The following is a 144,179-nucleotide window of genomic DNA, read 5'->3' on the forward strand; positions in this document are numbered from 1 at the left end:
GTTTACCAGTTTGCTTGGTTTTTGACAGCCGTGTACTTAACTTGTCTGTGTCCTCCTTTCTCCAGAGAGTCTGAAGGAAAGGTCAGCCTCATTCTTACCTTCTTTTTCTCCACTCTGTCACATCCTTTTAGACTCCGATTGAAACCTCTATTCCACAGGTGTCAAACTCCAGGCCTCAAGGGCCCCTGTCCTGCAGGTTTTATATGTGTCCTTGATCCAACGCAGGGGATTTAAATGGCTAAATTACCTCCCCAACATGTCTTGAAGTTCTCCAGAAACCTGGTAATGAACTAATCATTTGATTCAGGTGTGTTCACCCAGGGTGTTATCTAAAACCTGCAGGACACCGCCCTCGAGGCCTGGAGTTCGACACCCCTGCTCTATTCTGTCAAAAGAGAGGGGAGCTGTTGATTCCTGTTTAACACTTAACTGAAGCATATATATCTGATATTCTAGCCCCCATAAACTCTTTACAGACACTTAGCAGAGAATTCACCTTTTTACCATTGAAGACATACCTGTTGACAGACCAGGGTTTTTTAAAGCCTGTGGGCAACACTCAGCCTCTTAACCCTTCCACTCTGGTCCGCGTGCAGTCACTTGTAAACAATAAAAGATAACTGAAAACTATTTCATGCTATGCAGGGTGTGATGCTTTTATTTTGAAGTTTTGACTTTTATTTATGTATGGATGCATGCAAGTGAATCCTTCAAAGTTATGTCGTGTTTGTCACTGAAGAAACAACAGTAGCTTTGAGCTCACATCAGTTTCCTGTTACAATCACTTCATGACATAATGCATGCAGGATTTGTGACCGAGCACAACTTTATAACAAGCATTACTCATTCGCAGATGCAAACAGTGAGAGGTTTCATAAACATTCAAGCACACAGAATGAAACTGCTAACATGACATGATGACAAGACAAGACTGGCAAAAACACTGTAAGACGATTCATGTGAAAATGCCTTACTGCTGATTTCCACCAGCTTGACATTTACTGACATTTGTGACCCTTTGGAAAAAATTATAGCCAACCCCTGTTCTAAATGATGCAGGCTACTGTATATTTTACATGACACAAAAACAAGACTGGCAAAAACACTGTTTGTAAGATAATTCATGTGAAAATGCCTAACTGCTGATTTCCACTAGCTCAACATTTATTTAAAAAACACAGATGTGTCTTTATATGAAACCTGCATATATAATACAAAAATGTTACAGCACCCTTTAAAAATCTGGGAACAATTTAAAATAAAGTTAATATTTAAAAACTTAATCATGTACTTTAGAAATCAGAATATAAGACTGACTTTTTTGGCTTCATCACACAACCACATAATACATAACATGAAAGCGATATGCTTATCCTTTCTTTTCGATTATTCTTGTCACATTGGAAGGTATGCAAGTGAACAGTATTTGAAAGTGATGTCTTTAAGAAACAGGGAAAAAATACAGCAAAGTGCTGACAGTGGACTACAGAGATGGATCTGGGCCTCCAGTTGATCATATACTGTACACCAAAGCCCCATCAGAAACGATATCAGTGGAAGGGTGTCGATTTATGTTTGCACTATGTTAAACAGACCGTTGCATCTATTTCCCATTTTGCTGGCAAAATATGAAGAAGCGTGGGAGGCTTGTGACCTTTGCTGAGAATGATGTATGGAGTCATTTTTGAAACAATAAACAACCTCTCCCTATCTTCTGATCTTGTGTGTTTTTTCTAACAATGACTATGTGGAAGGGAATTTAAAATGCTCAAAGTCGAGGAAACACGTTGCAGCTGGCACTCAATCAGCCTTTACATGTGATTCTTTCCCGTTAAGCCCACAATTCCCACTGGAATATGGTGCAAATAAAAATGTACTGTGCACAACAGGGAAAACACCACTAACAGCATACTGGCAGCTTTAAGGGACACACCAAAAATACCTGACATGCCACTGAAGTGAGAGAATACTTTTTTTAGTATTTGGAGGTGGCCTCATGTTCACATTTACAAAACACAGAAGCGGTTTCTTTTACAGAAAGAAAAGGGGAAAAATATTAAAGTGGAAGCACAGAGAGTTTAGAGAAAAGCAAAAACTAGTAGAACACATATTGTCCAGTTTATAAGTGTGTTTATGACAACTGGAAGACAGCAGGTTCATTCGGTATTTTTGTGGCTCACAACGGGGAGTGAAGGTGGATCACTGAGATGCACAGATGTAAGATACAGTTAAAGCCACTTATAGACTCAGAAGCAAGTGTTACCAACATATTATCAACTGGAGAAACTGTTCTCTAAGTAGTGAGGATGTGGACTGATAAAATAATGTACAAATATTACTTGTTTTATTGCTGTTGCTTATTACCTCAAATTCCTGTAAAGCATTCATGGAAGGAAATCAGTCTCCACCCTTTACACATGACAATGAAGAAAGGTATGCCGCCTGGAACCTTTAAGATGGCACTCAGGAACACCACTGGGGGAAAACAAGGGCGAGACAAACTTGTCTCGGTGTGATGAAACCCTGTGAATGTGTCGAATCTTTCCAGTGAATTGCTTCGCCAAGTCTGCTGGTATTGCTCATGTACAGCAGCCCTCCTGTGTGTGGGCTACATACTAGAGATGGCACGATACCACTTTTTTATGTCCGATACCGATATCATAAATTTGGATATCTGCCGATACCGATATGAATCCGATATAGTGTTTTTTAATCGACAAAACTGTTTTTTTAAATATCTTGCTGCATTTTGTATAAGTTCATACTCAAGTTTAAAACAACAACTACACTAAAGCTATTCTGTTATACCTGTATGCAAAAAAAAAATTTCATAGTTCAGCAATACTGATCAATCTAATAAACTCAAACCTACACCATCCTCCCTATTCTGGTATTTTAAAGAGTACTTAGCGTAAATATTAAGCAACCTAACTAATAGGGTTCCAACTCCCAGCAACAACAAAAATAAATAAATAAAAAATAGGGAACCACCCCTCACGCGCCACCTCATGATGCTTAATCGACGTAATCAACCTTAATTTGATGCAGTGTGAAAAAAAATGCACAGAAATCAATTATTTTTCAAGAAATATTAAATAGATTCAACATCTTTCTTCAACAAAATTGCAGACTGCACAGATGGTACCTTCCCAAAGGAAAAAGTACTATAGCTTACTAGGGTATATATATTAGACTTAATAGTCACTATATACAGTAATTGACTTCTATTCATTTTACATCAAATTAAAACTTTGGGTGTCAGATAATTATTTATTAAAAGCTCGACATTTTAAATGAGAATAAGAAAGAAAAGTATGTCTTTGTGCCCCCTTTTCCCTGTTCATGCCCTATCGGCCCCCCTGGCTAAACTTTGCTAGATCCGCCCCTGCACAGTTACCAGCCGTCAGCTACGTAGAAAAAGATCCTCGAGTAGAAAGTAATAATAAATAAATTCTAACAACAGCTTATCAAGCTTAAACGTGCTGCTGTTGTTCAGCCGCTGGTTTCCTCTTTCTGGTGCAAAGTGGGCCAAAAACAAACAAGAGAGACTGACTCGCGACAGAAAAGCCGATCAGCTGATCATTAAGCAGTTTCATGATTGAAATAGCAGCAAGAAGAGGCAGTCGCTTGTTAAGCTTAAGGCAGGAATGCTTTACAAACATTCAGAGATGGACTTACACACTTGCTTTACTTCTCTCGGGAATAACTTTGTCGGAGATGAAATGTTGCTAGCGAAGCTCCAAATGCTATCCAGACCACAGGTCCCTCATGCCACAGCCGCTCTATCACGTGATGCATACTGCTCCGACGTGCTAACGTTCTAAGGTGAGTTACAGCGTGTTGCAAGTTTTGTGAGGTGCTTTCGTGATAATTAATAGATCGGATTACATTTTTTATTTTTCTCCGATATCCGATCCAGTAATTTAGGTCAGTATCGGACCGATACCGATACGTAATATCGGATCGGTCCATCTCTACTACATACCAGTGAAAATGTAAACATAATGGTCCTAAATTGATAGCACCCACAAAGTTATACTAATGTGGTAAACTTTAGAGAGGGGGTCAGGAAATGAACCTATCCGGTTGTTCAGTCTGATGTCACTAGCCGTGTCTGGACCTAAACTCCACTGCAGGTCCATATATCAAACGATCACTATGGCATTACTAAGAGTTGAAAAACTGTCTAAAGTCTTTCATCTTTAATAAAATGATCAGCGTTCTGCTCTACCAGGTGTAACAATTGAGTTTAACATCCAGGCATCCATGAAAACGGAATTTATGACATTTTACGGAGTTAGAAGTTAGCAGGGAGTTAGCTCGCTAGCTTCTATCTAAATACAATATAGCATGTCCTGACTGCGGAGTTTTGGAAACAAATTAAAACGTACAGCTCTGTTATCACTTCCAACATAAATGAAGACAGAAAACTAAACAGCAGTGACGTTTGTAGGGTTACTGAAGTTGGGCTAGCTGGTATATAATGATGTGCTACGTGACCGCTAGCGACACAGCTATGTTAGCATAATATAAACAAGCTAACTTTTTTTCCACTCGATAAAAGTTAACGTGAGTGTTCTCGGTGGTCAGGAACAAATGTAATCGCATGGCAGGATGCTGTAAAAGGACCAAACTTCAGCCAGGAGAACAACTGAGATAATCCATCCATAATACGAGGTTAGTCATTCATATACTGCTGCATGGGCTGGGCTGTAGTTACATCCTAAGGTTTTAAAAACTGAGCTTAAATAAATGATTAGCGGTAATAAAAGCCGAGGGAGGTCAACAGTGATCACTGACTGTTTTAGGAGCTTTTTGAGATCAAATAGAAGAAAATGCATAACATTAAACATGTTAACAACACAAAAGCCATATTAAACGCAGACTACTTTAGGCCCGGAAGTAGGATTCGTCGTGTCATCACTGAACAACCGGATTGACAAACATTTCCGTAAGATATGTTTTTCCATTCCATTTATAGACTTCCTATAAATGGAATGGCAGTGGTATCTCCCAGTGTGTACAAAATCTTAATGCCACTGGGGAAGTTCAGAGATGTGCAACTCCCACAGCAATTTTTCTTTTATAACAACTTCCCTTTTTACTGAATGCAATGACTTCATGGTGTAATACAACTGGGATTTTGGGGGGCGAAGGACAAATTTTATACAGGACACAACTGTTTTTATAAGCCTTAACCAGGAGTATTAAATATGACTCATTTTGGCTCCCGCATCAATGATCCGTTGCCACTCCTTCCTTCCTTCCTTCCTCCTGTCCGTTGCATTGTGCCAGTTTTTTTTTCTTGATTAACTCGGAGATGGAGATGTGGGTGGAATTTATGGCCTTTGTTTGGTGGTGTTTGCTGTCCTAAAGAAAAATGTATTTTATGGAGTAATTAAATATTGCTATCATAAAAAGACATGAATATAAGTGATAGAGGTGTTTAGGGAGGCTCTGCATGTTCGATTTGGCAGATGTTTCCTGCCAGTAAAAAGGTTCTCTGTTCAAACCTTGTAATTGGACGATGCTTTTAGGTTCTTGTGCAAGATCCTTTCAACTACTCAGGTTTTCTCCCACACAGTATTAGCACAAGACTATGTGAACTGGACAGGCAACTAACTCTGATAGGGGGGATTTGGCTCAAGTTACTTTGCTATTCCATAAAAAATAAAAAACATAATTAAACAGTGAGTGCATTCATACTGTCACTTATGTGAAACTATTCTTGCACTCACACACACTACAGCTACAAAACAAGTTATAAACAAAAATGTGCAGCAAAACTCATTAAAGTTACATTTTAAAGCGCACTGGAAGAGTCAGTCCTGTGATTAAAAACCCCATACACCGGACAACAAATTTAAAGGTAGATATCAGTAGAGTTCAGTAAATGTAGTTCAGTTTTCTTACCTATCTGCTTGAGGTGAAAATGAGGGAGGATGGAGAGCGCTGGAGGAGGATGAGAAAGATATAAGGGAAAACATACATGCACAAATGTTATATACTTTTGAAAGAGATAGTTGTGATTTTTAAATGGACACTAACTTATAACGCATGCTATGTATGTGGCCAGCCTTTAGCCACACAAATATAAAATGTTATTAGGCAGAACACTGATGTCCATCTTAGCCACTGTATTCAAGATTGCAAGACAACAAGGCGGCTTTCACAAACGTTGTCAGCTCCTATGTCTTTTTAATATATTCATTCTAAGTTTATGGGAACACATCAAGTTGTTGGAAATGTAATTGCACACTAATTAAGGTATATTTATGAGTACAGCATTCTTTTTATTTCTATTAAATGACTTCAGGTACTTACTTTACCTTTAACTCCTTTCTGATATTTATTGTGAATTTGTTATTATATGGCATATATTCTATATAAGATAAACAAGACCAATGTATTTACTGCTCCAGTATTTACTATGACATCAACATCATAGAATGGTTGACCCATTCAGAAATACATCACTTCTGTTTTTCCCAGAATTTATAATGGTAAATGGCCTGTATTTATATAGTGCTTTACTAGTCCCTAAGGACCCCAAAGCGCTTTACATATCCAGTCATCCACCCATTCACACACACTGGTGATGGCAAGCTACATTGTAGCCACAGCCACCCTGGGGCGCACTGACAGAGGCGAGGCTGCCGGACACTAGCGCCCTCACGGGCCCTCTGACCACCACCAGTAGGCAACAGGTGAAGTGTCTTGCCCAAGGACACAACGACCGAGACTGTCCAAGCCGGGGCTCGAACCGGCAACCTTCCGATTACAAGGCGAACTCCCAACTCTTGAGCCACGATCGCCAAGTCTGCTGGTATTGCTCAGCTAATGAGTTCATTGCTTGGGTAAGACCATGGGGAAATTACACAGGATGGGTGTTGCATGAGCAGGTAGCAAGTACTATTTTTAAGCTTTCAAAGTTTATTTTCTAACTTCTTTTTTTCTTTCTTTTTCTTTATTATAATTTATATTATTATATTATTTGCCTATTCATCTCTTTCTCACAAATATTTTTTGTATTTAGGGTTTTTCCATCTAAAATATTTGTGTTTAATATTAATGTATTTATTTTTTTAAACTTTCATGAAGAAAAAGAAAGGATGACCAGTACTTTGGTCAACACAAAAACTGGAATGGGTCAAACTGACCCTTAACACAATTAGAAGGTGTATTATGTGTAGTGTATTATGACAGAGGTTTAAATGTCACTGAGGCAAAAGGATATGAAGTCACAGACAAAGGTTAAAAGCTTCCTTCTTCGGTCAGAGTAAAATCCAGCCATAAATTAGTCAAAAATAAACAAAAGGAAGGACAAGGAAGGCAACTTCCTCTGGTACTGAGCAGAGCAATCTTGTCATAGTTCAAGGAAACACTTGGGAGCTTGGGAGCATTTCTTTTGTGTGTGTGTGTGTGTGTGTGTGTGTGTGTGTGTGTGTGTGAGTAGAGTCTGGCTAGTACACTGTCAAATCTTATTACATTATTATACAATATTACAGACCAGAAATACATACAGACAAAGTCATAAGCACGCTAAATCATTTCACAGTGGTTGCAACATAGTCTTCTCTGAGAGAGAGCACTCAGTACAGTGGGCTTAGAAATAGCACCATGGGGGTGCCACTTTTTCAGGGTGCTGAACTCTAGCCAGCGAACACTGAAGTGGATGTGTGATAATATGCTAAACTACATGCTAATAAAACTGTCTTTCTGACTCTAAATCACTGGTAATTAGGGCTGGGCGATATGACCCAAAATTCATATCTCGATATTTTTTAGCTGGATGGCGATATAAGATATATATCTCGATATATTTTTTTAAAGTCATAAAGTAAGAACAAAAAGAGAGTTCTTAGTCAAAGCTGTGTCCCAGATGTCACACAGGCACTTTTATTAACATAGAGCAGATGTACATAAAATTTACTCAAAAATAAATTATGAGCATTTATTAAATAATAATGCTCCATAAATAAAAGAAAACAATGTTGTTTTTGTGCATAACAAAAAGCTCACAATTGTGCAGTCAAAATGTAAACTAAAAGACGCTGAGCACAATAACAAAGACAGATTTCACAGCTGCTCTGTTCCCAACTTGTACTGCGTGACTGACAGCCTGGAGTTTGAAATCCGCTTCGCAACCACGTCTCTTAACAGGTGCCATTTATGGTCCTTATACACAGTAGGGTAATATTACGTTGAAGCACAGTACGTATCACTCCGCGAGGCTCAGCCGTAATCCTCCGACAATCCATCAAGCGGTGCAGCTCCGTAGCTTATCAAAGTCGTACTAAAGCATTTTTTGACAGATTGCTGAGCGCCGTGTTTCACATAAAATCGGTTCGCGGCCATCAAGCACAACCAGAATTCATACATAAGGCGCGCTGTCAACTTTTGAGAAAATGAAAGGATTTTAGTCCGTGCAGCCCCTCTGGGCTGCATGGCGTTAGCGTCGTTAGCTCGTTAGCGTGGTTAGCTAGCTAACACGTTGACGTCGTCCAGCCCCACACACGGGGCGATGCGCAGTAACTCGTTAACGGAGATTTGCCGTGTCCATCTTGTCGCTTCCTGCAGGTGAAGCGATGGGGGAGGAGGGGGAGTTGTGTTCAGTGAAGGAGAGGCGAGGCCGAGTAACGTTGCGTAAAGACGAAAGTGGACGAAAGAGAGGCAAACTTGTGGCTCCACAAGTATAATTATAACGTAACATAGACTATATCGATATAAAGGATATTGTCACATCTTATATCTCGTATAAAAATATATCGATATTTTTTAAAAACTCGATATATCGCCCAGCTCTACTGGTAATGGTTTTTATTGGAGGTGAAACTCATTGGATTTACAAACAGTTTCCATTTCAGGCCACAGCATGTGCTCCTGGTGTTTTTGGCAAATGCCTTTGTGATGAAGCTAAAGTCAAAACTATATGCTATAGAATCAGAGACATATGCCAACCAGGGAATAGAGAACTGCTCGTGACTGTTTAGCATTGCTCCTTCACAGCATGAAAGTTCTGGATTTCTACCTAGGTTCTACCTAAGGTTGCATGGTTTTCCTTGCATTGTCTCGCTCAGTCCAAAGATATGTATGTTAGATTAAATTCTGATTCCAAATTGCCCATAGGTGTATGTGAAAGGTAAATAGAGAGTGAAAGTATATGGAATAACTCAGTTGGTGAATAATCTGTGAAATGTTTATTGCTTTGAGTTTTCAGTTAGTCCATATACAATGCAGTCCATATACCTTTAAAGCAGGTGTCAAACATAAGGCCTGGGGTCCAGAGTCAGCACAGCAAAGACTCCAATCCATCTTTGGAAAATATGAATGACGGCATAAATTTAGACTTTTTAACTGTTTTTTCCTTCAGATTTACAGCCTGTCCTACTGATAAAGAACTCCCCACAAGAATTCATGCTACAAAAACATAACTAGTAATAGATAAACGTTTAAATAATGCTTATCCTGTTATTTTTCACCAGTTGCCTTAGAGTTTAACTTGCTTCCGATTTTTATCCTCTCATATCTATTTCCTTATGTATGTATGACTAATGACGCTATGCTTACAATTATGGGTAAAAAGCTGCTTTCATCCGGTCGTTAAGTGATGACGTGACGAATCCTACTTGCGGGCCTAAAGTAGTCTGCGTTTAGTCAAGTCAAGGCTGACCAAAGTGCTGTACAATAAAATACAAATATAAAATACAATAAAACACAAGTACATAAAACACCTCACTGATAGTTAAACCTTGCTAAAAGCCAATGAGAAGAGGTGAGTTTTAAGAGCAGTTTTAAAAGTTACTAGGCTTGTGGAGAATCTGATGTGAGGAGGTAAACTGTTCCACAGTCTGGGTGCAGCCACAGCAAAAGCCCTCTCTCCCCTAGTCTTTAATCTGTACCTGGGAACATCTAAAAGCATCAGGTCTGCTGACCTCAAAGATCTCCTGGGGCAGTAAATGCTAAGAAGCTCTGCCAGGTAAGGAGGTGCAGTACCGTTAAGAACCTTAAAAACCAGCAGTAAAATTTTAAAATCAATCCTAAAAGCAACTGGGAGCCAGTGGAGAGAGCAGAGGACCGGAGTGATGTGGTCTCTCTTTTTGGAGTTTAATATGGCTTTTGTGTTGTTAACATGTTTAATGTTATGTATTTTCTTCTATTTAATCTCAAAAAGCTCCTAAAACAGTCAGTGATCACTGTTGACCTCCCTCGGCTTTTATTACCGCTAATCATTTATTTAAGCTCAGTTTTTAAAACCTTAGGATGTAACTACAGCCCAGCCCATGAAGCAGTATATGAATGACTAACCTCGTATTGTGGATGGATTATCTCAGTTGTTCTCCTGGCTGAAGTTTGGTCCTTTTACAGCATCCTGCCATGTGATTACATTTGTTCCTGACCACCGAGAACACTCACGTTAACTTTTATCGAGTGGAAAAAAAGTTAGCTTGTTTATATTATGCTAACATAGCTGTGTCGCTAGCGGTCACGTAGCACATCATTATATACCAGCTAGCCCAACTTCAGTAACCCTACAAACGTCACTGCTGTTTAGTTTTCTGTCTTCATTTATGCTGGAAGTGATAACAGAGCTGTACGTTTTAATTTGTTTCCAAAATCAAAACCAGGACATGCTATATTGTATTTAGATAGAAGCTAGCGAGCTAACTTCCTGCTAACTTCTAACTCCATTAAATGTCATAAATTCCGTTTTCATGGATGCCTGGATGTTAAACTCAATTGTTACACCCGGTAGAGCAGAACGCTGATCATTTTATTAAAGATGAAAGACTTTAGACAGTTTTTCAACTCTCAGTAATGCCATAGTGATCGTTTGATATATGGACCTGCAGCGGAGTTTAGGCCCAGACACGGCTAGTGACGTCAGACTTAACGACCGGATTGAGGGAGGCTCTGCATGTTTGATTTGGCAGATGTTAATACCAAGCCACCCTTCCTAACACAAAACCAAAGGAACTCTCAGGGATTGTATGTGTGCCTGGAAAATGACCCCAATGCTGTTCCAGTAAACGAATAATTATATGACGGTAAAGCAGAATGAGTCAAAGCACACCTGCCACAACTTGAATCCCAATTTCATCCCTGGGCTTCTTCTAAGATTAACAATCAATCACTGAAGTATATGCTACCCAAGGTTAGCCATGTCACAGTTCAGTGACCAAAAAGTAAGTTTCCCCTAACCACGGAAATCCACATTTCTGCTGCTGTTTATAGATCTTCTCACTAGTTCCTGGCTTATAGAAATTTAAAATGTCTTCTGACTTCCAGGAAGTTGATTCTGTTTATCTGGACAAATTATTATCAGTGGGAGAAACATTTAGTCACTCATCTTCACTCAGCTGACTTCCTCAATCTCACCTCAGCCTTATAACCATTATAAAATGACCAAAATTAGCACCACTGAGCATGAGAACCATTAGGAGATTTTCAGAAACCACAAGCCGCAGGCATATAAAGGTAGGCCTTTATACCCAGAGAAGAATCAAGCAGGCTTTTGTAGTGTTCAAATTTTTCAGAAGGGAGTACAGGAAAAAGTATCTATCATTTAAAAATATTTAATTTTCTTCAGCAGTTGAAATTACTAGTTACAGTGCTGGACCTTTCTGTGAGTTCAGGCCATACAGTTTTTATACTGCGAGAATACCAAATGATGTCTGTCTTCTTCCAGAACTTATCCTGATGTCTCCATTCGACCTCCTCTTCGCCCACATCCGCTCCTCGTCGACCTCCTATCTGCACCTGCATCACAAAGACACACACGAAAACACTTCAAACTTCTGCAGCCAATGCTTAAGCGCAGTAATATCTGACTCTCCAGACTTGATTTTAGCTCCATTGTAACTGAAATTTTATAGCGGGCATCCATCAGAACACATATCGCATTCCAATTCAGTTTTCTTTATTTCATTAAAACTTTAAATAATGAAGCCCTTCTGTAAAAGTGAATTTATTCTAACAGTAGCCCACTGTTGGAAAGAAAGCACATTTGGCTTCTTTCATGCTCCATTTAGTTGCACATCAGTGGACAGGGTCTTTGAGAGAAAGAGTTTCTGCTAAAGCTGCTGTGACAAGCTACACCTCACAAATTCATTTGGAATTAACTTATCCAAGTAGTTTTATTGCCTAAAAAGGGAGCAAAAGTAAAATTCTCCTAAATTACTCATGCTAACATTCCACAAAATAAATAACACTTCAATGTACAGCATAATCTCTCAACAGCCAGTACAGACTCTCATGCTAATAGTTGAAGAGAGTTTAAGTTGTATGAGTGTGTTTTTAAACAGCATTCTATCTATTCCAGACATACTCACAGTCTGCCAGATGACTAGATAATAAACTATTGCATTTCAGCTATACCAGGGGACAAACCAGACACAGTTATAATGGATGAAGGCTTATTCTAAATTATGTAAATGATAAAATGATTCTGAAAGTGGTCCAGTGTTAAAAAAAAAAAAACCTCTCTATGAATGCGCACACACCATAGGGTCAACAGCAGTCATCTCTACACAACTCTCCTCAGAGTTCCAGTTTACTGGTATTGAGACCTAATAAACAGTCTAAATACTTTGGTAGGAATTTAAATGGGCAGCCTAAACCACATGCAACTAAATGAAAACAGTTCTGAACTAGCGGATCAAAATTCCTCAGTGGTTCAAAGTTCAAACAGTACTTTGCAGATACTGAGTGTTTGTTTGACCCCAAATCATATTGCTAGCCATAAAGAATTCACTGATGATAGAGATTTTATCTTTTTTCAACAGATTAAATTAAACCTCGTGCACTTAATGTAAAATGCAAAATCTATAACTGTTCTGTAACAGTGACTAGTACTTACAATACTCATGGTCCTGAGTTTTCGACTCAATGTGTAGTTCTTTTTTAATTTTGTTATCTTCGAATGATTTGTAAGGGCTCTTTATGGCTTTGTGTGCTCAGATCTTAGCTTCAGTTCCGGATGACTTGAAGTTTATTTAATTAAATTCCTTTTGTGGTCCCATTCTTCTTAGTTTAATTAGTCAAGTTAAAAAATATTTTCCTGTTCTGGTCAGTTGTGGTTGAGCCAAGCGTCTAGTCTGCATCTTAGTCTATTTCCTGTTTTATTTTGACAGCTTGTGTCCTGTGTTCAGTTTTGCTTCTTCCTGTGTCATTATGTCTTTTCATCCCAGCTATGTTACCCGTGTGTTTCCACTTCCCTCGTCATACCGTTTCCCTTTCGTCATTGGTGGGTACGTTCCATGATCCACCTTTCCTTTGTTAAAGTGTTTAGTGTTTTGTCATGGTCCCTGTGTATCTCAGGCCGGCCCCACGAGGCTACATTTATTTATTGTAATACTGCTCTCTCTCATGCCTGGGCAGATCTCACTGCGGGCCTCCACCTTTGGCCCACGCACCAAAGGTGCGTCTCGCTTTCGTTCACTTCCATCTCAGCTGTGTTGTCTGCATTTGGGTCCTCACAGCGGTCCCCAACCCCCAGGCCATGGACCAGTACTGGAAGGGATAACAGGACTAATTACTGCCGTCAGCTGATCCCATGTGTAAATAATGCAGCTTTCCATTTGTCCAAAAAAAAAAACAAAAAAAAACAAGCAAAACAAAAAGGGTTACTTTCTTTTGTTTGACATATTCTCATGATGAAAAATAACTGTAGTAACTGTAAGAAAATAACTGTTTCCTAACAGTCATGTTTATGTGCGATAAACACCCACTCAGTAGACATAATTCAGCTCCACACTCATTAGTTGTGATTTCCTGCCTGAGGAAACCATTGCTGAGACAGCACACATTTCCTGAAGTTGTGATCAAGAACCGCTAAGAGGTCTCCAGAAACCACAGACCATTGGATGTAGGCCATCGACTTTGCTCAAAGCCTGCTGGCAGAACTGATCTGCAAAGTCTGCCAGCAGAGTCATTTAGGGCCAAATGACAATTAAATTCTCTAAATTCTCTATTCTCTCTCATTACAATTTTAATGAATAAAGTCGTACTGTAAAAGGGATTTTGTTCTAAAATTACCTCACTGTTGAATAAATACATCATTTTTGCCATTATTCACTATCATGCAGACCAATGGAAAAGGTCTTTGAGAGACACAAAGGTGAGGTGGTAAAGTTGTTGTCTGGTGACAAGCTACTCCTCAGCTACACGCCAGGATACATCCCAAATAGACCTATCCAAGTAGTTTTAGTGACTAAATGATGTAGAACAATGTAAAAACAAAAAACAACAAAAAAAAACGTAGACTAACAGAACGGCACACAAAAAACAATACAGCAAGAGTAAAATTCTCATAAAAACCCACATTATCAACAGCATTACTAATTCTGCCATATGCAACTAATTCATCGACAGACAGGCCAGACTCTGTCATGCTGATATATGGGGCCAGCTTAATGCAATACAAAATGTCCTCATCAGATACCTCGCATCTCATGACACGCCACAGTTCATTATTACTGTGTAAGGCACTGGGCCTGCTGGTATCTCACAGTTTACTACACAGCAGCCATCACTACAATTTCCTTCACAGAGTAGCTCTGGGGAAAATGTCAATCAAATTAGGAGGTATCCACAAGCAAGGAAATTCCATAATTCCAGTTGTTGTTGTTTTGAATTACGTCTGTTCTCTATTATTATTTTAACATTTAAAAAAAACCCATACTGTCTGTTTGTTAGCCACTAGTCATCCACTTCAAGACTGGGTATACATGTTTAACTTCTCATTATCACCAAAACAGAAATAACTAATCAGGCCATCACAGCAACTCAGCCCATGTACACAGCAAAATCTCCAGTGTTAAATTAACACTGGAGAGTGTCTATATGGGTCCACACCTCTGAGTGTTAAATACAACACTGAGTGTTAAATTAACACTTTTGACAGTGTTATATGTTTAAAAGTAACCTAGTCAGTTTTGAAGATTAACAAATACTAACACTGAGCAGTGCTGATTTTCTAACACTGGAATATTTCTAACATTTTGAGTTATTTTCCAGTGTTAGAAAATCAGCACTGCTCAGTGTTAGTCTTTGTTAATCTTCAAAACTGACTAGGTTACTTTTAAACATATAACACTGTCAAAAGTGTTAATTTAACACTCAACAGTGTTGTATTTAACACTCAAAGGTGTGGACCCATATAGACACTCTCCAGTGTTAATTTAACACTGGAGATTTTGCTGTGTAGGCATGCACAAGTGGTCAAGACCCATAGTATACCACTCCTCTCAGGTAAGAAAAGGAATCTGAGCCTATAATTCACTTACCTAAATTGGACAGTAAAAGATTACAGAAACATTGCCTGGGCTTGTTTTTTCCCCCCACAGATGTGTGGGTGTTTTTTCTCTCTGTTTTCTAAATGCTTATAACTGTCAATCACCCATTAACACCCAGATGGAGGCATGGGAAACAATACCGGGTTTAGTTTCTTTCCCAAATACTAAACTGGTGAACAACCCACTCTACCTTCCGAGTTAGAGCCAGGGGATGTGCAGTGGATGTGCCCCACACCTTATAGGTGCCGGACACCCAGAGAAGAGGAGATATGAAAAGGATTTGTTTTGAATACAAATAAATATTTAAAGTTCTAAATGCTATCTTTATTTACCACAACCCCCAATCACCAGACATCAAGACCTATATCTGTTTTATGATCAAAGTAAAAAGAAACTCAAGGCTCATAATTTGTTTTGATTTCTCATTTCCCAAAAGAAATGAGATGACAAACATTGCTTAGATAGCAGGCATATTCACAAAATTGCGAGTGAGAACTACCAAGAAATCTCCAGACACTATAAGCCGTGGGAGGTAGGCCATGAATGGTCAGAGATGCTTATGATGAAGTCCTACTGTATAAAGCGAATTTACTCTAACAGTATCCCACTGTTGGAAAGAAAACACATTTCTGCCTTCTTCCATGCTCCACTTCCTTACACATCAGTGGACAGGGTTTTCACCAGATCCTCCCAAATTCATTTGAATTAACCTATCCAAGTAGTTTTGTCTAAAAAATGAGGCATGAGTAAAATTCTCCTCAATTACTCATGCCAACATTTTTTGACAAATACCCAGACCAGACTCTCACGGTAATAGCTGGAGACACTTTAGGTCGTGTGGGTGTGTTTTTAAACAGGATTCTATCCATTCCAGACATATTGAACTATGCCGTTTCAACTGTACCAGGAGACAGACCAGACAGTTTACTAAACACATTCACTAAAAATCTAACTTGAAAAGATTTACTGAGCCATTAAGACACCGACACAGCTAAAACATGAACATAACCATGCTGCAAGGATGCTGATTGGTCTGAACCAAAAGCACACAGCTGGACCCCTGAAAAAATGGATCACCCTCTGATTACAGCCTCACAAATCTCACAAGAATGTTTCTGTCTGCCATAGTAAGGGCTTCAGCACCCAACAATCTGATTTTTGTACAGCTACTTTTCATTTCATTTTAGTCACAGGCCACAACTAACAACTAATGGTTGATGGATGCATTGCTGTGACATATTTTTCTATTGGTGTGAAACTACTGTTGTGTTGGAATCTATCATATATGTGGGATGCTTATAATTAGATTTTTATGGTTGTTGTTTTTTCCAGGGAGCTTTGTTGTTAACTGAGCTGTCAGTTCAAGATCATCCTCACTGAAGATCTCCTAGTTAATTTACCTCCATTATGTCAAACACCTAAATATTTATAGATGAGGGAGTGGTGCTATTCTCCTTTGATGAGTCAGTGTAGTTAAGAAAAGGGTAAATAACCAAATCCCTGCTACTCTAATAACAAGAAGACCAGTGGTTGTATTTTGATGTGATATTGTTAGGGTAACACAGGGTGTCACACAATCTGGCATCTATAACTGGGTATAAAATACAAAAAAAAAAAAGGCTGAGTGTTAGGATTGGTAGTGTTGGTTGCAGATGATTGCTTTCTTTTATCCATTAGTTCTTGGAACTTAATCTTTCATGTCTAAAACTTCACGAAGAGATGAATACTGAGTCACTCTCAGTGTTGTGACAGGCCAGCTTTAGCTGGTGGGTAGGCAATCCTAGAGCAATGTTTCCCTCTGCTGGAGTATTTGTAAATCACATTAAAATGTTCCTCACTGATGTTCACATAGAAATTACACTATATCCTTCTGAGAAGCGAGGAAAAAATAATCTTCCCATTAAACCTTTTTTGGAATTTCCTTCCCCTTTGGAGTTAAAAGAGGCCACCCAAACACCTGAGATATCAATGGAAAGTCGAGGATTTCCTCTATGTCATACATCAGGACCTAAGAGGGTAGCTCAAATAAGTCAAAAGATACAGACCAAAAACAAATGTCCATTACAGAGGACATAAAAAAATAAGCTGTTTCTCAGGAGGATATACTCTGTATCAGAATGCTGAAACTACAGTTTTACTGGACTGCTTATGCCTCACCAAAAACAGCTATTATTGCTAAACCTTTTTCCTGTGGTTTAGTTGGAAAACACCGTGAAAACTGTAAGCCAAACTGCGTGAAAAACCAAATTGACACTTGAAATTGCTCCATCCACTTACTAGAAAGAAAGTGCTGTACGCTGGACCAGTGGATGTTTCAAGCAAAACTATATGAGCATGGTGACAAATGAATTTCAAAGAGATGTATTCAAAATAGCACACTGCTTCACACTTTTGAAAGAAGTGCTGCCTTCATAGGACTAATCAGAAGCAGGAAACGACAGAGAATGTACAGGATCAAGGTCACATCATGTTCTCATCACTCACCATAAACAAGCTGCTGGGGAGTTTATGAGGAATCAAAGTGAGACAAAACACCTCCTCTAAAGGATCCTGGTGCAGTTGTGTGGCTTGCACTCAAGTCTGATTACTGTGTTCACAAACAAACTACACTGAAGTGGAAAATTAAACCAGAGCTCAATTTAAACAGACTAAACAGCCCAGCTATGAAAACGCGCTGCTCCTATTCTAGGAGGAGATGGTGGAGGAAGAAGTCCAAGGAGACAATTAGTGTCAGAAGAAATTCACTCCACTCTTATTGGCCATCTTCACAAACTTCAGAGAGTACTTCTTCTGAGAGACAACCACATGGTGGAGACAAAGGTTGTTAATAGAGCCTCATTAGAGGGAGTTTGTGAATATGGTCATCACCAACAAGATGAGAGATTCAAAGGAGAACACTTGAAACCCAGCACATATTTAAGTGGATAAATACTGTCAGATGTTCTAGGAATTGAGGAATTGGGAGCATGAAATAGTTTAAAATGTCTTGGTATGCTGATGCATTAAGAGTTCCTTTCACTGGAACTAAGGGTCCAAGCCCAGCAGCATTCAGCCCCACACCATATTCACACCGTATCAAACTCTACACTTGGCACATTAAATGTCATGGTTCGGCCGTGTGGCAGGCAGAACTGGACCAAAACGCAGGACTCGGAGACAAGGGTGAACTAAAAGAGGCAGCCGTATTGCGTTGTAGCTGAAAACTCCATTAAATAAACTTGCAAAAATAAAACCTAAACTAGAACCTGGAAACGAATAACTGAACACTGAGAAGCTAGAAACTAGGCTCACCGCCACAGGGCGCACTGAAGAAAAAACCACACAGCATTATGAGGGCACAACACTGACAGAAAGAAACACGGGGCTTAAATACACTGAAGGATAACGAGGGGATGAGACACAGCAGGAGAGCACAGCAGAGAGTAAGCAAACATAATAAGACAAGCAAAATTAGATACACTGCACACAGGAGAGTGACTATCAAAATAAAGCAGGAAACATGGCACAATTCACAAAGACACTGAGACATGAAACATGACAGACCTGGACACAGAGGAAACATGAAACACAGAGACAAAAAGGTAACCAAACATGGAACACTGGGAAGGTACAGAAGCAAGAAGCTAGAAGTATAAAACATAACATCAAGAGAACTAAAGCCAGGAATAGCAAATAAGAAATACAAATTAAACAGATACAAAACACTGGGTTAGCGACCAAGGACTGTGACAATACAGTCATGTATCACTCAGCCATGGAAACATATTCCATGAAGCTTTCTGCGCACTGTTCTTGAGCTAATCTGAAGGCCACATGAAGTTTGGAGGTCTAATGATTGACTCTGCAGAAAGTTGGTGACCTTTGTCATTATGTACCTCAAAATCTGCTGATCCCTATGGGCTCAAAATGTGGTCATAAATATTTTGTACTTGTAAAAAAGATTTGTATGTGTAAAAAAGATTTGTGTGTGCGTAAAAAAGATTTGTATGTGTAAAAAGAATTTGCGTGTGCGTAAAAAAGATTTGTATGTGTAAAAAAGATTTGTGTGTGCGTAAAAAAGATTTGTATGTGTAAAAAAGATTTGTATGTGTAAAAAAGATTTGTGTGTGTAAAAAGAATTTGCGTGTGCGTAAAAAAGATTTGTATGTGTAAAAAAGATTTGTGTGTGCGTAAAAAAGATTTGTATGTGTAAAAAAGATTTGTGTGTGCGTAAAAAAGATTTGTGTGTGGACTTAGAAAAAAAACCCTGCAAGTTACAAGTATGGATTTTTGACCCTATTTTTCTTCCCTTCATCTGATTGGTCAATGTCATGTCAATCACAAATGTAACAATCCAATCAGAGAACAGATGGGTTTGGCTGTCGAGGGGCGCTTTTTTTGAACTGCAGGTCTTTGAAGGGAATAAATGCCCTTTTACATGCCAACCCAGCGTTTTCCTGCGGACCGCGGGGTGGGGGCGGGCAGTGTTTTGAAAATGACAGTCTTCATTACAAAGCTTTCTTCGTTATGAATTAGCATACATGTTTTTATTGAACATTTGAAGAACTAGCAAAAAAAACAAACTCTTGTAGAGGACATAAAGTCAGAGATAGAAAAGACAAGGAGCAGGTGCATCTAGTACAGGTAGAGCAGCTGCAAAAACCCACAGAGCCCAGCAGCCAGCGTAACAAATTCTGGATCCTTTGCTTTTAGTTAGCAGTTAGCATTAGCAGCGTATCCTGCATCCGATGTGAAAGGACTTTTATGCTGCGCCCTGTGACTCACAGTAATGGTCCTGGGTCAGCCCTGACTTTGTGTTAAACTAATCCTAAAGTAATAATGTTATTTCTAACCACTGATATACCACAACTTTTTCCTTTCAACAGCTACTGAAAGTTAGGGGACCTAGCTGCTATCGGATATTTATATAGCGATCCTCCAGCTTCAAACGGTATCACCCTTCAAGGACCTGCAGTTCAAAAAAGCGCCCCTCTGACAGCCTAACCCATCTGTTCTCTGATTGGATTGTTACATGTGTGATTGACATGACATTGACCAATCAGATGAAGGGTAGAAAAATAGGGTCAAAAATCCATACTTGTAACTTGCAGGGGTTTTTTTTCTAAGTCCACACACAAATCTTTTTTACACATACAAATCTTTTTTACGCACACACAAATCTTTTTTACGCACACACAAATCTTTTTTACACATACAAATCTTTTTTACGCACACACAAATCTTTTTTACACATACAAATCTTTTTTACAAGTACAAAATATTTATGACCACATTTTGAGCCCATAGGATCCCACTCTGTGTTATGGCATTTGTGGCTTACTTGCTGTCATTCCCAATTGCTTCCACTTTGTTCTAATACCACTAACAGTTGACTGTAGAATATTTAATAGCATGGAATTTCATGACTAGATTTGTTGTACAGGTGGCATCCTATCACCCTAAGCACCCGTTCTTTCACAAATATTTGTAAATACCGTCTGCTTAGGTGCTTGACTTTATACACCTGTGTCCATAGAAGTGATTTGAACACCTGAACTCAATGATTTGGATGGGTGAGTGATAAAGTCATATAACAAATGTCTGTATAAACAGGCAGAGCCTCACTAAATACAGGATCTAATCAGCAGGCCTGTTAACACCCATGCATAATTAAGTTGTTTTTTTCCCCTCTGCCCAATCATTCTATACATTGTGATCAGCCTGCTCTCTCACTCTTCACAGTACTTACCGAAGTGAAACTATAAGGAAATGGCACTAAGTCTAATATATGCTAGTCATATGCATTCAAAAATCTTAAACACACAGAAACACCGTCTCACCTTAAAGTGGGCAATCTCAGTGCACAACCATAAATTGTAAACATTAGCTGGGAGTAAGGGCGCCCTCCGTTTGCAAGGTGCGCCTGCTGCTTGCGACACAGGGAGGAGAGGGCGGGGCGGCGGCGGATTCTCTGGCTGGCTGGAGCAGCATCTGACAACCAACTCGCAAAATTAAATTAAATTAAAACAAACCAACAAACATGAAAACACCAGACATTATAATACAGACTTATAATTTGCACCGATGTTTTTTCGAAATTCTATACACGAAAAGTGAGCGCGAGAGCCCTCGGTGCGCCTGCTCGCTGATGAAGTCAAAGTAAACTTTATTGTCATCTCCGCTACATACAGTCCAATATACAGAGAGACGAGACGACGTGGCTCCAGTTACAGCAGTGCAAGTAAACAAACAATGAATATAAGAAGAGTAAGAAAATAAATATACACTTTAAGACACGTGGTAAAGGGATCAATAACAATTTAAAATTTATAATTTGCAGTTTGATGATTTAAAGTCTCACACACAACCCGTCGAAAGGGGAGGGGGGGGCTGCTTCTTCCAAATAGAGCACATTTCATTCATAATGTTGTAAATCCAAGCCCATTATGTATTATTATGTGTTCATGATTTGGACCCTGGGTTGTGCAAAATCCCAGAAATAAACCCTAGACAAATCGAATCTGTGAACTAAGGTGTAAGTCTATTAGGTTATGTTGTGGTATCCTCGGGTTGGGGGATGGGTGTTCATACTGGAGTGCAAAATTAAAACCAATGGAAGATGGACAAGAAAAGTTCAAAGCCATCAGGTGCTCAGTTTAGAAAAAAGAGAAAAGAAGAGGAGGAGAAACGAGCAAAAGATACAGGTAAGCAGATGTGTCATTGGATAATGGCAGGTCATCCTGAAACAATCAAAATCAGAATCAAAATACTTTATTAATCCCTAAGGAAATAATGTCGGGGGGGTGCCAGAGGGAGTGTTCGCCCAGGGCGCCAAACAGGCTAGGACCGCCACTGAGTCCATCCTTAGTCCATCCGAATCTCTGAAGCTCCCGCAGATTTAATAACCTTCTGGCATGAGTTTACCACACAGATTTTCAATAGGATTCAAGTGAGGTCTTTGCGCAGGTCACTCCATAACGTTCACTTTGATCTCCAGGAGGTAGTTCTCCACCAGAAACAACATATTTTTGGATCATTGGCAGACAGACTGGAAGGCAAAGTGACAACCAAACAGTTTACTGCAGATTCTTTAAGGTTGTCTTTCAAAATCTTCACATATCCTTCTTTCTTCATGATTCCAAGTTCTACACGCACTGAAGCATCCCCACATCATAATACTCCCACCACCAGGTTTCACTGTAGCAATGGTGTTCTTTGGGTTGAATGCATCTTCATCTTTCTTCAAAGATAAGCAACACCTTTATGGCCATAGAGTTCTAGTTTCGTCTCATCTGATCAAAAGATGTATTTCTAGCATGCGTAATCTTTCTCCAGGTTATCCTTAACATACTTCAGTCTAGCTTGAAGATGTCTCTTCTGCAGAAGTGGAATTTTTCTTGGTCTGCAACCTCAGATTCCATTTCTGTGCAACACATATTTAGATGGATACATATTGTCAGAGGCATGAGAAAAACTGTAATTGGTAATTGGGGAAAAAAAACAGGTTTTAAAATGGGAACATCACTGTCTTTGTCTTTGTTATTGTCGTCGGCAGATAGTCTGAATTATGGAACATTTGTTACTGAATCACTGTCAGTACATTTATAGAAAGATATTCATAATCTTTAAATTGTGCATTGTGGTTTAAGCGATTGATTTCTTTTAGACTGTTCTCGATGTTTGTTTTGAAGGAAGGAAGGTTCAGGGCTGAAGCAATCAGCATCATGGGCTCATCCGGTTAGAATAAGAAAAAGCAGCCATCTAATTCAGAATTATTCTCAGTGTTCTCCTTTTATTCTCAAATAAATAAGGCAAAGAAGGAAGGAAACAAAGACACACATGGACTGCCACAGCTCAGCTGCCGCCCCGTGTGGAAGTGAAGAAAGAGTGAGCCAAAAGTGAATGCAGTCCTTATATAATGTGTGACATATAATGTGTGACAGGTGAGTGCAATCGAGGACAAGCACCACACCCAATCAAAGGTGAGAGAACTAAACAAGGTGCATCTGGTGCAGGCCTACTTGTTGTTCCTAGAGTATTTAAAAGTAGAATGGGAGGGAGAGCCTTCAGTTTTCAGGCCCCTCTTCTGTGGAACCAGCTTCCAGTTTGGATTCGGGAGACAGACACTATCTCTACTTTTAAGATTAGGCTTAAAACTTTCCTTTTTTCTAAAGCATATAGTTAGGGCTGGACCAGGTGACCCTGAATCCTCCCTTTGTTATGCTGCAATAGATGTAGGCTGCCGGGGGATTCCCATGATGCATTGAGTTTTTCCTTTCCAGTCACCTTTCTCACTCACTATGTATTAATAGACCTCTCTGCATTGAATCATATCTGTTATTAACCTCTGTCTCTCTTCCACAGCATGTCTTTATCCTGTCTTCCTTCTCTCACCCCAACCGGTCGCAGCAGATGGCCGCCCCTCCCTGAGCCTGGTTCTGCCGGAGGTTTCTTCCTGTTAAAAGGGAGTTTTTCCTTCCCACTGTCGCCAAAGTGCTTGCTCATAGGGGGTCATATGATTGTTGGGTTTTTCTCTGTATCTATGAAGCGCCTTGAGGCGACTTTTGTTGTGATTTGGCGCTATATAAATAAATTGAATTGAAGTGAGTGGGTGTGCTGGGATGTGCTAAAAGGTGGGTCTCTACAACAATGTTACTAAGTCATTCATTTGTGTGTTGGAAGTTTTTCTGGGGTCTTCAGACACACTAATACTTTTGTCCAATTTGTATATGCGATTTGATTTGATCAAGAATCTTGGACAAGAGAAAAAGACATTTTGGAAGGTGTTCTGAAGACCTATTTTGGATTTGAGATCATGTTTTGGAGTATTTTGTCCCAGGACAAGTCTAATTTCAACCACAAATGTCTATTTTAGTATTTTTTTTGCACGAATGGTTTTTAAATTAATGAGCGGTACAGAAATTGCCCTGTAATTTTAAAATGGCCCATTAGTATTGTGTTCAGTATGATCACTGGAACACTCTTTTCTCCCATAGACTGTTTATGAGACGTGGTAATGGGGCTAGTATCTTTGCGCGGTTTGATTTTGTAAAGCAGCAAAAATTGTGGTTTGCTCTTTGTTAAGTGTCAAATAATTATTAGGCGATAAACAGTGAATGATTACCGCAACAGAACGAGCTTTTTAATGCTCGTGTATTTCCATTTTGACAGTGGATTCAGTGGGACTAAAACGTACAAGACAGCGGCGGAGGGATACACGGCTGTCAAACTGTGGTACAGCACGTCGCTGGTTTAGGTTTCCGGGCAACTCTGCTGCAACAGAAGGATACTGTCTACACAGATTTCCCGAAGCATTTCTTATACTTAAAGTCCTGTTTTATTTTATTGTTCTATTTGAGTAAGTGATCCCTAAGTAAATAAAATACAAGTCATTTAACTGAGCTTTTTTTCATCTTCACGGAGCTTGAAAAGTCAACGGGACGATGGTAAGTGTAAGCTAGCTAACGTAAGCTAGCTAGCCTTAGCTATGAATCGTTTAAATCGTAATGTCCTCATGCGACACTTTAATGCGTAATATAATCGTAAATGCATACGGTCTGAAGCAATAAAGCATATTCCGGCTTCCCTTCACAATGGCATTTATAATATTGGCAAACTGCAGAAAAAATCCCACACCTGACGTGCATACAACGCTCTTTTTTTCATTTTATCGTCTATATATCGCAATTTTCGATCGGTGGTTTTATGTGTGCTTAACAGCTGACGAGATAGAAGAGAAGAGAAGAGAAACGTTTTATTTATTAGTGTCTGCCAAATGCGCAGCACACACGCTGTATTGCGAGAGGACACAAACGGCCTGTTTAATGCTCAAATGTATCACCATTCATTCGGTTGATTAGCAGAGTTGTTGATGATGTGGTTGCAGTCCCCGAGCTTGGACAGATATTTGTGGCATTTGGTTTTTGGGTTGTTGTTGGGGGTTTTTGTTTTGTTTTTTTGCTCACTTATTTATTTATTGGTTCGCTTGGACTCGAGAGTGGGCGTGGTGCCGGTGAAGGTGCTGTGTAAAAATAGACCGTCCAGTGTGAATGTGATCTTTACCCATCTCGTTAATCTTGCGAGAAAGACATTGGGACTCTGAGTAACTGTCATTTTCGACATGCCACATAAGGTGCTGCAGCACGGACAGTATCTGTGTTAGCCACATCAGCAGGGTGTTTTGAACGGACTCGGACATGCGCAACAAGCGAGAAAAGGGGTCGTATTCAACCACCGATTGGGGTTACATAAGAATACGGCTCACAGGTAGCAACACTTGTTTGTCATATTGCAAAGCTTTCAGCAAGGCGCTGCAACAATTTGGGAATAGATTCAATACCACCATGACACCATGTCCTGCGTTACGTATTGCGCCATAACGTTGAACCGCATTCTGCTTCTGCTGAATGATCCTCTTTTCCACCCCTCCTTTCTCGCCTCCCTTCCCCCCGCATTGAACCAAGCATCCCTGGTGCAGTCGGCTGTCAGGACCCGCAGTGTACCCTCCAAGATGGGATCTAACTATTTTAAATACTTCTAATATATACTTGCATGTGAATATCTGTATCATATCTTATCATGTGTCGTCTGTTGTTCATCTGCATTCTGTAAGAGAGCAGGCGAATGGAGTCCCTTGCGGTCTTTGCCAAGTAAGGAAACTTGGACAGCTACAAAATCCAATTTATTCACATGCTGCTCAAACACCATTTGCAAATATGATTAACTGGCTGCACTTCAGAAAAATATTGTCAACATAAGAATATATGACATGCTCTTTGGGGTACTGATGAGTTGAAAGCAAGCAGTACTTTTTACAGCAGCTGTATAAATCCTCCAGCTGTGCTCTGATCCAGACACTGCTTGCTTCAGCAACACTGAATTGGTTGGCAGTGAGCAGACTGGATACTCTGCAGTCTGCCATGCTCCCTTCTGCCTACCCCCCTTCCCCTTAAATGGGTGACTCATTGAAATTGACTTGAATGCATGGCATTACCACCACCACCGCAGAAATTTTGCTACAGAAATGTTGGCTTTAATCTGTTTGGTTTTGAAAAAGCAAGTTCATTTGTCCATTATCTGTGGTGCAAGAGCATGTGGATACAGTGAAAACATGTTTATTCGAGGCATTAGCTCAACAGCAAATGCACAGTGAGTCCTTAGGCAGTATTACATATAGCATTATCAGCTTATCCCCATCAACGAATTAGTGTCAGTGCTAAATTGTTGCAGACTCTAATGGTCTGTTTTATGCAGCAGGTATTTCAGTTTTCTAACAAACATCCTGAAGGAATATGCAAAGCAGAAGGCACATTCAAAGGGTTTAATCTGTTTTTTGTTTTGTTAACATAATGTATTTTTTTATTTTATTTTATTTTTTTAATTAAAAATTTTTTTTTAAAGAGTCGAGGAGGTGGTTAGTTGCGGTGATATTCAGTGTGCTACATTGGCGACCCTGTTCGTGTCTCACTAATTATAGCAGGCGTGTGTATTTCGGGCTGTGGAGTATTTATACCAGTCCCTCATCGCACTTTCTCAGCCTGAAGTGAGCATGTTGACTGACTTGGACAGGCCTGATAAGGCTTCACATGGAGCGCACAATTATGTCTCCGATGAACTTGAAGAATGAATTTGTGTTACATGAGTTTAAATTCCTTGTTTGATTAATGAATTTATTTTGTGTGTGTGTGTGTGTGTGTGTGTGTGTGTGTGGTAAAAAAATATTGAACACTGTATGAATCAGCAGACACCCCACAATAAGAAATCACAATAATTCGGTCATGATACAATATTATTGTGATTTTTAACCATTTGCAACTTTGCATTAACACATACTGCCATTTTTCTTCTTTTTTCAAATGAGTATTTTTTTCCCTCAAAGTTAATTTGTTTGTATTTTTTATTTTATTTTTTTATCCAATAAAAAAGTTATCTCACTTCAGTTTTCTATTGGTGGGGGTGGGGGGTCAGGCATACAAGCACTGTTATAGTTAGACATTCCTATTTAACTATTAAATGTACTCTCAGTAACCTTCTTGTTCTGTTGTAATCTAACTAGAATACAGCCGGTAGGCAGCCAGTCGAGTCCCCTCGAGTTGTGCTCGTTGACAAAGGCTCATTCAGACTGATAGCAATTTTTTGGCAATCTGTCTTCATTTACAAATTAAATAAGTCATTTACAAACCTTAAGTAATTTTTCTGAGAGTGATTGAATACTGGCCAAGTCAGACTGAGACTGCAGAAACTCCAGTGTTGGATTTTAGGTTGAGCCGATTTAATGCAAGTTTGCTCGGCTAACAATATCTCAAGATGGTGGAGCTCTCTTGTTTCTAGTATTCCCAGAATATTTTCATTTAGTTATTAACAATTATTATTACATGAGTTCAAACAATATTTCTTTAATTTACATACATTTGTATGTGAAAATGTGAACACATCTACAGTTTAAGTTTATTGTAAAGCTTTTTATGCTGTATTAACATAGTTTTATCTAGGTCATAGGTAATGGCCGGGTCCAGCTGCCAGAAAATACTGCAGTCTGTTTTGAATTAGTTTGTCTAAATTGCATTTGGATTGGCAGAGCCTGTGTACACAGTGGAGCCTGATGCACGTGTTCTCCATTTTGCCTGCTGGAAATTCTTTGTTTTTCTTTGAAAAATGATTGTTTTCAGGGTTTTTATATCAATCCAGAAGTGATTTAATTTGTTACTGCTTAGTCATTTCTTTTCCAAAAATATGAGAAACGGCTGTTTCATTTGTCTTTCTTTTCGTTTCTTGTTTATGAAATTTCATCATTTTCCCCATCAAGTTTAAGACCAGTTGAAAAATGGCAAAAAAATCATATTTTGCATGGTTGGATCTTAACAAGGTTCCAAGTAGAGTTTCAGTGTGCAACAAGAAGAAATAGGAGTGAGACAAAAAAATTTTTGAGCATGCAATTTATTGAAAACCACGCTTAAACTGAAACAGGCTGTTTTACAGCTCATCAAAAGTTTAGCCTTAAAAAGGCCAAATCTGTGCAAAAATGTGGATTCATTGTCATTTTCTGTCAGGTAGAAAATGTCACACCACCCTTCCAAAAGAACCGGAAACTACCCCAAAACAGAAATCGAAGTTCCAGACATGAACTCGGTAATGAGTAGGTCCACCATTATTGTTGGTCTCTTCAAAAATTCTTTGTGGCATGCTTAATGCAAGCGTTTCCATGAGTTGAGTGGGAACATTTCTTCAAGTGGTGAAGACAGCCTTATGACGGGCATCTACTGTCTGGAACTGTTGTCCATTTTTGTACATTTCCTTTACCATCCATCCCCAAAGGTTCTCAATTGAATTTAGATCCGGGGAACACGCAGGAGGGTCCAACAGAGTGATGTTATTGTCCTGGAAGAAGTCCCTTGTCCTGCAGGCATTGTGTGCTATAGCGTTGTCCTGTTGAAAAACCCAGTCGTTACCACACAGATGAGGGCCCTCAGTCATGAGGGAAGCTCTCTGTAACATCTGTACATAGGCGGCAGCCATTTGATGCCCCTGCACCTCCTGTGCTCTAGGGCTGTGCGATAGGACCAAAATCTCATATCCCGATATAAAACTTCTATCGTGCGATAACAATATAAATCACAAAAAATGTAATATTTCCTGTAAATTCTGTGAATCTCGGGTAGGTGAAGTGTTTCCAGCTGGGCGTCTTGTACCTGGAGTCGAGTGTTTTAACCGATGCATGAAACTACACATTTTTAGGCATAGGTTGTAACTGCCGCCGTTTTCTTTGTATTTATTACACACCGTGCTGCGGGGAAAGCCTGTTCTAACGTTTGAGTCTAAGGTTTATTTTTTTAGCACCTGACGACTCTTTTTTTGCTTCTCATCCGTCAATACTCTGCATACTTTTTCACGTGATTCCGTTTATTTTGAAAATTCTCAACAGGATCTTGAGCTTTCTTGTGAAAGGTTTATGTGGAAAATAAACAAGCGGACATGCGATGGTTTTACCTGGTCGTTGTTGCTAACGACAACCCATAAAAACAGGTGCTTGTCTGTTTGTAGTGTGGTTATATTAAATATAAGAGAAAGAGAGAACTTTAAGAAATTAATATAGCCACTACAGTGACCATCAAAACGATGAAAAAAATATTGCCGTTAACAGTTTATTTTGCGACACCACGAAACAAACGATAGCGTAAAATGAAACGATAGATGTTTTTATATCGTCATCCGATATATATCGTTATATCGAACAGCCCTAATGTGCTCCATATTTCCACTGAAGGAAAAAGCACCCCAGACCATTATGGCGCCGCCCTCCACTGTGGCGTGTAGAAAACATCTCAGGTGGATCTGCTTGTCATGCCAGTAATGTTGGAAATCATCAGGACCTTCAAGGTTAACTTTTTTCTCATCAGAGAATAAAACTTTCTTCCACCTTCAATGTCCCATGTTTGGTGCTTTCTTGCAAAGTCCAAACGGTCAGTTTTGTGGCATTCAAGGAGTAGGGATGGGTATTGTTTAGGTTTTATCCGATACCAATACCAAACCGGTACTTTTGAAACGGTGTCGGTGCTCGAACCGGTGCTTAAAGAATCAAGAACACAGACTTTGTCCAAAAACCTCTCATGTTTAGCTGTTTTTTGTAAAAAGATAACATTGTTAGCCTTTTCTGCAGCTATAGGGCATATATGGTATCACTCTTGGCTGGAAGCAGTGCTTAAACAATGGAAAAAAACACCAACTTTGTCCAAAAACCTCTCATGTTTAGCTGTTTCCCACTTTTTCTTTGGTCATTTTAGCCTTTTTGGCCAGGGTGAAGGGAGTATCTGCCATCAAACAAGAAGACAGCCGCATGTAACTACGACGGTGTTTGCTAGTTCACCTTACATGCATTAATTTGATAACGTGGTTAGCCTACTCAACGTAAATTACACACAAACAACATTAAGCTACTCGCCCAGAGAGGAACGGCTGCTGCTGCCATCATCATCTGTCATCATTTCTGCTACACGGCAGGGCTAGGAGCCAGGACTCTCCTCTTCGGGTTCAAGTTGCTGACTCCGGGTCGATAACAGGCACCACACCCGCAGTAGATGTGCTCGGTGTGAGGTCTCGCAGCAAGCTATCAAATAGGGTGCATTTCTCGGCTTTTAAAAAAACGCTATGCGCCACCATGTGTTTCATCAGATTTGAGGAGTTACCTCCTTTGCACAGTATTACAGTATCAGCATAATAGCACTTGTTGCAGGCTGCTGAGTTTGCATCTTTTGCTGTGAAGTACAGCCAGACTTTTGACCGTTTCGCCTTGGGCATTTTTAATCTGTAGCCATAATGGCACCGGATATCGGTACCCATCTCTATCAAGGAGATGAGGCCTTTGAAGACGTTTTTTGTGTTTGTGGCCCTTCAGTCTCAGATGCTGTCTGATAGTTATGGGGCTGCAGTCAGCACCAGCATTGGCCTTAATTTGGGTCAAGGATCGTCCAGTGTCTTGACAGACAGCCAGTTGGATCCTCCGGCTCAGTGCTGGTGAAATTCTTTTGGGTCCTTTCACTTGACTTTTTTGTTCCATAACCATCAGGATCATTTAAGAAATTCCAAATGACTGTCTTACTGCGTCCCAGCTCAGCAGCAATGACGTGGTGCGAGAGACGCTGTTCATGCAGTTCAACAACCTGACCAGGGGTCCGTTCTTCGTACCTCACTTACTACATCCAAGATCAAATGACACATCCAAGATCAAATCATCGCGCTAACTTTGAGCTCGCTATCCCGGTTCTCCAAACACACCTGTTGTTGACGATTAGTATAGCTGGATGAAGTAATGTGAGATCACTGGGTGGCTTAACAGGGGCTACGCATCGATAGTAGAAACATTGATCGGCAACCCTTTGATTGGTTGGCGAAAATGTCAAAGGAGCGCGCTCGGTATTTTTCGGCAGCAGAGCAAGAACTCTTGATTGAGGGATTTCAGGAGTTTCAGAGTTTAATTAAAACGCAAGGGAACGCTGCAAAAGCAAGGAGAGAGGGCTGGCAGAAAGTTGCTGACAAATTAAACTAGTAAGTAATTTAATAATAATAATAATAATAATAATAATAATAATAATAATAATAATAATCGATTGGATTTATGTAGCGCTTTTCAAGGCACCCAAAGCGCTTTACAATGCCACTATTCAGTCACTCTCACATTCACACACTGGTGGAGGCAGCTACGGTTGTAGCCACAGCTGCCCTGGGGCAGACTGACAGAAGCCAGGCTGCCATATCGCGCCATCGGCCCCTCTGGCCAACACCAGTAGGCGGTAGGGTAAATTTATTATATTATATTACATTATATCCTCTTTCACATTAGAGCCACAACAGGACCCACTAGAACATGGGAACAAGTAAAAGTGAAATATAAGAATATTCTACAGAATGGTAATATTTATCACTTATATTGCTTTTAGTCTCTTGAAAAGAGACCCTGAAATAATCAGTTTGTTTGTTTATAACAGCAACCAAGAAAAGGGCAGAGCAAAAAAAGACAGGTGGTGGTCCTGCACCTCCTCGTCAACAAGTTGGTTAAGTAAATAATACCCTCACGGGAAAATGAGCACACTGTCGCGCTGAGCTAAAGGATCCTGTCTATCCCGCAATATACGCGGAATTCTGAAAACTCTCCTTATCAATCTTGCACCTTCCGCAATGGGTGGCTCGCGTATACGGACAGGACATGGCTGCGACCGACTTCCCAAATCCACCTTCGCTTTTATAGCCGTGGTCTCTCATCTTGATTACACGAAGTAATTTACTATTACTACTCTAAAATATGAATTACATCTGAAATAATCAAATACATGAAATAGAATGATTAATAGTACATTTCCCTTTTTTTAGGAAATGACCTAAAAAAAACCCAAAGAAAGAAACAACAAAGGCAACATTTTACAACTTCAACCTAAAGCGCTCTATCTATGCAAGATAGCATGGGTGCTCTGTAGGAGTAAAGTCAGTTTCAGTCCACTTCTGTATCTGTATGGAATCAATAAAAGAATCAAATACTGCATTATCTTTAGTTACATTGATAATATTTATTTATGGTAAAACAGTGGTAAAATATCGCTGTTGCTTTCGTATAAATGAAGCGGACATACCTGAGTGGCCGGGATCTAATCTTGTTTACATAAAGTAAGCCTGCTCCCGAGCAGGTTTACGCTTACGGATCTGTTGCTATGACAGCAAGTCCCGGATGAGCTTCGGGGAACCGAACGATCCAAGATCACGCGAAATCGTCAACAATCAAATCCAGCTAACTTACTTAGCGAGGTACGAAGAACGGACCCCAGGGTTCAGAAAGGGAATGTTTATTTGCATTGCCATCAGAACGTCATGACAGTGTGACATTTTCTGTCTGACAGAAAATGACAATGAATCCACATGTTGAAGCTCTACTTGGAACCTTGTTAAGATGCCAAATATGATTTTTAATTTGTTTTTATTATTATTATTATTATTATTATTATTATTATTATTATTATTATTTGCCATTTTTCAAGTGGTCTTAAACTTTTGACCAGGACTGTATATGTACATATATTTATGTCTAAAGTATATTTCCTCTACCTTGTATAATGTATATTTTCTTCAGTTGTTTGCATAGTATTGTTGTTCTTAGGCATGATGCAGCTGTGTCTATATAACTGCCCTCTCTACTGTGCTGTTGTAACAGTGTGAATTTCCTGTCTCTGGGATTTAAATGCTGTCTTATCTTATTTGCCTAGTCCTGATATAAGTTGAACTTGCCATTAAAAACTGTATTTCTTGAATACAATGCACGATTTAATAATTGTAAATGGTGGCAGGGTTGAAAAAGAGGTTATTTCCATGCTGAAGCATCAGTGTTTTATCAGTGTCTTTTTCCCTTTTCAACAGGCTGATCAGCTGACTGAGGAGCAGATTGCTGGTGAGTGCATACCTTAACCAAGCCTTTTTGACTTGTTTTAGGTTTAGCAACACCTAATTTCTCCAACAAACCTTAGAAACTAGGCTCTCAGAGATTATACAAGATGTGCAGGTCTATGGGATTGTATGCTAATTATGGTCCCATACTATTAACTAGATAATTGCATTCAATTTGTTTTCCCTAGGTATAAAATCAGACCCTGGGTAATGAGAAGCAGCAGGGTTTTGAGTCAGGTGTCCTAGAAATGCTTGCATGTCTACATTAAAGCTGCAGTGCTTTGTATTCAGCCTGTGCTCTTCTTATCAGGGGTTGTCTGTTCAGTGTCCCAGTTGTTGCAAATGCACTGACTATTGTGTATAGTCAGTGAATGTTCATTGGATTCAGTCTTCATTACAACTCACAGTTCTCTTTCTGCAAATGTACAGAGTTCAAGGAGGCATTCTCACTGTTTGATAAGGATGGCGATGGTACAATTACTACCAAAGAGCTCGGGACTGTCATGCGCTCTTTGGGACAGAATCCTACAGAGGCTGAGCTGCAGGACATGATCAATGAAGTAGATGCTGATGGTGAGATCAAACTAACATGCACAAGAGCTTGAAGTTGCATTACTTTTGAGAAAGCTCTTCATGAAGAGAATTCTTTTGTCATTCAAGAATTTAGTGACTGGCATAAATGCAGATCCTGATATCTGAGATGGCATAACTTGTTTCTGTTCTCTCTGTATAGATGTGTGTAGATTGAATCTAGTCTTTGTTGTTTTTGTTGCCTTGTCTGTTGTGATTAATAAAAATGATGTGCATTTCCTTTTATACTTTGAACTACCTTGCATTGTCATAAGCTAATTTTCCTGATCTGATTTTGAGTTTTTCTGGTAAATTACACGGTGATAACACTTTTTTTCTGGTTTGTTATTTGTTTTTGTTTTATTTATTTATTTTATTAAGGTAATGGTACAATTGACTTTCCTGAGTTTCTGACAATGATGGCCAGGAAGATGAAAGATACAGACAGTGAGGAGGAGATCAGAGAAGCCTTCAGAGTCTTTGACAAGGTAAAGTAGGAGTAAAGTGGAAATATTTAATTAGACTATTCAGCAAAAGGAGAGCCTCTGTATTTGTTAGAAATGACTTTGATCCATGATGATGGCTAGACAAAAGAGTGAAAAATGTCTGCATAAGCGATATTCTGGAGCGTTTCTGTCTTTCTGCTAGCCGGACTATTATATTAAGCGTCACAAACACACAAATATTGAACATTTAGCTCAATAGACTTCCTAAATCAGGATCTCGACATCACAGGTGAAGGGAATAGCCTTGTCTCTGGCGCTATGGTATCTGTAGACACACACCTGCCTGTAAACATAGAAGACACCAAGCTAACTTTCTGCTTTTGTTTTGCCACCTGTAGGATGGTAACGGGTACATCAGTGCAGCAGAGCTTCGGCACGTCATGACCAACCTGGGTGAGAAGCTCACTGATGAGGAGGTGGACGAGATGATACGCGAGGCCGACATTGATGGAGATGGTCAGGTCAACTACGAGGGTGAGATTTTAATTATTAACCACCATACTTTTTGTGAGTCTGCAAATGTGAAAATCTACAAGTTTGTGTGTATGCACTTATTTTTTTTCCATCTGGTAACGGTGCTGTTACAGTTAGTTATTTGTTCATTATTTAACGTAACTTTAAATGTTGCTTTCTGTTCTTTTGTTTTCCACAGAGTTTGTCCAGATGATGACAGCCAAGTGAAGAGAAATTTGAAATTTCTTTTAACGTTGCTTATCCTCTAAGATCACTGTCAAATATGTCAAATATACCAAAAAAAAGAACAATTCTCAAATGATAAATTTACCCTCCCCTCCAGAAAAAAAATCATTTATCTAAACCGTTTGCAAATTGTGCTTTAGTGCATCCAGCTACTTCTAAGGTATCTGTTTCATCACCACCAGAACAGAATAATCCCTAGAGAAGTTAATGGACCAAGCTTTAAGAGGGCCAAAGCCCCTGGTACTTCAGACCAAGATTCTGCTGAGTCACCCTGCTCCTGATTAATTTAGAGGAAAGCGCAACATCGTAAAAGGCAGAGGGATAGGAACCTATGCCACGGTTCATGTAGAGAAGTTGGCTTTTCAATTCTTACCTGATAGTCTTGAACAAAGAAAATCGACTCTCTTGCACCAGTGGTGACTCTCCAAATACTGAATTGAGTACTCTTCTTGCATGCACCCTTTCTGTGACTGTCTCTCGTGACAACAAGGAAGCTCTGATCTTGTCAGAGGTAGTGTTCAGGTTGTGTACACACTGGAGGTATATACATAAATATATAGCTATATATCTGTAAAAAATTTGTGTCACTATTGATTATTGCAAGAGCAAATAGTTGCAATGTAGGGTGTTTATTGGTGCTCTGCTGGAGATGAGCATTCTTATAACCTTGAAGAGTTCGAACGAAAACGAGGGACTGAAAATTGCTGGATGGTTTTTCTTTTTTTCTTTGTTTGTTTTCCTCAGTTGGATGTTATTTTGTATTGTTTTGAGTCGTGGGTTTTACGTTGCACTGATTGAAGACGGGAGTGTGTTGAATTGCTTCAGGATGATTATTGGGAAAACACACTTGAGGACTGCAGTTGATACATTTGTTCTGCAAACAGATATCCTGATGATGCAATATTGATGTAACGCTTTATAAATGTGTTCTCAAATATTAATGTATTGCTGACGAACTTTGGTCACAAATTATATCTATATAAGTGTATCGTTAAATTTGCAATGCCTATTGTTGTAGTAAATGATCTGTGACATGTTTTCTCTTCGGTTTTGAAATGTGCCATAATACTCTTAAAAACAAAAAAAAACAAAAAAAAAACCTTCAACCTTCTTGCAAGACCTGTAGTTCTTTAGAATAGAAAAACTCTACTTAATATAATAATATAAAAATACATGCAGTTCATCATATTTGCACTTTGGTATAAACCATGTGGTTGTTTAAAAAAATGGAGGACAAAAAAAGTTTTGTTTTAAAAGAAGAAAAAGAAACCAAATGTCACTGTTGCTGCTGCTATAACAACATGTTTCACTCATTGTCCTTGTTGTTGTCTGATCTTCAATTTATAGTCCGGTGATTCAACCTCCAGTCGGCTTGCTGTTTTACTAAACCGAATACATTCAGTGTATACTGACACATACTGCTTGTGGTGGGGGGGTGATGTGTTTCATTGAGGCTTTCATATGGGGAATGAAATGGGTTTGTAGCAACGACTTCAGCTTTAGATGTGCAGTTGGTTTCAGTGTTAGGTTTTTGAACAGTTGGCTAAATTTAAGCTGGGGAATCTTGTGATTTCCTCAATGTGTGAAACTTAATATACTGCTCTGTTTGAGGCGTACTAATTGGTTACATTTGAGTCAGATGTTTGGAAGTAAATGGTTATTGGACTGTTAATTTCTGAAGGTGTGTCCAGTATGGAAAGATGTGATATATTTTCCATAAATCAATAAATTGACTGAGCTTTACTTCACCTGCATTTCCTTGACATGTTTATTCTAAAATTAGTCATTAATGAAACAGACATCCTTTTGTTTCTTCTTTTTTGTAACTGTTCACAAATTCCCATAATGTTGCAATACACTCCCCCGTCCAGTGCTTCTGTGTTAGAAAGGAGACTCTTCCAGATAGCCTCAGACTGGGTCAGGGCAGGTCAGCCTAGGTCTTCACTCTAGAAACTATCCTGGGCAGAGGCTATATTTGGCAGCTCATGAGATTGCTGCAGGAGCCTGTGCTAATCCAGGTCAGCAAGGGTCACGACCCCTCACACAGTCTAAATGCAAAAAGCCTTTCTTGTTGAGAGGCAAGATCAAGAGCCAATAGAACAGCGTTTTATCTGGGCCAGGTGAATGTGATTGGATGTGTGTCCACATGCTAATCGTGTAAGTGTAAGTAGATAATATAAATGAATTAGGAAACAGGAGCACACTCAGCAGTACAATAAGAACCGTAGCACTACAGACAGGCAGGTGTGGTAATCCCTCTGCGGTTGTATAACAGGCTGGAAAGGCTTGCTGGTTTACACTGAGAATCAACAATGCACTGCCTCTTCTGCAGTGAGGGTTGTAGACATTCATTATAAATAATTGAATTACAAGTTTTACTTTTGATCTGCTGTATCAAGTGGAGAAAAGAAAGAGAGGCAATCACTTACAGATTACAACTGTACCAGCAAAACAGATTACAAAATCTGATAAATATCAAAGACACAGTACACTGAAAAACAGCAGCGCCCCCAGCACACACCAGCCATTTAATGTGCTGCTCAAATCACAATGCCTCAATGAATACGATCCAATAATCAAATAACACAAGGCTATATATATGTGTGTGTGTGTGTGTGTGTGTGTGTGTATGTATATATGTATGTATATATATACATACATACACTAAATGTTTCACTACATTTCCAATGCAGTAATTTTCACTGACATTAAATGTTTATAACGTAATTCTACAGTTTGTATGGAAACTTGAGTAAATTTTCTGAAGCACAGTAACTGAATCCTTGGTAATTAGGCTATAGCAAAGGGGTTTTGGACTTGTTTAGCCATCAGTAGTGGAATATTTAGTCTGGGTCCTCTATATCTGAGATGTCCGATTCTGAGTCAATGCTTCCGAGTTCCTAGCTGGCCTCATAGCAGCCATGTTACTTAAGATATTAAAAAAAACCCATCAGAAAGTACAATGTTTGAAATGCACAGAAAACTGTAAACAGGGCTGCACATACAGTGGGGCAAAAAAGTATTTAGTCAGCCACCGATTGTGCAAGTTCCCCCACCTAAAATGATGACAGAGGTCAGTAATTTGCACCAGAGGTACACTTCAACTGTGAGAGACAGAATGTGAAAAAAAAATCCATGAATCCACATGGTAGGATTTGTAAAGAATTTATTCGTAAATCAGGGTGGAAAATAAGTATTTGGTCAATAACAAAAATATAACTCAATACTTTGTAACATAACCTTTGTTGGCAATAACAGAGGTCAAACGTTTACTATAGGTCTTTACCAGGTTTGCACACACAGTAGCTGGTATCTTGGCCCATTCCTCCATGCAGATCTTCTCGAGAGCAGTGATGTTTTGGGGCTGTCGCCGAGCAACACGGACTTTCAACTCCCGCCACAGATTTTCTATGGGGTTGAGGTCTGGAGACTGGCTAGGCCACTCCTTTCAAATGCTTCTTACGGAGCCACTCCTTTGTTGCCCGGGCGGTGTGTTTTGGATCATTGTCATGTTGGAAGACCCAGCCTCGTTTCATCTTCAAAGTTCTCACTGATGGAAGGAGGTTTTGGCTCAAAATCTCACGATACATGGCCCCATTCATTCTGTCCTTAACACGGATCAGTCGTCCTGTCCCCTTGGCAGAAAAACAGCCCCATAGCATGATGTTTCCACCCCCATGCTTCACAGTAGGTATGGTGTTCTTGGGATGCAACTCAGTATTCTTCTTCCTCCAAACACGACGAGTTGAGTTTATACCAAAAAGTTCTACTTTGGTTTCATCTGACCACATGACATTCTCCCAGTCCTCTGCTGTATCATCCATGTGCTCTCTGGCAAACTTCAGACGGGCCTGGACATGCACTGGCTTCAGCAGCGGAACACGTCTGGCACTGCGGGATTTGATTCCCTGCCGTTGTAGTGTGTTACTGATGGTGACCTTTGTTACTTTGGTCCCAGCTCTCTGCAGGTCATTCACCAGGTCCCCCCGTGTGGTTCTGGGATCTTTGCTCACCGTTCTCATGATCACTTTGACCCCACGGGATGAGATCTTGCGTGGAGCCCCAGATCGAGGGAGATTATCAGTGGTCTTGTATGTCTTCCATTTTCTGGTGATTGCTCCCACAGTTGATTTTTTCACACCAAGCTGCTTGCCTATTGTAGATTCACTCTTCCCAGTCTGGTGCAGGTCTACAATACTTTTCCTGGTGTCCTTCGAAAGCTCTTTGGTCTTGGCCATGGCGGAGTTTGGAGTCTGACTGTTTGAGGCTGTGGACAGGTGTCTTTTATACAGATGATGAGTTCAAGCAGGTGCCATTCATACAGGTAACGAGTGGGGGACAGAAAAGCTTCTTACAGAAGACGTTACAGGTCTGTGAGAGCCAGAGATTTTCCTTGTTTGAGGTGACCAAATACTTATTTTCCACCCTAATTTACGAATAAATTCTTTACAAATCCTACAATGTGAATTCATGGATTTTTTTTTCACATTCTGTCTCTCACAGTTGAAGTGTACCTCTGGTGCAAATTACTGACCTCTGTCATCATTTTAAGTGGGGGAACTTGCACAATCGGTGGCTGACTAAATACTTTTTTGCCCCACTGTAAATGGTCTGCAGGTGCGCATTCGCTGTCATCTAAGGGTTAAATTCATTCTATTACATTCTAATCACGTTTTTTAAGTAAGGCGGTGCTCAAAAATGCACAATACTTTCTACTAAAGAGAAACTAAAGTAGAAGTTGTATTAAAAAAAATTGAAGCGCTCAAGTACGCCCATCAAATTTGCACTTAATTAAAAGTACACTTCATCACTGCTAGACAAAAACTTCTGGATTTCCCTGTCATTCTATACCTAATACCTTTGACATATTACATTGTAGGTAAAGAATATTTCCGTCGAGCACACACACTGCAAATAATCAAACACTGTCACCAGAATAAAACAACATGAAACATTTTACACGTCCACACGGTGGCAGTGTTTCATCACGTTCCAACTGGACTCAAGATGCGCTGCGCAAGACAGGAAGGAGATGAGACAGCCTAACTGGAAACAGATGAATGAAATCATTTTTTGAGAAATCGTGTTTTCTGTTGAAGAACATTAAAGGGTAGCATATTCTTAGTCACAGAAATCTTTAGTTGGAGGGTGAAATGGTCTGTTTGTGCACATGAAGAAACATGCGCGTGTGTTGTATGTGTGAATTGTAGGTGCATGGGTTTGCTTGGGTGCACCACACCCACTACCCATGCTTGTGTACGCTGTAACCTAACCACCCCTTTGCTTTAGAAACATATTATATTTCTTTCCACTATCATTGTGTCTGAGGGAGGTGGGGTAGTGGGCATTATATAAATTTCACGGTGTAAAGCAGACGCCTAAATAATGTATCTATTTTAGGGTTGTGTTTGGACAGTTGTTCTAACTTATTTAATTTTTTTCACACAACACCTCCCTTTCCAAGACCTCCCAAGAATCCCCTTCTTTCTCCTCATATCTACTGTTTTGACATAATTCAACACTGTGCAAAGCCTGGCACACTATCTCGCTTTGCATGAAGCGGAACACATTTAGTTTCTCCTGCACGTTGTATATATTCTTCACTTTTGTATCTTAATGTTATCCACCAACTATCAGTGCTTTGGCTTAAAATATAAAGTGTCTCAAAATAGAAGAAAGAAGTGAAAATATCTAGCTGTTGCATAATCCTCTTGCTGAGACAATATACACCTGACTAGCCAACAGTTCCCAAGTTGTGAAAAGGTGACCTGGAGGCTATCTACCACACAGTAGCAGAATTTGAGATGCAAGTTGGGACAGATTGGATTAGAAGTTCTGAGGCACCGCCAAAGCTCATTGAGAACAACAGGGCTCAGGTCCCGTGGGACCAACCAACATCGTGGTGACTGACAAGGACCAGAAGACCACAATCCCAACAGACAACAACATCAGGAAGAAGGTCCACGAGAATTATCAGAGGGTGAAAGAACAACTAGAACCGGAAAAAAAAGTCCAAAGTGGTCCAAGTATTAATTGGAACCCTAAAACTTAAAGAGTGGCTCCAGCAAATTCCAGGCACAACATCAGAGCTCTCTGTCCAGAAGAGTGCAAGATTAGGAACAGCTGAGATACTGCAGAGAACTCTCAAACTCCCAGGCCAGCATGATTTATTATAAAAACTAAACAATCTTGGACCTTCTGCTCAAAGTTCCAATGCATGTTGTGTTTGTCCCCTAAAACTTCTGAATGTTTATTTTGAAATAGGCTGTCAAAATAATAGTTAGCTTTGTCTTAACCTTTAATAAAGACTTTGCATACATTTCAGATTATGATACTGTTAAGCTAAAGAGAATAAACAAGAAATGAAAACTTCTCACGGTTAAAGTACTAGATATGGAAAGTAAAGTTTCAGTATCCCTTTCCCATCTTCAAAAGAAGGGCTATGTGACATTTCACTTCAGGTTGAGTGCTTTCTCTTGCTTTGTGGTTCCTGGAGCGGTTTCCATCTAAGGCTGCTAAAGACTTCAGCCAAATAGCCTAGATTTTTCTAAGTATGATCTCTGGTATTTAATTTCCTTCTTTCTCCGAACTTACAACCACAATGGTCTCACTATGCTTAAAAAAAGAAACCATAACATCATTTTTAATGCAAGTCCTGTAAGTCTCCACACTCAGGATGCAAAACCTGACACTATAAAGTCTTTCAGGCTGGATCTACTTGTTTTGCAAAGCATAGAATAAAAAGAGTTTTGTGGAGTCTCTGCCCAAAGGAAATCATTTATCCATACACGTGGAATTAGTTGTGGTGGAGAAGAAAAATCTTCAAACTCTGTGTTATTTGAAAAGCTTTTAATTTGATGGACAGAAAGTAAAGCCAAGTCCTGCAAATAGATAAGACAAAGCAGTAGGGACCTCTTGAAAAAATAAAAAACAACCAATAAACAGCTGCCATCAGCAGTGAAGACGTCTTCATATACTATTGTGATTTGAATTGCATTAACCAAAGTAAGCCAGTGCAGGCCTGTCTTATTATTTTTGAATTGTAGCTGCATGTCTATCGTCAGGGAAGCCCTTTCCGTTTCTGTGTACACAACTGCTAACAATATAATTCTGGATGTAGCTAAATGGCAGGAAAATGTTGTTGACTGTGATTTTCTTAAAATAGTTCAATAAAAAGTGATTGAATTTAAAAATGGAAAGAATACGAAAAAGAAAGTTCTAAGTTTTTACTTCTTGTTTCCTCTTTTGCATTTGTGGCCAGATGTTTTCATACATTCGTCACTGGCATGAATGTCACATTAATTTTGGGCTGAACCATTCGTTTTCCAGGTTGGAATGACTTTACAGCATACGTATTTAATGATGTATTTTTTAAAAACAAAGAATTGGGTGCACAAGTTGGATTTCCTCTAAACCACACAGAGTCAACAGTATACATAACCCCCCTAATATTTAGTTTACCTTGACCAGATGCCGAAAACAAGCTTCAGACATAATTCTAGCTTTTCTCTCTCATCTTGGCAGTATTAGTAGCGTTCATATAAGTTGGCTGTTGGAATTCACAATTGATGGTTCACTAAAAGCAGTTTTGCTGAGGACTAAAGATGAATGATGTGCTCAAACAGAGTGGTCAGTTTATAGAACAGAAATATGCAATACATCTTTGTGTAAAGTAAGTGAGGATGAAAAATACAAATGTTAACAGAATTGGCATGAATTGTGAGCTCAAATTCTTTCAAAGTATTTTGGGATTTTGCACATGGGTTTGTATCTGTATTAGATCAGCAGCATCTTCTCCACAATCTTGAGCCTACATCTTTACGGTCTGCGTCAGCATCTGGCTCATAATTAGAGTGTGTTTTGCGTCACCGGTCTTTCGAATGTAAAAACACAAATGAAGGGTGAATTTGAAAGGAGAAAGAAACAAAGCCCACCGTGACATGGGAAGGTGAAAATACGTGGTGGCTTATTTAATAATTTAGTGATTATTATTTCCATGACTTCAGTACCTGAATCACTCAGTTAAAATAAAACAAGAACCAGCAGGAAGGAAGTGCCGTACAAATATGGAAAATCTGTGTAGGCACAGAAATCTTTTCTTTTTTTCCCCATCTATTGCATTTTTTTAAAATCTACTCTTACTTGGCCCTTTGAAACATGTCAACAGACACAAGTGCGCAGCATTCATCCATATGCTAAATATGACCTTTTTCATAATCTAATTCAGCTTTGGGAGCTTTTCCAAGATCTCTTGAGATCTGATTTGACCTCCACTTTAAACTCAGATCTTTTACCGCTAACATCTGCTTCCAATTAGGAAGACAAAGAAAGATGAAAACAACCAAGTTCAAACACCTTTGAACTTCACATGTTTCGTAATTCTGGTGAAGACAAAGTAATGTCATTATTCAGCCACTCTGTAGGGAAACATGAGGTTTGTTTTTTTCACGCTCTCTTCCTGAAAATGAATTTTCACATCAGTAAATTCCTTTGTCCTAAATCTGAAATGGCATTTTCTGAGCAGAAAACAAAGCACAAGCTGATGTGAGATGCGTCATATGTTTTACAGGAAAACTGCTTTGACATTCAACTGAAAGTAAAAAGATGCTCATCAGGTAAGAAGATTTATATTCATGTCCACTCACTGCCTCTACTGTACTTAAAAACAGCTGGCTCATAGGCTATTATTCTCTTTAGAAAAGAAAAGGAAAAATACTGTTCAAGCAACATTTAGCTAGACTTTGTTTTCATAGCAGCCTTTTTTTTTTTAACAATTCACAGACCAATGTAAGCAATATATTTTGATACTTCACTTAATGGCACACCATTTCTAAATAGGAGTGTTTCTTGTATTTTTAAACTTGCCAAGCAGCCAAGTCAAGAAAAATGCAATCGTGGGGTTCGCACATCTGTTTCATAGTCCATCTTTTTTTACTTCCATTTTTAATTTGGACTATGCGCACAGTCAGGGACCATTCCAGGTCCCTATAACCTCTAACAGCATAAAAACAGCAGAAAGATGCAGAAGTGGAGGTACTAGTTCCATCTACCTGTGTCAGGACACCTATTAGTCAATGCAACATCTCTAGCTCCAGCAGCCAGGTGGATAAATTATATAAAATGTTAGCCCTCCTCACTCTTGCTATGAGGGGTTAAGCTAACCATAGATTCAAAACAATTTGGGGCATTTTAACGTAAAACTCTGTGGAATTACTCCGTTTTTGGCGCTAACCTCAAGCAGCCAGATTGGCTTAATTTATCAGTTTCCAGAGTTTTGTGAGTGTTCACTTGCAAAGACTTACATAGCACTCGTCTTTCTTCGGGTCCACCACTTGCTGGTGATGCACCAATACTTGCGTCAGATGACAGTCAAAGGTTAGTTGGAAAAGCAAGTAGAAACAGGATTTGCTTTTCTTCTTGGAAAATTCGAGCCATTCACTCATCAGTGGCAACGCAGCACAATTTTTTAGGGGTTACATTTAAAAACACTGCTGTGTCACCGTAATGGATGGAGTCTGCTCAGTGCACTACATATGGCTTATTTAACTAGTCAAAAATACACAACAGTAGTTGTTATAGTTCTACTAATATTTACATGCACTGCCAGAACCTTAGACTGTTAAGTCAAGGTTAGTGGGGCCGCTTCGACTTTCCAAGTTGCAAATCCGACTTGAGGGCATGTTCCAGTTGAAAATTACCACTGGGAATTCAAAAATTCTGGATTGCAAATTCAAATCAAACAGACTCCGAGGTCTTGGTGGTTTGATCCCAAGGTCTCCTGTCAATCAGTGTTAATAATCTGTTTGTCCATCCAGCTGTCCATAATTCTTCCTGTCATTACACATCTAATCATTTCATCCAGCTGTTCTCCCACTCATAATCATTATCAGCCTTCTAGTATCCATTCTGTCTACCAGTTATCTATCCATTCACCCACTCACTCATTTATTATCCAAAATATCATTCCCTACTCTACTTATCTATTCATCTACCAATCACCCACCTACAGTCCTCTCACTAATCTGTCCATCATACAGCATTCTTCATTTTTCCAGTATTTTGCCATCCATTATTTCTTATTTTGAGTACATATTTCATCTGAACTGTAGTTGCCAGATCCATCTAGTCATTAATTAAGATCATACAAGCAAACACCTACAGCTTTGATTGTAAACCAAAGCTTTGCTAAAGCTATTATAAACTGCTTATGTATCTAAATAAGCAGTTGTTTAAATTTACCAAGTGTTATGATCTTGGCGCCTCAGTTGCTATGTTCACAAACTCATCTGATGGTTTGAGGAATGTTTGCAAGTATGTCTGCATTTGTTTTTAGCTTCTTTGTGTGTTGTTTATTTAAAGTTGCTAGCCTGGTTTGCTTTATGGGCAAAGCAACTGTAAACAACTCAAGTGCTATCCAGATCTCAAGTTGGTAGTTAACAGTAAACTTTGTGAGGGAGGGAGGGAGGGAGGGAGGGAGTGCTTGAATGCTGGAGAGATGAAGTGAAACTGAGAAGGCTGAAACTGCATGTCTGTATTAGCTGTGTAACTCTGCAAAACTCAACAAAGTATACCACAAGGAGAAATCTGATCTGCATTACTCTATCCATAATTGAAGCTTGGCACTTTGCTGTTATGAATATGACTGGTCAGCTACAGAAACAGCAACAGGAAGCAAGCGTGAATAGGATTACTCTGAGAGGAAAGTGAGCAGTGAAATGTAATTACTATGTTGCAATTTGTATTCATGGCTATTGTTTGTGATGACTCTATTGTTAGTATCCTTTGTAGGTGTCACTGAAACAAACCATTAAGGACTAAAGTAATAGCACATGAGGGATGAGGGTTTTTATGTTTTTCAGCAAACATCTCATCCCAGCTATTTTCCTTTGATTTGCTGATGAAAACAGTGTGGCAAAATGAAATAACAGCGTCTAGTGTTAAATGTATTGCTCTCCGATCATTTCTCCTCAGTGGAATCCAAGCGCAGCCTGCACATACATCAGTCAAGAGAATGGCCAGTTAAGGAAGATATAATGATAACCTATGACTGTGTAAACCCTTTTATATGTTTTTGTGTGTATAGGCGTCATGTAAGAAACAATACATGTAGTAATACGTGGCCAACATGACATGGACAAATCAAAGTGAAGCACTGTTTCCAGAGCAAACACACTTGAAGGATTAACCTCTGTATTTACCCCCCGCCCTCTCCTAATCAGTATTTTACAGACTGTACAAATAAAACAGAAACTACAGCTTTCACAAATTAAGCATGAACCAGTGTGGAAGGGCTGAGGCTGCACCCATCACAAAATGCTCAGCCAGTGTGCACTGGCTCTCTCTCTGCATCACTGGACTTGTGCTAAAGGCTGCATGAAATGTAAGCAAGCAGAGATTGAGGCTATTCAAAGCACCTTCATAAAAATGAATGTCAGACTCTGCCAAACCAAATACTTACACAAAAGACTGATTAAACATTTTGTTCTTAGCTCACATCAAGACGAAGTCTGTGTGTCAATCTAAGTGTGTGTGTGTGTGTGTGTGTGTGTGTGTGTGTGTGTGTGTGTGTGTGTGTGTGTGTGTGTGTGTGTGTGTGGGAGCGTGGTCCACAAATACATATGCTGTCAGTATCTTGTTCCTATTTCTTATATATAGACCAACCACAGTTAAGTTTACTTTAGCTCACTGCAGCCTAGACTCCAGGTATTATTTAAATGGTTCACAATGGATAAGTTAAGTTGTACCCCCATCTTTATTAGTGATTTATGATATATCAATCACTAAATATTTCGGTGCAAATGCACACTATCTTGAAATCTACACCATCTTAGAACGGGAAGGGTTAATAGTCACTAGAAAGCACCGAAATTCTATTGGATTTAAATACGGTTTTGCATCGGCTCTAAAGTGTCCTGTTGCTCAAGATGTCATCTGAGTCACAAGTGCAGTGGGAGGGACTATAGCCTAGACTGCATCGATCCGAAACCGGTTAGGAGGCACAACGACAACAGAGAGATAAAGTTTGAAGGAGAAGCGCCGCGCCAGCAGTCCTCCTCTCCGTCCGTGGATTCATTCTGTTTTTCCGACACTTCCAGCAGCGGTACATTTAAACCCAGCACACCAGAGCAGACTCGTGCTACCTTTAATGATTTACCGAAAGGGGAAGAAATAACTTTCAAGTACTTTTTATGTGTTGGGGGCTTTCTGTCAGATCCAGTAAAAGGTGAGTCAGTATTTCTTAGTAAAATTTGATATATTTTAAGCGTTTCAATGTGATGACGTAAGAAGAATCAGAAAAGTGTGGCTGTTTTGTATTTTGTGAAAACGTGGTTAGGGTTTCCCATAGATTATAGCTTTATGTTTATGAGAACTAAAGATATGTATTCGTTGTTTTCTTTGTTTGTTTTTGGTCCACAGAAAGATTTGAAAACTGTCTACAAGAAACAACCAGAGGAGGCTTCTGATATTTTGATTCAAAACAGGATTATGAGTCTCACCACACGTCTCCTCTGTCTTACGTCTTGCCAAATGTTGCTGTCAAGAGGACAAGATTTTCTATTGATGTCTGGGAATTCCTTATTAATTCCACACTGAGGGGGTTATTATTTTCTTCTCAACAAGATGAACAATAGCATTGTTTCAAATGAACCATGTAACCATACCTGCATTGTGGGCCGTGATGGCAAACCGGCCACAAGTATCATCATGTTTCTGCTTGGTGTTGTCGGAAACCTCCTGGCTCTGTTTATCCTGGGAGTGCATCAGAAGGAGCATCGCTCCAGGTCCTCTGTGTTCTGCATCTTGGTAACCGGCCTGGCTCTCACAGATCTTCTGGGCACCTCCCTTCTAAGCCCACCTGTATTCATCTGTTATGCCCGTAATATGTCCCTTACAGACCTGGGCGGTAAAGGACTGTGTAACCTCTTCGGCTTTGCCATGAGTTTCTTCGGCCTTGCACCCACGCTCATCCTGTGCGCCATGGCTGTGGAACGCTGCCTGGCCATCAGCCACCCTTACTTCTACTCTGTACACATCCGCCGCAACTTTGCTAAATTTACCCTTCTCTTTATCTACCTATTTTCTGTGGCCTTCTGCCTACTGCCGTTCGTTAGTTATGGTAAATTCAGGCAGTACTGCCCTGGGACATGGTGCTTCATTGACATGGATGCGACTGAGGATGAACAGGCCAACTTGGTTTTGGCTTTCTCTCTGTCCTACTCCTCCCTCACGGCACTGCTGATCTTTGCAGTGTTCGTGTGCAACGGTTCCGTGATTATCACCCTTTGCAAGATGCACAAGAGCCATAAACTGCGCCGTGGCTCGGTCGGGTCAACGGGCAGAAAGAGGAGGCTGAGCCTGGCCTGGTTTGGCCAGGGAGAAGAGGAGATGGATCACCTGGTGCTGCTGGCGCTCATCACTGTCATCTTTGTGGTCTGCTCACTGCCTCTCACTGTGAGTCTATATTTGACCTTCCCTCTGTGCAAGCTACTGATATTATGTTGTTTTTCCTTTTAGTTTTACTACACAGTCACATTTGAAGGAGAGGTGACACACTGATTGCTTTTATGCAGTTTGCTGAAACATGACCACAGCTCCCCAGTGAAATGAAAAGAGGTTACAGCAGTTTACAGACAAAAAGGGGAAAGTTAAAGAAGGTTTAGTTATTGTTATCATCATTACTGGCCTGTAGTGGATGTTTTTGTGCACAATCTGCAGCGATGATAGATAAGTCTGATGTAATCTGTAAATAAGATGGATGGAGCCACCTGACTTCATGCATTGGTGAGTGCTTTTTAAGGCTCAATTTTAGCGTTGTGGTCTTTGCTTTGTTCCTTTTTTGGTGCAGGAAGTGAAAACATTCAGCCAAGAGGGTGAAGTGTGTCAGGCTGCAAAAATGCTTATGTCTGCAAAAGTCCAGGCATTCTGCATTGTAGTCTGAGGTTGGACTCACTTTTTGATCCTCAAGTGCCAATTTAAGGAACTGGAGATTTTGGCACCTCAGTGTTGGTAGGTGGTAGGTGCTCAGTAGGTGCTGTTTGGTGGCAGGCAAAGTTTACAGGAGTAAGGTCATTTTAGCCTCAGGGTTTCCTAACTTTGTGTGCATCTAATAAAGTGAATTCCTTTCCCCCCTTCTGTAATTATTATGGACATAGCAAGCTTTTGGTGGCATGGCGACGGTTGATGTTTTTGTAAGTTGTGGTATGTGTTTGTCTGCCCTGTTGAAGTCTCCTTAACGGTTGTGCTTTGCTAATGAAAGGTGTGTCCCTAATGGCAGCCTTTGCCACACAAAGCACACTGTCGCTGCTTGTGTGTTTGTGTTATGCATTTTTCTTCACAGCTCGGTATCTGCCTCTGTTTAAGAGGAGTGTGCCTACAACCTGACAACCCTGGCAGACTGGTCCGGCCCTGCCTTTCACAGAGGATGTGTGAATCGTGTTATAAAGGCATTCATGTGCTGTCATATGTATATTAGCCTTTTTTAAATTCTTAAACAGACGGTTTCATGATAAATTAGTTTACAGGAAGCTGAAAATGCATTTTGTCACGCTTGTGCTATTCACCGTCTACTCACCATCTGCTTCGTGGTGGTTTGTGGTAACATTTGCCCTAAAGCTTTGACTAACCTAGGGTCCATGTGATTGTACTTGCCCTGAGTTATGGTTAAGAGTGACAGGGATGACGATACATACTCGTTCACACTCTGAGTAAGATTCCAGGAAACTCCAACTTCACCGCTTGCAAGCACACGGTCCTCCTTTTAAGAAGTCATGCAGACAGTTTGTGTTTCAGTTTCAAAGTTAAAAATAGAAAATTGTTTTACTTTTGAGCTTTCCTATGTATTTCTGTAATTGAGCTTTGTTTTCGAAAAAGTCAAATTTAGCCTAACGTTAAGTTTTGCTATCAACGTGCTTAAATTATGAGCTTGATATCCGTTGTGTATATGATGAAAGACAATGTTGCAGCAGCGTCTCAGCAGACGTGTGTGCATGTATGGTTGTTCACATTGTGGTTTTGATTGTCGTGTCAGAGCTTCCAGACAGATGTAGGCTCATGATTAATAATGGTCGGTTTGCCTGAGGCACAGCAGATGTGGGCAGAGAAGTCTGAATCTGTTCATTGCAATGAAAACAATGTAGAGTTCAAGTGTAATTTTTATTCTCAATTTCTCTGCTTCACTTAAGAGGTATACGGTCTTCATTTGGTCATTAATTCTTGCACTTCTACAACAACAATGTGCAAAAAGAAAAAAGAAGAAATAAAAACATTGAGCATGTGTTTCCGGTTAGTGTTTGTTGTCTCAGATCACTTTTGAGGAACTGAATATACTTTAAAGAATTAGGTTTTCTTCTGTGGCTCTGCACTCCACTTGGGTTGATGTAGGTGAGATGAAAAGCAGGCACTGGAAAATGAACACTTACATTTTTAAATTTAAGTTTGGCAGGGAATATCAATATTTATCGTATCACGACACATTCATTATTTTCAATGGTCTTTGGCTCACAGGTATAAATAATGTGTGTGGACTTTGTATTTACAGATCACATTTCACAATCTTGCATCCGCTGAATGGCTTTTGGACACTAATAAATGAAGCGGTGTTTTCTCTGCATTTTTCTGAGGTCTGGTTCTGAGTACGGCAAGATTAACTATTAGTGTTGCAGACAGAGAGGTGGTAAAACACGATCTATGAGACAAAGAAGGAAAGGCAATGTATGTCTAGTTTACTGTTGCCTGGCTCGCATAAGCATTATTTAGCAAGTTTGTCAAACTATGACCCTGATCTTAATGTTATCTATTACCTCCCACTCACACTTTTAATACCGTGCAATTGATGCAGACAGCTGGAAACTATTAGGTTCAGTTATCCAATTAGAGCTAATCTCAGGCAGACACTGACACATTGTTACAGATTTATTGTCAAATTTATTGCCAGTATGCTCTCTGTTGGTTGTAAAATGTTTAAAAATACAGCTATGAAAAACAAAAATCATCTCCTGCTGCTGGAAAGGTTTTAAAGCATTCTCTCAGGATTATGCAAGTTGATACTGCTGAATTAACAGTAAAATGACTGTTGCATACTGCCATTGAAGTTTATAAGCATTAATTGACAGCTCAATAAGAATCATGTGAGTATTTAACCTATTGTAATCTCTATTTTAAAAGCTGTTTCCTCCAGTCTACAAATCGATGCCCTTCATAGTGTCACTATGGGAACTCCTGAAGCGACCCATCTGGTCAATACCTGGCTCAATAAAGTTGTTTTCGCTAGAAATTTTCCCAATTATCCCATTTGTGAATAATGAAAAACAAATGGCAGGCTTTTGGTTTTTCCTGTTTTTTAGGGGTTTTTTTAAGTGAGCAACTGTATCAGCAGCAGCATGGGCTCGATTTAATCACTAATGTTTTAACTTATTCATAAAAGGTTTCCATTAGGGCAGATGCCATATGCCCATCTCAATCATCAGATCTGTATTGATTCCTGTGTGTGTGGTTAGGGAGTGCAAAAAAAATCCATGATAAATTCCAGCTAGCCGCTTTTGAAAATATTATTTGTATCTAAAAAAAATAAATAACAGCTCGAATGAGGTCATACTAATTCTTCAGTCATTGATCTTCTGAGTAGTTTTACCCACCATACGGCCGTCTAAGTAAGGTGGAAGGCTAGAGGCTGGGAAGTTGGAAATTGAATGACAGTATGTCACCCTGTGAATGTTGTTTCCTTCTTTTCAGTTATTTAAATAATAAAGTTATTTGTTTTAATCGTTTTCAAACCATCAGCGTTCTGATATATGACGTAGGGATCCAAAATAATTTGCTAGTCTAAAAGAAGGAAAAGCATCAGAAAACATTTACAATGAGCACACTTTCAATGGACAAAGTTAACCATTGTCCAATGAGCTCCATGAAATATGAGTCAAGTTTCTTGATAACCAAACATGTTTTAAATGTAGCTGAAATGTGCGTCGTGTATCAGATTAGCACACACAATGATTAAATTACAGTGTTTGGCGAGCTTTAACAGTGCTAGCAGCAAGAACCTCGGTTTCTGCTAGCATCATTATGCGGTTACACATTGCTTTGGCTGCGTGGTTAGATTCCAGTTTATTCTGACAAAGCCGACGTATAAGCTGCTCATTTTTTAATATCTGAGTACTGCAAAACAGCGCTGCTATCGTTTGTTTACTTTCCCCCGTGCTTGTGTACATCTTCCATTCACAGAGAATAATACTTTTACCCAAATATTATCTCTAGTACGGACCATCAAGACAAGCAACGTTTAAACATCTAGTCGACTAGTCGCCCACAGCCGCAGTATAAAGTTTGGCATCTCCTTTGCACATTTGTCAAATGTAGACCAAAGATTAAACACTGCTTAGTGGCAGTAGCAGTGAAATAGCAAATAAAAATAAAATTTCCATTTTTATTTTGTTTAAAAAATGAACCTTTTTCTTTTTGATTCTTCTCACAGTAGATACGTCATGTTACCGTTGATTTAAGCGCCTCAATTACTTTAATGTTAAGTCTTTGGACTTCATATAACTCCTGTTGAACCCTGTCTCTCTTTCACTCTGCTGGGGCTAGTGATATACAAATCTGACAGGAGCACAGTTTGTTCTGTGATTTGAAAAAAAGAAAAATGGAAATATCAACTTGCTTCCAATAGCTGTGAGCTAACTGGGCAAGAGGGCTGATTGCTGGGAAGATGATGAACAGCAGGCAGCTTTAACACATTTACAGGGCATCATTCCTCCAAGAATCATCACAGCGCTTCATAAATCTGGATTGTTTGACAGGCCTGGACAAGAGAAATCACACAGAGTGAAGTTTTCAAAATGCTATGTGGAACAGTATGCAGCACACAGTTCTTCTGTTAAAAGACACAAAAATTTCATTGGTAAACTATTTGTCAGGTCATAGATTTAAGAAAGATTGAGGTATTAGTTAACAAAATGTTATGAAGACAAATTTCACAGGATATTCTGCTTTTAGTTCAAGAACATTTAGATGCATGTTCGTTGTTCCCCTGCAGGACTTAAACAAGCGTACAACTAAATATTATAACAATAGTTTCCAAACCGCCTGGAGTTCTTACATGTATTAACATGCCCAGTCATAGCCAAAGCCTGAATGCCATTGAAAATATGCAGAATAACAGGCTTTTGGTGTTTTTTTCAGGGCCACTCCTATTTGCATCCAACTGGATCCAGATTGAGAAAATTAGTGTGGATGAAGAGGGGAATTTCCCAAATCCAGACAGATCCAGAAGATTGAAGTTAAAATGCCTTCCAGAGGTTGTCTAAAATTAAACCAAAAGTTGGGAATCTCAGTTGAATTCTTTAATTCTACTAAACTACCAACTTGAGCGACTAGCTGGAGAAAGAACAAGAGCTAAGCATCCAGAAAGATCTCACACAAACACCAGGTGAACATGCAAACCCCACATAGAAAAAATAGATGGCAGACTTGAACTCAGGTCGTTCTTGCTGTGAGGCAACCGGGCTAACCACTGTGCCACCTCTATAAGCAATGCACTTGTGTTTTCTTGTTAAAACCTCCTGCACGACCCTTCTCGCTCCCCATCTTCTCTATGGGAAAACTGTTTCCACACCACGTAGGAGCGAGGACAGGAGGAAGCATAAACTAGAATGGAAAGCACTCTGTGTGACATTAGCATAGGATACCATTACCTTTGCATGTGTTTAGGTTGTTGTTAGAAGCACAGTCCACGCAGCGTGGGCGTCGTACTTACATGTGTAAAAGTACTTATGCTATGACAGAGTTGAAAATAAGAACCTTTTTTGTTTCTGTGGTATTTTAACCCTGTTGTGAGGTTTAGTGTTGTCTCTAAAAGGAAAGATGATGCTTTGCAATCAGCAGCTGACTTTGTGAAAAGAACAAAGAGGATTCCTTTCCTTTGTGCCTATAAGCAGATACACACATGCAAGCATCTATACAGTGTTGGGGAGTTTCCTTGAGAGATTATTAGTTGTCTTGTTGAAACTATATTGAGTCAAGTAATTGTAATTGCTTCATCAGAGTAAAATGTGTAATTAATTACTTTGGATTGCTTTTGTAAAAGTGGGCACTGGGGCATCTTCTTTTTGCTGCTGGTAAACACGCTCTATGTTGTACACTTAAGGCTTTTTCTGATTACAGAATGGAAACATTGTTAAAGTTTAACCACCCACAAGAAAAAAAGGGCACCAATAAAATAAAATAAAAACTTAAAAATTAAGCACATATTGCCTGATCAATCAAGTAATTCGTTCACAAAAAATATGTAAAACAATTTAATCAATGTTTGTTTCTATTTCTACACAAACAGTTTTATTTTTAACATACATAACATACTCAAAAGTAACTCAATAAAAACAATAATTGCTATAAAATAAGCATTTATTTTGTGCACATTACAAATGCGCATGCATGTGCACGCATTTATTTGTATTTCAGTAGTCAGATGGCTGCAGGCTTGTTGATCTTGCTTTTCTTTGTACTACCTGTAGTTTTATCCTGTTTGCCTTACCTTTGAACTCATTCTGAAATCGGACAACATATGATGCCAACGAATCTCCTGAAGAAACCTTTTGATGTGCCAGTTAAGTGTGGGAGCTGGAGAACATGGCTTTGGGCTCCAGTACAATAGGAGGTGAGCAGCTGTGGAAGAGGTCTTTAATGGCTGAGGAATAGAATGAATGGAAGAGGCTAAAGACAGATGTGGAGCAGATGGGGGCAGCTGCAGCAGTCATCATCTGTTCATGTGTTTTTGGTTCCCCGAATGAAAAATTGTTTGTGACTGATGATGATTATGTGCTTAACTGAACCTTGTACTGTACTCTGCATGCTTGATTGAGCTCGAAATGCTTTGGCACTGTTAATGAATACCTTTAGTAGATACTTTTTTAACAGTCTTTTTTGTGACTTTCAACTCTGAGAATGTGAGCCATAACTATAGCTGCTTATTTGCACATCCAACAAGTGTGAAGCAGCCTAAGCACTTATTTAATGTTGTGTTTCTGAATGCGTCCCTCAGTTGTATCCCCGTGACCAACTCCTGAAGTAAAAATAAATCTGTTCCTTTAGCTGCTATATGTTCTGTTTACCATCTAGTTTCTGACATTTTTGGTCTGCTGTTTGGTGCAGGCTAGGTGACTCTCAGAGGATCTTCTTTTGTGCTGAAAACAGCTGTCTTGAGTCTGGCTGATAATTCACTGTGGATTTGTGGCTATGAGAGACTCTTCTATACAAGTCATTTTTTGTCTCAAATCTAAACGTCAAAACAGTGATTGTTGCGCTTTTGCGCGTCATTTATTTCCTGTATATGGCACTTTTTTTTCTCTGTCCTTTGAATGATCTCTCTACTTCCAGCCAGATTGTCTACCACACATTTCTCTGCAGTTACATATTGAATACTTCAGTGGTAAAACTGGAAGGACAAGACATTATGAAATGTAACAGTTTCACACTACCGCTGCACTCTGGCTAATGCTTGAGGTTACAGGCCCCTTAATTCTGCAGAATTTTTTTAAAGATAATTGATGGTAATACAGCTGGAGTCTATCCCACCTACCACAGGGCGAGAAGTGGGAGTACACCCTGGACAGGTCAGTCTAACCAAGGCCAATACAGAGAGGCAGGCAACCAGTTGCACTCACAGCTGGATTACCCAGCAAGAATTATTTGCTATTATTTATGGTAGATACAGTAAAATGTCTTGTAGAGGAACCAGTGATCCACTGTATGATTCTATATGTGTTTAGGCTGTTAGTATTGCATATACATTTGTTGATAAATTTTCTTCCTACTGATCTTACTGTGCATGGTCACTAAACCTATGTGGCTGAGGCCTTGACAATTAAAGCAAAAGATCAGCAACTCTAGGAAGGATTCAGTTCTTTTTCACTTGCCAATCCCTATCGGGAACATAGGCATTTGGTCCAAACAGATGCAAGGTGTCATGCTTTGGTGTGCCTGTGTGCATACAAGAGAAAGTACCAGCACCCCTTTTTTCAGTTAGCCATTTGCTGCATATACATTCACTTTGAGAGCTCTTGGTAGTTGGGTAGCTTTTTTTTTTTTTTGCCACGTGTGTGCACAGTTATTTGCCTTTCTGTCAACAGTGTCATTGTTCACACGCTGTTGTGTGAAATGTGCTCCACACCCAAGTTTAGAGTTTCTCAACCTTAGGGCTTGTGTAGTCGCTTCAGATTGTGAGGAAAGTCACAAGACGAGGAAAAAGTTTATATAGAACAAATGATATAAAATGATATGTTGGTACAGTAATCACATTTCCCCCAGGCATACATTGTGTAATTAAAAATGTATTTTTGATTTGAAAAACAGAGGTGTGACTTTTTCATAATGGCTCCACAGTGTAGTGGTTTACACGTTCACCTAACAAGCAAAAACCCCTGGTTTTATATGCAGGTGGAGACACAAATCTCCGCCCTGGCATCCAGAGTTAATTCAAATCCATTTTCATATCCACTTATCAAAACACAACCACTTATCTGTGTTTTACAATTGATAATTAGCTTAAGTAAACACAGCTAAGTCTAGTCTCCTTATGTTAGCAGCTCCAGAGAACAATAGGATTCTTGTTTTATACTCCGCCTTGTTTGCAGCATTAGGAGATAAGCGACCTGGCACAATGGCACAGCAGTGAAATACAACACCCTCATATCAAACAGACGATAACAATGGCAGAATAGGCAGAGCATCTGTTGATGTGCTGAAGGACACTTGAAAAGGGAAGCAGTTGACACTCGAGTTCAATAATGTGGTGAAACCCTTGCTGCAGTTAAAAACCATTATCATAGCAAGGCTGGTTTTTAGCGTGGCCAACTAAATGACTGCTTCGGGTGATCCCTGAGTTGGCCACGCTGCCTGCTGGAGGGGCCCCAAAAGAGGAAGGAAGAAAAAAACTTTGTGAACTGTAAAAACTGTTAACAGTTCGGTCAACAGTCTACAACTGACTGACTCTCACATAACCTGCTTTTAATTTAATCGTCCAGCTGAGTAAGAATCATGTATGACTAACCAGGTTACTGATATTTCTTGTAAAGACCTTTCTCATCTCAGTAAATCCTATTAATGTGTGTATTTTATGTGCTCAGGTGTGCCCTCAGCTTGGGTCATGAGGAAGTCTTTTGAAGTCTTTTAAAGAGAAAAGAAAATCTCCATGAGAAAGCAAAATAATTTTGCTAGTGTCACAGTGAAAAATGTAATACAAATTTCTTGTTCTAACTATTCAACACGGAGACAGGATACGTCAGCATCTGTACTTTCCACACATCTCATAAAGTTATAGAATTACAATGAAGTCATTGATCTAGGATATCAATAAATTAAAAAAATGTTTGTGGGTGGAACTGATGGATGAGGGGTGGGGGGGACACATCAATGAATCCTCTTTATGATTCTTTCCAAAATGCATTTCAGCTGTGCGTGGATTAACTTCTGCCTTCAAACACATCTAAGACAGAGTATGTAGACAACAGGGACTAAACAAACGAAACAACATAATTGCAACCAGACAGTAGTGACGAGTTGGTGGTTTGAAATTTTGGGGGTCACTGCACCCTGGCTAATGTTTACTTCTGCAGCGAACTTGAGAATATGATGGGAAGTTTCCTCTGCTCTCATCTTCTCCCAGAGAGTCCTGCAAAATCCTAAAAATACATCATGTCGGCAAATAGCCAGTCCACATAGGGTGTATTTGTATAGTTTTAGATGTGTGACCCTCACTGATGGAAATGAGACTTAACTTCCTAAGTAGAGGAACTGTTTTTTTTTAAATTACAGACAAGTTGCTGTTGATAAAAATTGTGCACAAGTGACATGGCGAGGTACTTTTTTAATTGTGTTTTTTTTTTCTGTAACACTCAAACTGAAATGAATGCATGTAGTTTAAAAAGCTGTGATATAAAATATCTAACTTTCTTCTTCCTGTCATGTTTCTTCTACACAGAACAGAACTAGAAACCGAAACAGAATCATTCAAAACTTTTATTCAACAGCTATTAAGCGATAGTTAATGAATAACATGTGTGTGTGTGTGTGTGTGTGTGTGTGTGTGTGTGTGTGTGTGTGTGTGTGTGTGTGTGCGAGCGCGAGCCTGTTATCTGGGAATAAAGACTGAAAACATAAGGAATCAACTAGCTGGCTTCACTTCTCACTCTTTGTGTACATTATGTCTCATTTGGTTAATCTGTCTCGCAGTTGTGTAACAGTTAGCTTTGCGTTAGAGTCTGTTCTGTGTGCTTCGATAGTGCCGTAATCCAGACTTCAATCCTTGTTATTATCTTCTGTTTGAGAGGTTTCCTTTGATGCTGCTATGCTGCTGATCCCCAGCTGACACACACCCAGCACACAGCCTGGCACGTAGATTCTTGGTCCCAGCAGCTCAGTGGGAAAAACTAAGAGATGGACAATGACAAGGAATCATGCTGAATCACAGCTGTTCTGATCAGGATGCCAGTTATAAATTTAATCAAAGATCCAAATAAACATTCAAACACAGCACTTAGCAATAGTCACTTACAGACTTCATAAAGGAAGTGCTTTGTGGTTATTTGGAGCTCACATTAGCAGGATAAATGAATTATGCAAACCGCTTTGATAACCTTTAAAACTGCACCATACAGGGGGTGAAAACCACATAGCGATGCAGGTGTAACTCTCTTGGCTGTGTTTAACCAGAATAGTGTTGCAATATTGTTGCTAATATGCTGCGCTTTTATTTTAATGAGGTTTATAATGCAGTGTTTTTACTATAATAATGAAGCTAATCCCAAAAATATAACAACTAAAGACGGTGAGGGATTTATTTGGCTTTGGTTTGCTGTTAGAACCAGTTTGGAAAAGCCCAAAATAAAGGCCTGCTGTGCGTGTTAAGACCTGGAATTCTTCTTTGTATGTCACGCGCTCCTCGTTGTGGACAGCATCCATTCATTTAGTAGTGCTAAAAAATATCCAAAATATAGGGCGAGAAAGTAGGTCTACGATTTACAGAATTATAATATGGTAGCTCAAAAGACAGGCTTAATGTAAGTAATGTATTCTTTCGTTTATGGTTGCGTCTTCAGAACGTTGAAAGTTTTTGGAAACAAACTAATTTAAATGTAAAAAATGCATATTTTACTTTCACTCTCCTGTCACTGTTGTGCAATAAAGGTGATGAGCTGGATCAAAATGAGCTCAGTTAAAAAAGGTCGACTTTACCTTGTGCGAAAGTGATAAAAACACACAGTCGCTTCCAGTGATGTTCGTCTAATAAATATAGTCAACACAAAAGCAACAGTTGTCAGCTGAACAGACTTTATTGGCATTGCAGTAAAGTGAGGAAATCACCTGTCACCTGCTGTGGGTGGAAACAGTGTGCTAATCATAACCTCCTGTTTTTATTTTACTGCTGTATAGATTCATAACTATATGAAAGTTAGTTTGGGATGACAAGCAATAAAATAATTCTGTTTTTTGAAAGGTCGTCTGAATCGTGGCTTTATCAGCTACAAAGTGCTTAAAACATAGAGCGCTCACCGGCTACCTCCACCCCAGCTGGTTGTGTCACCCTTTGACTACGTGACCATGTCACATATCATCACATCACCAGAGTTAATATAATGCCATAACAGGGATGGAAGATCAATAAATCAAACAAAAAAATAGGACTGATCAAGGGCGTAGATTTGGTTTTGGCCTTGGTGGGGACCGAACTCTTTTTTCCTTTTTGTCTCTGCTTCTTGATAAAAGGAGGAACACACTTGCCTACATATGCTATTATACATGCTTTTAAACCATTTACAATCACAATTCATAGTTTTATATGTGAATTATATGATGTTAAATTACTATTAAACAAATCACTGACTAAGTATTTTAGGCTTTAGTTTACTTCAGCCATATTCCATATAAATCAGGTATCATACAAAAATAAAAACAGCTTCAAATACAGTCATGACAATAAATGAATATGACTTTAAGGACTTAACAACATTAGTTCAGTTATAGTACACCAACATCTGTTATACTTTGGCACTAAGGCACACTGAATGACCTGGTGGTTTTTGTCCATAAACTACTCGTCTAAGATCACCACAAAGTAAAAGATCTCTCAGCAAAATTGTGCAACATTTTAGGCACTATTGCCCCGATCAGATCAGTGAGCTGGGATGTTTTATTCTAAACACGAACTACTGTTACAGCAACAGACATGGACTACTGGTGTCCCACACAACAACTCAATGTCCGCTATGTGAAGCAGCCAAACACATGCCTGCTCCTCTCGTTAACTGAGATAAACTGCTGGCATGTTTGTTTTACATCTATACTGTCCAGTCTCTCCTGGTGGACATACAGCAGTATTGTTTAATCTCATTCGAGTCCTTGTTGACCTTAGCCATCTTTTTAGTCTTCTGAGAGCACTGAAGCTTCTTTCAGCCTCAGTACCTGCGTTTTATCCTCAGATTAAAATTATTATTTTGATGTGCCTCACCTTTGGCCCTGGCTCTTCCCCTCTGACTGCACTAGGACATATTGCCACCTGATAAAATAACACATTGATTTGTGCCATTTAAAAAGTGAGACATGTCAATTCAGATTCTTTGTCAAACATACACTAATGAATCAATTTACATCAGCAGCCTAACAATTGTCATGATAATAAATACTATTTAATCTATAGCACCAAATCATCAGTCAGTCACCTGTGACCTCGCCTCTTCACCTCTGTCCGAGCTACAACATGGCAGAGCTGCCTCTGTCACCTGATGAATAACAGTGAGACATTCCACATACATGCAGTCACACATGTGCTTCAAATACAGCAATGAACCAACAAGTCATCATCCAACTTCACCTGTGACCTTGTGTCACCATTACTCTCTGAGCTTTATGTTGGTTCTTCTGTCACCTGACAAATAGGACATACATGACAATAAGAATACAATGTGAAGCTGCTTCAGTGTTTCTGTCACTTTGTGCAGATCTTGACTCATCAGTAATGTTTGTAGGGTGAGTGCATTTTTAAAACAATTTGTGCAAACTGCACTACAAGGTGGAATATTTGTAAAATCATGACTACCTCATGACATTTTGTCTCAAAAATTAACCCTATGAATATGTCAGTGCCGTTAGGATGAAATTATTGTGTCACCAACATTTTAACGTTAGACATATAATTCTAACAGCCTCTGTAATCTAATATCCGGGCTGCTCGAGGCTGCTGTTTTCTCTGACAGTTTCAATCAAAATTAGAAATGCTGCTCTGAGACTGAGAGAACTAATAGTGCTGCATGTTGTGCAGTTAGTTTCCAAAACACGTTATTAATGGGTACATACAGTTTTAGACTGATGTGGGCCAAAGCCTAGCATAGCCTGTAACGTGATTGTGACGGACACATTTTATGAGTGAACTTGACTTTAAGTGACTTACAGGTTTCTTTGAAAAACACTTTCTTACATCCAGGTTCTTCCTCTTTGTTGGCGTCTTCCTCTCCTCCTCGCAGCGCAGGTTTGCCGCTGCTAAATAGTGGTGTGCGGATCGATACTGAAATATCGATTCTTCCGATACCAGCAATTTTTGTTCTAGAATCGATTCTCATATTATAATATCGATATTTTAGTACTCTGGGGTAAATTTGTAGTTTTTCCATTAAAATGAATGCAGTGGAAAGAAACTATATCATTTGGATCTTCTAAATTTGAAGGAACTACTTCCTCTTACGCCTTTCATAGTCATATGCGAAATACGGCTGTATAAATGTGTCGCAGCCCCTGGCGTGCACACTCACAACAATGGCTGAGCGCAAACAGAGTCATGTGTGGATTTTTTTTTTTACCTCCACAAACAGCCCAGACGCGGTTTGTGGTATATGTGGCAAGACAGTGGGGTGTTGTGGCAACACCACTGACATCGTCAAACACCTCGGAGTAAATCACATCACAGAATATGATGAGCTTATGTTGAGGCGAACTGAAGAGGAGGACGGGGACAGGTGCTGCTAGGGCGAGAAAGACGTCTCTCGCAGAGTGCTGCAGGCAGGCAACATGCTCAAATAGCGCACAACGTCAGTTTTTTTTAATATATATGATTATTCTGCATTATTAAGCAATAAAAACAAGTTGTCTGATGTCCTCTAATCATTATGAAGCAATATGGTTATGTTATTATTACAATTACATAATACAATTATATATTGTATTATGAAATGCAATGAAACATTAAGTTTTTGTACAGAGTATCGGTATCGGATCAGTATCGCCGATACCACCCTGAATTTTACTTGGTATCGGATCGGAAAGGAAATCAGTGGTATCGCACATCACTACTGCTAAAACTAAACAGAGCTCCCTGAAAGGCTCAGCCAATCACATTGGCCATATTTGTCACATGACGTAGGACTCCAGTAGAGGACGTAATTGAACTCTTTCTGCTCCGCTGGGTGAATGAGACGCTGACACATCGTTTTTTCTTTCTATCGGGTTTGTTTTTCTTTACTCGAATAGATCAAATTATTGGTGGGGACACGTACCTTCCGACCATGCCAAATCTACGCCCTTGGGACTGATGTTTTAAAGCAACAGCAAATTAGTTCCAGTGGATGTTTTTCACTGCTAACAGCAACAAGGGATTTAGTTCATAGTCCTCGGTTATATGCGGTTAATTTACATGGATGACGTCCAGATGGCTCTCTGTGAAAGAATGTCGCAACCAGGATTAAATTCATCTGGCTGCACTAGTGACATTAAACACAGCCTCAGTCAACAACAGTTACACTTTACTGTGAGCAATTCTGTTCGATTTGAAGTTATTTCAAAAGATACACTCCTGCTGTTTTCAAAGGGCATATATGACCCTGTCAACAATACACGAAAGCACAGTAGCATCATGTCTGTGAAGGTTCTCAGTCATCCAGGTCACCGTAGTCTAAGGAAAGAAAAGCGTCTGGACTTCTTTAAGTTTCTTGAAGTTTTAAGTTTCAAGAAACTTAAAGAAGTCCAGGCGCTTTTCTTTCCAAGCTCTTTAGACCACAGCAGCATCAGATACAGCAGAGAAAATGAGCATTTTTATCTCCAATGAAGAGGAAGTGTCGGTCTACAGCTTCTTCTGTTGTAACACTCTCAAGGTTTTGTAATTTGCCCAGCTAAAACACTGTGCCTCATATTTTACACTGTCCAGTTTGAAAAGTGGGGTTTTATGGTTTCACGGTTACTTCCACTTCCTCTTTTGGGGAGTTTGAGAAGTGTAGTTCTGACACCAGCCTCTTTTTGTCAGTTGTTAAGCAAACGACAACTCCTACACATTTGGCACATCCTGCTCCCGAGACAGGATTTAATTGTGAGAGAGTTCAGAGTGACAGCTTTATTTGGCCCTGAATTCTAAAGAGATTATAAAGGTTTGTCTTAAAACTTTTATGAGTTTTCCACGAACTTAGAAAGCATGTAATGTATAAGACATTGTGTACTATTTAAAACAGGAATCATTTTTTTGTGATACCAAGGCATGCGTGTTAAATGTAATATTACTTTGCCCTGTGGTCTTTGCAGACAGTTGAATTGATGTGTGAGTGTTCAGAGAGTCCGTTATTCTCAGAAGTCATTTATAGATGATGATCATAAAAGGTTTAATGTTTTCAGGTGCAGTAGTTCACTGTAGTGTTGAGCACATCTTAGAGAGGAAGCTCACTAATGGACCGTAAGTGTAGACAGTGTAATTCCCCTGATGAAGCATGTCTGATTATATCAATATAGACTGACTATACTACCGTCACTTATTGCAGCATATAGTTTTTTGTCTTCTGGAAATGTCTTTCATGGAAATGAACAGCTTAATAATAATCTCCAAAGACTGGGATGTGTTTTCTGTGAAAAAGTCAGTAAGGAAAACAAATGTTACCATTGAGCCGTTGTACATGCACGAGAGATGTATATCCTGCAGACGGTGTCGGCAGGAAACACCCACTCATTTTTCCTCTCTGTACGTTCTCCTTAACCTCAAATGTCAGAAAACACGCAACAAAAAAACCTGTCTACCCTTGCATTATAGTGCCACGCTGAATAATTCACCAACTACAAAAACAAAACAACTTCAGGATCTCAGGAGATAATCATCCTCAGAGATAAGCATCCTCAGACAGCCTTTATGTCACTAAGCCTCGTGCTGCTCTGTTTAAGGCGTTCAGGAGAAATAACACAGAAAACACTCCTGCATAGCTGTTAGTGGAAATCCTATAATCTCCAATGATCAATGGATCAATGAACTTTAATGTGCTGTGGTGAACCTTTCGCTGACCTTCCAGCGGAGTTTAGAGATGGACCGATCCGATATTACGTATCGGTATCGGTCCGATACTGACCTAAATTACTGGATCGGATATCGGAGAAAAATAAAAAATGTAATCCGATCTATTAATTATCACGAAAGCACCTCGCAAAACTTGCAACACGCCGTAACTCACCTCAGAACGTTAGCACGTCGGAGCAGTATGCATCACGTGATAGAGCAGCTGTGGCATGCCGGACCTGTCGGTGGTCTGGATAGCATGTGGAGCTTCGCTAGCAACCTGGCATTTCATCTCCGACAAAGTTATCCCCGAGAGAAGTAAAGCAAGTGTGTAAGTCCATCTCTGAATGTTTGTAAAGCATTCCTGCGTTAAGCTTAACAAGCGACTGCCTCTTCTTGCTGCTACTTCAATCATGAAACTGCTTAAATGATCAGCTGATCGGCTTTTCTGTCGCGAGTCCGTCTCTCTTGTTTGTTTTTGGCCCACTTTGCACCAGAAAGAGGAAACCAGCGGCTGAACAACAGCAGCACGTTTAAGCTTGATCAGCTGTTGTTAGAATTTATTTAATATTACTTTCTACACCAGGATCTTTTTCTACATAGCTGACGCTGGTAACTGTGCAGGGGCGGATCTAGCAAAGTTTAGCCAGGGGGGCCGATAGGGCATGAACAGGGAAAAGGGGGCACAAAAACATACTTTTCTTTCTTATTCTCATTTAAAATGTCGAGCTTTTAATAAATAATTATCTGACACCCAAAGTTTTAATTTGATGTAAAATGAATAGAAGTCAATTACTGTATATAGTGACTATTAAGTCTAATATATACCCTAGTAAGCTATAGTACTTTTTACTTTGGGAAGGTACCATCTGTGCAGTCTGCAATTTTGTTGAAGAAAGATGTTGAATCTATTTAATATTTCTTGAAAAATAATTGATTTCTGTGCATTTTTTTTCACACTGCATCAAATTAAGGTTGATTACGTCGATTAAGCATCATGAGGTGGAGCGTGAGGGGTGGTTCCCTATTTTTTATTTATTTCTTTTTGTTGTTGCTGGGAGTTGGAACCCTATTAGTTAGGTTGCTTAATATTTACGCTAAGTACTCTTTAAAATACCAGAATAGGGAGGATGGTGTAGGTCTAAGTTTATTAGATTGATCAGTATTGCTGAACTATGAAATATTTTTTTTGTATACAGGTATAACAGAATAGCTTTAGTGTAGTTGTTGTTTTAAACTTGAGTATGAACTTGCAGACTTGCAAAATGCAGCAAGATATTTTAAAAAACAGTTTTGTTGATTAAAAAACACTATATCGGATTCATATCGGTATCGGCAGATATCCAAATTTATGATATCGGTATCGGTATCGGACATAAAAAAGTGGTATCGTGCCATCTCTAGCGGAGTTACGAGAAAATAAATCTGCTGTCATGTTTTGAATGAATCTTTTGATAAATACACACGGGCAGAAAACAGGGATAAGGTTCGTTGATGTGTGAAGTTGAAGAGAAGTGACAACTCGGAAAACTAAACAGGGGAAAAAACACTTGGGTGAACTCACATTTCCACCAATTTACTGCATGTGGAAAAATGTCACTAAAAGTAAAAGATTACTTTCAAAAATAAAGCCACGAATATGTACACAGTTCAGCCACAATATAAATAAAGAAAACACTGAAAGGTGAAGCGAAACATAGTACGGTCCTGGCGTTTATATGGACGTTATTTTAACATGTGCCACCCAAACCAAGTGTATCCTGTGTTAATGGCACCTTACATGCACATGTGCCCCCCTTTCCCTACCAGGACAGGGCGTACATGCAAGCTATACTAAACAAACTGGCCAAGAACAGTTCAAGGAACACAGAGTCCTTGCTGTGCATCCCACAGGACCCAGAAGCCCTTCTCCCAGTGTTGTATGTTAGGCATGGAAAAACACCACTAAAGGGAGTTGCACAATAAAAAGGCCGTTCATTTTTCTGTCATGGCTCATCTGTGCGTAGTTAGTAGTTTTTATGATTCACCTCATTTAAAGTGCTGAATGAATCAGATGCCTCCATGCTATGACATGGTTATAAATCTTTGTACGATTACCTTTCAATCAATCAATCAATCAATCTTTATTTATAAAGCACTTTTCATACAAAGATGTAGCACAAAGTGCTTTACATGGTTAAAAGCAGCCAATCCCACCCCGCCCTCCAACTCACTCCCCACACTCTCATTAACATAAACAATCATGGATACCCATATGGAAAAGATATATATAAATCTTATAAAGTTTGTATCTGTCTTGTGTGAAACTTGTATGAAAAGCATATAAGAGTGAAAACAGATATAAGATCCCTTGAAAAATTATATAATGAAACTTGTATGTTTTGGATACTTACTAAAACAATGTATGAAAGTAATGAGAAAGTGGCCACTTTCATGAGTAAATCATATAAGTTTTTACTATTTCTTTTCCATATGGCTACATACACACACACACACACACACACACACACTTAAAGAGTAAAATTGGGCAGCCACGGTCGATCACAGCCCCGGTGCAGAGAGCCCCCTCCGAGGAATCTTTGTCGCTGCACTAATGCAACCTTTTGGCCAAAGAACAGAAATACAGCAAAGTTTCACGCACCTTTGGTAAATTGTGCTCTCGTGCTGTTGCCAACTCTACAACCCAAAATGATTCATTTGTTTCCAAAAAAGCAAGACGAGAGCGTTAATCAAGCTCAAGCCTATAAATTTATTCCATGGAGGATGGGTGTGTTAGATTTCTCTTAAAGACTTAAATGAAGTGAACCAAAAAGTCTGCAAATGACTCACTATTGCTTGTAAAGGCTAACAGCTGTAAGCAAGTTATGAAGCTGAAGGAAACAGAATATAATCAGTGTGAGCATCGCTGAATCACTTCAGAGCAAAATGTAAGTGAATGAATCAACCTGAGGCAATAAGGTCGCACGTGTTGTGTTACTGCTAGCTTACCCTTGAAGGGGATGGCTACGGTGAAAGGCTTTTACTTTTAAGGTCAGGTTCAGATCAAATGTTAGGATTCGGCAAATAGTGAGTAGATTCCATGAAATGACTGTAAGTGTGACGTCCTCTGAAATGATGATAACACAAAACTGTAAGTGCAGAAATTTGTTAAACAATAATGTTTGTGGCAAACATCAGTACACATTAAGCTACTTCCATACTTAAACCTGTTAAAATCAGTGCTTTTGTATTAAAAACAGATCAAATAAGTTCGTGTATTGTAAATTGTGGGAGTCATAGCTTTAGATTCGTGCAGATCTAGCTCAAGCTATGATCAGTGTTACTGACACAGGCTGTGTTTTTTTAACGGAAACACTCTGAGCGACCTCACACTACACAACACGCTTTCCATTTCCTGAAAAGCAAGCAGCCGGGGGGCAAACACTGGGGTGCATTAGGTAACTAAAGAAGCAGCTGTTTTCTGTAGAAGTTAAAGAAGCACAAATATTGAATACAAACATGTAAGAAGCTGCACATACGATGTCAGTTTTGTATTAATAGTTAATTTTCTCCAACTAAAAAAAAACAAAACAAATATTGCAGGTTTAACAGGCACCAATGAGATTGATATTGAGCTTCTCTTCTTACTCTAGGAATAAGTAAGTAATTACGCATATTTTCCAAAAATCTTAATTCCTTCAGAGACTGTAATCGATCTGTAAATGATTTCTAAAAGCCCCGTTTTCTCTGCACTGTCTGATCTAAAGTTTCAGAATAATCTGCAGTGAAACAGGATCAGGAAGACAGAGTTAGGGGAGTCCACTAGGACAACACGATAGGCAGTAATGGGTTGTAGAGTGTAGAAATCCATTATGTGGTCTGTTTCCTGAATGAAGCAGCCATCATCAACCATCTTACATGCAACCTATGTGTGTCTTACATGCCTTATTTACAACAGATGGCCTGGATCCAGGTACATGAAGACTGTCAGAACAAAGAAGCGAGATCCATAAAAAACAATTTGAGCAAAATAAAACAAAAGCAAAATCTCCAAAACAAAATACGGGTGGCCTAAATAAAGGATAACTGCATCTCCGGTCAGACCAGAGCAAATGATGCCACGTGCCTCCTCATCTCCTCTGTCTTTCATCACTACCATGACCCAGAAATCAATCTAAATATGCCATGCTGAAGGATGTCTCAATTCCTAAAATGCATCTGGCAGAGAGGAGAGAGGAGGCTTGTCGGACGAGTTTTATTCGAGGGTGCACAGGTGTTGCATCCTCTGCTAACGTGCGTGACACGGCTGGAACATGCAAACCATGGCATTGGTGGGGCGGGGGTCTGTAAATAAAGGAGTCTCTTCATTCATTCAGATTGTCTAAGCATCTAAGCAAAAATACCTCATTTTGTTATATGCCTGTTGCCTTGGCTCCACTCTCTTTGCATCTCTGCTGGGTAGGATTAAGACTTGAGGAGAGGTGGTGAGGGAAGGAACTGAGGATTGAGAAAGCTGCATGCAGGCAAGGTAAAACCATACTGAGAAGTCCGAGGGCTCTTGAAATATCAAAGTAAAATAGGCTGGATGTGAAACCATCAGCTGAAATATAATAATAATAGTCTGGTACTTGTCTGGTAACAGTGCCCTCCAAAGCTTTCTGCGTATAATTGTGAAATGTTTAAAATCCATCGATTTCTTTACCTGCTTTAAAAGAGTATTTGGTTAAAAGGTAAATATCTCCATGGCTACAAAAGAGACGAGGTTCTGTTTCATTCAGTATTTGTCATTACAATTTGCAAGGCTGTGGGTGGTGATAGGTGAATGCAACTGCACATGTACGGCACTTTGTTGGCTAGATTTATATACGGTACATATATAATACATTATATGTCTTCATCACGCCTTCCCTGCAGCTCCCTGGTTCTCTGTTCTCCTAAATAATCCCCCATGATGCTTTCCCTCTATGTCTGGCCTGCTCTTTAAGCACAGACAGATCCATTAATATGCTCCTGTTTAAGGAGAGCCTGACATGTCATCAGTTTTGGCCCCACAGCCTGTAGTGCTTTGAGTGGACGGCTCGTGATTTGTGTTTGTCTCTGCGGGGCTTAAAGCCTGCCGAGAGCACCATAAGAGGCAGGGTGGCATGTAGGGAGCAGAAGCATGAGCGAGGGTGGTAATGTGGCGTGAGACAACAATAGCGAGGAAGGTAGCAGAGCACACGAGCCTGTTTGAAATGTTTCTGGCAGCGCCGCGTGATGAATTAAGGGTACCATAACTTTGCATTGAGCACAAGAAGCATTTGTCATTGTGTTTGTTAGTGTGTTTAATGCCAAGATTCATTTTTGTTTGAAACATTAAATCAAATAAGAAATTATTGCCAGCATGAGACCTTTTCCTAGGTCAGAAGCCAAAATAGTTAAGGGTGTTGTTATATTTCCTTTATCGTTCCTACGAACATCTTTCTCTATGATTCTCCAGAGCTTTTAAAATGTATCTGCCAACAAATTGTGCTGACATCTGTACACTCGGGCCCTTTTCCACACGCACACACGATACATAAATCTTGAGTTTACTAAATTCAAATAAACAGTTTGAATTCAGTAATCTTCCATTTTTCAGCGTGTATATCAGTGTAACCTTTGATGCCTAGGCAACAAAAGCCAATTTTAAGACTAGTAATGTACGTGATCTACGCTGGCAATCACAAAGCAGTTAACAGCCGCTTCACGCAGTGATGAATTAAAAAAAATTAATTTTCAACTAACAAAACAAACATTCAAAACTCTCTGAATACTTCCAGATGAGTTTATTAAATAACCGCTCCCCAATTTTTCAAAGTTTTATTACCGCTCTTGATGCTGCAGTGACTTCCTGCTTACATACTTTGGGTGACTATTTTTCAAGTTTGCTGGCATTTCATTTACACACAGTCGACATTGATAATTTTATTGAGTTCCAACTCCATCTCGGAAGCTACTGGTTTTTACTAAAGCTGGAATTTTTTTATTTTTTATTTTACTACCAGTTGCTACTAATGTAGTAACAAGGAGGAGAGAAACTTACTAATAAAGTGGTGGCAGCAGGTAAATTGTGAAATTTTGCAGTCTACGCCTGCAAAAAAGGAAACGTGTTGTGTGAAAGGAAGTTGAGGACACACTAGCTCAGATGTGTTTTCGTAAAATCCCTCCGTGTCTTATCTGCCATTTATTAAGCCTGTGAAATCCGCTAGAATCTGCCAGCATCAGTTGTGCAATTCAAGAAATTTTAGACGACTTAAAATTGCATGATTACTTCCTAAAAAGTCAAAAACATCTGGAGAGTATTTCATTCCACGCTCAACTGTAACTGCTACTGACACATGCAGGATGACGGCTCTCTTCCAGGATTTTGATGTTGTTATACCGTTGAGCTCAACCCCTTTCAGTAAAATCACATGATAAGTGCTGTTATTTTGGGTGTGCCTCTTCTCTTATTCTCTGTCTTTTTTTTTAAATTGTTTGTCATCGGCATACCCAGACATCTTTAGGTGAAATATCATGTTTGGTTGATTTTAGCCAGCTGATAAGTGTGCGAAGCATGCAGTCATGCTTGTGACTGGTCCCTGCACTGGGTCTGGACTCTCCCTCAGGCCTCTCTCATGTTTCTTGCTTATTAGTTTTCAGTCCAGTCCCTAGCAACATGGAAACATTTACACCGATGTAGAAAAGCAGTCAATCAGCAGAAGCCATTAATTAGGAGAATGTTTGTTGGATATTTCATGGAGGAAATGGAGAATTGTTGATAGAGAATGGGAGTGAGGTGACAAAGATGCTTTGCCAGCTGCTGCTTCTCTCTCTGCCCTGGCTTTGTAGGCAGCCAGCTGCTGCTGTTGTCTGGCCTGCTTTTCTCCAGTCTGTCATACCATAAAGGTCGATACAGGAAAAAGATGTGGTTTTAACATGCTGCCTTATGTGGGTCTGTTTTCGGAACACTTTGTACATTTGAAACTTAAAGATGCGCTTACACAGAGTGTGATGATGCTGACATTTGTTAAAGCCTTGCACAGCAAGATGAACTGCCATCTCCTTTGACACTGATGCTGAACACGCAGTTGAGTTTTCATCTGGCTTTAGCAACAAAGTGCCGACGACTCTGCTCTATTTGCTGGAGGAAGCTTCGAATGGTCTCCATCCAGTTGAGACAACGTTTATTCTTTAATATCTTTAATCGTGTGCCAAAAACTTTCCGCTGTCAAGAAGTTTCCTCTCAAAAATGTGTATTAATGTTTTTAAAAATACATTGTTACTGTTTAATAACTTATTACTGTTTGTCTTCTTCTCCATACCTTTGTCTTCATCATTCTGGTACAAGCTCATCTTGGTTTCATCCGTTCAAAGATTATTTTAGAGAACTGTGTCGGCTGGTGTAACCAGTGGTTTGCACCTTGTTGTAAACTCTCTGTATTTCCATTCATGAAGGCTCTCTTTATAATAAAGTTTGACAATGATACATCTGCCTCCTCAAGAGATTTCTTGGCTCAGTTAGATGCTATGAAGTTGTTTTTCTTAACCTTGGAAATAATTCTGTCATCACGCACTTCAGTTGTCTTCTGTGGTCTTTCAGGTCTTTTGGTGTTGGTGAGCAGATCAGTGTAAAATTTTTTGTCAGCCTAATGATGACCTCCCACACTTACACTAACAGTGAACAGCTATGACATACATATTCAGTACTTTGAAGGGAACAGGTCTTACCTGGCCATAAAACTGCTTTGATTGTCTCATTAATTTTGAACTTCTGAGAATGCAGAGCTGTATATAAAATAGACAGATTTTTATTTGAATTAAGTTGAAATTTTGCACTTCAAACACATCTTGATTGTTTAATTTACAATTCTACAAAAATTGTCTCTCTAACTGTTGACCTTGGCCTTGTAGAAGAGACGGTACAGAAACATTTACACTTGTAAACTGGAAATCACAGGAATTGCATCTGACCTTGACGCTCTCTCTGTCTTTTCTTTACAGATTGCAGGCTTTATCAATGCGATCCATCCATTTTGCGGTGACAAAGAGAACCTGACAGCTTTCAGATTCTATGCGGTCAACCCCATCGTTGATCCTTGGGTCTTTATCATCTGCCGCAAGTCCGTGTTTCGCCACCTTTGCTCTCTGCTGAGCTTCCGCTTCAGTAAAGGAGCCGTAAAGACGACAGCACACTGCGCTCTGTCTTTACCCCTTGACAATGTCATACAACGCAACCCACCAGACACGTCAGTTCCACCAACCAACATGTATTCCAATTTACCTCGATGACCCACAAAAACCCATGGCAGTGCAAGGTGATGGCCTGGAGGCTGGAGGACGTTTCTATATGGAAAAAAACATTTAAGGAAAACTCTAAAATGAAATGAATGTATGAATCCAAAATTCCTGCACCTAGTATTTGAAGGCACAAAGACAAGACTGTCACAATTTAAATCTACGCGCTGCCGTTGAAATTTCTTCCTTAACTTTGGAAAAAATGACTGCACTAACTGTTAACTTTCCACTAATGGACGGAAGTTATTTCAACATTGCAAGGGGAGTTGTGCCATTAAAACAGCACTGTGACTTGGGACTAAGGAACACTTACAGTCATGTCAGGCCCAAGGATGACATACTGTAAAATCTGAATATATGCAGTTGAGGAAAGCTGTATGGAAATGTATGAATGTATAGTTGTTGTTGTTTGAATCTCGATCAGTCGGCCCTTTCTTTAAGGCACAGTAAGTCAGTAAGTCTGTTAATGCATTATCTGTGTCTAAAGCATGGATGACATGAGATTCAGCTCACGCAACGTGCCTGCTTATACGGTTTATTTGGATGACATATGTGTGTAACAGATATACACAATTATTATTGAACTGTCCACTGCCCATAACCCAGAATAGCCTTAACAAGTCTGCCACCATGGATATCCCCATATGGAAATTAAATTAACTTACAGGAAATGTTTGTATTTTGTATGTCTTGAAAGACTTGTGTGTCTCATACTACAACTTATGTATTGAAAATGTATTTGTGTGTCATGAAACATGAATTAAAAAACATATGAATTAAAATTTAATCAAGTAAAATTTATTATGCATAAGAATAAATATAGAACTAAATCACAGTGTGATATATAAGTCTCATAGAACTTTCTGTATATTAGGAAACATTTACTAATGGAGACAATGGGGCTGGAAATTTATTTTCCATATAGGGGTGATCCAAGCTGAATGCTAATGATGTCAATGTTTGTTGTATGTGCAACATATGCTAATGTGTAGCAGATCCAGTGTTAGCAATGCTAATTACTAATGTGTCAGTGGTTATTATGAACGAGCATGAGTGTATCCAGTGAAGAACCCAAATTTGGTCAAAAACCAAAGCACTTGATATGGACACAAGTACTGGGCCACCTAAAGGAGCTGCTCAGGAATGGAAACACATACCATGAAGCTCCCCGGGCACTGTTCTCATGCTGATGTTAACTCTGAAGTTACTGAGTCAGCAGAGAGTTACAGAGAATTACCGACCTCGCTCGGTACCTTTACGTGGCCTGCTTCTTCATGACTGAGTTGTTGCGGTTATTTAATGTTTCCACTTGCAGTAAGATCACTCAAGAGGGAAGAGTTCTACAAACTTAATTGCTGCAGTGATGGTGTCCTATTACAGTACCTTTACTTGAATTCAGTGAGCTCTTTAGGACAACCTGCTTTCTCACAAGTGTTTTCAAAGGCAGTCTTCATGGCTAGGTGATTGATTTTGTAAACTTGTGGCAATGGAATAGAAAGCACCTGAATTTGAAGATTAACAGATGAAGCCTATTTTGGTTTTTTTGTCTATATAGTGTATTTTTATTTAAGACCAAAAATCTCAAACACAGGTTGGCACTAGACCAAAAAGTCAGTAGATTTTTCTCAATTTTACAGAAAGGTCCCAAAGGGTCAAGCCTACATTTTTCTGCTCTGCATTGTGTTGACCAGACTCTGCTGGTGGCTTCAGAGACTTTCTCAGGCATCGCCCACGTTGTATTTACTTTCATATAAAGAAGCAGTAGGCAACAAAGTAGAGACCACCTTATCTCGACTGAGGGATAAACATAGACTGTCTGTCTCAAGCATAACAACTTCCTGCGGAGGGGAGCCCTCAGAATGGGAGTAACAATAACATCTGTAAACACGTGTAATGTCCTTTTTCTCCAAGAAAGTGTAAATGCTTCTACAGTTTATATCAGAGTCCCCTGAAATATCCTTTCTGCATTTAAAAAAAATCACATCGTTGTCAAGACATATGTATCAAGAGCAAAACCACTGTGACTGAAAAAATGGATTTCAGAAACGTAAAGCTTTTACTTCTTCAGGAGTTAAGATCGCCTGACTCATAACACTGACTATTTTGTGTTTCATGTGTTTGTGGTTGTATGTGTGTGTTTTCTAAAATACATCCTCTACCTTTACCCATAAGGTTTAAGTGAATGTGAAAAGGTAATACATAAATGTTTATGTATATATGTTGGTACAGTAGAAGCTTTTCATAATTGTGCTCTGTTGGAGGGAAAAATTGTCGTAAAAATGGCCTATTCCTTTTACCACTTACTTTTGCATTAAAACAGTAATGTAAAGGTAAACCTGCTTTTTTTTGCAAGTCTAATAATAATGTTTTATGTTGAGAAACGAAAGGGATTAGTATAAGTTGTTGCTATTCCAAACCATCTCTGAGAGTTGGGTTACTTCTTTTTCAGAGAGGGTTTCATTCCTGTGGGAGTCCTGTTCATAATGTCACTGTATTGCTTGAACATTGCATTCTCCTTTTCTTCCTCCTTTTCATGGATCTCTAAACTACCTATGATGATTGTGAATGTCATTTTAAGAGCTTTTTGCTTTTAAAAATTCCGTGCTGCTGCAAAATGCACTGTGAGAATTAGACTTTTAACTTTAAAGCTGTAACTGTATTCCTGTGCTGTAAAGCTGTGTGTTTTAATGATTATGCAAGTTTGGTTTATGCAATTGCAAATGTATGAGTACGACAAAAATTGGGATTTTTTTTTCTTCAAAACATTTTTGTCTTCAATCCACATTCACGTTTTGATTTCACTTATGCTCAGTCATGCATGTCTCGATGTTAGACACATTACCACCCACACATTTTGCTTTGAGGATGTAGTGTTTAATCATCAAGCTGTAAATCTGTTGAATTGAATGAAAGAATATCATTCATTCTATCATTAACATTTCATTCATATAAAATAAAATCTCATTACAGTTACAATCTTGTCAAAAACTCTTTTGTCCATGTAAAAACAAAGCAAAAGTGAACATCCTTACTTGCACTGTTTGTCTTCTATGAGACCCGATGTTTGAAGAACATGACATGACATGAAAGCCCTTATGCAGTATATATATATATATATATATATATATATATATATATGTGTGTGTGTGTGTGTGTGTGTGTGTGTTCATTTATAATTTTTTGTGGCAAGTAAAAATGTTAAAGTTAAAAAAAAAAAAGTGTTGCAACAGTACAACACACTTTTTGATTTTTATGTTAACCATATTAGAGAGAATATAACATGGAGGTCTTTGAGAAAGATGTGATCTTAAATTTTTTTTTTTTTTAAAAGTATAATTGCTTTATAGGTTTATTCAGATGCATCACACAAAGACTTGCTATTTTGAAATTCTAGTGAGATCACTCCAGATGCCGATGATGTGGTAAGAAAGTTTCTTGAGAAGTGAAATGCTGCCTAAATTTCTGAAATAACAAGTAATCTGACATGATTCAGAGTGAAAGAGATGAAAATGAGAAACGTTTAAAAAAAAAAGAAAGTGCCATATTAGCAGTGAATGACTCAGCAGTCACATGATGGCAGCTGATTTTGTAAGTGCCGTGTATCAATACTGGTTTACTGTTTTTAGAAACTCTTTATTTGTAGTTGATGAGTTTTTACTGTCATACTTTAAGAGTTGGGGGAGCAGCTGAACAGTTACTGGTACTGCAGCTTCACCTTGTGGTTACTTAATGTAAACATCCCAAGATGGAGAGGTTATATTCCCAAGTGTTTTTTGTTTTCTCAGGCAGCCACACTTCACCACTAATTGAGTGTGGCAGAAAGGGTTGTGTTGAATGTCACATTCATTCTTTTCTTTGATTGGCATCTTTTATGCTGTCCTTATATCCAGCATTTATTGTATCATTTTGCTAGCATATACTGTACTTAGTCGCACGCCTAAGTGACCGTTTCAAAAATTCAGGAAACTCAAAATACAAGAGAACTCTTCGGTTACAGTAATAACACTCGGGATACTGCCAAATTTTGTTGTAAAAAGGATTTTTTCACTTCTGATATAAGCACACTTATAATAGGTTATCTAAACCCAATGTGAACTGAGTATCATTTTAACTCTTTAAACACACACTAAACAAAATTTTGTGATGTGAAATCAAGATTTACTTGTTATCTGAGTTCACACAGTCATGCTATATTATACATATATTACAGATCCCAGTGGTTGAAGGGGAACCACAAATGTTGCCACACAAAACAATGACTTTATTTTCAGTGACTTCTGAGCACAAATGATATTTTTTTTTAAAAACAGCTGCATCACTGTGGTTTGAGATATACTGAAACCCGACCACAGAAACTCTACGAATAGTTTTGTGCTTCAAAAAGTTTGATTACGATGGCTTCGTGGGGCTGCAGTCTGAGACTGTAGAGAGATGTGGACCCAAAACGATCCATCCCTGTGCTGTCTACAAACAGCCCGGCATCAGGCAAGCTCGAGGCCCAGGCAGGATCCAGGCTTTGAGGCTGAAACCCGAAGTTGAGCAGAACAAGGAAGTGGACACAACCCCAGGAGCGTAGAAAGGCAAGAATTGGGGGAGATAAAGGAGAGGAAAGAGAGGAGTTGGAGGATGACGAGGTGTTGAAAGGGAGGAAGGTGAAACTGCCATATTGAAGCGCTTCTTCTCTGGCTTTGGAGAAGCTGAGGGAGGAGAAGAGCTGAAGGGCTGCACGGTTCATTTTGCCCTTTTCCTGAGGAAGAGGGGAGGATGGCGACAAATGTGAGAAAAATAAATACAATATGCCCCAAATACTGCAACAGCTTTGCAAGAGTTCCAACTGCATTTGTGAAAAAAAGTCAAAGAACAAATCTTATTGAGACATTTTTAGAGCACAAGCTAGCTTCATACTGAGTGTTTGGTATCTAGTAGCTCGTCCATCTCTCTGTGAGACATGCAAATTTTCAGTGGCGTATAATACAAGCTGCAATGTTTCAGATGACATCGTTAGCGGTTAAAAATCATTCATCAATCAATTTAAAGTCTCAAACAAGGCTTTACCTTTGTTTTCTCCATGTCTTTATCATACTGGATTGCTGGTGATCCTGGCAGAGTCATCATCAACACCAGGAGTAACTTCTTCAGTTCCTGAGATGCGTTGCCTCCAACCTGTTAAAACAATGGAGAGAGTGACCATATAACTACTAACTTTCCAAACCAAAGCTGAAAAAATAAATATGTAATGAAAAGTAGTGCATAAGAGCTGCGGTTTTTAGTATCTTTGTCGCATCTTTGTAGTCTGATGCTTGTAAACTGTCACATAGAAAGTTGACTAAGGCTACGTTCACACTGCAGGTCTTAATGCTCAATTGCGATTTTTTGATCAAATCCGATTTTTTTGTCTGCTTGTTCACACTACAAATAAAATGCGAGAACAAACGCTCTCTAGTGTGAAACCTCAAAGCGGCCCACATGCGCAAAAGAAGATGTCACACACAACACGCTCTGTTTCGATCCAGACCAAACAGTATTGTTTGACTGATGGCCCTAATATAAAGACTTGTTTCGGTCTTTACGTTTCCCAATTTTGTTTAAGTTATAAAGTTATTTTGTTATTTACATATGGCCTAATAATTATCCTTATTGCTGTTTTAGAGAGGAGCGGTGCTTCAAAGGATAGTTGCAGACTTCTGTCAGAATCTGCAGATTATACAGTACAAATAAAATGTTCACATTTCTCCAACATTGTCTTCCCAACAGTTTCACTGGATGGCCAGGAAGGGTTCATGATGTCTTCTCTGGCGCTGATAATTGGCGTCTGTGTTGTGTCAGTGGCGTAAAAGACGGATTTAATGCGACATGACCGTTCAAACAGCAGTCGCTTTCTAAAACATCAGATATGTATCGGATTCAGTACCACATACGAAAGTGACCCAGATCGGATTTGAAAATATTGGATTTGTGCCGTTCACACTGTCACACCATGATCGGATATGGGTCGCATAGGGTCAAAAAAGTCGGATTTGATGCGCTTTCGCCTGCGGTGTGAACGTAGCCAAAACGAACGTTAGGGCTGAGCTGTTCAGTCAGAAACAGATAATACCACTAGATTAAGCAATATGTGCATTAGCTTTTCTGACATTTAATAACACAAATAACAGGTTTGCTTATAATGGAAAAAATGACTTGATGCAGTCAATTAAAATAACTGTACAAGGATTTTAGGAAAATTTGCAAAATCTGTAAAATAAGCATTTTTCTATCAAAATGTACAAGAATCTTATAGAGAAATCTTACTGTCCAGCTGGGCCATATATTATCTCCTCTTGTTTGTAGGTGTCTCTCTACAGCATCAGCCACTTCCTGTGCAAACAGTGGGTGATGTGAACGAGGGAGAATGGACCTCATGACCACATCCACCAGTGTAACGTTGACCTGACCGGAGCCATTTAATGGACGCAGAACATCTGCCGTCTGTTTAACCACGACAATCCTGAAATTAAACATTTTTTTCCAGCAATCCTTGAGCTTCCTTTATAACATAAAAAAACTCTGTATTTACATGCATAACAACACCTTTCCTCCTCGGGACTACTGAATTCCCCAAAGACACGTCTCCACTCCAGCAGAGTCTGAAAAGTACACATTTAATTGGGAAAACTGAGCCTATGGTAACGCCACTTGTAGCTAAATTCAAAACTAGTCAATATCATTTTACCTTTTCTGAATATGCTGCATCAGTGTCACAGATAACAAAACCTGCCACACCTTTTTCCAACCAGAAGTGGAGTGCACGCTGTAGAAAGAATATCCATTTCATATTTTATGAACTCCTGACTGAGTGCATGATCAGAAAGCAGGTTTTACCTGTGTGGTAGCTGAGAGGTTTCCAGTTACATCCTGAAGTGCCAACAGATCCCGTTTACACAAGTCAAGCACAATTTTAAGACCTGCAGGACCAGCATGAAGCCTGTTAATCAGTAATAAAGGCCCATAAAACCACGTCTGAATATCATTTGCAAAAAAAAAAAAGTTCTTTACTCACCTGCTTTGCGGCTCACTGAGCAGATGTTGTATCCAAGCCAGTGGAGCAAAGTTTTTATCAGCGGCAGTGAGGTTTAAAGGAAAGACCTCAACATCAAACACACCCTTCAGGATTAGAGCCCCTATACCCAAAGACCTGAGGTAGGGAAGCTGCTCATGCATTGCTGAAGAAAATACATATCAGAAAGAGTTACTTATTTTTAATCAGAATGCCATGATATTCAGTTTCCTCATGTGATGGGTTTGCATTCATGTTTATTTCAGTAGAGCTGTTATTTATCATTTATATCGAAGAACATGTTGCGCACAGATGCTCATGTGGGAATAGAAAAATGTTTTCTATTTTCAAAGCAAAAGCAACAGCACTTTCTCAGACTCTCATAACTTGATACAATCGTGTGGTAGCCCACAGTATTAATCACACAGTCAGATTAAGTAGTTATCAGCACAGAGATGAACCCAGTGCAGCTTTTGGCCTCACAGTAATAGTGAAACTGTTTAACTAAAAGCAATAATTGGTACAAATACAGCCACGCTTGCACATTGCATTTTTGGGTACAATAACATTTGTGTGGTTTTAAAAGCCGTTATTGGCCCTACCAACATAAATGCGGTGGACAACATAATGGAAAAAATGGTTTCAATGAAAACTGATGACTGCAGCTTTCCTGTTGTCGTGACTGCCAGGAAGCAGGTAGTTAAGTGATGGTGAATGAGGTGCATCTAAGGTTGTGCACGCTGCAAATTTTGATATAGATCAGATACCATGTGTGAATGTTTGTGTGAATGGGTGGATGACAGGATGTGTAAAGCGCTTTGGGGTCCTTAGGGACTAGAAAAGCACTGTACAAATCCAGGCCATTTACCATGTAATTACGGTGCCAGTGCCTTTAACTTATAAAAGCAGCTTGTGCATCATGACTGAGATGAATCATCAATTTGTAAATTCTGAACTAATTTTGATCAGTCACTGTGATTTTCACTTTCCAAAAATAATCAGTCAAAGCAAAACATTTTTCAGTTTCTCATGTATTTTGAAAATGGGGGACTGGAATGTAAATGTGTCCGTCTAATTTGGGCCAGGCTATACAAAGATTCAGACATTTTTCGTAGTGCATGTTTGAAGTCGTCCCCCCTCCTCCGTTTTCAAAAAACAAACATAAATAAATAATTTACCACAGTTTAGTGGTCTAAAATTGAACTGAAAGGATCGAAGCAAAGTATCTATCTTATCGTGCTAATATCGATCCAATATCAGCGTCGGAATAGAATCTATCGATATTTGAATTGATCACCCACCTTTAAATTATCCATCATGTCAATTTTTTAAGCATAGAAATATTAAACCCAAATTTCAGCATTTTGTTTCGGCGCGTCCTACCGCACATGCCCTCTGAACCCTCGGTCTGCGCCTCCGTCCACTGGTCGGCCTGCAGCTGATAGAACACAGACTCCTGCCACCATTTCAAGGGCGTCGCAACCGGCCGGGGGCTCTTTATTATGATGGCGATAGAAGTGGCAAGTATGGTGACCCAGGCGAGCCAGAACAGCAGCACCAGGTAACAGCGCACGTTCCTCCAGGCAGGCCCAGCAGCTGCCTCGAGCTCCTCTCTCGTCATTGGCCTCCACAGAGAGTCGGACTCCGGAATGAGCAGAGGGCATGTCTCTGAGGCTCCCGGCGGCACACTGCTATAACCCACATGCCCTGCGTTCACGGGCATCTCACGCTGCTGCAGGTAGATTAAGGGGATTATTTTAACTTTAAATGAACATTTAGACACTCAAGCCGAAGCACGCAGAAGCTGTCCAACTGTCGCTTAGGTTTTCTTTGGACTCGCTAAGTTCGTCTCTTTCAGTAACTCGCTGTTTCCACGCGACACTGAGCACAAGGCAGCTTTGTAATGAGCTGCACCTACCTGCCGGACTCAGGTGCAACATTTAATCTGACACACAGTCCTGTTGTCCCACTTTCTTACAGTGGTGGCGCAGTGAGGGACAACGAGTGTCCTTGTTCCCCTAAACAAGATTAAGCGTTTGGAGAGGGGGGCAGCACAGGAAGGACTATTCAAGATTTAATTTACTGATTATTTCACATCATTCTAGTTTGTCTTTTTTCAACACTTTTATTCCCTCGTGTACTCTGTGCTACTAATTGCTCGTGGGCATGTTTCCTCTTGTCCTTAGCTGTGCCTCCATTAAATGAATTTCACTGGCAGTGATGGAAGGCAGAATTAACAGCTCTGAGTCAGCGCATGCAGCTCTGATGAGCTGAAACTAAAATTAGTTGAATTCTGGAAAATTTTATTCTTGCAGCACAAATTCACAACAATGGTCACTTCAAGGCACTTTACTATAGTAAGGTAAAGACCCTGCATCGTAATAGAGAGACAGCTCTTGGTGGCAGTGACACATTAGGGGGTTTTGGGGGGATTTTACCATTCCTCTGTTGCAACTCAGACAGGAAACTAGTAAAAACAGAAATGATTTTCTGAACAGATTTTCCTAGAAAGTCTGTACCTTTAAAATATGCTCAGATGATTTCTTTTATTTATAAGATCATATGTATAAGCCGATCCTCTTTGTTTATAACTTCTCTGCACTAGAGGCTGTAGCCATCCCAGCCAAGCAAACACTTCTGTAAAAAGTGATATTTCTGAAAATTCCAGTGTTGCCTGTAAAAACGACAAAATCCACTGAAATTGGAAACAATTGCAGCACCTGAAGGAAACAGCTGGTGAAAGTTTCCAGCCAGTGGTTCATACCCAAAGCTGCTTAACTTCCTGCCGTGAGGCAACAGAGTCATTTTAAATCAGTTTAAATGAACTTAAATGCCACAAAACCCAGTTATTACTCACATTTTATATATGGTAGTTTCTTTGTGCCTTCCTCTCAGGTGCTTTTCTTCTTCTTCTTCTGTACCTCTTCTTGTTTTTTGTTCTCTCTTGTTATGTTTGTCCAAACAAGTGTTCAAAGCTGAGGGATGCTACCCTGAGCTGAAAATTTCCAGTGATTCGACTTGTCAGGAGTGAGGAGATGTGAAGGAGGAACAGTCCAATAAAAGCTCTGCTCTGGGAGTTAATAAAGAGGTGCCGGGCCACATCACACCCTCGCAAAAAAGTTGGGTTTTTTTGAAAGCCTAAGTTAGGATAACACTTATATTTTAGACTCTATATGTGAGAGATAAAATATTAAGTGTTAAAGTAAAATAATTGTGACTGTCTATAATTTGAAAGCTGTACACATGGAGCAAACTAAGCTAACTGTGCAACAGAGATCCACTGGCAAAAACTCCACTGCAATTTGAAATTCACATTGACGTAACACATCACACCCGCCCTCTAAAATGCTGTAGATCTTAGAAGTAATGAGGCAGATGTGCTAATTCCCAGAAACCTCTCATCCTCTTCATCCAGTTTGGTCCTCTAACCCCCCCCCCCCCCCCCCCCCCCCCCCCACACACACACACACACACACACACACACACACACACACACACACACCCGTCTTTCTCCTAACCTCTCCTTCATTCTTTATCCTTTTGTGTCTCTCGCTCTGGCTTTCCTCTCTCGTGGCATACGCTTATGTTGATGTAACAAGTTATTGCCATCTGTGTGACCTTTGCTCCATGACAGCACCGTGCAAACTGATTGTTTACCGAGAGATACTGTGGTCCATCACAAATGTCAGATCATTTGTTTTCCTCATATGCAGCTTGTATACAATATCACATGGCAATGTAAATGAGCTGCATTACACAGACGCTTCCATGATGAGCAGATAACTATCAGTGTCTGACCAGGCACTGTGTGGTTAAATAATATCAAATACTCCCTGGATAAGCAATAGAAAATTGATGGGCAGACCCACTGTCATAAAGTACAGTACTGTACACAAGTCATGAGTCACTACTCACATCTTAGCGTTTTGCTAGTAAAATGCGAAGCTGGTGCAACAATTTATTGAGACACGCAAATATACAAATATTGATATAAGGCAAAAACACAGTTCATTCTAACAAGCTTGATAGTCAACATTTGCTATGACCCTCTTTTACACATGAACTTTTTTAGTCAAGCGTTCTTCTGATTTCTTTAAGTCGTGTTCAGAAATAGTTCTGCAGACCTGAAGGACATTCAAAGCTCTTCTTTGGACCTCGACTGCCTTTTTGTTTTGTCCTGTGTCAAGATGATTTCACACTGCTTCAATAATCTTGGAGTCCATGAGGCCAGTCTATGACTGACACTCATCCACTGTGTGTTCTTCTGTCCACTGGCCATTGGTAGTGTGTTTGAGATCATTGTTGAGCTAAAAGAAAACGTTGCCAATCATACACTTTCCAGATGGTATTGCAGGGTGAATCATAATCTGATGATAATTTTCTGTGTTCATAATTCCATCAATTTTGAAACAATCCCCAGAGCCTCCACTGTGGTTTACTAATGGTTGACAGTCACTGTTGTATCTCTCTCCTGACCCATTCTAAGCATACTGTTGTAATTTGAACCAGAAATTTCAAATTTGGATTCATCACTCTGTAAGAGCTGATTCCTTCCAGTTCTTGTGTCATTTGGCACACCTCAGCCTTTTCCTATAAATGGCTTCTTCAGGGCCGACCTTCCACTGAGGCCATTTCTGATGAGTCTTTGGCGACAGCAGATGGATTAACTCAAGTACCAGATGTGTCTCTCAGATCCTGGTGGACATTTTCTTATTTCTTAAGGACGTAACTTCCAGATACTGTTCATCTGCTGTAGGTAGTTTTTCTTAGAGGTGTTGCCACTTTTTCTTTTGTCCTCCACAGTTGTCCAGATCCATCAAATCTTTACAGAAACAGAGATCTCTATGCTAAGATATGCCAGCAAGTCTTTATGAATCACATCGTTGCTGCAAAAATACTATTTTGCCAGTCAAACTGCGGTATCTTTGGTATTTTCTATAGATTCAATTAAAGAAATACGAAGAAATTATGTGGAGTGGGGTTTTTTTGTTGGTTTTTTTGCCTAATGACACAATTTTAAAATAGTTTTTTGCTAAGTTCTTGTGTGTAGTGACAACACTGTTTCCCTAGGTTAGGCGACCTTTTTTATGCTTGAATGATTCATAGGTCAGTGTTAAGTGGCTTAACAAACAGCCATGAAAGAGCTGGACTGAAAAACCGTGAAAAGCAGCCAATGTTCAAATAAAAGCTTTGAAAGATCTCCAGAAAGCCCAGAGGACTATTGCTAAAGACCACGGAGGTGCTCAAGACCTTTGCTCAAGACCTTTGCACATTAATATAAATTTTTTAGATAAAAAGTGTCACCCAGCCATCCACCCTCCCACCCCAAGTGAATTAAATATAAATAAATAAATAAAAACACATGCAGTGGATGTATCATTTTGTTCCTCCATATTTAATATGATTTGACCAGAAAGCAAATATGTGTGGCTATACCCAAAAACAAATATACCCTATACCCAAAAACGTTACTTAAAGAATTGTGCTTAGTGTGGTCCACATCTAAGAAGTGTCTAAGCTTTCTTCATGATGTTGATTCTTCGTGGCTTTAGTTTGAGTCTTCCTCTGATCCTTCAATGTCCTGAAATGTCACAAGACAAAGACATAGTTATTTCAGACCCGGTAATGCTATAAAATAGAAATTCTATTAAGTTGTTTTGTAATTATTATTATTTCCTTCTGAGACTCGGATGAAATAATTTTTTTTTTTGATTATTCTGTTTCAAGGAAACACATTTTAAACTTGTTATTTATTTATTTTTCATCTTCTGTTCCTGGAAGTGGACAATAAGTCTTGTTTGATCACCGAATGCTATGATGTCTGAGTGAGGCCTAAAGATATTTTACTCGGAACTGTGGAAGTGGGATCGTGCTCAGAGCTGTCAAGTGATGAGGGGGAGGAGAACCAGACATCAGTGCAAGAAGGTTAAAAATTACGATGGAGGGCATACCGACTTTTGGGGCGCCTGAGAAGTGGTAACATGACAACACTTCTTCTTCATTATGGATGAGAAGTGTTGCACAAGCTAGACCTCTGAAGTGGTGGGATTTGAATCACTGTCTGTCTCCAAGAGGATCATCATGTGAAGGGAATCATCTTTCCATGGCAGCCTTGTTACATTCTGTTTAAGAGAGGTGTCACTTCAGAGACTCCTCAGCTCATGTATTAGTTTGATGGACTCCCTAATCTTGAAAAATTGGTTAAAACTAGGAAATGGGAAATTCGGTTATGTAGGCAAGGCAAGGCAAGGCAAATTTATTTGTATAGCACAATTCAACAACAAGGTGATTCAAAGTGCTTTACAGAGACATTAGACATGTATGATGTCATGTGGTGACCACAGATATAGTGCAGAAGTTTTAATGCCACCTTTAGAAATAACCATCTCTCTCTTGTTTGTGTGCTCCTTTTTTCTAAATAATGCCGGGTTGCCTGTTTCCTGTTTGATGTAATCAGAGGAGCTCCTGTTTCACGGTTGTGGGCAGCATTATTCTGTTTTCTTGTTTCATCCTAAAAATAAAATTTCAACCCAATTTCTGTATAGTTGAAATCGAATTGATCCTCAAAAGCTGTTATTTCCTCCTCTGAGATTTTAACCTTCCTGCTCTGATGTCTGGCTTTCCTCCACCTAATCCCCTGACAGAAATAATTCTGACTCCCCTTTCACAGTTCTGACTTCATTTAATTCTCTGCTTCCTGAAGTAATGACTTAGGTCAGACACTGAAGACACTGAATCAAAGTTTTGTTTTGCAAGAGGTAAAATTACTGTGCATTGCTGAAATCCTGCTAAATGTTTCAAAAGAATATGGAAAATATGGAAACTGCAATTTCTGTCATTTTAAAGAGAAAGTCTGTGTGCTCTGTTAGCTCAACCCCCACAATGTTGTATAGAATAGAAAGCTCGGGATTTCCCCATGACAGTACAGAGGGAGTCATATAGATTGCATAAATGGGCTTGATGTAATGGTCTCAGACTTATGTACCAGACAGAGGACAAAAAATGATTGCTGGGTTTTAGGAGGAAAGGTTGCACTAAATAAAACTGGGATTTGAGCAAAAAACATTAAACATACTGTCACAGAAAGTAAACCTGCAAGTCTTCATACTTCAAACTTAAACTAGAAGGTTGATCAGTCACAACAACAGCTAGTTGCAACCATATGTGTTTAATTTTAAAATTCCAAAATTTCATTCTGTTCATCTGGATGTGGCGTTCTCAGTGGGAGAAATCCACAACTTGTGGTTTGGTTAATGTCGAGAGAAATCCTGCCCTCAGATTGTCCTGCTCTCTGGAGCCTGTTATCCCTACTTTAAGGTTTTCCAACTGTAATGTGACAGAAGATAAACATCCATAGATCTACCAGCTTTTGTGACATTTCTTATGCGTGTCTTCTATGCATTACCATAGGCTCCTGAGTCCTTAGAGCCATGATGTGTTTCTGGTATGCTGAGATGATACAGTCTCGCCTGCAAAAGTAGAAACACTAAGAGTAGGTATTTGATTCTCCAAAATTAATTACACTTCAAACACATCAGTGTTGGCGGCGATTCGTTTGCTCACTTGCTGGTGATTCCTCCTCCTGGGGGCAGTCCCGGCATCTCTTCTGCTGCTAGGAATTTGATCACATATAGAAGGTCAGGGTCCTCATCTTTGCACCTCATCATCTGGATAATTTCTGTGGAGGTCAATGAGTAAAACAACCTGCTTATAAAAATGGAAATTAAGAGCGATCTATTTTAGCATGAAGCAGGAAAGTTATCAGCAGTACCTTCCACTTTCATATCAATTTGTTGCTCAAGCTCTGCCTCTTGTTGCAGTGCCTCCTGTGACACCTGGGGGGCGCCAGGGAAGCAGACAATGATGATGCTGATGTTATCCAAGCTGCCCTGCAGAGGGAGACAGAGCACTTTGATGCAGATCGAAATAAGAGTAGAAAGTTACATGTACTTAAATGCTATCTGAGGTTCTTGTATTTTTTCCATGTCATGGGGAAAAAATGTTTTTTGGCTTTTTTTGTGATGTCACATTGTAAACTACATATTATAGCTTGTAACTCTGGAAAAATGCATCCTGGAAAGTTATTGCAGTGTTATTGCCATCATCCTGTTGCCTATGAAGTGAGGCTCAGTGTGTACTGGAACATGCAGTTATTCAGCAGGTACAGTAAAATAAATAAATAGCGCCCCATCGTAGCCGGGATAAAGTGTCTGAGCCAGCGTCAACAGCCTCACATTCAGGCCTAATCCCAACCATGTGCGGCTTTTCTTCCCTCCAATCTTGTCCCCAGGATTCCTTAATACAGCTATTTATAGAGTATGGATAGTAACTAAAAAGCATTAAGAAGACCAGCAGGAGTAATCTACTTACGTAACAAGTTGTTAGCATTAAACCTCCTCACAGAGACTCTCCCCACCACCACCCCCTCTTGACGTAAAGCTTGCCATTCACAAATCCACCTGTGGTAACTCTGAGTCTTACTGAAAGGTCCAGTGTGCTGAGTTTGAAGTAAACAGAAGGACTGCTAAGATAAGACCTCGCGATGATACACATGTGTTTGGGAATTAAGCAGTTCAGTTTAAAATTTTATATATGTACATATATACATATATATATATATATATGTGTGTGTGTGTGTGTGTGTGTGTGTGTGTGTGTGTGTATTCTTTTAGAACATTGCAAGTCTGAGTGCTTCTATTCACAAAGTGCTTCACTGTTACTGTGGATTTTGTGGCCTGATTTCTCACCTTATAGAGGCAGAGATCAATGACTTGGGTACAAATCTCTCTCAGGTCATCGCACACCTGCAGACGGTTGCGTACAAAAGCACACAGTTCTTCATTTCCAATGGCATCCCACACACCATCGCAAGCTAGAATTAGGAACTCGTCTTCAGGCGTCCTCTCCAGCTCGTACACCTCCGGCTCCGGAGACACGAGTTGCTCCGTCTGCGACCTCCAGTCCACCTCCTTGAAGTCAAAGTCTCCCAGTGCCCTGGAAACAGCCAGCGAGCCATTGATTCTCTGCAGGGTCACCGAGCCTCCGGCGTTCTGGATCCGCTCCTTTTCTCTGGGGTTGAACGGCTTGTGGTCTTCGGTGTAGAAGACCACCTGGCTGTCATGGCAGAGCAGAGTGCGGGAGTCTCCGCAGTTGATAAAGTAAATGTGGCGCGGAGAAATCAGCACACCTGCTGCAGTGGAGCCACTTCTGTCCCAGTTGTCCTGACGAGCCAGTTTGTGCATATGACGATCAATGTCTAGGAAGCCTTCGCGTATCCCTTCCTTTACTTGCTCAGGATCCTCGTTTGTTTGAATCCCACCTGTTGGAAAAGAGGGACAATCAAAGATAGATGTTTGGCTTGTGACATTTTACATTTAACTTTTAATGACACAGAACAAGTTTAGAGAAAGTGCACTGGAGAGACAAACATTACTGAGCAGTACTGTAGCTGTGAGCAAACGTGAAAAACTCAATGTAGTTTTGTTTTTTCTCCCTGTAGAACTGCTGGGTTGAAATTACATGTTTAAATAAATTCAGTCCCTGCGATGTTTCAAGTGTTTCTAAAAGCATCTAGAATTTTTGATTTGAAAAAAATGCATACTGTAGTGTAGTGTGGTGTTTTATTTTTTTAAATTCACTTTAAGTAATGCACAGTGTGCTGTAACCCTTAAGTCTCAATCTTTTATAGCCTTTATTAATCAGCTCTTAATTAGCTATTTTGTGTTCCTAAAGTAATTTAATTGACCTGTTTATCAAAGGATTTGTTTTGGGACTGAAAATACACATGTTCTGCTAAAGTATTTAACTTGCCAGACCGCTTCTCCTTTGCATGATGTTGCTTATTTTATTCTTTAAGAGGCTTTGGTCCTAAGCAAACTACAGCGAGTGCATTTCAAGTCTGAATGTTAATTATTAAAGCCACAAAAGACTGGAAGCGTTTTCCTGTCAAACAAGTAAAGTAAGAACATGTTTGGGGCTACTTTGAAGGTGTTTAGATATAAATATAAGTTTCTAAAAATCTTACATTTTGATTCAGAGTCGGTGGTTAACACGTACCTGCAGCCAGGATGTGATCCAGCAGGTGTCTGGCACAGTACTGTGCCACTGTGGTGCCTGCGTGTCCATCAAAAACAGAAAAGTAACCCCAGTCTCGCAACTCTGCTCTCAGCTGGGGCATACAGGCGTGGGCATCCTCCATCTGAGCCCTCCACCCCTGCATGCTTGCCACAGCATAGTTCAACCCCACAGGAGATCCCCCCTCAGACACATACTTTTCCAAAATGGGATGCTCCAGGTACGGGCTGGGTATTCCGTCATCTTCATCCAAGTTGTCCTCCTCCCCAGGCCCTGTCTCCCTGGATCCTCCTTTGAAGAAGAAGGTGACCATCTTCTCTGTCTCTTTCACCAGCTGTCGGAGGAAGGAGGGAACCTCCACGTTGCTCGCCCGGCGTGCTGTCCTCATCACTCCACGGAGTCTGTGCTCAAGCTTCCTGCTCGACTTGGCGGCACCTCGTCTCCTCCGGGTGCCCCTCCTCCGCCCCTGTGTTTTTCTCAACAGGTCCAGTGCAACAGGTAGGTTATAACCCTCTTCCCCCCAAAGCAGGGGAAGCAGGTAAACTAAAATTGTTTTTACAGTGAAATCCGGTTAAATGAAACACTGCGTTAGTTTTCTATTTAAAAACACCAGGGGCATATTTTTTTAAAATCCTGCGACTTTCTTGTAGAGAATCCTCCCTCGTCAAGACCTGGTTCTCACTGTCTGTGGGGTTTTTTGTTTTGTGTTTTTTGTCTCCCTCTCTCTCTTCTTTTCTTCTCACTTTATCAACCTGGCACTTCTATTGGCTCATCTATTTCCATGGATTTATCTCCTCAATTGGCCCCACCCACTCCCTGTCCTTCTTCCTCTACCTCTGACTGTGTAGTACTGGCTCTGTAGGTAATGCTGGATTATCACATGGCCAGCATGCCAGCACAAGAGTCCTGTGTCTGCACACATGCATGGATTATAACTGGGACATTTAGCAAAACACTGACAGAGCCCATGATCAGTCTTGCACGCCTGTGGGAGATTAACATCTCTGACGATCTTTAGAGAGAATTTTTGAGTGACTCATGAATCCTATTGTTTATTTGTTTAGGGATCATCACAATACCCTGTGAGGTTGCCAGTGTTGTCCATAAGTCAGTCTATAAATGTTCTTAATTTGCTTGAAATTTGATTATTGGAAAAAAATCATCTTAGTCATCTGTATACGTCATAATCTAGCTAGCACATTTTATTTGATAATCTAATTGTGTAAATGAAACACAAGTTCAATTCAAGTGATTAAAAATATATATCGCACTAGGTTCAACGTGCCTCATCATAAAGACCAGTGAGCTCTCCTGTTAAACAAGGGAAATCACTGAGAGCTCAAAAAGCCACGTAGCAGACTTTGAGATGAGCGCTGTAAATAAAAATGAGATATTTTCATTTTTCGTAAGGTTTTCTGTAACCACTTATCTCTGTTTAAGGTCAAATAAAACTTAAGTAGAACTTATTTTTGCATGCAGTTATTTCTTTTAAAATGTCAGGAGGCAAATTGGTGGATTTAAAAATGATCACAACTGCAACAAAACAAAATCACTGGCAAATATCATTGTGCTGAAGTCTGGAGCCACCCTTCATACCCTTATATTTTGCTTCCAAGGACCCAGACTTTGTGGACATGAAGTGGTCTTGAGAAGTAGTTCTCCAGGCTTGAAGGTCATTTCTTTGGGCTGCTTTTCACAGTTTTTCAGCTCAGCCCTTATACTTGGCCATTTTCAGAGGAATTCAGAGGAATGTTTGTCAACCCACTTAAATGGGCTATAAGTCATTCAAGTGTAAACAAGGTGTCTTACCAGGGATGAAACAGACAACTTAGAACCATTGTAAAATTGTAGTTTGAGGCAATTTGCTACTAGCAGCCTGTAAATACATCATTTCTCCTCTTTTCTTTTGTTAAATGTATTTAAAAAATTCCCAAAGATAACACAGTTTGACAGGCAATTTACCATGTCAACAAGGTGATTCCAAATTAGATCCATAATAGCTAAAAACTTAATGTCTCATCATGATGTGCAGTGTGGCATTAAAATTGAAAAAAAAAAAAAAACTGTAAAAAAAAAAGTAGCAGACCTTAAAAAATTATCTAAGGAGATTAAACAGTATTTGAAAGTCATATCCTTACGAAATGGGTATAAACCCAGCAAATACCTGACAAATAAATTTGGTCCTTAGTGAAAGAGAGGCTGTCAAGAAGTTATTCTTAAGGAAGAGAAATGGGAAGAAAGGCTGAAGTATGTCACTTGACACAAGAACTGGAATGAAAATATGTGACAACAGGTGTTTTAGAGTGATGAATATGACATTTTTATTTCAAAAGTAAAATAAATTGTTGCTTATCAACATTTTTGTTTCAGTCATCTGTAAAGCATAGTGCAGGGTCTGTTCAGCCAGTGGTGTTGGAGAAAAGTATCATCATATTTTTAATTCAACATGCATTCCTCTCTGGAAAGTGTTAGCTGGGCAGTGGCGTAATCTTTCAGGATAGCAACATATTACCCATGCAACAAAAGCATACCAGGATAGAAAAGCACACAGTAGAACATTAGCAGTCATGCATGGGCTTTCACCGGTTCCCAAGCTTGAACTTGCCAGAGAATGGAACAACTGACTAAAGAAGAGCTTTGAATGTCCTATGAGAAGCCTGGAAAATTATTTCTTGAGACTACTTGAGGACCGCTTGCCTAAGAGAGTTCAAGCTGTTCAAGCGGAATAAAGGCGATCATAACAAATAGCGACTTTCACGCTCATTAAATTTCTACAAAATCAGTATTTGCTTTATATACTTTTCTTCCGTGTATTTTTGCACATGCTTTAATAAGTCATCGCAAATATTTCCCATTTCCTAGCGAAATTTTAACAAAGTGTGTGTTGGCCCAAGACTTTTGGACAGAGCTGTATGTTCAGATATTGACTCCCAGTGAGTTAATCATGAGTTATATTCACTGTGAAGTTGAATTCTATTTGTTCACACTGGACTTTTGAAACTTTTGAAGCACTGGCCACCATTCTGCCTTAAACGTTGAGAATGGTAAATGGTACCAGCTCCTTTTGGCTGTGTACCATCATCTCTGATGTATGACAGAAATCTAAAAGAAGTGCTTTAATGTTCATATGAAACAGAAAGATATGCTGTTTAAGGCTAAAATGGAGGATATAAATAAGCTAAAGTAAAAGTGGAACTTGTTCACATGAAGAGACAGATGATATGCAGTAAACTGGCCCTCGAACTTGTAACCTGCTGATTGTGTGTCAGATGACACCTCTGCGTCCTAATCTAATTAGTTTGTGTATTTGCGATTTCTGACCTGGTTTAGAGGTTAAGAGCGTTAAGGTCTATATGTGTGTATCTTTGTTGTCATCAACCTAAAAGTAGCACTAAACCTTTTATAAACTGACACTGGTCCTTGTGTTTGTCTGATCATGGAAACTGCCAGGTGTATAACTCAGGATGCGACTGTTTGTTTTTAACAAAAATAAATCTAGAACTGTTCAATTACATGTGATGCTAACAGTGGATAATAATGGCTGTTTCAGCTGCATGTGTAATGTGCTGTTGTCTCTCAAATCATTTCGTGTTTAAAGCAGTCCGTCAGTTTTCCACCCCGGTTATGGAAATCATTCAAGAAAACATAAATTGTTTTTGACATCTCTCAAACATTTGGACATCAATCTGTCATGTGAATGCAATATATGGCTTAAGTAATTTGGTCTATTCTCAGATAAAACCCATTTAAGCTGTTACACAACACTGATCACCTAAAAATTAGGTTTTAAAAAAAGTTTACGTTTAGCTTTTTTATGAGTAAATATGTGAAATTTTATATAAACTATGAAAAGGAAAATATATTTGTCTTTGTTGAGGCACAGCTTTGACCTAGTGGCAGCTGTGTAACTGCCATGATGTCATTCAGCTTGCACTTCTATTCAGTTTTTTGGTTTCCTTTTTTTAATTACAAAAATCCAGTTTAAATCTATATTTTCCCCTTTTAAATTTCTGCTTTTAGTTACTTTACGAATGATTAAAAAATGACTCAAACATCTCAGTAAAAGAGCTGCGGTTTGGATACATTAGCAGTGTAGTTTTATGAACTGAAATGAAGGGTCTATGTTGTAGTTCAAAAGCTGAATTTTACATGAATAAAAAGCATTATGAAGACATCATACTGCACATATTTTTTCCAGCATTGCTCAAACCAAACTATCAGTTTTTATAGCTGCACAACACTGCCTCCTGGTGTTCGTTGTTTCCCAGGCCTTGTTTCCAATCTAATTAAAAGCTTTTACTTGAATTTTTATGCTACAGTATATTATATACTGCATATTTTATGGCTGTGGTTTTAGTTGTGTGTTTATAATATGAGAAAACAGAATCTGATCTGTATTACTAAAACAAACTAAAGCTGACGAACCTTACATGTTAGTAATGGGATGTAATTGAGGATTCAGCTCATCGTACCCAACCTATGTTTTACATTTATGTTTTACATCATTAATGTCTTCATTCTCTGACAACCTGATTCGATCAGATCCTGAGATGGGATCACATGATGACAGAGAGAGGGAGAGGGGATAGATGGGTGTAGAGTAGCTGTGAATGGGAGATGACAGCAAGCTGAGGCACACAGACACTCGTGCCTTCCCCCCTTTTGCTGTAGCGTACACTACTACTACAGCTGCAGCCTTAGCGATGGAAGAGGAGATGTAGAGGGGAGGATGGTGGAGTGAGGCAGGGCGGGGCTGTTGAGTGACTGAGCGAGAGGCAGGAGAGGGAGGAAGCCTCTCAGTAGATGACTGAGACACAGAGGGAGGAGGAGGAGAGAGAGAGAGAGAGAGAGTCCACAGGACGTGAGTGTCGGCAGCAGAGGAGGAGGAGGAGGGGGGAGCTTCCAGACTGGATGACTGGATGGGCCCAGCAATGCCTTGATGGAGCATGGGCCAGGTTTTAGGATTCTCCCACTGCCGTGAGTCTGCTTTGGTCCTTCAGTTTGTGTTTCAGTGTTGGGGGCGTCTGCATTTGCTTATCTCACCTTTCCATCATCTCTTATATTCCAGCTCAGTATCTTTTCCTGCTAACTGCTATGAGCATCGTATGTGTTAGCTCTCCCCCTCCCTCCTCTCCTGCATGCTCTCTGTTCCTCTCTACTGCTCATACCTTTCATAAACACATGGCTTAATGGAGCGGATGCAGTGCAGAAGCAGATTGTTTGGTTGTTGTTATCTAGCGTTGGATAGCAGATGTTTATTTGGTTGTGTCTGAGAGGGCTTTTCAGCCAGGCATGTTAGGCATGCAAGTTATTTCAAGCTGCCACAAGCTTCTGTTGTGCTTCCATATCTGCCTTTTATTTCAGCTTTCTGACAGAATATGGGCACGATCCTCTCTACATTTAAATTAAAGTGGCTGCTTATTTGCATGTGCAGACGAGAGTATGCTGCTTCGTTCCACTCCCTGGTTTATTTATTAGCTAAAGTCATGCTGGCTGTCTAATGTAGTGAAGGCCTTTACTGCTGCCAGCACAACTCTGCAAGGAAATGAATCAATATGCAACAAAATGGTTGATATGCACACAGTTTTATGCTTTGTTGTTTTACATAGAGGTTGAAATTGCTGAGTAGGGTACCCCCCAGTCTTTTTCAATGTGTACAGTGACAGTTCACTTATAACCCTTAAAACAGTGACTCATAACGAGTTACTGCAATGCTTCTTTTGGGGTTTTTAATCATTAGAAGAAACACCTACGTTCAGTGTTTGCCAGGCTGTGAGCTCAGTGTGAGATGGTGGAAAGAATGGATTTACAGCAGCTTGCTTTAAACATTCCTGTTTTACCCGTGGGTTCATGCAAAAGTTTCACTGTTTTGTCCTTTCAGAGGAATATGGCTCCGTGGCATCCACTCCAGACTCAACTCCTCCCTGCACTGATGGTAAGAAGCAGACACTTAACATCCCCAGAGATATTTGGTGGCAGAATGTCTACTCATTGATGCAAGTTCACCTAAATGCACCTGTTATTCAACTTCTCTAATGCTAGCAATGAAGATCCACAGGTTAGACTAAAGGAACGCTGATTTGTTCCTTTTTTGTAAGGAGAGCTGTTTTTGCACTTATCAAAGAAGGCTTCATCTTTCGACTCTGAACTCTTTCTTCTCCCTGACATCAAATAGGATGCCTTGCAGCTTTCATCTGACGTTTCCATTTAATAAAACTAAAATCTCTCTCCTTGCATAGCACTGCAATAACACTAGTAGCCCCAGTGTCTTTAGATTATTTGTAAACTGTTTTTTTCCCAGCTTGTATCCTGTTTCTTTGTCTCTCTCTGTTTTGTTACTGTGTGTCAGTGTGTACGTTGAGCTCACATCCATCTTGTTTTTCTATTCGTTCAGGTGGAAATGAGGAGTCAGAGATGTATGAGCTGCACACGGCCAGGGAGTGGTCCGACGACGATGAGGGGGGCGATGGAGATCCAGATGATGATGATGAGGGACTGGCTTCATCCCCGTCTATTTGGGGCACACCGCGTCAGAACTCCTTCGAGCAGACTTTCTCCTACATCGCTATTGCCGAGGCTGAAGCAGTGGGTGCCTCTAGACTCCTCCGCGATCGACGCAGGGCTGGTTCTCGAGGCAGTCGCACTCCTCTGATCCGCACGGACACCCTGGAAACACTGTTGGACTCCCCTGATGCAGACTGGGATCCTCAACTGTTCCTCGGTAGAGATGAAGAAGAGGAAACGTCAGAAAGCAGAGAGCATGAGAGAGTTGAGACGAGGACAGAAAGTGCTGGAGAAAGACGGGAAAGGGAGCAACAAAGACAAACTGAAACTATTACAATTCAGCCCTCTCCCCAAAACCTGGACCCAGAACCTCAAGAGAGAGATGAAGGAGTTCAAAGAGAGGAGAGTGTTGACGAGAGTGTGGAGAATTCCCCTTCCATCCTGTCATCCCTGCAACAGAGCCCCTCACAGATACTTCAGAGTGAGAAATATGTGATGAGGTTGCTTCATTCTGTGTTGTGTGAAACTCTAAAATATGTAGTGTCTGAGAAATCTCAGGATGCCTCAGTACAGAGATGACTAGCTTGGTTGACTGAGCAGTAGGTTTTCAACCAAAAAAATGTAATGAGCTCTTTGCACAACTGACTTGTAATTTTAAGCATACTGAGCATTAGAGTAGATGTTTTATAAGTGTAGCCTGTATCCAAAAATCACTATGAATTCTTATGATCAACTAAAGATACATTAGAATACAAAAAACTGAGTTTAGGCCTGGGTTATTGATTCTGTCAGTCAGCATAATGATCTTGTCAAAAGTCTTTTGAAGTCCTCATGTGATCTACAAAAAGATTATGTTGTTGTATGCTGTTTTACCTTCATTTTATATTATTTTTACACTGAATTTAAACATCTTGTAAAGGAGTCTTTCCAAATTTTACATTTATTGAGTATAAGAGACTTTTTTTTTTTGTTAGTTCCTCCTAACAGTCTCCACTTTAAAATCTTCATGTTCTGAGAGCTTAAGTGATGACCTTGCCTTGAGTCATGCTTCACGTTAGGGTCTGAGGCAGAAGTGACGACAAATCAAAATGATTAGACAATTGTAGCATCGAAAGGCCGCATAAATATTTTGTAAACCCACTTTCCAGTGGGTTTTTATGAATACATTTCATTACATATAAATTTATTGTGCTTAAAAATTAAAAAGTGAGAAAAAATAGCATGTATAAATAGAAGAGCAGTGGAACCCCAGATGTAATTTTTATTTCTAAAGGCTGTAAAATACCCAATTAACAACTCTAATCTAAACTACATTCAGTAGTCTGATAGCCTCATATATCATTTGTATCTTGTGATCGTGTCAGTGTAAAAGAGATTTTGTTTGTGGTGAATGTTATAAAGACAAATAGTGGTCAAATCAAACAAATCCGCATTCTTGTGCAAAATATAGTTTGCTGCTGTTTAGTTAAGCACATTCAACGTGATGGCATTACCATAGTGACACATTCTTCCTTTTCCCAGCAGCAGCAGCTGAGCCAGTATCTCCTGTTGCCAGGGAAACCATTTCAGTCAAGCTTCTCACAACTGTGCGACCGGGAGACCCAGCGTCATCTGCGCCGCCTGCCATTGGCCTAAACACTCAGGAACAACTGGTCAGAGATCACTGGTTTTCAGCACTTAACCTAACAGAGGACTGGGCAGCATGCACACACATAGCAGGTAGGAGAATAAAAAACGTCTGTCTTCTCCTGACCTCTGCCTCTTCTCTCGTTCAGCAAGATTCTTTCACTGAGCTCAATCAATACTTTAAAGAAGGAGAATATCAGATTTCACTTTCTGCATGGACCTTCAGGAGCAGGCAGACAAAGATAACTGACCCTCTCCCCACCCCCGTGGAAGTGCTGGCTGTTCATTGTGTCTCCGTAATAACCCTCTTTTGGGATTTAAGGAGTGATTGGCTCATTGTGAGCAAACCATAGCTGGCACTGGCTGACTTTTCAGATTCATGCTGATGTCAGCAACACAACAGAAAGAAAGATGCACATAGTATATGGGAGGAGTTTCTGTGTATGCAGATTTGTGGCAGTTTGCTAGCATTGTAGTGGTGAATTGACCCTCGAAGTGGATCCTCCATCAGAGTGGAGCTCGGTCTTATTTTAGACGACTGTTTGAGCGTTAATAAATGTGCGGGCAGGCTGATGACAGAGATTAGGGTCCCCTGAATAAGTACTGCAAATATATCTATTGGAATATCATGTTTCTTTTGGTTTTATGACTGCTTTTAGTAGCATTGTATCAAATTTCAAATATTGAAACTGGCAATGATAAATGACTGGGTTCTCATTCAGCACCCTTTTAGTCAGTCATTTTAGGCCTTGTACTGCTAGTTGTTTTTAGACATTTGATAGCTTAAGCATTTTATCTTGTTTGTTTTGTCACATTACATCATAAGTAGAATTTATAACTCTAGAAAAGGTGAAAAAGAATGCAGCTTTTCAGTTGCTCTTCTGTTTTTTTGTCAGCAGTGGAAACAGAAAGATGGGACCTGGTGACATAACAGAAAAAAAGACACTCATTCTCCTGTTTCACACAATTTAAAATATGAACACAGCTCTATAAAACAAACTCCCAGTTTAAAGGAATGGATTCATTCATCTGACTTTAGAGTCAGAAGATCTAGTGTAATGGTTGCGAATCATCTCTTTATGGGTGAAGCTCTTGTATTTTCTAAGAGTGCTGGGCGGTGCTGCACATGAGATTATTTTGGGCTGTCAGGCCTTTGGACTGCTGAGCGAGCAGTGGGTGGCCAAAAACAGCTCACAGGGGTGAGAGGTACACACAGAGAGAGGGGCAGAGGGTGCGAGGGGAAACGCTGGAGCAGCAACCAAAATGGCCAGTAAAGGTGAGATGCTCTGGATGTGGAAATAGAATTTTCTACACCTTTATAGGTGAGCTGTAGGTCTAAGCTTAGTGTGATGAGCTGAGGGACAACTCCCACAAAGAGCTGTGTTTCATTTCAGTTAAATTGATGGCAGAGAAAGCTGCAGATTCAAGTGGTGGACTGTTTAGCTTTCTGACTGGCTTAGAGAAGGCTGGTCTGTCAGAGTCCTGAAGGTTTAAACTGAGTGGATTTCCTGCTGCTCGCTGGGGATGGGTGTTTCCATCAGCTGCAGGTGTGTTTGGCACTAAACTAATCAGTTGTTCAAATATAGCCACATTTATCAGTACCCTGGATTTAAATGAGCACCAGCCATTCAAATGACTATAAACTTTCAGTCATGGGTTGTAATATATTTGCCAGCTGGGTTCTCTTACTCTTTGGTGTTTCCTCTTTAGACTGAAGAGCTGGCACAGATGGAGTTTCATTCTAAAGTAGTACGAGGTTTGTGGCAACATGCTTGAGCTGACATGACCAGGCACAAGTGAAATGGATTTTGGGGGCTGAAATGAAATTATGTCAAGCCAAGGTGGCATAAAGGACGAGTTGGCTCTATTACTTTTGTTTGACTGGTTAATTGACAGTTGATTGACTGTTTGTTTGATTAATTATAATCAAGAATACAGTAACATCCTGTATATCGTAGTTAAAGCACTGCAGTTTAGCTAATGTGAATTGCACCATGTTTTAGCTCAGTACTTGATATGTTGTGAACTGTGGATGCGCCTGAGTAATAAATAAAAAAGACCAAAGCCCTTTTGTACCTTTTTTTGTATATCTTTATTTCTACTTTTAATGTGGTCATTTTTGTTTATGGGCTTTCCTCACTTTTGGAGCCAGGCTCAGTTGTCCATAAGGTGCTGCAGTTCTTCATCTTAGTGAACTATAGTGGACTGAAGAATTAAGCTAACTTGTAACCAGTGAAATACTTCCTGTCATGTGGAGATTAAATATTTAATGCATGGGTGGGCAATTCATTTTGCAAAGCGGCCAATGGGACTGTTGTGGAGAGCCATACCAGCAACTCTGAACTCAATTCTGGTTAACATGATTTTTATCTATTTATAAGCTTATTGGTGCAGCCCTTCACAACAGTCCCAGTTTCTCATGTGGCCCTTTGGAAAATTGAATCCATTATTTAATGTCTTAAGTAAAGTGACTGAAAGTGGAGCCCAACTGATATAGGATTCTAAGACCGATACTGTTACCGATAGTTGATTTAAAAATTCGAGATTCTAATATATGTGCAAATTTTTTCTTTCTCTCTTTATGTTCAGTTGTCTATTTATTTGTTTACTCTGTGACTGTTGTGTTTGTGGCATGTGTTGCCAACAGGGCAATGTCAACACTCATAACATGGTTGAAGGGTGTTTCTCCAATTTCCTGTTTGCTTTTGAAGTTTTGATTTATCAGCCCTCATACATGCCAATGCAAATCGATCAACAAACAGCTAATATTATTTGTCTGATAAATTGTTCAAGTTCTGTTTGGAAAGAAATTGCTAATAAATAAATGAAATAAACCAACTTTAGGGGATTACAAGGGGAAGTCACAGTGTTTTTGCATATTTACTCGATACTCGTGTGTTTAGAAAACCCTGAGCAAGTAATAGAGAGCAAGTAGTAAAGTACAAGTACAAGGTGTGTGAAGATGAGCCAAATACAATGTGTCTTCCATGGCCAGTTTTGATGTCATACTGCTGTTTATGTGTTATTACACTAAACACGTATCCTGCTGTGTCTCCATGTGAGTGTCACTGTCCCGGAATGGCAGCAGCACAAACAAACACAATGAACAGGTGTGTTCCAGGGGCATCATGGGTATTAATTGTGTGCAGTGATGTTTATAAATAACCCACCTGCTGTCAGTACACTCCATTGAAAGAGGCTTCCCTTTATTCTAATGCTGAGGCTTAGCATTTCGCTGAACGACGAGTACAAAGTACCAGGTCTCTCTCTGACAATAATTACACAGCACAGGGACACTGCATTTACAGTGAGCTGTGTGATGGAATTTTAATTACTGTTAATTGCTTAATCGTTTTCTGTAACATTAAAATTGTTAAGAGAAAAAAGATGACCCACGAATTCTACTGCGTACATCAAAGTTGTCCACTGTAGTACTGCATGACTCTGCAGACGCCTCAGTCTCCAGGGCAGCTGTTGCTGGGTGACAGAGAGGGAAACTAACAGGGTGTGGAGAAGGGGCTGCCGATGTCCTGACGACTGACAGCAGGTGCTGTGAAAGGCTGCATTTAAATTCCCCTCAACTGCTTGTTTCCCTCTTTCATCTGAGGGCTAAATTTAACTGGACCTAGAGCCTGATGTGTCCTCGGAGCTGCCCTGTGTGCTTTCATGCCTGAGGCTTAAAATCCCTCCTTGCCTCATGTCTTCAACCTCTCTGGCCACCCTTTCCATCTCTTTTCCTATGCTCCAGGTGCTCTTTCAATGGTGCTTCTTAAAAAATAAAAAAAGGTATTATTCAGCCGAATGTTGAGGAGTTTAAATGATACAGCAGCTTTGTCAAAATCGAATATATTGTCAACAGTTGCCTGGACTTTTCAGCCACTGTTTTTATTTTGTTTGTTTTTTTACTTCCTATTCTGTTGGCTCTATCTTTTTTTAACCTTTCTTTTCTTCAGTTGTTGTCAGAGGTGTACTTACACTCATCATGGGCATAAATGTCATGGTAATTTGGTGCTTTTGCTGAGTTTATTAAACTGTTCTTTTTCCGGGGTGGCGTGATTATACGGGTAAATCTTTAAAAACTTTTCAAAGCTTGAATTAGGGGCAAATGTTTGTTTTTAATTCAGATTTTCTCCAATCCAAACTGGGTCAAAAATAAACTCACATGCCCAGTAATATTTAGTTTCATGTACCTCAGCAAGTTGCAGCTTGTTTTTGTTATATATCAACAAACTTCTGGCATAATTCTGGCTAGATATTTGACTGCTATTCCATGCAGAATTGGAAGAGTTAGATTAGGTTAGAAGTCAGGGGTTTGGGAAGTCCAGTCTAGAAGTTTAATGTTAGCCTGCTTCATCCAATCCAAACCCAGTTTGTGTTTGGGATCATTGTCCTGTTGGAACACACAATTGTATCCAAGTTTTAACAATCTAGCTGTTTTGCAGTGAAGTTGAAGAATTTAGAGGTAGTCATGCTTCATTATTTCATCCATTTTCTGCAGTGTACCAATACCAATGGTAACAAAACAGCCACAGATCATGATGCTACTACCACCATGCTTGATAGTTGGTACTGTGTTAGGTTTATTGTTTGAAAGCCTCACCTTTACTTTTCCAAACATACCTCTTGTGATTGTGGCGAAACAGGTCAATCTTCATTTTGCCTGCCCATAAAATGTTCACTAAAAGGCATTTGGTTCGTCCATGTGGGCAGCTACAAATTTCAGTTGAGCTTAAAGGTATCAATTTTGGAGCAAGGGCTTCTGTCTTGGTCAGCACCCTCAGTCAAGGTCAATATAAAACTGGCTTTGCTGTGCACAGTGATGTTGGTGTTCCAGCAGTTCCCAGTTCATTGCAGGCTTGACCTTCGGTGCTTAATGGACTGTTTCTGAATATATAACCAATTTCCCTTCCTCTAAGGGTGACAGTTCGTATCTTCTTTTGAACCTTGGCAAAATGGTGACACATCTGAATAACTTGTACTTTGAATCTGCCCTAGTTTAAAATTGGCTCAGCGAGACCTTCCAAACTTATTTAAACCTACATTTCTCCTTTTCCTTGAACTCGGTCATTTTAATGTGTGCTTTAAATAAATCCTTTAGATGCTGGCAAAGCATTATTTAATAAAAGATTTAAGTGAATGTATGCATGTTTGACTCCTCTACACCTCTGTGCTGTACAATCATTCCACCCTGGAAATAGAACATCACAAAAAAAAATATTGTAAAAGTCTCAAATTTCCATGATATTTGTGCTTATGATAAAGCATGTACATTTCTGACCACACGGTACCTGCCTTGCCTTTTAGTGATGGACTTGATCTACTGGAAGGACACGGAGCGGAGTGGCATGGTGCTCACAGGGTTAGTGGTGGGATTGCTGTCCCTGTTCCAGCTCAGCATCATCACTGTGGTCTCCACAGTCTCCCTGGCTATCATGTGCTTCACCATCTCAGTACGGATCTACTACCAACTCCTCTACATCCTCAGCTGGGGTGATGGAGAACATCCGTTCAAGTAAGATGCTGTGCTTTTATTTAATGGGGACTTGACCTTTGTTATTTTAGTTTTTATACAAATTAATATAGAATGTGCTCAAGACCAGGGGGTTAAGATAACAACTTTCACTCAGGAAACCTTTATTTTTTTGTTTGTTAAAGCATACTTGAAATATTGTCACTTTTGTTGAATTTTCCTTATAGGATAGTCATCTTGTTGCAATGCCTCTTTATAAAATGATAGCTTTATATGTAAAATGGATTTTAAATAGCTGCTGATGACCTGGGAAGTTTCAGAGATTGGGCAATTTAATGGCTTTGAAAGTTATGACAAGTATATGTGCTTGAAGTATTGTGTGGAATCTGTGTTTTTAAGGAGGAATGACTCAGAAAAGACTCAAAAATAAATGCAGTGCAAAGAAATGTGAGACTAAATCTGACATTTCAGCATCTAGCTTCTGCTTTTGTCATCCTGTCCTATCAGGTCTTATTTGGACTTGGACATCAGCTTCAGTGGAGAGCAGGCTGACCTCTATATGCAGAAACTCATTGTGATGACTCTGTCAGCTGTTGACACTCTGAAGAGACTCTTTTTTGTTGGCAACCTTTTTGAATCCCTCAAGGTAAGTTAAGCTTTTTAGTCAAGTTACTTTTTTAAAATGATGTGTGTGTATGTGTATACCAGCTTCATATTTACTCTCCTAATCACCTGTCTTCAGTGATTTGTTTCGCTTTGTCCAGAACCTCTCCTCTCCATTTTTATCTTAATTTTATCATCATTAACCAAGATATCATCCTATCTCCGTAGTCCTTCATTTTGCTTCATCATCTGTCATCTTCCTCCCTGCCTCATCCCTCTATCACTGGAGGTTAGGTCATTGCCGACTGTTACTCTCATTCTCCCGGCTCAAAGCTGAAGCCTCTCCTCCTAAATAAATTAATAGCACTGCTGGCAGCTGTCAGTCCCTGTGACATATTTTTGGTAATTGTTTGGAAGGCTAAGTGTCCCTTTGGATAAAGAATCCTTTCAGATCAAACTGAAATGCCTCACTCTTCTCATCCAACCCTTGGCTATGCCTCTCCTGCTAGCAAGGCCAAACCCTTGCTTGCAGGAGAGATCATATTCATCAAGTCAAGAGCGGAAAATCTGCCAGCATCACATAACTAATGATTTATCTAGTTTGCTGTGACGGAAAATGCTTTGTTGCAGTTTTTTAGATAAAACTTGATTGACTTTAGGTTTATGTCCTTTCTCTGAAAGCTAATGCATAAAATGCCAGTTCTTAATCAGCCTTTTGACACAGTCATCATTAGGCTCAAGTCATTTCAAATGTAGGTGTGTTCTTGAGTAATGCAAGTGATACAAGTCTAAGAAAAGTTTGAGGGATCCTCTGAGGGGTCAAAACGGTCAATCAAATATGAATAAAAAAATGTGTGATGGCTACTTACCTTTGATTAAATTTAGGGTAATTTCCACTTATTTCATAGAGAGTAGTATTAGACTGGGATAGGAGCTATTGATGCAGCATTCACTATACACGTGTACCAGTCAGTTACAATATAGTTAGTAAACCTCACTGCCAGTATTGGAATAACATGCAGAATACTCTAGTTTTACCAGTATCAGTAAAACATCTACATAGATATGAAATTGTAGCTGTTAACAGCAGGCTGAAATAACTCATTTGCAATAAATGGTGAGTCAGCGTAAGCTGACTGAGCCCCTTAATCCCAGGACCCCCTGTTCTCAACCCTGACCTTGCTGGAATGTGGCATGACACACAGGGATATGAACTCAGAGACACCCGGGATAAGCTGGAGTCTCCTTCCATCTGACACAGGGTGTCCCATGTCAGTATCATATGTACAGTGACAGAACTGAAAAATGAGGGGAAAGAGTTGTATCATATTGGGGCGTGGGGGTTATATTTAAAGCTTATTTTATCCGTCAAGGAGAAATGATGTCAGTGACAATAATTTAATGAATTCTGTATCCTATTTACATAATACAGTGGAGCAAAATCAACAGTGTGTTAGTGTGATGGACTGTTTTCTAGAAGGAAATGAAAACCAAATGGAGGTTTGCAGGAGGGTTTCTTGATAACAGCTTAACTTTCTGGTGAAAGCTAAAGTCTGTGCAGCTGTTTCTTTATTTTATGTTTATTCTTTTAGTTCCTGTTTCTGATGTACCTTGTGACATACCTGGGAGACCTGTGCAATGGCCTTACTTTGCTCATCATCAGTAAGAAACGCATATCATCACTGGACATATGAAAGCTATTGATACACTCTTTGTTTATCACTTTGGCAACTCTACTTTTTTTTCTCTTCTAGGTGTGATCGCTGTCTTTTCTCTGCCCCTTTTTTATATACGACGTCAGGTAGCAACTTTTTTTTCTATTTGTACACTCACTGATATTTAATGTCCACCATATCCTTTAACATTTGTACCCTTTTTCTGTTATATTCCAGGAGCAGGTTGATGGCGTTATTGCAAAAATCCAGGCCCAAATTGACAACGTCAAGGACATGTGAGTATGACGCCATCCTGTGGCAGAAAGGTGCTATCACCAACACAGTGGAGCTCATGATCTCAGATACTTCTTTTTACTTTAAGTATGCACCAGAGCTGACTGCACAAAGTATCATTCACACTGTTTAACACAGTATATAGTCAATAGCACTATGCAGTCTATAAGAAAAATAAACAAATATGCCAAATCTATTCATTGCTGCAGTACTCAGATATGTTTTTAACACTATAAGGAAATTACATTTTGAACATGTTGAAAAAAACTGAATCTTTAGGCACTTTTTTTTGCAGCCTGTTGTAGAAACACAGACATAAACGAGTATTTTTGCACAAAAAGGTGATTCTCAAAGTGCTGTTAGCTGAAATGCCAGATATAGCAAATATGATACAAAGTCAAATTAATAAAAGCAAATAAATCTTACATTCATTTTTGTTTTTAATTTAAAATATATATATTTATACATTTCTGGCGAGTGTGTCATGATTCAGCTTTAAATGGTAAATAAATAGGATATGACTAATAGAATAAAAAAATAAATCCAGCAAAGACCTGAAACAGGACCTGAAAAATGCATCTGGCCCTTCAGCTGATCCATCGACTGTACATCAGAAATGGTTTTAGGGGAAGGGTGGCTGTCATTCTTCAGGAAGGGAAACAGGGAGAAAAGGCTGAGGTGTACCAGATTACACAAGACCTGGACTGAAAATCAATGACAAATCCCACTTTACATTTTTTGAGAAGGGAGGCTCAAGATTTTGCACAGTACTGCAATTAATAAAGCAAACACATTGTACTTTACATCACAGCATTTAGTTTCAGCTGGTCAGCAGACTGAGACTGAACATGATGCTCAATGATTTGTGTTTAGAAAAAAGCAACAGATTTTTAACTGTTAATCAAATGATTCTCATCAGAAGAATGATCCACCATGGCTGTGCAGCATGACAATGCTATTAATAATAATGGTAACTAATATGTTATAGTGTATTTGCTCATTATCTGCTAATTATTGGCCGAATGTTGAAGTATAGAGTGTTAGTTTGGAGATCCATTGTTACAGTTGCATGAGTTTTTAGCTCTTTTTAGCTCACAGTGGGATCTCAGAATTTTTAATGTTCACAGCCTGGTTCCATCAACCAGATGTGTCCTTGACCTTTTTTCCTGTCTTTTTTCTAAACAAGAAAATAAGTAGGATTAACAAACCTGGTTGTCGATCCAAACTGGAACCACTTACAACCAAAATAGTTTATCCATTTCCCAGTCATGCCTTCCAAGCCCACGATAATATGCTGATATAGTTAATGGCAGTAACAGTATCACGCACACACAATCCCAAGAAAAAATACCAGGTAATCCGTATCAAAATGGCTTCAAGCCACTAAAACAAACCAGGGAGGGATCTAACTGAAGTAATTTAAAAGGTTCTACTATAAGGCTGGTAGGACGAGTTAAGGGGACTAACTATGTTGGAATGTGTTCCTTAAACATAGGATTTATCAGTGAGGCATTAACACACACTTAACAAAAAATAATGGTGGTGGATGATGCTAATTTTCACTTATTATCACTTATGTGTCTCCCCTGTAGTCTTCAAAGACTTGTCCAGGGTGGTGGCCCTCCTCCTGATCCAACTCCTGGTGGTGCCAAACCCAAAACCCAGTAATCACTCATGGACAGCGACTTAAAGAGAAGCTACATGAGTTACAGACTGTCACTCAGATGTCTTACATGGCAGTCTGTGCTCAGAGCTCCAAAGAACAGAGCTCCAGAAACGGGGAAGGGAACGAAAGGGAGGTTATTTAAATGAATGATGATGAGGACTACGCATGGTACTTCACACTAACTGTATCCAAGTTATGGGGGTTAGAGGATGGGGCTGAGATGATTCTGCTTCATGGTGTATGAATCCTGGATAGGACTCTTGCTGCTGGTTTCGAAGAAGAAGAGATTCTGCAGCGCAGGTGATTGCGCATGACCATCTTTGGAAATATTGTTTTTGACATGTAAAAAAGAATTCAAAAAGTGTCTTAAATTGAGCTGTAGTCCAAAATGAGGTACAAGACCATAAAAGGGAAGCTCCCACACTGACAGCTACATGCCTGAGTAAAGGGAATTGAGTCGTTGAGGGGATTTGTGCGAGGAGCACTAAAACAGGGGTCAACACAGATCACGGCAGCATAAAACTGGCAATTAAAGACGTGTGTGAAATCACATGTACATTTCTCCATGCATATTCATTCACATGACTGTTTATCTGTGTGTATGCAGGTGTGTATGGACGTTTCTGTGTTTGTGTGTGCATGTATGCGAGTAACTGACATAGAGCTTGCTCAAACAAAACTGTTACCCAGCAATTAAAGTCACATTTCTTAATTTTCCAAAATTTTGTGTTTCTTTTCACCCTCGCTGGCATCCATTTCTATTCACTATCAGTCACCCTTTTTATGTTTTGTGTGTTTTTTGTTTTTTTCATTGCTTACACTAAAAGATTCATGGATGTAGTGAAGGAGGACATACAGGGAGTCGGTGTGATAGAGGAGGCTGTTAGGGAAAGGGTGAGATGGAGGCAGAAGATCCGCTGTGCTGACTCCTAAAGGGAGCAGCTGAAAGGCACTGCTTTCCCTCCTTTGATATAAACAGAAAGATAACTGAGCTCCTCGGTGACTTTAGTAATTTACAACATTATAAATTTTACGAGAGGAAGTTCTTCACTGGCAGAGTACCAGAGGTGTCAGTGTTGCTGAGGAGTTTCATGATTGCGTATATGGGCAATAGACAAAGTGCTAAGATTTCCCATGTTCTCTGTGCTCTTAAAGTGTTTTGTCTCCCGTTGTAGAGGAAGCTTGTGAAGGAACGTGAAAGTGTAATACAGCAGGTGCCTTTTTAACCGCAGGTTACAGTGCATGATCTGATTCACACTACTTACAACTTGTTTCCTCCAACAATGCACCACTTCTCGTATCAGCCTAACCATTTGTTTCCCAATAATGGAGTTTTGTATATGTACAAAACTTACCGGATTCCTATATCTGTACAGGGCAAGGTATCTTATATGGAACTGTAAGTAGATCTGTTTTAGGAATAATAAAATTATTCAGGATACTCCACAGTTGAAGTCCATATTTCCCTTTAGTGTCTGCTTTTAAAGCTCACACAAAGACTGTTATGCCTTATAGATGTGAATTTACATCCTACAGAGAAAGCATAGATATAACCCGTTAAAAACCAAAACCTAATGGCCAGTTAGTGTCAGAAATCATGTGCTGCTTGGTCATAGAACTACAGTAGTAGCATAGACACACCCATCTGTCCTTTCTTTAAAAAGATGGGTGACAGCAATATGTAACCACACAGCTTAACATGTATAAATCTGTTTTGTCATGATTCCTGTGTACATATTTAGCAAAGCTGCTACTAATCCAGCCAAACTTCATTTTCATAGAGTTGTCATACCAGGCCTAGATTACCAGAAGTTTTTGTTTTCTATTTGCCTTGAAAATATTAATCTAAACAGAAAACTGACTTTTAATTCCTTTTCATTTAATTTCCAAACAATTGATCACTCGTGACCTGCATTATCTTAGTGCACTTTTCTTTGTATTCCTGAAAATAACTAGTTTTATGGCTGGAAAAATAAACTCTTGAGAGATCAATTCAACATATACTGTGGCTTTTTTAAACAGACAAGAGTATTAACGCTACCTGTTTTCAGGTATGTCAGTTTCTCGCTGCAGCCACAAGGAGGCGGCAAAAGGCAAAACATTTGGTTCAGTTTTCGAGGTTTCCAGTGTCTTTGACAAATTAGCATAAGAAAGCGGATCACCTTAGATATTGGACAGTTTAAAACTGGCCGATCACGTGGAGAATACAATAAAATTTCCATTTATTGATTGATTGAGTAATCTTGTAGATTCTGGATGTTCCTTCTTGGAAAAGCGTACTAGTACAAGGTAAAGTAAGTCAGGAGGCTGAAGTCTGCGTATAAAATTTCAGCACTTTTTATATCCATGTTCAAAAAGGGCATCAAGGCTTCCTCCTAACTAGTGAGGACACGTCTGGACATGCCTGCAAGAGATCAAACATTAAGCCCATAGCAACGCAGTGTGTAACAGGTTAAACGAGTAAACTACACAATAATATATTGAAAGGAAAGATTGATAATAATAATAAAAACACAGGATCGTCCCTCTTGTTTTCTAATTTTCCCCAAACAGTTTAATAAGGGTAATGTTCTTTTCTTCAAAGAACACTTGGATTCACACTCCCACGTTGCTGGGCGGAGCCAATGAGAAAAAGTAGGTGGGATTAGTCAAATTTATCCTAAAACACACACAAAAAACACTTTGGGTCCTCCCTCGCTTGGTAAAACTGCAGTGTTCAGCGGTGCAGTACTGGACGATAACTTCCCGTACTGGATTTGACAGCGCGCACAGGAGGAGAGGTTTTACGCACGAGCTCCGTTTGCGATCATTACCGTTTGGAGGGAAGAAAAACTGCAAAGGAGGAAAGAACCTGTTCTCATGGTGGGTGTTTCACCGGTCCATCGAGGAGATCGCGGTGCAGAGCTGGCTGACTGAAAGGCACCTCCACTCAGAATGGATTACGGTAGGACCATGGCCCCTCCAGTGCCTCCTCATAAACCCAAACCTATCCGGCCAGGACAGGCGCAGGAGCGGCTGCTGAAGTGCGTCCTGCTGGGCGATGGAGCGGTGGGGAAAACCAGTCTGGTGGTCAGCTACACCACGAATGGATACCCGACGAAATACGTCCCTACTGCATTTGATGACTTCACGGGTAAACAGACATATTATTTTATTCATTTTATTCCAGATTTTAGAAATGTTGTGAATGCACAGGCAGACCGTGTATGTGTGTCACCTGTCATAGCTGAACATGTCCAGTTTATTTAAACGAGGTGAATAAACTTAATAAAACTTATGACACTTAAAAAAAAAACCCTCCTATAGAAAAATCTGTTGGTTTCCATCTACCTGTCAGTATCACCCATTTTTCACAGGATGCCTTTTCAACTCTTGCTTGTTTTAGAGATCAACTTCGCCCCACCGCACCTATATTCCCCAATGTCCCTCTATTATTCAGATGTTAAGGACTGATAGATGTCTTTGTGTTTCCTGCTATCTTGTCCTCCATCAGCGGTAATTAATGTGGATGAAGTATCCTCCCTGGTGTAGCTGGGTTTCCATTTGGCGCTGTACCACTTTCCAAACTGTCTCACTAATCCCTGGAAGCTTTTGCGATGTAAGAGAAGAAAAACAAAAATCCTTTGAAGGTGGTGTTTGAACCCGAACAGTATTGGAATAGAAAAAAAATACACGGTGACCTGTTGATCGCTTTTATTGACGTGTGATCGCATCTGTTATTTAGACATACCATTTGAAATGCAGTTCTAGAGCAACATAGAAGCTGTTTTGCTTTTTCGTGCAGGATTATACCCTGATTTATATACAAAAAGATTTTGGTATTTTACCTTTTCAAAATCTAACATTTTTATTTAAAAAGAAAACGGCTGGCTATGAAAAAACTTGTAAACTTAATAGCTAATTCCCTGACATTACTCTTGATAAGCATTAAAAGGAACAATGTGGCCAACCCAAATCTCATAAAACACTCTTGTAGAGCACACACCACCCTTAGACAAGTGCTGGCTCAACTCTTCCATACAGAACAGAGGTTGGTTCACTGGTTCACGGGTTTTGGATTGCACAACTCTGCCTATTGTTGTCAGCCTTGACCCGCAAGGCCTCTCTTCTATACTGAAACGGGCACATCTGTTGCAGTAGCTCTGAGGCAGAGATTGTCTTTCTCCCTGGCCTGACAGAGAGTGATTGTGCAGTTGGGGCCCTTAATAGTGATGTCATTTTTCAGTGCCTGGAATCAGAGCGTTCCCTTGAAAGCTGATTTCTGAGCAGTTACACAATGCCACAGGTGGCAGAGACTTGGAGAAGCGGGAGGCTAGGAGACTGGACAATAAGGAGTTTTGGATGAGAAAATCAAAGGAGTATCATATGTCAGGTATTAGGAAATGATTACCCAATGGCATCTCTCTTATGTTCCTTCTTCTGTGTCCTCCCGTGCTTCCCCCCCTTTGCATCTGTGAAAGCAGGGTGTTCTGACGGCTGTCCTCCTATATGAATAGTTCCAGCAAAACCCTTTGATCAGGTGGTATGACCAACCACACGCTCCAGGCCTATTGTAAATGTTTCCATGTGCCTGCTGCTCTGCGTTGTGTTCAGTTTTCTGAATAGAATAAATGGCCCTGTAATGAAACTCACTGTGAGATGACTCACTCCCTTTTCCAATCTGGAAATGAGGCCAATTGGAAGAGAGTCACTAAATAAACAAAATCTGCTTTGTTTTTACCCCCATGCACACACACATAGACACACCATCAGACAACCTTTGACTGGCCTCTGCCAAAACACAGCACAGAACAAAGCCCACCGAGCGGTCTGAGCGACAGTAAAGTGTTACGGTCTGAACGGTAACTGGCAGAGTGGGTGGGCGAGACTGAGCAAGGCCATTTGCGAGCTGGAAGAGCAGAACAGGCGGCAGCGGGGAGTCTTTTTTGTTTTTTAAACTGTAAGGGTTTTGTTTATTGCTGAGAGTGTTGCGGTTAGTAGCTGTGTGTGTGTGTGCATTAACTCGAGTGTCAGGTGGGGGTACATACACAGCCTTAAAACTCATACTGTCACCTGTGACTCACTTTGTTTTCTTTCTGTCCCTTTCTGTATCTGCAGCTGTGGTTCAGGTGGATGGGAGCCCAGTCAGACTACAGTTGTGTGACACTGCGGGACAGGTGAGTTTGCACACAAACACATTGCATTACCACTCTACGCAGGTCATTGACATACAGTGCCTGCATGCTTCTCGGCCTTTGCTCTACATAACTCTCACATGTTGGTTGATTAGTCGCCGTTGCTTGGTTGCAGTGTCATATGCAGAGTTATGCAGGAATAGTTTTTAATAGCACATATTAGGGTCCTTGCATGCTGCTAATGTTTAAAAAGACATTTAAAAAAAAATCTTGAGTACATTTGCAGACTCATCCTCACTATATTTGAGGCACTGAAATGATGGAACAAATAATCGGTTAAACGTCATTTGGTTATAAAATTATAATTAGTTGTGAACTGTTTTCTGTCAGTTACTAAGGTGAATGAACTGTGCTACACAGAGCTTGCCAGGTAAATTTATTGACTCATTATTATGTTGATAGGCCAATCTTGGAAAGAACATGTTGTGAAACAGTGTTTCTGTTTCTCTGGGGCATTGGGTGGTTGTTTCATAACCCACTACAGTCAAACCCTGCCCTGGGAGCAGCATATTTGACATTCACAGCCGCTGCGAGGGCACTGCCAGTTCTGCATAGAATCAAAGACAGTTTGGCTATAAAGTGGAATGAGGCATTTGAGTAAACCCCTAATACGTGTAAAACCTCACAGCATGTTCTGAGCTGTTCACGGCCTTAAATCTGCACACACATACACGCAGACGCATCCGCATGCAGACAAGCTGGGGCAAATTCAACTAGATAAAACTCTACAAACACTTACTGTAGTGATGCAATTCTATACGAGGGTGGGGGGAGAGCTTGAACCAGAGACTGGTCGGGTGTGCCAAAAACGTTGAGATGAGAGAGGAGAGAGCGAGGAGAGATGGAAAGACACAGAAGGTCTGGAAAAAGATGATAGCAGACACTTCCAGGGCTGATAAACAACGTCGCTCCTCACTCAGAGATGTTGATACGTGTGTGTATATTCTGCAGATGGGCCTACGTCATCAGATCACAAAGCGCAGCCAGACCTTGTGTGTGTCAAACTCAGAAGCGGCATGTGCTGGGCCTCAAATCCACATGTGGAAACTGCTGATATTTTTTTTTCTGCACATTTTAATTGTGTTTTAAAGGGCAGAGAGCGGGCTTGTGGCATTGTTTAGTTAAATAAGGATTAAGAGATATGTGTTGGAAAGGATGGAGTTAAACGGAAAAAAAGGAGAGGTCTGAGTCAAGTTACTGCCAACCTTAATCTGTGTACTCAAGGATGTGGGAGGCCCATGTAAGTTAAAGCTGTGTGGCTCCAAAGTGTCAATTTAAGAGATTTACTGCAAATGGTATAAATGTGTGGGCAGGATTTGTCTGTTCTGAATATTTGCGCAATATAAACACTATTGAGACGGTTTGTTATTTAACAGTTACTGGCACCACTCCCTTTCCTGTGATGTGATGTTACAGTACTTGAGTGTGTTCAAGTGCATCCGTGTGTGGTCAGAGTGAAGGGAGGTGGCTCAAATCAAAATAAAGACTCTGAACCAGACATATGTTAAAATATATATATATATAAAATAAAATTTCTCTCTTTGTTCTTCTCCATCAGGACGAGTTCGACAAACTCCGCCACTTCTGCTACAGTCGGACAGACGCCCTGTTGCTCTGCTTCAGCGTGGTCAGCCCCGCTTCCTTTCAAAACGTCTGGGAGAAGTGGGTCCCCGAAATCCGCCGCCGCTGCCCCCTCACGCCCATCATCCTCGTAGGGACGCAGTGCGACCTGCGGGAGGACGTCAAAGTGCTAATCGAGTTGGCAAGAAGGAGGGAGAGGCCGGTGCCGGAGGAAGATGCCAGGGCGCTGGCGGAAAAAATCGGGGCTGTGACGTACGTTGAGTGCTCGGCACTGACACAAAAGAATCTGAAGGAGGTGTTTGATGTGGCCATCTCTGTGGGACTGCGACAGTCTGATAGGCGAGCGCGGCGGGAGAGGAAGGTCCGCAGCACAGCCGATAAGATGAAGATGCTCTCCAAGGCCTGGTGGAAGAAATATGTGTGCGTCCAGTAGGGGGGAAGGAGATAATATTTCTGTAACTGATGTAAAACTGGAACTGCTGACGTATTTGGGAGTGTTGAGTTGGATGTAAGGACTCCTTGTTACTTTCACATGGACGGCCTCAAATGACCTACTGTGACTTTAATTCGATGGAGCAACAGTTCAGCAGGGGCACCTGGCTAAGCTATATGGCTGTTTGAGGATTTGATGGTTTTACTTTGACCAGAAAAGACCCTATGTTGATGCCTAAGAGACAGTATAAGGTTGTAACCACTGTCTGCTCTTCAGAGCCGGTATGTAAAATGTGACTGTGACCATCATGGAACCAAAACTTATGGCACTAGGAAAGTGTTACGGCTCATGGACTGCATATCATACAGAACTTGTCCAAAGGAATTCCAGCTGACTTGGGGGTCGTTAAGGTGATGATATCGCATATTAAAAATATACTCTTTCTTTTTTATGATTTGGTTCATTTCTTTATCAAAGTATATTATTTCATTTGATCTACACTGTAACTCGGATTTCAAGACTTGTGATAGATTTTTTCCCGATTTTCTTTTCAATTTTGTTTTATTGAATTCAAAGCGTGAACTGCTCCGCCTAAAAGCCCAAATTAAACATTGCAAGCCCTGCACTTTTTCCTAAATGAGAGGCATCTGTGAGTCAAATAGCTTCTAAAAATAGGCTCTGTAGTTTATCAGATTTAACTCATCCTTTTAAAAATTTACAATCAAATGTATATGAGTATAATTTTTTTTAATGGAATGATGATGACATCTCCAGGATGTGTATGACCGTTTTGAATGGTGTGTGTTGTGCTACAGGCTGTTGTAGTTTTGTCACAGCTGTTAATTGGCCATTAAGCTCCTTTACCAATAGATTGATTTTGCAAAATATTAATGGCAAAGATCAAATACCGATCATCATCCAACCAACACAATCTGGAGAACACATCTCTGCTGTAGGTTTATGGAAGATTTAGCAATATCGGTTTTCACTTTGACTGATTCCGAAATGTTAAAGCCAGTTCGACTTCATGACATTTTGTTACTGTTACAATGTTGCAGCAATACATGGGTTATACCACTGTACCTTGGTTGTATTATCCACATTTCATGCAACGGACTTTGGACCAGTGAAAGAGTGGAAATCCTTCTTCAAAAGTAGGATCCAAGCAGGTAAAGGCTCTTAGCTGCTCCGCTCACTGCTTTGGATGATCAAAGGGTCTTTCGTTGTCAGTCAGTATAAAACCAAACTCTCTCCACTTTTGAGATTATGCAGTAAATGAGGTGAAATCGCCAAAGAGACTGATTCTGTGTTTGCTTCTTATTTTTCAGAAGCCTTTCATTCATCTGTCTATTTATCTGATCTTTCTGGGCCAATAACTGATCAACAGCAATACACAGCAGATGTATGAGATCTCACACGCCGTTATGTATGTTACATAGTGATCATTTGATGTTTGTAATGTCATCAGGATAAATCTGCTTGTACAGATACAGTATAAGTGACTCGGTCTTTGTCTGTGCTGTCCCAACTCTAAATGGGCTCCGTATGATTGTTTCAGTTTGTGTCTGATTCTGCCATGAGAGAAGTTCTTTGGGTTTTATGAGTGGAACTAAATAAAATGTGAAATATTTAACCTGCTTTTGTTGTTGACTCTTCTGTGGAGCTGTGTTACGTGGTCACGTGGTAGAGGGCAGGGGAATGTTTCTGAGGTTAGTGGTTACTACAGAGCATGAATAGACGTTTTTTTTCTCCTAAAAGAGAAATTTGATCCAAATGTAGAGGTTTACACACAGGGTTTTATTTGTTTGCCACAATGAGGATCAGAACAACAAACACAACTCTATGTGTGTTTCCTCTATCTTTTCAAAAGTAAAATATCCCCTCTCTAGTCCCCTTTATAGCATTTTCACTATTGTTATCAGTCGGATCTCAATTAAGAATCATTACACTAGATGTAGTTGACTCAAATCACCTTATAGCACTGTAAAAGTAATATACAGTAAGTGATCATTAACCATGAGATAACCTGACAGAAAACAACAGTGAAGAACTGCTGCATGTTTTATCACCAGTCATTTATTCTGCAAGGTAAGCAGTTCTCTCTAAAATGAACTAAAACTTCATTTTTGTTGGAAAACGCTTCAAAGATTCAGAAACCTCAGAGGTTTTGTCGGGAACCAAGACTTTTAACTTTGCAGGATCAGATGATTATAATTGACTAAAATAGCCCTTTCCTGCCATATATAGCTGGGTGTCTACACCACACTACAACAATGGCAGAGAAGGATGGTTAGGTAGGTATCTTGTACTTGTTTAGAAATGCTAATGATAGGGTAGGTGACTAAAAAGAGAGTCTGTGTCGTCTGGCAGGCTGCAGATGAGTATGCTGTCCGGCCTCAGAATGAGTGAAACTAAAGCAGGAGTTATGCCAAGTGGTCTAATTATGATAATTAGCACGGCTCCACTTTCCACCAATATTTTAGTATGAAACCCCATTGTTGTGTCTCAGCAAGGCAGCTGTCTTGCAAAACGTCCTGTGATTTAGCATTGTGGCTTGTGTGTTTGACTGTAATATCTACCTGCCTGCTGGAAGTTCAGGTTATTGTCTGCGGCTGTAAGAATGTCCAAGCGCACGTCTTTCTGCTAATTTAGACTGCAATACGTATTTTACTGCATAAACCAGAAGAGCTCAGTATGAACATATGTGGGGGGATTTGTGTTACAAAATGTAAATAAAAAGATTACGTCAATGAGCCAAACCCATGAAGATTATGGAAGTCATGTGGAACTCACAAAATATTATCATTCACTGATAATCTGTGCATGCAATGGAGCCCATGCATGGTCACTGGTTAAAGAAGTCAAACTAACATTCATTGCTCAATCAGATTTCTCCCATTATGGCAAATATTGGGTTCAGTCCAAAAAAGATGCTCAGTTTCTCTTGCCAGTGCAAAAGTGCCTTTAATCTGTATTCTCTTTCATGCTCAGCAAGTCAAGATTCCTCTGGGAGCAAAGAGACATCTAGTTGTGCAAAAGTCAGATCAGTGACCTGACTAAACTCTATGTGGTCTCAATTGCTAGTTTTAGGTCTTTTTTAAGACAACTTTTTGTTAATTTTTTAAACGACTAAAAAGAAGGATAAAACCGAGTTTGCTTCACAATGGCTTAGCTTGTGATTGACAATTAACTGCCGTATATGAGCATGCAGTGTCCATCAAGTCTAATCCACCCCTCACCCTGTTTTTCATACAGACATGAGTAAGGTCCGGTCTTCACCGACCATCTCAAAGTGTCTAATTCTGTCTTTTCATGATCCCACGTTCACCTGAAAAAAGCTTTTGACTAAACTGTGACACTAATTAAACTTGTGGACATACTTTATTTCATTTAGCAACTGAAGGAGACTGTGCAGTATTAGTCAGCGGGTGGCTGTAGCTCAGGAGGTAGAGCAGGTTTTTAGCAAGCTTTTAGATCTATAGTATATGGATAAAAGGAATAGGCCATAGCACTTATATTCTTTGAATTCAGTAGATCTTAGTCCCATTAATAGACTGTTGCTATAAAGAGCTCGATGAAAGGCTTTAATAGGATGCCAACATTGCAACTAGTGAGTTTGTGAAATTTCATAACAGTAATAATATCAAAGTAAACTGAAACCAAAGAAAACTCTGCCACAAAGCTTCAAAGCATGGGTTTGGCATGGGTCCGTTTAGCAGACGATTTATGACTTAACCTAGCATGCTAACATTCCCTTTACACTTAAGTTTGATTAGTAGCAATGAATACTATTCAACTCTAACACAGTAAAGTAGAGAGTAGCTATTTCCTGCTTTCATGCTAAGCTAAGCTGTGCTAACTCAGCATCATGTTGGATAGACGGTGATGAGAGTTGTAACAATCTTCTCTTCTAGCTTGGCAAGAGAGTGCATTTCCTATACTGTCAAACCACTCCTTCTAGACATTTTTTTTAAAAAAAAATCAGAAAGAGCTTAAACAGCGCAGATTTTTTATGCCATTGAACTCAAATACAGAGTATGATTACTTAATGGTTCCAGCTAGCAGCACTTCTTCTTGGAAATGGAAACTTTCAGCTTTCTGTCAAACCAACACTGGGTGAGCTAATGGTGTGAAATGGGTGGCCCGGTCAGCTGTAGCCTCCTTCAGCTGTAACAACCTCAAAAGGTTACTGAACTTTACAACCCCGTGAGCACACCTCCTTACATAACTTCTAAGAACCATTTAGGTAACAACTGAACTCTGACTCCACATGAAAGTGTAGATCAGTAATCAGTTCTGATGTCTTTCAGTTGATGAAGGATTTCTGTGGTACCCCCCCAAACGCAATTGCCAGCATAATGACTGGAGCTCAGCCCACGGGGTGGGATTACTGAAAGACATTAACCATGTTAATCGGGTCTGTGGGTTGAGAAGGGGTTCAGCAATGTGGACTGTGGTCCACTTTGTACATTGTCTTTAGGATTAACTGTTGCCCAAGCTTGTGTAATGCGATGCAATATGTCTGGGGCCCGATTAAAAGATATTGATTGAGTACAGTTCATTATTCTTGACAGAAATCACTTTTAGACCTCAGTTATTTCAGTGACTTGTCCTCATATGTTCACAAAACTAAAAGTGTTAGGTGTTTATGTGATTGTGACAAAGGACTGCAAAGACGTTCTCATCACTTTTAAATGTTATCTAAATTATTTGCTGAAGCTTTAATGTATAGGTTTACGAATAATATTTTTATTTTTTCTCCTTATTTCTGATGACTGAACCCACCAGCCGGCTGTTGGCTCACACTTGGTTGCAGGAGTGGCCTGTCTGGCATGCTACAGTATGGCGCAGCAACTAGGATTATGTTTTAATAAGCTTATATAAACACCCCCCACAGTGCGCTCTCATTATGGGAAGCTAATTGAGTCGCTCTGTCCCAGGGGTCAGCAGGGCCTCTTTGAACAGCTCTGTGTTTTGCTATAAAGAGGCCCATCTCTGCCTTCAGAACATCTGTCCTGTAGTCTGTAGAACATGTGTCTTTGTCTCAGGCAAACTGTTTGGACATGCACATGTATGCACTTACACATGTACACTGTATTTGCCTCCAGCTTCTTTCACATCTTGAGGATAACTTTAAAAAAATAGCCCAATAAATTCTTTTTTTTTAAACAGCAATTTGTCAGCAATGGTACAGTCCTCTATCCTTGTTTCAGTCCACTCTGCGAATAATTATTATTTTCATCAACCTTATTGGGGTTTTAAACTGTATGCTTTTTATATGAGAACCTCATCTCATTTTTAGCAAAGCCAGCAGAACGAACAGCAAAAAGGTTGGGATGTCATGAAAGTTATAAAGCAGACCGCAAAAATCTCCTCACTTTTAGACCTACCACCAATATGAGACAGATATTTTTGGTTTGAAGTGACATAGATCTAAAATGGTTTGTAATTAAACTTCAGGAAATAATACAACTCTGTGGCCAACAGCGACAGTTAAAGTTCTGATTAAATTCATTGTCCCAGGCGGATAGACCATATAGGTTGTGATGACACGTTGAGTTTTAGTTTACAGATTTCCATGACAATTTAAGGTATTCCAATAAAATAATCTGTAATAATTTGTGCTTTCCTGATTTTTTTTGAGTGTTGTTACTTTATAAAAACATTTTTTATATTTAATACTAATTTTGACCAGTTAGTTGCAAAATTTAAGATCTAACATGTTACATCTTAAGTATTAATGCTTTGTTAAAAAAAATTACTTCTTGAAGAATTAGGTAACTGTCCTATTTAGCAAAGTTAGCTCAGTACCATTCAATATTAGCATAATTGTAAGCAGCCTTACTACAATCATATAAAAATTGTTTATCACATGATGAACTCTGTGCAGTCCTGTGACGAACTAAGTTCACCCATTGACTTATTAGTTTGTTAAACCACCTTCAGCAGCAATAACTTGAGGTAATTGTTTTCTGTTTGACTTTATCAATCTCTCGCAACATTGTGGAGAATTTTTGGCCTGTTCTTCTTCACAATGTTTCTTTAACTCATTGAGATTTACAGTTTTCACAACTTTTCAATTGAGTTTGTGGACTGGGCCATAGCCGCACGTTGATTCTTTTCTATGTAGATTCTTGCTTACTTGGGATCATTCTCCTGTTTCACAACTGTACCGAGGAGTACTGTGGTACTGTGGTTGCAAAACAAGCCCAAATCAGTGCCTCTTCACCACTGTGCTTAACAACGGATATGTGTTTTTTGTGCTTTTCACCAAACGCGACTCTGTGTATTATGGCCAGACATCTCCCCTTTGATCTTGTCTGTCCAATGAACATTGATCCTTTGGTCTTGTGGTTTGTTCAGATGCAACTTTGCAAACCTAAGTCGTCTTGCCATGTTCTTTCTAGAAAAGTAGAGATTTATTAATGGCAACCATTCCCAACCGTTCAAACTGTCATCATCTTTAATATTTAACATGCTAACTGAGGCCTGTAGAGTTTGAAATGTAGCTCTTAGTTTTTTGTTTTTTATTTATTTTATGTTTCTCTGAGCGTTGCACTAGCTTACTCTGGGGGTGAATTTGCTGGGGGATCCACTCCTAGGAAGATTGTGGCCTTGTGCCAACACAAACTTGAAGACTTCAGACCAGCAAACTCCCAAATCAAAAACTTGATGATAATCAGATAATCAAGTGCATTTCCAGTTAAGTGCACACTTATAATCTTAATGCTATGGAATGCTATGACTATGTAATAAATATGTGCTTAGTTGTTATTCACATTATTTTTCTCAACCACATGCCCACCATTAGCATTTAGCTTAAAGCACTGGTTTCTACACAGATAACATTAGAGTGCCAATGTGGCTGAAGACCAATAACTAGACACACAAGAAAGCATGGAGAATAATCCAAGTTACCATAAACTGTTACCTTAAATGTGTCCTTTGACACAAAGTCTTCAGGAAAGTCATCACAGAAGAGATCTTGACTCACTTTCTTTCTTTAGCTGATTTTCAAGCCTAGACTATTTTTAGTAGATTATTATTGCTGTGTCATTGAGCTTTAAAATATAAAAAATAATGAATGGTTTTATGTTATTATTGCAATTTTATGTTTAAGCAACTGACTCTAGGAGTTGTGAATGTACTGAAGTACTGAACAGTACTATAAATGCAGCTTATTGCCTCATTTAAAAACACACCTGTGTGTATGTGCTTATGTGGCTTTTGTGGTGTATTTCAAAAGTCAGAGCATGTAATTGCACGTAATGTAATGTCATTCCTCAAACTTTATAGCCAAACACAGCTCAAAATGTAATTAAGCAATTTCAGATAGAATGAGATGACAGAAGCGGCCTCATATCTTTTTTCTTATCTCCACCTCTGCTGCACAATAGAAGCTTTTTTTCCATTGATGGCTGCTGTTAATAATTGACTCGAGTTATGTCAGAACATCTTGTTTTCTCAAAGGTTCAAAGGTAAACATTACTAGGCGAGCTGTAGAAAATTTATATTTTTAAGAGTTCAGAAGCCACTAACGTTTTTTCGTAAGGTGAACATCTGCTGTTTGCTTAGTGCCTCGAGTCACCTCGACTGTACTTGCTTTCAGTGTTTAGTGTCAAATTGTATCTGGGGCATGAAAAGTAGTCCCGCCTGTGAACAGTAAGTGGTGATGAAACTGGAGCACAGGAGCACAGAGTTTGGGGTTTAACTCAATAAGGTTTTGATTTCAAAGAGGAGCCTTTTTTCTTTCCTGAGTTGATCATATTCCCTGTTTTGGATCCAGCTGAATGGCTGATGTCACTAACAGAGGTTATGATTGGCTCACAGCTGCAGCCCACTTTGTCTCTGTTGTGTGATTGGCCTACAGAGACATGCATTGTTCCCTCTGTAGAAACTGCTCATGGGTATAATGACCTCATTTACTCCGTGACATGTGTGAATATATTTTTCTCGTCTGTTCTTCCTTGTCTCTCTCTATACTTTGGCTTGTTTATTTCACATTATCCAGCGCTTCCTCTTTTTTTCTGCTGCCTCTATCACCTGCTTATCAGTTTATTTTTCTGGTGTTCCCTGTTCTCTGTGTGATTGCTCGCAGCCTGTGGCGCTTTGATCTCTCATATGGGACAGATAAGACTGCAGGGCGTGTGTGTGTTTGTGTGTCTATATGCATACACACTCATTTATGCCTTGTTTCCCCTGGCCTTGGTGTTGTATTATAGTTTAGTACTCCAATAGCTTTCAGTTTGACTGATTTACACAGAACAAAGTCACCTCAGATAACATATGAGTTACTGACCATTCTTAAACGTCCATGCGGGATTGACATTATCTTCAAAAGAGTACATTTATTCCTAAAGTAAACAAATGTCAAACAAGTTAGTCCACGGATTTAGTGATCACTGATAATGTCTGGGATGAAAGCTAATTATTTACCCAGCGTTGTGACTTATTACTGGTCTGAACAGCTCAACGTCACTGCAGGACCATTGTGTACTTTGGTGTAGAGGAAAGATCATTTTTTTTCCACACATGGAAGATGTGTATCACTAAATGTGTTAAGTGATAAGTGATAAACCCACGAAACTCATGTCCATCTGGACAAAAGAGGAAATCATGCTTTTAAAGGGCAGCAGAGAGAGGAAGTTGGGTTGATGGAACGGGCCAGCAAAAGATGATTCAATATGTGGAAACCTGTGCTAGCTTTGTGTTTTTCCGATTTAAACCAAACCTTTGTTTCTTTAGCCAGTCTAGCTCCACATATGAATGGCCCATTAGCTGGTTAGTCCAAAAGTATTTTAACAGACTAGAATATCAGATGGATTTTAAAAGATATTCTAGGTCATTGGGAGAAAAATCCACCCTGTTTGGTGATCCCTGGGCGTGTGGCACGTGGGACAAAAGTTTACATCAACCACACAAAAGCTAATGAGTGTGATCATCACCTCACTTTTCCTCTAGTTCTTCCATGAAGGTGACAATTATGGTTTTTAGAGTTTAATATTTTTGATCCTATCATAATGATAAATTGTAATGTCACTACTGTTTGGCACATGACCACTAACCAAGACACATTAACCTGTTGACCATTTTGGACTTGTGACAATAATGGTGATGATGTAGGATCAAGAGAATAAGGCCCCAGTCACACAGGCTTGAAGACCTGTCAGTGACCATCTGGCTACCCAGAAAAAATGAATATTCCCAGCTGCAGTTGGTTGATGGCAGTTGCTGGGAAAATTATTGCTAAAGTCCCAGTCAAGCAAGCTTACAGGTCAGTGACCTGCTGGCAACCACCTGTGGCTAGAGAAAAACATTTATTCCCCAACTGGTTGGCAGAAACCTCCTTGTGATTGCTTTGTTGTCTAGCAAATTGCTGCAGTCATAGTGTGAATGGACTTAGCTGAAATTGTTAAATGTGCAACTCAAGCCGAACTGGAGGAGTTTCTTCTTTCAAGTAAAGATGTTGGCCGCAGCTCTGAGGTACAACTTTCTGAGGTAGTCTCTATTTCCAGTTTCCAGCACATATTTTTAAGTTTTAGTACCGCTCGGCTAGTTGTGAATATTTGCAACAAACAGGAAAAACTAGAGACAACTGTGGCTTTCTAGCAACCAAAGCAATCACAGAGAGGTTGTTGGTACAGCACCATCTTTGCAATAGGCAGCAGCAACAAACTTCCAAGAACCACTGCCAACGAATTAGGGAATACACATTGTTATTACATCCAATATGGCAAACAACTCTTGAGCAATCTGTGCATGACATCAGTTCAATTCAATTTTATAGCAACCCAGCCACCTAGTAATCAGAATCAGCATACTTTATTAATCCCTAAGGAAATGATGTGGGTTCCAGTTGCTCCAGTATAAATAACATATCAAGGAATAACAGAGGTGATTACTACTAAATATCAAGAACATCTGTAATATTCAACAGGAATATTACAAAGTAGAAAAGAGCGTGTGCAAAAAGCATGTAACTATTGCAGTGTTTACAGTGTATTAGATGGAAGAGTTGTACAGGGAGATGGCCACAGACAGGAATGATATCCTGTGTCGTTCAGTGGTGCTTTTTGGTAATCTCAGTCTCGCACTGAACGTGCTCCTGTGACTGGCCACTATATCATGGAGTGGGTGGGAGGTATCATCCAACATTGTCTTTATCTTGGACAACATTTGCCTCTCCGACTCCACCTTAAGGGAATCCAGCTTCATCCACATAAGATTACTGGCATTATTAAGTCTGTTGGCGTCTGCGACCCTCAGCCTGCTCCCCCAGCATGCAACAGCACAGAGGATAGCACTGGTCACAGCAGACTCATAGAAAATCCTGAGCATTGTCCAATAGATGTTGAAGGACCTCAGCCGCCTTAGAATATTGAGACAACTCTGACCTTTCCTGTAAAGTGCAATGGTGTTTTTAACCCAGTCCAGTTTATTGTCTATTTATAGTCCTCCACAATGTCCATGTTGGCCCCCTTGATTGAAACAAGGGTCAAGGTTTTCCTGGTCTTCCCAAAGTCCACGATCAGTTCCTTGGTCTTTGCCACGTTGAGCTGCAGATGATTCTGCTCACACCACGTGACAAAGGAGCCGACCACAGCCCGGTACTCTGTCTCATCATCCCTGCTGATGCATCCAACCACCGCGGAGTCATCAGAAAACTTCTGAAGATGGCAGGTCTCTGTGCAGTGGCTGAAGTCTGTGGTGTAGAGGGTGAAGAGGAAGGGGGAGAGGACAGTCCCCTGTTGTGCCCCTGTGTTGATGATTACCTTGTCAGACACACACTGTGGGAGACGTACATATTGTGGTCTTCCTGTCAGGTACTCAACAATCCAGGACACCAGAGAAGCATCCACCTGCATCGCTGCTAACTTATCACCCTGGAGGGTCAGCCTGATGGTGTTGAAAGCACTGGAAAAGTCAAAAAACATGACCCTCACAGTGCTCAGCGGCTGGTCCAGATGGGTGTAGACACGATTGAGCAGGTAGATGATGGCGTCTCTGTTCCGAGACGGGACTGGTAAGCAGACTGAAGGGGATCCTGATGTGGTCTGACTATGGGTCGGAGCTGATCCAGGATGAGTCTTTCCAGGGTCTTAATGACGTGGGAGGTCAGTGCCACAGGCCTGTAATCCTGGGGGCCACTGGCATGATGTCTTCCACAGCACTGGGACTCTCTGCAGTCTCAGACTCAACATGAACAGTTTATGAAAGACTCCACAAAGCTGGGGGCCACAGCTGGGTTAAAATGACCTGTTTTTAGCATTCATGCACCTATAACTCCTTATGAAAGTATTTTAATTTCAAAAGCATCTCAATTATAAAAACAAAAGCTGAATTATACATGCCTGCCAACCAGCTAGAATGACTATAGTTTTTTTTCTACATTTGTTTTACTCTTCCTAACATGATTAAGTATATCAGCTTGCAAGCAGCACAAAAAGATCAACCAACACTGGAGCATGGGTAGTGTTAGTAGAGGAAAATATGGTATTGTTTTAAATATGACAGCTGAGATCCCTTCACCCTAACAAGGTAATAAGGCAAGTTCCAGCCATCCATTTTCTAATCCAATTCAGGGTTTGGAGTCAAACCCGACTGTCACAGGATGAAAGGCAATGAGGCATGTTTTAAAAAAAACAAAAAAAAAAACAGCTCTGATTGTTTCTTCAGTCTTTGTAGTTTAAAATGAATCTTGTGGAAACACTGTTGCAGGTTTAATGGAATCACTTTCTTTGCCCCAGTTTTCATTTCTCATTTCTTCATCTTGGCTACTGATACACATCTTTCATGGTTCATCAAAGATACACAGTTTACTTCATGTTGAAACTTCTTAAAGATTGATAAGAGTGCTGAGCTTGGAAGTGTTACCTTGTGTCATCATTTGCTCCAAACTATTTGAAATAAATAAGTGGATCAGCAAATTAACGTGGCTTTTTCCTCAGTTCTTGGCGCTTCATCAACACATATGCTCTCCCGCTCAGCCTAAGGAGATGCATACTGACAGGAAACAGAATCTCTCATGGCCAGGGACACTTTGTTCCTCACTCTGCTCTAATGTACTCACCGATAGACATATGAAATCTGAATCTCGAGCCACTCAGAGTTTAGTGCTGCAAGCCCGGCCAAGCCAGCTGTTGGAAGTTACGGGGCCAGTTATGTAAGCACGTCCCTCTCTCCCTATGCGGCCAGTCTCCCTACCTCACGGCATGCTGCGCCTAAAGCTCTTTATCAGTAACTGAGATAACACCTGCAGAAGTGCTCCACTTCTCTGTGCCTGTACAGTGGAGCATATTTCCAGTTCACTGGATGACAACAGGATTCAGCTTGTACATTTGACGTACTTTTTCTTCTTCGCCCTTTTTTTTCTTGCAGCTTTTTTGATTTGTGCTTTTCTCCCCGTCTTTAATCTCATCACTCTTGGCAGACTTGCGCTTGTCTTCCTTTTATTTTGTTCTTCTGCACCCACACTAACTCCCTTTTTCACCCCCTATTCTTCTCTCTTTCTAGAATCGCCCTTTATCCCACTTCTGAATATATGCATTCATTTCTCCATTGAATACAAAAAAATACAATGCCTTATTCTTCAGTTGCTGACCACCAGAATGACCTTTACCTTTTCTTCTCTCTCTGACCTCCCACTGGCTTTTTTTTTTATTTCTTCTTCGCCAAGTCTCCACCCCCAAATTTCATAACACACTGATTTATTTATTTATATATGTAATTTTTCTCATTTTTTATCCTGGCGTTCTGTTGTTTTACACTTCTTCTTCTTCAAACCACAAAATGTGATTTATCAGCCCACTTTCTACCATAATCCCCTACATACACAAACAACCACACATGCACACACTTCCAAATCTTCCAGACCTAATAGCCTTTTTATTCCCAACAGTGAGCTCACACTGGGACCGTGTTTGTCCACTGAAGTCAAACATAGAGCTGCCCTCAATGATTGATTGCTTAGTAATCTCACAGTAACAACACAACATACACTAAAATCACTGTTTGAGCATGTGGTGCACTACACAGGAGGTGAGGAGCCCCCATAGACAGACCACATGATCTCCCAAAACCAAAAGTTACCCTGACAATCACCATCTTTCAGCAGAGGATATAAGTGCTTCAGTTTTTAGTGTTTAATTGTGGAAGCCATTATTGTTACTCACAAATACACAGCAGCCCTAACTAGAGCTAAACTATTGCTGTGACCCTGCAACCTCAGCCCCCAGCATGCTTTGAAACCTGAGAAAGCAGCCGTGATCTTTGACCTCCAGCCTACCACCTCCCACGGCAAGAGGAGCCCTCTCTTTCTCCCCCTTTGGACAGGATGTGACCTATAAGAGGAGCTCTGTAGGAGGGCCTTTACTCCAGACACTGTCCAGACTTAGTGTCTGGACCCAAATGATCTGAGACTGAAGGCAGCACCTGACAACAAGATGTAAGCAGTTTAGATAAGTGGTAATAGAATAATCGCCATATTTCCTGTATCCTGTAGAAGATGAAAAAAGAAATATAGCCAATTTGAACTATGCTGCTCAAAAAAATGAAGGTGAAACTTGAATCACACATAGGCTGTTAACTAAGTTAAAAGCTGAAATGGGGGTTTTTTTAAGTTAAAAAGTTATACTGCTGTTTTTAGCACTATGTTTATATTTTATGAAGTGCTAATCAACCAAAAATTTCAAGTCCTCTGCTGACTTGTCTTGTAACCCATCATCTTGTCTACTGACTTACACCTAGTTCGTGTTCACTTTTTGTCTTTGCAAAAATGCACTATGTAGCAAAAGTGATGTCACAACTGCTGGTGTCCATCATGTTTGTTTTTGGATTGTCATGCATCTCAGTTTTTGTAAACTGGCTTGAGTGGTGGACTACTGTGTCAGTCATTACCACCATTTCACTGATACATCAGTACAGCATCCCTGTGGCTCAAAGATTATACAGAAAGAGATGCTGGAACATCTTGAAAACGTGAGACGTTGTGGGGATCTTCAAAGCCCTTTCACTGTTTTGACTCATGTGAAACTTTTCACAGTACTACAAAGCAATGATAACATATCTTTCACACCAGACAAACATGATGTTGCCCAGTATTGACAGCTGACCTCAGAAACTTGCATGGTTGTTGACCTCAAAAAATGCATCCAAACATCTAAACACCACTGTGGATTGAAAAAAGATAGAATAAGTATGATTTCTGATTTCTGTTATGTAAACTATTCACTTTTTATCCAGTTGTCTAAAATGAGTATGAAAGTTTAAGTTGATTAGTAAATCTGTCTTGATGCAGCATTTAACCCAATCCTACATTTTCCTTCCCATACAATTTATTGAGTTAAAACTTTTAAACTGAACGTCACACCATCGTTTTCTTTTCTGTGAATCCCTCCCTTCTGGCCTTTCTTCGCCCATTCCCATCCTCCACTTGACATTATGAATGTATCCAGTCACTGCCAGTAAAGTTTATAAGAACAAACTCGCTTTTGTGATGCCACAGAGCAACGTGAATCCACATCATCCATTTGCTTTTGTTTCTCTGTTTTTCCAGGGCTTTTCTCAGAGTGCACCACTGAAAGGTAGTCAAATCACCATCCAAGCTTCTCTATTCAGTTCAGAAAATGGCTTTGATGCTTTTGATTGGGGCGTTATTGTCCGATTCCTTTTCACTTTGACCTGCTGATTCATTTCTTTGTTGGTCTACAGAGCGTCAGCCAACAAAAACATCAGGAAGAGCTGAGATGTTGAGTACAGGGAGGGAGTTTGGACACGTTGGGAACAGGGTCATGACGTCTGGTTTGTGTCAGCAGTAAAGCTGCCTTCACCTCTAGAAGAATGAGAGTAAGAAACCTGAAACTGGGTTTTAGTGGGATTAAATTCTTACAGTTCAGTAATGTGACGTGTTGTTCTTGCAAATGAAAAATTACCAGCTTAGTAGGTTAGTTTCATTCTAACTGGCTCTTAGTATGTGTGTTCTGCAGTGCCCTGGCTTCATTCACATTTTATATTTTAGGAAGCTGAAGCTTTCCTGGTAATTTTCTATCAGTGCCTTCTCATATTTTTCTTCTTCGTCATTTTAACACAAACTTATAGTCATTTCAGCAAAAGGTAAATGATCAAATTTAATGTTTAGTTACAAATATGAAATAAAAATCCTTATTAATTGTTATTATATTAATGCAATTAATAGAAACAAGCAGTTTTGCAGTTTGCATAACTGGTTCCTGATTATTACACATAAACTATCCCATGTGTCCAGATAATCTTTAACAGGTTATTAACATGGAATTAGATGAAAACAGACACTTTTATATTTTGCAACCAATTTCTGGTTGTTAAACAGAAGCTACCGTTTTCTGGTTATAAGTCACAACATTAAAGACAACGTTTTTATCATTAGCTTAGAGCAAAGAAAAATGTTACGGACATAAACTAAAAGTAATTCGAGCATTATAATATGTTAACAGTGTGCTAATATTATATTATCATCCAGTATTACCTGGTTATTATGGTGTTATTACCACAAGTCTCACTATAAAAAGACTAACGCAGAGATATTACCATTATATTGCTAACATACTATTATATTGTTATCCTCACTATACTATTATTAATTGGTTTTGCCTCATAGGTATACATTTGTTTCAATATTAGGACCTCCTGTTTCTGGCCCATTATTACTATTCTTACTATACTTTGTATTTCTAATATCTTGCTCGTGTCCACCTTATTACCCCAATAATACCACATTATTACCAAGCTGTAATAGTGCATAAAGTTTAGCCATCCCAGACACACTCACAGTTTGAGGGTTTTGAGGGTTCAATGTCTTCCCCAAGCTAGACTTTGGCACATAGAGTTGAGGAGCCAGGGATTGAACCAGCAACCTTCTGACAGGCAGGTTCTGCATTTTTAGTCCACTTAATTTCACCATATGTTTTGCTCCACTGAAGATGAACTAGTGGTATTATGTTCCAGGCTGTGATGTTCTGTGCCCAATCAGTGTCACTCTTTCAAAAAGCATAGATTGCCCATGACAGTGTTCTTCTGCCAGTTGCTGCTATTGAAGCATAGTGTTGACGCAAGCATTTTCTCTCAACTGGATTGATACCATGCAGACTATGCTATATGTGCACTGTGCCAATAATGAAAATATGTAACTACGGTGTTATAAACAGTTAAAATTAAGTGATATTTACTGAATATTCAAATGTCACCTAATAATATGTTGGTATTTTAACAAGGTTAAAGTGAACAGTTGATTAAGAACTAAGAACCTGCATGTGTCCCTTTGTCAAATTACAAACTGTTCCATTTGTACTTCTGTTTGTATGCAGGTTGAACAAACATGATAAAACATGTTCACCACCAAACATTATAGGTGCTAGTAGGCAGATTTTGATAGTTTTTTGGCAGTGTCAGTGTAGCTGATTCCTCACGTGTGTTTTTGTGTATACCCCAAGTGACTCATTCAACTCCTTTAACACATCAGTGTTAGCAATAAAAAGTGCAATGTGTACGATAATAAATTTACTAATGACGGGTTTTTTTACTTTTTGAACTTCTATTTCTTGAAGATGAATTATTCCTTACCAATCCAATGTTTTAAAAAAAAACACCTCACTTACCATGTCACCTCTGCCTGCACTGGTTTATAAAGTGAGTAAGCAGATGTTCATTGCAAGTCAAGGCTGAGCATCTCGCATTGTTATCAGTGGACATATGCTGACCAACCACCATGGGAATCATATTGCATGTGTGGTGTGTGTGTGTGTGTGTGTGTGTGTGTGTGTGTGTGTGTGTGTGTGTGTGTGTGTGTGTGTGTGTGTGTGTGTGTGTGTGTGTACGTGTGTGGGGGAGTGAACCACACAGAGACAAGAAGGGAGAGAAGGACTGAATGAGCTACACGAGGTCTGGGAAAAACAGAGGGGAGGCAGATCCAGAGAGCAGAGTATACTGTGAGGGAGTGTGATGTGAGTAAAATGAAAGGGTAAAGCAGTCACATTTTGCCTGGCTGTGGGAAAAGAGTCATATGACAGCTGCACCCAACAGTCAAATTCAAGGGAAAGAAAAATCTGCATTTATTGTTTTTAGGTTTTTATAAAAATGGGGATCATTTTCAAGGACAATGTGAGGCTTTATTCCTGGTGGGATTTGAGAGAGGAATGGAGACAAAAAGGGAGGGGGGCAGAGAAAAAGAGGGATTGAATACCTCCTTTGGGCAGCCTTCTAATTGGTCTCATTCCTGTGTAACTTCCTGGTGAGTGCAGGCCGTTCTGACCTTGGCCTTTGAAATATAGACCTATTGCATTTTAAAACTAAGGGCTCTGTGTGTGCCACTCTGCAGGCATGTATGGGATAATATGTGCATGCTCAGAGGCACTCCTGTGTTTTCATGTATATATCAGAATAAATGCCTGCATGTGTGGGAACTAGTGGTGATTCAGCTACTGTATAACTAGACCCGTATATTTTCAAATACTGATAAAAATGTTATATTTATCAAAGTTACAATTTTTACAAACTTTTATAAACATGAACAGAAAGTTCTGAATTAACTCCTAACAATGGGTCTGACTTTGTCTTTGGAAGCCCGTAAATACAGGGTATAGCTTCCCCTGGGTATAGACGATGATATGTAGGGCCTTTCAGGTTCTTGAAGGCACCTGATAACTTTCTTTTTGTAGTTGCTTGTGGAGTCTGGTTTTAAGGCTTCATGGGTATTGTTGTCACTGAGGTGTGTCATAATTTTTGTGTGATAATCCATGTGTTTAGAACAACAGCCTTGTTGGCTGGTAATATGGTGATGTTATGGTCTTTGCTTAGTCTGTGAAGGTTCTCAGTCATCCAGGTCATTGTAATCTAAGGAGCTCAGAAAGAAAACCGTCTGGACTTCTTTATGTTTCTATAGTGTATGCTGCACTGTGCAGCTAGGAATGCTCAGACCTCTACATTGGAGAAACCAATGTAACCAATCTGCATCTAAAGGACAAAAGTCACTCTTTAGAGGATGCCGGTGTTCACAATTTGGAAAGAGAAGACGAATTTTAAGAGAAGATGATTTTAAAGAGGAGTGAAAGAAGCCATCTCTGTCCACTGTGAATGACCTTCTATAATCCAGTTTATAGATCCCTTCCCAGACACCTTAATGCCCACTCACATCCTGGACCATTGACCCCAGTAAATGATAGGGTGGGACTAAGACTCACAATGGCTGATTGTGATCCACACCCGTTTTCACACCTTGCTCGTGTGATTAGGCAGAGCATCAATATGGGGTCCACGATCCTCTTAGGCTATGTTCACACTAGCCCGGATAGATTTGAAAACAGCGTTTTCGTCTAAAAACGGACCGCGTCCACACTAGCGTTTTCAATCGTTTTTAACAGAGTTGTGCGTCCACATTGAAACAGCCGAAAACGCTTACGTTCCAGTCCTGCGAATGCGCAAAAGCGAGTGAGAATTAAAGAATTTGAAGAAAAGCTATCTGGAGCATGTACAAACCGATATTAATCTTTTTTAGGGCTGTCAAAATTGAGAGCAATCAAAACAACTGCTGTATAATGCACTCTGCTATCTTTGTTTAATTGGTCACATGACTGCATCACATGACTAAAATGCGTCATCGTTTTAGAAAGTCTGCGTTTTCGAGGGTCCACACTGCGACGGGGCAGCTCCGTTTTGAAATGTATGCGTTTTCGAGAGCGTTTTCAAAACGCTGCCTTTTTCCTTGAGGAAAACGCCGTCTCAGCGTGGACGGGAGGCCAAAACGGAGAGAAAACGATGCGTTTTCAAAGGAAAACGCATTAGTGTGGACGTAGCCTTAGAGACACTCCCATAGGGCTTAAAAACTGGGACTCTCCACCAATTGTTCTTAGAACTGAAGAAGCTTCTCGCATGAGAGGTGAAACGTATTCAAGAAACTTAAAGAAGTCCAGACGTCTAGACTAGACTACGGTGACCTGGATGACTGAGAACCTTCACAGACACTACTGACCCACTTAACTATGGATCAAAAGAGTTCATAGGCATGGGCAAACTTTTAAATAATGATATCTTTTATGTACTTCCCGTGAGCCAAAGACTCCAGGCATCAGATTGCTCTGAATGTTTGTTTTCAGCGAGCAAATAACCTTAATATGGTAATTCAGAAGAAAATCCATTCAAAGGGAGATCTGTTGCTGTAAAAATGGGGTGGTTTCAGCACTGTACCATGTGCTACTTCAGTTCTCTTTAATTTGAATATAGTAAATATTCCTGCGTGTTTTAACAGATTAACTATTTCCTTCCATTGTAGACACACTTTTGTTTACTTAATTGTAAGAATTATTTGGTCTCCATCTTGCTCTGTATCTCACTACAGACACTCAGCTTGACTGGGGAAGAGCTATATAAGTACTATACCAGTCCAGACCTTAACAATGGAGTTCACTTCTTCACAAATGTAATACTACTACTGTGATTCCCTGAGAAGAACACCCTTATTCTGAACATTTCTTCTCTCTCATTATGACATCCTGCTATTCTTTGCACCCTTCTGTTATAGAAAATGAACGTTTGCCCAGTAACTGCACTCCCAGCTGCTGCAGATGTCTCAGAGGGCCTATAGATAGACTCACTCCAGACTGTCAGTCCATACTCCATACTGGAATTAGCATCTAACTACACACCGCTGAACTGCAGTACTTACACAGCAAATATATAGACAGATATAATTAAAAATATATAATTAAAAAGAAAATCAACAACATGGAGCTCTAACATTTTATTTCCCAGTCTCCAATTTCTGCAGTTAATCAACGAAGAAAGCAAGTTTTATGTTCTCATCTTCTCTTTAATAAGTATCACATTGCTACTTGGCAAGTTAAAGTTGACCTGCAGCTTCTTTAATCCATGGAAAACTTGAGTCCAAGTGATGTCTAACATCTGTTTAAACATTGTTGTCATCACTGTGTATGCTTTTCCACCTGGATCTACATGAATAACTATGTGCCTTCAAAATAGCTCATTATCACTAAGGTAAATCTAAACCTATCCTCAGGCAAGCCTTCCAAAAAACAAAGCAAAGCAAAACAGCACTCAAAAACTTGGTTAGGATGGTGTTTATAAAAATATATTCAGCTAGTGTGGGTTTTTGAATTGGTTTGATCAGTATAGGTGGAGCACAAATAGGAGTGTACATGGGTCTAGAGGTCAGATAGTGGGAATGAGAAGCAGGTTAACAGATGACCCACGGTGTATCTGTCTCTCAAAGAGGCCTTATTGATGTGTTGTGAAGCGTAGTTGCAGATAAACAACAGGCGCCATTCTCTTATTCTGACATGTCACAGCTTGGTAGACAGTGTACTGTATGTCCGCCCCTATGCATTATTCTGTCCTCACTCCCCAGTTGCATAACCCACCCAAAAGCTTCAATGTAATGTTCTGTTCATCACACTCACGCACACTGTGGCAAACACTGAGCTGATTGACAGCAACTCTGGCACACAACCCACAAACTTATGTAGACAAAAGCCAAAGCGATGTACATACTGTACTCAGACATTTATCCAATAACAGGACTCACAGCTGCTACGGAGCCCACTGACAGCAGAGTGAATCAGACCCTAGAAACAACCAGTCACATAAATATAGTAAGATAAACAGACTTGACAAGCTGCTAAATGAGGCTGCTGAGTTATATAAAGTCGGTGGCCTATTTAAGACACTGTGTCTAATGTAAATGTAATCTCACTCCTTCACCTGAAATTAGACATGCAAGCATAGCTAAGAAAAAGTAGCACGAAAGAGCAGTGAGAACAGCATTGTGACATTTTGTGTGTCCGTGAGCTGATGGAAAGTGGGCAGGATGGAAAGGCTTCTGTTTTATGGCCTGGTGATTGACAGAAGGCCTGAGGCTGCAGACAGGCGATGACATAACTGTGTGTGGTGGTGGGGTGGGGGTGGGGGGTAGTAAAGATAGCGATGGACGCAATAGTGCAACTCTTGGCAAGATATCGAAGTTTTGAGGAGGAGGAAAAGGTTGTATAGAAAGGAGACATGGGAGGATACAGGGGGAGGGAGCACACAAGAAGGGCCAGAGGAAAGAGATAAGGAGAAGGGAGGTGAAACAGAAAGACGCGTGGAAAAGTGTTCAAAAGAATAAAAGGAGTGGTGGAGAAATGTTATTGCAAATCTTCTGCTAGAGGCCGGCTATAAAGTCTGTTTCCAGGATTAATTGCTGTGAAATTTACACCTCAGCTTTATCAGTCTTTCTGCAGCGTTGACGTCAGTCACTCATTCAGAGGGAGAACAGCTAAGGATAAAGAGCAGCTTTGAAAAAGATCACCTGCTTGCCATAAACGCTGCCGCGAAAGGGACATTTACTGGAAGTTAGGCACACACACACACTCTCGCTGTCTCTTTGAAAGATTGCTATGGTGAAACTAGTGAACTTTGCTCTGTCATGGAATAGAGCGAGTCTTTTCAAGCAATATAGATAAGAGCCTATGTGAAAGGCCTATGTGTCAGTGTGATCATGTGACCGTGTATTAAAAACAGGTCTGCAACAGTTTCAGATGTTCATTTATTTCTTTAATGACGCTCTCATACACACACGGCACCACAGAGCAATCTTATAAGAATTTTTTGCTGACATTTAGTTTGTCTTGGGTCAATTAAATCAATAAGCAAGAACGACATTCCCACTGACCCTAGATAGAGTTAAAGGTCTCTATGTGCGGACACCAGCATACTGGAACTGACGCACTGCAGGGAACACAAGTATAGTTAGACGTAACCCCCACAACCCTGAACTAGATAAGTGTTTAAGAAAATGAATGGATGGATGGACTCTCTGTTTGATCTCCATGCTTTGAGGTTTCACAGACTTTTTCCAAGTATTTTTCGTTATGTAGCAAAGTGCCAAGGGTTTCACAGTGTTGGTACAGTGGGGGAAATAATTATTTGATCCCCTGCTGAATTTGTAAGTTTACGCACTTAACCAGAAATTTTAGAGAAACAGAATATCAACCAAAATCCAGAAAAAAACACATTATGCAAAAATTACAAATGGATTTGCATGTGTGAAATAAGTACTTGATTCCCAAACAAAACAGAACTTAGTTCTTGGGGGAGAAACCCTTGTTGTCAAGCACAGCAGTGAGACGTTTGTATACATCTCAGGAGGGATTTTGGCCCGCTCCTCTTTACACAAGCTTTTTAAATCCCTTAGGGTTCGTGGCTACGGCCTGATAACTCAAAGCTTCAGCTCCCTTCAAAGATTTTCTATTGGATTGAGATCTGGACACTAGCAAGGTCATGCCATGACTTTAATGTGACTTCCTCCAAACATTTCTTCATAAGTCATCAAACTTAGAAATTCAGCGGAGGATCAAATTGTTATTTCCCCCACTGCATACTGGCAGACATCAGATAACTTGATATTATTCCACGGTTTAAGGCGTATTAACCCTTTATGCCACCTGACAGTGTGGTTCAAGCATGAAAATAATGTTTTCATAAAGTCTCTGTTGAATTGGCAAACATACCATTTGCTGACTTTGGAAGGCAAATAGCAGAATCTAAAAAATCTTGTTGTCAGGCAACTGATCGGGCACACAATACAAACTTTATTTAAGCTCATTAATACTGAGTGAAGATGTGCTCAGGGATTGGTGGTGATGTCACTATTTAATGATGACTCAAAGTTAAACAGAAATGAGACACCCAACCAGGAAAGAGGAGATTCCTCATGTAAACAGTGGTGACTGATGATTGTGTTGGTTGTTGTTCAAACAGCAAAAGCTTCTCTTTTTTCCAACATTTTTTTCCAGTGACAGCACCTATGAGATTTCTTTAGTCGTGCTAGCCAGTGAGATTGCAGATTAGCTCACACACAGACTTGTGTTTAAACAGGGGAGAGAAAAAAGTATCTTAATTTCAACCACATTTTATATATAATTTACTTCATGAGCATTACTCCTGTGCATTTCATGAGCAGCTCCCTTGAGAGGAGGACACTGGAGTCAATGATAGCTAGAGCATGCAGCGAGATTACGATCCCCTGCTGGGACAAATAAAGGGACATGTCACTCCGCTGAGAGGAGAGCCTCTTTAAGCCCAATCTCAGGGGTTTATCCTAAAGCTCAGGGCTTTAAACCACATGTAAGTCATAATGGTGAATTTCAGATTTAACGATGTGGTATGCATAATACTGAGCACATTTTTAATGTCTCTCTTTATGAAACTGAAATATCTTCCCAGTGGCTACTAAATGAAGTCACATCAATATCCTCTGGTAATTTGGAAATGTTCATACATTAAGACAAACGTGTTCCTGTTTTTTGTTTATTAAATTGCAGCTCTCTAATATTCCCTATGCCCCACATAGCTTTCAGTCTGTTTGGCATAAACACTGATCCAAAGCAACCTCTTTCTTCAAATATGGTTTGAGTTCATTCAGTGCAAATAGGAGAAACTAAGGCGCAGCGTTTTCGAGTTTGAAATTGTTACAGTATTTAGGACCGCATTTTGTTTCAGCTCTTCCACCGTCTGCCACACTGTCTCCATTATCCCTTCAAAGCAAATAATCTCAGCAGGCAAATTATTTGCTCTGCCACAGCAGCGGGTTTGGAAAATAAAGATTTCGTCAGCACCTTCCTGTTTGCAACGTGACCTCCTCATGCAGGACGCAGAGGCTTTGCATTTCAATCAAACGCAGACACGTGCTGACCGCTACAGACGCACACAAACAGGAAAAGACGGAAAGAAACAAATGCCTGTGTGTCGCTTTGATAGTCAACCAGCACGATCAGTGCACAGTGAATCAGCATTGTTGTGGCTGCGACTAAAGATCACCTACTGTCACCGTTATCCAAAGTGTTCCTAACTCTCCATCTTTTCAATTTTCTCCTCGCTGTTATTATCACGAAGCCTTCATCTGGTTCAGATTTCTGACATTTCGCACATGAAGAGACAAGTGCCCTGACTATTCTTTTCCAAGCTAGTTGCAACAGATTCACTGCAGGAAGGCTCAAAGTAAAGGATGATCAATCTTTCCTCCTCCTCACATTTAGTGTGGGAATCCCCTGACAAATGGTTATCTGTGTTAGGGATCTGCCCTGTACACTATCATGTGTCACACATATACGCAGCACGCATAACATATACACATATATGACAAAACACACACATGCTATGTCCCACAGCTGCTGTGGGTCACTTGTTTTTGTCAATGTGGCCCATGTCTTCTGTCGCTTGAGTGAAAACCAAAGCTTGTCTCAGGTTACTCTCAAACATCTGTCACTCTTGACTCACATGTTTCCATTATTGTCTTTGTCGCACACAAACGAGCAAATAGTCTCAGTTTGCCTCAATCAACTTTCCATTGATAGGAATGGGATTTTCAGAGCTTCTCATCTGTAAAACCACATGTGCCACCTTTAGAGTATATGTTGTGTATTAAATCCAGGAATAGACATAATTTACCAAAGCAAAAGTAAAGACGGACTGGGGGAATTTTTAAAAGAAAATGCATCTTCATAATTGTTAAGCATGTCATTGTAAACCATTATGATAGTTATTATTCTGCCTTTCTGAGAAAGTTTTGTGTTGGACTTAACAACCATGTTGCAGATTATATTGACATAACAACACTCAGCATGGCTGCTCAGGTATTGGATGACGCTAAGGAGATGGCTCTTCCACACAAAACCAGCAAAACTGTTGCATTTGGGCCTTCGCTTTGCACTCTGAAGTACCGTCATGTACATTTGCATCAGTCTCGACATCGTTATGGCCTTATCATTTGTGCCATATGTATATATTTCCATAGTTGAGGCATTTATTACACAGAATACAAGTGTCAAATTTTCCATATACAAATGTTATGTCAAGTTTTTTGCATGATGCTTCCTATTCCTGCTTTATGTGTTTAAGGATATATCCTGAATTGGATATGTGGAAGAAAGTGGTCAAATCTAGTAGAGACTGTGTGTTTTAAGCATTTAATATATACTACTGTAGCATTTCATCTACAGCAGGGGTCAAACTCATTCTCGGTTATTGGTCACAGACCAGTTTGACCTTAAATGAGCCAGACTAGTAAAAACAATGGAATGATTAAAAAAAACCTTAAAGTAAAAACATTTGAAAACCCTTTAACCTCCTAAGGCCCGAACTCTTCCATGGCATGCATTTTTAATTTCTCTTTGATATTTGGGCATATTGGGACTTGATGAATGTAAAAACAAAGAATTACCAGATTCCAGATTTTTGTTTTACCTGATTTTTGTTTGTAATAAAAATGAGAGCCACATATGAGGATATTCATTTAAAATTTCGATAGAACAGTGGCAGTATAATGTCCTTGTAAGTGGATATCAGGCCCTTGTAGAGCAAGATTTAGTATTTTGGTCTAAATAACCCAAAATGTGATGTCCACATATGTGGATGCCAGGTCCTAGGAGGTTAATGAAAAATAAAACAAAAAGAAAAAGAACAAAAAGATGATGATAAACAGTCTGAAAACAGTTTTTAGAAAAATAACTCCACTTTCAGTAATATGCCTCAGTCAATAAGCTCAGTTAAAATAACACATCACACTGGATCTTTACAGGCAAAAAATCTGAGCTTTTCAAACTACACAACTGCAGGGCTTTGAATGTCAACATCTAGATGTGCTTTTAACATATTGCACAGTCGCACTGCTGCACCGGTAATATCAGCACATGTTGTTGAACAGCTGAATATATTAACGACTTCACTGCAGTTTACACACATTTTAAAACCATCCAGTTGGCCAAACTGGACCTTTTGGCAGGAAGCTTATGGCCCCCAGACCAGATGTTTGACACCTCAGATCTTCAGAGATCTACCATAGTGATAAGATCATCACATGTTTAGAATGTAAATATCATCATTTGCAGAGTTACTAAAGCTAAACATTGTGTAGCAGAGATAACCATATGAAATGCAATAGAAGTGTAAAACAGCAAAAGGGGATATGTACAAATGTCTCATATCTTAAATCATGTATTTTTCTTTTTTGTGGTTGTTAGGATGAAATTGTAGCTCTCCATTTTACTTTGTGTGGGGCAGAGAGTTTATTAAAGCAGTCACTAGGGGATAAAACATTTGTTCAGAGGGATTTAAAGACTTGGTATATTTGCATTGTGCCTGCTGTCTTTATATAAGGAAATCTAAAACAACAGTGAAAATATTGCAAACACAATATCTCTGGTGTCAGACTGTTCACCAAAACCCTCTTTGTTTCTTCAAGAAATTCCACATTGCGCTGATTTCCGAAAAAAACATCCTCGCTGCTCTCTTTAATTCGCTAAACCACGTACAAAAAAAGTTTTTTTGCACGTGAAGGCAAACGATATTATATATAGTCCTGCACATAAGCATCAGCATGTATACCTACAGTGTTTTTGTAGGTGATAATGAGCTGCTCATCCTCACACGACCTTTTCACATGTGACGAAAGAGCGGCTCATTTAAGACACAATAATATAAAAGGATTGTTTTAGCTGAAGTTTGAAAAACACACAGGAAGTGTAAACACCGATACTCAGTTTAGAGTGCAACTGACCATAGTCTCAAAGATTTCCTCTCTTGCTTATCTTTGCATCAATTAATCAACGGCTCATGTCTTTTGCAGACATGCTCACACACACATACACACATTCCTGTGCTGATATGAATGGGATCCATTGATAAGTCTCCCTTTGAGGCCTGCTTCCAGCATCAGTGTTGTGCTGAGCAGGTAAGTGGTGGTGGGTAAACTGATCTACCCCCGGGCTCTGCTGCACCCCACCTCCTCATTCAACCGCACAGACACACACGTGCACACTCAGACACACATACACCACTGCTATTGTTCCCCCCTCCATGTTTTCCCACATCTCCTTACTTCCTGGGCCCCAGTGCTACCTGCCGGCAAATTCCTCCCCGGGTCCTGTCAAACCCTTTTGTGTTCACTCTCTTTGTTCTTCTGCTTCCACTGTCACTCTTTCTTTATTACCTTATTTGCCTGTTTCCTCTCTTCGCCGGTGTTCCCTTTGTTTGTGTTATGTCTTACATGCCGCACTCCAACAAATAAAAATGAAGACCAGGACAAAAAGCACCTTTAAAGACTATTAAATGAAAAAGTGTTGAAGATATCTCATAAAAACACCAAACACAGCTTATACATTTTTCCTACAGCTGGAGCTAACTTGTGTCATGTGCATACATGTGACACCGAGTGACATATTCTTTTATTACTATAGACAATCATTGTAATTTATTTCGACTCAGTCCCACATGCAACTGCTGCTGTGAAATCTCATTAAATTAAAAAAATGTGTATTAATCTATATTTACACTTACAATAGTGCTCCCCAAAATCCACCTTGTCCTCATGCTTGAATAGCTCTTTGCTAAAAAGTACAGTGTTGAATTTTCAAGAAAATCACATTTGTAAGACAAAGAGACAAAGGAACAAATGTGAAGTTTCTTGCATGAAATATTTGCCGTCTTTCATTCACTATATTTTAATTCTCGGATGCCAAGAAAATACATCAGAGTGCATCAATAGCAAAACGTGAGGTTTTAAAGCCTGATGATGTGCTACCACACTCCTGGAGCTTTATTAATGCACTTCCCCATATAAGCAACGCCCTACGCTCATTATTTAGTAGGCGATAAAGAGAGATTTACAGCGCAGGCACAGAGTCAGTCTATCTTCACTTCATCGGTCATGCTCACTCCTACACTGACATTATCACTAAATCCTCTAGCAACAGTTGACTTCAATCAATGCGCCTTTTAATCTCTTGGATACAGAGTTACAAAATCACACAAATCAAGACTCCGCCCTCAGGTGTGCTAAGAGAAATAAAAGCTTCAGAACAAGCTTTCTTCCCCCTTCACCCCGAATGTCATGACAGTGTTTAGTCCTTCTTTGTCTGTCCTCTAGTCATATAATGAAGCACTTAGTGACTGCAACACCCATTCACAAAGTTTAAAGCTGCCGTCACCCCCTCCCCCTTTCACTGCCCCCCCATCCTCCTCTGGGTTCAAACTCCTCCACCACCAACTAATATGTCTCTCTAATCTTCTTCCCCTTTTCCTAACCTACCATAATGCCGTCCCCTTAAGCCTTAGCCCCACACCCCTCAGCCATCCCATCCCCAGGAGGCCCCCGAAGAGTCTGACTGGGTGGTCCCCCACCCCAGTCCAATCCAACCCCCTCTCTTTAGGGTCAGAAGTCAGAGGTGAACCCCAACATTGTGTGGGAAACGTGCTCTGCCATGTGCTCGCTGGGCCAGCCTAGAAAGAGAGGAAGGAGTTCAGGCTGCCTTATTTCCTCTCTGGGCCCTGCTAGAACTGCTTAATGGGGCTCTGGGGTCAGTGGGACAGAGAAACACAGGAGTTGTGTTGGTGTTGGTTACAGTTTTGATTTATTGGAACAATTTCTTCTCCAAACGTGAGCTTGTTTGTGTTGAAAGGGAGACAGAGGAGACAGGATGAGGGGATCAAGAGAGACGCCGTAGAGGATGATGGGGGAGATTGTGTGTGTACTTGTCTCTGTTCATGTGGTTAAGTGCAGAAATGTGTCTACTGTCTGTATTTGTGTGTGGCAACCGAGATCCGTTGCTGAGTGTGTGTTAACTTGAAGTATTTATTAGAGACTGTCTAGCCAGTGCAGTGTCTAAGGAGCTTAAAGTGATTTATTTGTAAGGCTATAGAAGCTGGTTATTTTACTGGCAAATTGTTGTGTATTTTGGGAAATGATGGCCTTGATTCTGTCCAGCAAAGGATAACAAGCCCGACTGGCAGGCAATACCTGGCTGTGCTATAATTAAACTTCTGGAGGACATACTGCACAGTGTTTTATTGTGCTGTTTAAATATTGACAAAAGGTTCATTCTGTGGACGTTGACAGAAAGTTTTGGATTTGAAATCATGAAACACATTACAGCAGCGGTCCCCAACCTTTTTTGCGCCACGGACCGGTTTATGCCCGACAATATTTTCACGGACCGGCCTTTAAGGTGTCGTGGATAAGTACAACAAAATAAAACTAGTACCGGTACCGAAAAAAAGAAGATTTATTCATAACACACGTGAAAAGACCCAGGAAAACCAAGTAAACGATAAAAACGATAACAAAATAACGCTGAAAACCGATAAAAACCCTGAAAACCACACATTTCACACCTGAGCCTCAACTCTCGCGGCCCGGTACCAAACGACTCACGGACCGGTACCGGTCCGAGGCCGGGGGGTTGGGGACCGCTGCATTAAAACATGTATAGATAAAACACCACCAGCAGAACAGCTTGCAGAATTCACCCTTGTTGGAATATAAGACTCACGAACATGGAAATATTTACAATGTGACTTTCAAGTACTGAATGGTTTTGCAATCTAGCACTAGTCCAGAAAAGGCCTCCTAATATGCACATATACTGTACATCCAGCACAGACAACAGGGACCATTTAATTCAAAGGTTTAGTATGGAAATGGTTTTATAGCCATACAAACACAACC

The 144,179-nt window shown here is 39.8% G+C and overlaps 5 protein-coding genes across 12 annotated transcripts; 4 read left to right on the forward strand and 1 right to left on the reverse strand.

Annotated features, from left to right (window-relative positions):
- Positions 1 to 24,495: 24,495 nt before the first annotated feature.
- calm3a (calmodulin 3a (phosphorylase kinase, delta)) lies at positions 24,496 to 36,723 on the forward strand. Its single transcript, XM_082502802.1, has 6 exons — positions 24,496 to 24,721; positions 33,174 to 33,204; positions 33,630 to 33,773; positions 34,152 to 34,258; positions 34,615 to 34,750; positions 34,929 to 36,723. The coding sequence occupies exons 1-6, from the start codon at positions 24,719 to 24,721 to the stop codon at positions 34,955 to 34,957; spliced, it is 450 nt and encodes a 149-aa protein (XP_082358928.1). The 5' UTR covers positions 24,496 to 24,718; the 3' UTR covers positions 34,958 to 36,723.
- A 10,212-nt stretch (positions 36,724 to 46,935) lies between these two features.
- ptgir (prostaglandin I2 receptor) lies at positions 46,936 to 75,515 on the forward strand. Its single transcript, XM_082502801.1, has 3 exons — positions 46,936 to 47,198; positions 47,393 to 48,427; positions 72,246 to 75,515. The coding sequence occupies exons 2-3, from the start codon at positions 47,597 to 47,599 to the stop codon at positions 72,531 to 72,533; spliced, it is 1,119 nt and encodes a 372-aa protein (XP_082358927.1). The 5' UTR covers positions 46,936 to 47,198; positions 47,393 to 47,596; the 3' UTR covers positions 72,534 to 75,515.
- Positions 75,516 to 75,887: 372 nt separating this feature from the next.
- Positions 75,888 to 79,482, reverse strand: LOC309687956 (uncharacterized protein). 2 transcript variants are annotated; one of them, XM_082503303.1, is made up of 6 exons: positions 79,401 to 79,482; positions 79,252 to 79,329; positions 79,096 to 79,165; positions 78,831 to 78,896; positions 77,595 to 77,702; positions 75,888 to 77,286 (listed from the first exon to the last, which is right to left on the reverse strand). In XM_082503303.1, the coding sequence occupies exons 2-6, from the start codon at positions 79,269 to 79,271 to the stop codon at positions 76,897 to 76,899; spliced, it is 654 nt and encodes a 217-aa protein (XP_082359429.1). In that variant the 5' UTR covers positions 79,272 to 79,329; positions 79,401 to 79,482; the 3' UTR covers positions 75,888 to 76,896. The 2 variants fall into 2 exon arrangements, with proteins under 2 accessions (XP_082359429.1, XP_082359428.1); XM_082503302.1 differs by having other exon boundaries at positions 78,831 to 79,007.
- A 1,507-nt stretch (positions 79,483 to 80,989) lies between these two features.
- On the forward strand, positions 80,990 to 108,189 carry rtn2a (reticulon 2a). Of its 7 annotated transcripts, XM_082503299.1 has the most exons (12): positions 81,062 to 81,136; positions 89,744 to 89,869; positions 89,984 to 90,147; positions 95,531 to 95,584; positions 96,044 to 96,634; positions 97,675 to 97,872; positions 103,084 to 103,291; positions 103,757 to 103,895; positions 105,445 to 105,514; positions 105,607 to 105,653; positions 105,745 to 105,803; positions 107,394 to 108,189. In XM_082503299.1, the coding sequence occupies exons 2-12, from the start codon at positions 89,856 to 89,858 to the stop codon at positions 107,467 to 107,469; spliced, it is 1,620 nt and encodes a 539-aa protein (XP_082359425.1). In that variant the 5' UTR covers positions 81,062 to 81,136; positions 89,744 to 89,855; the 3' UTR covers positions 107,470 to 108,189. The 7 variants fall into 7 exon arrangements, with proteins under 7 accessions (XP_082359424.1, XP_082359425.1, XP_082359423.1 ...); XM_082503298.1 differs by lacking the exon at positions 89,744 to 89,869 and having other exon boundaries at positions 80,990 to 81,136; XM_082503297.1 differs by having other exon boundaries at positions 89,744 to 90,147.
- A 1,961-nt stretch (positions 108,190 to 110,150) lies between these two features.
- rhoub (ras homolog family member Ub) lies at positions 110,151 to 116,288 on the forward strand. The gene is made up of 3 exons (XM_082503447.1): positions 110,151 to 110,600; positions 112,565 to 112,623; positions 114,200 to 116,288. The coding sequence occupies exons 1-3, from the start codon at positions 110,402 to 110,404 to the stop codon at positions 114,653 to 114,655; spliced, it is 714 nt and encodes a 237-aa protein (XP_082359573.1). The 5' UTR covers positions 110,151 to 110,401; the 3' UTR covers positions 114,656 to 116,288.
- Positions 116,289 to 144,179: the final 27,891 nt, after the last annotated feature.

The sequence above is a fragment of the Aulonocara stuartgranti genome (genome assembly GCF_965226115.1).
Source record: "Aulonocara stuartgranti genome assembly, chromosome: 14".
Classification (NCBI taxonomy): Eukaryota; Metazoa; Chordata; class Actinopteri; order Cichliformes; family Cichlidae; genus Aulonocara; species Aulonocara stuartgranti.

Coding starts and splice junctions, on each gene's coding strand:
- rtn2a (XM_082503295.1), top strand. CDS start 81,238: ATGTCTCTGAGGCTCCCGGCGGCACACTGCTATAACCCACATGCCCTG. Junction 95,585..96,043: donor AACTCCTCCCTGCACTGATG/GTAAGAAGCAGA, acceptor CTATTCGTTCAG/GTGGAAATGAGGAGTCAGAG. Junction 105,654..105,744: donor TTTTTTATATACGACGTCAG/GTAGCAACTTTT, acceptor GTTATATTCCAG/GAGCAGGTTGATGGCGTTAT.
- ptgir (XM_082502801.1), top strand. CDS start 47,597: ATGAACAATAGCATTGTTTCAAATGAACCATGTAACCATACCTGCATT. Junction 48,428..72,245: donor TCTGCTCACTGCCTCTCACT/GTGAGTCTATAT, acceptor TTTTCTTTACAG/ATTGCAGGCTTTATCAATGC.
- calm3a (XM_082502802.1), top strand. Junction 33,774..34,151: donor CAATGAAGTAGATGCTGATG/GTGAGATCAAAC, acceptor TATTTTATTAAG/GTAATGGTACAATTGACTTT. Junction 34,259..34,614: donor CCTTCAGAGTCTTTGACAAG/GTAAAGTAGGAG, acceptor TGCCACCTGTAG/GATGGTAACGGGTACATCAG.
- rhoub (XM_082503447.1), top strand. CDS start 110,402: ATGGATTACGGTAGGACCATGGCCCCTCCAGTGCCTCCTCATAAACCC. Junction 110,601..112,564: donor TGCATTTGATGACTTCACGG/GTAAACAGACAT, acceptor CTGTATCTGCAG/CTGTGGTTCAGGTGGATGGG. Junction 112,624..114,199: donor TGTGTGACACTGCGGGACAG/GTGAGTTTGCAC, acceptor CTTCTCCATCAG/GACGAGTTCGACAAACTCCG.
- LOC309687956 (XM_082503302.1), bottom strand. CDS start 79,271: ATGCAGCATATTCAGAAAAG. Junction 77,703..78,830: donor ATATATGGCCCAGCTGGACA/GTAAGATTTCTC, acceptor TTGTTTTAACAG/GTTGGAGGCAACGCATCTCA. Junction 77,287..77,594: donor AAGACATGGAGAAAACAAAG/GTAAAGCCTTGT, acceptor CCTCTTCCTCAG/GAAAAGGGCAAAATGAACCG.